This window comes from Quercus lobata, chromosome 8, assembly GCF_001633185.2.
Source record: "Quercus lobata isolate SW786 chromosome 8, ValleyOak3.0 Primary Assembly, whole genome shotgun sequence".
Classification (NCBI taxonomy): Eukaryota; Viridiplantae; Streptophyta; class Magnoliopsida; order Fagales; family Fagaceae; genus Quercus; species Quercus lobata.
This window is the reverse complement of record NC_044911.1, coordinates 4,645,919-4,790,097: the sequence shown is the minus strand read 5'-3', so window position 1 is coordinate 4,790,097 and position 144,179 is coordinate 4,645,919. Positions and strand designations below refer to the sequence as shown.

The 144,179-nt window shown below is 34.3% G+C and overlaps 9 protein-coding genes and 1 pseudogene across 11 annotated transcripts in view; 4 read left to right on the top strand and 6 right to left on the bottom strand.

Annotated features, from left to right (window-relative positions):
* Positions 1-467, bottom strand: part of LOC115958012 (zinc transporter 11) — a 2,493-nt gene extending 2,026 nt beyond the window's left edge. The window contains exon 1 of the mRNA XM_031076374.1: positions 1-467. This exon is cut by the window's left edge and continues 88 nt beyond it. Coding sequence (XP_030932234.1) covers positions 1-366 — 366 coding nt within the window. The 5' untranslated portion in view covers positions 367-467.
* Positions 468-45,400: 44,933 nt separating this feature from the next.
* On the bottom strand, positions 45,401-52,436 carry LOC115957415 (mitochondrial import inner membrane translocase subunit TIM50). Its single transcript, XM_031075650.1, has 10 exons — positions 52,033-52,436; positions 50,964-51,052; positions 50,661-50,697; positions 49,433-49,494; positions 49,216-49,329; positions 48,803-48,907; positions 48,588-48,686; positions 46,869-47,028; positions 46,635-46,737; positions 45,401-46,496 (listed from the first exon to the last, which is right to left on the bottom strand). Exons 1-10 carry the CDS (start codon positions 52,343-52,345, stop codon positions 46,451-46,453), a joined length of 1,128 nt encoding a protein of 375 aa, XP_030931510.1. The 5' UTR covers positions 52,346-52,436; the 3' UTR covers positions 45,401-46,450.
* A 302-nt stretch (positions 52,437-52,738) lies between these two features.
* On the top strand, positions 52,739-54,684 carry LOC115957636. The gene is made up of 2 exons (XM_031075929.1): positions 52,739-52,838; positions 54,106-54,684. The coding sequence occupies exons 1-2, from the start codon at positions 52,811-52,813 to the stop codon at positions 54,450-54,452; spliced, it is 375 nt and encodes a 124-aa protein (XP_030931789.1). The 5' UTR covers positions 52,739-52,810; the 3' UTR covers positions 54,453-54,684.
* A 26,097-nt stretch (positions 54,685-80,781) lies between these two features.
* LOC115957297 (cilia- and flagella-associated protein 251) lies at positions 80,782-81,798 on the top strand. Its single transcript, XM_031075513.1, has one exon. The coding sequence runs from the start codon at positions 80,931-80,933 to the stop codon at positions 81,648-81,650; it is 720 nt and encodes a 239-aa protein (XP_030931373.1). The 5' UTR covers positions 80,782-80,930; the 3' UTR covers positions 81,651-81,798.
* A 10,063-nt stretch (positions 81,799-91,861) lies between these two features.
* On the bottom strand, positions 91,862-93,129 carry LOC115958554 (WW domain-binding protein 11-like). The gene is made up of 2 exons (XM_031076979.1): positions 93,033-93,129; positions 91,862-92,508 (listed from the first exon to the last, which is right to left on the bottom strand). The coding sequence occupies exons 1-2, from the start codon at positions 93,055-93,057 to the stop codon at positions 92,030-92,032; spliced, it is 504 nt and encodes a 167-aa protein (XP_030932839.1). The 5' UTR covers positions 93,058-93,129; the 3' UTR covers positions 91,862-92,029.
* Positions 93,130-99,360: 6,231 nt separating this feature from the next.
* Positions 99,361-101,329, bottom strand: LOC115958557 (non-functional pseudokinase ZED1-like). Its single transcript, XM_031076983.1, has 2 exons — positions 100,031-101,329; positions 99,361-99,828 (listed from the first exon to the last, which is right to left on the bottom strand). The coding sequence occupies exons 1-2, from the start codon at positions 101,179-101,181 to the stop codon at positions 99,738-99,740; spliced, it is 1,242 nt and encodes a 413-aa protein (XP_030932843.1). The 5' UTR covers positions 101,182-101,329; the 3' UTR covers positions 99,361-99,737.
* Positions 101,330-108,043: 6,714 nt separating this feature from the next.
* On the bottom strand, positions 108,044-112,734 carry LOC115958558 (meiotic recombination protein SPO11-1). Of its 2 annotated transcripts, XM_031076984.1 has the most exons (15): positions 112,657-112,734; positions 112,441-112,540; positions 111,604-111,677; positions 111,399-111,500; positions 110,887-110,960; positions 110,635-110,651; positions 109,933-110,002; positions 109,825-109,861; positions 109,575-109,622; positions 109,427-109,485; positions 109,332-109,363; positions 109,106-109,211; positions 108,799-108,919; positions 108,653-108,716; positions 108,044-108,563 (listed from the first exon to the last, which is right to left on the bottom strand). In XM_031076984.1, exons 1-15 carry the CDS (start codon positions 112,709-112,711, stop codon positions 108,437-108,439), a joined length of 1,086 nt encoding a protein of 361 aa, XP_030932844.1. In that variant the 5' UTR covers positions 112,712-112,734; the 3' UTR covers positions 108,044-108,436. The 2 variants fall into 2 exon arrangements, with proteins under 2 accessions (XP_030932844.1, XP_030932845.1); XM_031076985.1 differs by lacking the exons at positions 112,441-112,540; positions 112,657-112,734 and adding an exon at positions 111,808-111,827.
* LOC115958556 (non-functional pseudokinase ZED1-like) lies at positions 111,906-141,067 on the bottom strand. 2 transcript variants are annotated; one of them, XM_031076982.1, is made up of 4 exons: positions 139,661-141,067; positions 139,155-139,341; positions 134,143-134,150; positions 111,906-111,968 (listed from the first exon to the last, which is right to left on the bottom strand). In XM_031076982.1, the coding sequence occupies exons 1-2, from the start codon at positions 140,845-140,847 to the stop codon at positions 139,185-139,187; spliced, it is 1,344 nt and encodes a 447-aa protein (XP_030932842.1). In that variant the 5' UTR covers positions 140,848-141,067; the 3' UTR covers positions 111,906-111,968; positions 134,143-134,150; positions 139,155-139,184. The 2 variants fall into 2 exon arrangements, with proteins under 2 accessions (XP_030932842.1, XP_030932841.1); XM_031076981.1 differs by lacking the exons at positions 111,906-111,968; positions 134,143-134,150 and having other exon boundaries at positions 138,142-139,341.
* On the top strand, positions 133,492-134,511 carry LOC115956160 (annotated as a pseudogene).
* LOC115956158 (disease resistance protein RGA2-like) lies at positions 137,522-138,949 on the top strand. Its single transcript, XM_031074617.1, has one exon. The coding sequence runs from the start codon at positions 137,522-137,524 to the stop codon at positions 138,947-138,949; it is 1,428 nt and encodes a 475-aa protein (XP_030930477.1).
* Positions 141,068-144,179: the final 3,112 nt, after the last annotated feature.

Below are 144,179 nucleotides of genomic sequence, written 5' to 3'. Positions count from 1 at the left end.
ACAAGCCAACATGAATGCAAAAGGGTACGTTTTGGTAGTCAAGTCCTCGAAAGTTTCATTTGCATCACTCAAAAAGTGCATCATAGCCGTACCCAAAAACACACCCCCAGCAAACTGTGTCCCCAGAACCAAGAACCCCTCGTTCCATTTAAAGAAGTAAGGTGAAACACCCCCAACAAAAGTGGCCACAAATATGATAATCAAGCACCATATTTTCACCAGTACCAATGGCCTTGCCCGAAGGTCAACACTGCCATTTTCACTGCTATCATCGTCGCCGTCATCGTGGCCACTGTGAGCCGAGGCAGAGAGGATGAGGAAGAGGAATAGGAAAAAGAAGCAGAAGATGGAGAGGGAACGAGACATTGTTTTGTATTGTACGTGGCCGTGTTGCAAATTTGCAAACAATGAGATATATAGTGAGAATTTTTGGAGTTTTGGGTTTGTGGATTGGGTTTTGTGAGTTTGTGATTATCAAGAGGTCAAAGGAGGGACCAAGGTCTAGTTGGCATTGAGTTGTTTGAGTCATTGTATGTTTGTAGTACACAGAAGAGTGAAAGAGCATGTACTGCAAAGAAGACGAAATAGGAAACAGACTACAATGTATTTTGTACTACATAGAATAGGAGAGAATATTTAGTTTTGAGGTGGATGGTACTTGATGTCGTAAGTTGTAACAGCTGTGTTTCGTGGTAGTTTGGCGAACTCAAACCCACACGCTTTGGCGGCAGGTGGTCTTACACGTCGTGATTAGGTGTCATCCCAAGTATAGAGTAATACTAAATATATGAACCTTTTTATAAGAAATTTTACAAATTACTGGTGGTAAGTGGTTATTGATAAATAAAAAAGTGATGTTAATGGTTGATCTAAATGAAAATTAATAAAAAGCTGGTCACATCAATAACTAGTAAAAATGTTGTAAAATAGTTTGTGACTGTAATATTACTCATAAGTATATAACATGAGTTTGAATTTAGTAAAGATGAGGTGTAAAACCCATATTTTACACTATCCAATAAGAAATTGCTACATTAGTATTTTACTTAAAATTCAATATATTTTACCACACCTAAAAACATCTTAATAAATTCCCAAATTGGTTGGATTTATATATGAGTATTAGAATTGATTGGGTGTAGTTGTGTTTATTCTTAAATATATATGTGATAAGATGATATGACATGTTGGGATTGGAGGGGTAAAACATAGGTTTTACACCACATCTTTACAAAATTTTATCTCATATAACGACTAGCTTCATCACACGCACGAAATGCGTGCAACGAGACTTTTTATTTTTTGGGTATACACATTTTACTCACGACAGTTTTATTTTATTTTTTATTTTAAAAAGAAGTTGTATTAGTACTTTTTTTTTTTTTTAAAGAAGAGTTGTATTAATAGTTGACTACTAATGTGAAAGAAAAATGTGGAGGTGGGAAAACAGTGCGTTTGTGTTAGTACTTGACAACTAACATGAGAGGAAAATGTGGAAGTAACGAGTCTTATCCTCTTTTAGTCATTATCTTGTATGTGTAATAAACTTGTATGAGTCTTCTAATATATAAAAAGACCATAAATAAACTTATTGTATAAGACAATTTTGAAATAATGAGAAAGTCAAAATATTTTTTATTTATCTCTATATATTAAAAGGATTCAAAAAGTTAGTTATGGTTTCAAAAAATGTCAAAAATGCCTCTAATCTAATTAGATAATCCTTATTCTTAAAAAATAAAAACAAGGTTAAAATTGTAATTCAACAAAATTCAAAAACAAAAAAACTAGTGTAAGGACTCGATTTGTTATGACCACAAAATGATATTGGGTTCGCACGTAAAAAAACCCAAACAATATAATTTGTAGAGCGTGGGTGTTCAAGAACTAGATTAACCTCTCTAGAAGTAAAAAGATTTAACCTCACGTTTATAGATGGATTAGAGCTGATACAACAATCAGTTTTTCTTTGAAATAGGTGCAGTTCTTTTGTTTTTCAAGTTTTCTTCCTAAGTCTTCTCTTTGTTTTTCTCTATGTTCCGATCCTCCTTTCTGCATGCCCTCCTTTCATGTTATATACCGCCCTCTTTATTTCATCTTCACCACACACGTGTAGGTTGGGTTCAGGGGATCTCTTTCTGTCCCATCTAACATCTTCTGGAACTTCTTTTTAGTAGCTGTAAGGCTGCTTCATCACTGTTCAGGCATCACTTTTACATTAATGCGGTCAGAGAGTTGGTTGAGAGGCAATTAATGCGGAGGCAGCTGTTACCGTAGATATTTGTTTGCCTTCTCTCTCTCCCACCTTTAGCCCCTTATCCCACCTTGAGTGGTGACGTAGCTCCGAAATATGTTTGTAACCAGATGGCGTCCTGATCGTCCTCGGACTCGTATTGCCGAGAAGGGTTTTGTCCTCGGACAAATACTGAGCTCCCCTTTCATGATATTCCCTCTTCCCTTCGTTTGGTTACCCCTTCAATCTGATATAAGCCTCCTCGGGTAGGTTTGCCTCCTCGGATGGGCCACAGGCCCAATTAACTTTGACTTCAATAACTTTAGTGACTGACTGGCCCCCACAACTAGCATAGAAATTTTTTTCCTAAAAATTAGCACACTCTTTATTTTAATATATTTCACCCACGCTTAATACTTTTTTTTTCCTAAAAATTAGCATACTTTTTTTTTTCCCTAAAAATTAGCATACACTAAACTCAGCTTTACTCCATATCAAATCCTAATTTTTAGTTTCTTAAAAATTTCTTCTACAATAGATAAATTCAAATTGAAAAATTACATTAAACTCAAAATAAATAAATAAAGCCTCATCGCACGCACGAAGTGCATGTGATGAGGCTAGTTTATTTTATGTCAATATTTTTCTTTCACTTTTATGTGTTTATTTTTGGGAAGGGGCTACCTAGTCTTATTCATTTGGTCATGTTGGTCTTATTAATCTAAGGTTACTGTGTATAATAAAAAATTATACTAAGAAAGTCTTCAATGAAAATTTCTTAAATATTTTATGAACAAAATTTCATAAGGATTTGTGAACTGACTAATAGTAAAAAAAAAAAAAATAATAAAATAAATAAATAAAATAAATAAATACATGCTTGATGTTGTAGTGTCATGACCTACAATTATTCCAAAAATGTTTATAAAAGAGACGGTATAACATCAAAGCCTTGAGGCCTTTGTTGTATCTTAATTTCTCTTTCATCAGCATCATCATTAAGCCCTAATTATCTGCCACCCAAAACGTTTAACATCATCTACTTTAACCATAATTATAACAGAGCACCATCTAACCTTAACTTGATCTCATCATGAACATCTTGGTTATTGCTACTTATAAGATATCAAAGACACATTCTTGACATTCTTAGTCACCTAAAGATAAGGACGTAGAAAAGAATCTGAAAGCTCACTTGTCTAAATGGTAGAGCTAATTAAGACCTCCAAAATTTTAATTATGGATAGATTAATTTTAGGCTAAAAAGTAAAAACAATTAAAGTGGAATATACGTATTAGCTAATTAATTGGCCAAAGCATTCAACAATTGCATGAATGTAAAAGGTGGTAGGGAAAAGAACATCAAACCCAAGATAACATGCGATGTGTTATCAAAGAGGAAAGTTGAAGAACTCAGCGTAAAAACCTCTCAACAGCCCTCCAATCTGAAATGATCCTCTAGTAAATAAGTTGGAGTGCAAGGTTAATCAAAAAGACCCTTCAAACCCAATCTATCCAGGTACTTGAGGCTTTCAAGCTCCAGCTACCAATGGATTTCTCTAAATCTTGTCTTCACTAGCTTTCTGGATCCTGTAATACCGTTCGATTACATTGCCTACTGGCTTAATTTGGCTAAGCTCCAATGCTTCCCAAAGGGTCCAAAACACTCTCAACACTCAAATTGTGTGTGTGTTGTGTTTGGGTAAAATCTCCTCTTAAGTTATGACAATAGAAGAGGGGAGACTATGAGGATTTCTCTCTTGAGGATATGTAGCACTCTCTAAAAGGTGGGAGTTATGAAAACTTCAATCTCTAGGGTTTCTATCTAAAATTCTTCTTACAAATTTATGGGTAATGAGGTTATATATTGTGTGGGTGAAGGAGAGGAAATATCACATTAAAAATCTAGCTGTTTAGAGTGCTTGACGACTCATTGGCAAGTGGCCTACTCGTGAGATAGTCGCTAGAGGCACTGTCTTGAGCAAATCTTCACCCTCTTGAGAATAAAGCCATTACAATAAACCCCACAAAATACAAGAAAATAAAATCATGGAATTTACAACAAATTTGTCATGGATTATTGCCAACATAAATTTTATGGAAAACATAACTTAACAATCTCCACATTTGGATATTCTGGGACAAAGCACCTTATAATAGACTCTAAACTTAAACATGAGCTTGGGAAAAATTAGCAAAACTTACTCACACTTGAATCTAAAACATGTGACAAACTTGGAACAAGCTACTTGTTGCCTGAAACACTTGCACAAGAGATGTTAGACTAAGGGTGTCCACGGGTTAGTCCGGGTCGGATTTGTGCCCAACCTGGAACCGACCCGATTCCATCGAGTGGCAGATCGGCGGACCTGCCACCGATTGTTGGACGGATTTTCCCAGGTCGAGTTGTTTCGCTTAAAATCGAGAGAATAATGGTAAATGATCAACCACCACTGGATTTGGATGGAGATCACGAGATCACCACTGGATCTGGAAGGAGAACTCGAGATCTCCACCCGATTTGGGTGGAAATCGTGAGATCTACACCGGATTTGGGCGGAGATCTTGAGATCCCCATCGGATCTAGGTGAAGAACTTGAGATCTCCACCGGATCTAGGTATAGAAAGGGAGATCTCGACTAAAACTGGGCTGATTTGAGAGAGAAAAGGAGGAAAATCAAACAAATCTACCTATTCTTCGGTCGGGTCAACTCCGGCGGGTTGAGAGAAGTGAAATCGAAACTCAAACCGACAAGGGTTGGGTTTCGTTGGACAAAACCATCATCGACCGTGGTGGTGCTCAGGTTGGTCAGCTTTCGATTTTGGTGGCAGCGGGTCGAGTGGTTCTGGTAGGTCGAGCGGGTCCTGGACACCCCTATGTTAGACCATCAAGCTTAAAGCAAGTAGGAAGAAAAACTAAAAATCTAAAAAGTAAAAAGTAATCAAGTAAATATGATACGTACTATATGAGGAACATGATATATACATTTTTTTTTTTTTTTTTTGTCTAGTCAGGGTGGTCTTGTCACTTGTGACCACCCTAAGTTACACATGGAGCCGCCCCTACTCTCTACTAGGCTAGTCTTTTCTTTCTTTCCTTCACATGCTACCATTTTCTCTCTTTCTCTCGCCCCTGGCTCTTCTAAAGCAAATCTAAGCAAACTCCTCTCTCTCTCTCTCTCTCTCTCTCAAAACAGATCTGATCAAAACCTCCCCTAAAACATTAATCTAGCGAACAAGATCTAAAACTTTCGGCTTCTAGCGAACAAGATGACCCTCTTCATGATGAAAGATTCTAAGCTTCCTGCAAGTTTTCAACGAATATTTTCAAACAAAAAGCCTAGGTCTGATCAGAATACCCATGCACGATTTATCAAACCAGGTGATTTGACCATGAATCAAGTGGTTCCTTATAAAAATTAAAATTCCAATTTTCGTGTTAAAAAAAAAATTTTGGTGACTGGTTCTTGGTTAAACCAGGTTTGATTGTCCAGTTTGTTTCAATTTTAAAAACCTTGATAAATACGACAAATATAAGCTGAACTAAGATTTGTTATTGGATCCAAAAAAGTTTCAAAACATGACAGAAATTCTTTAGTACTAGTTATAGGCCCGTGTGTTGCACGGTTTTATGAAAAAACTTATAAAATAAATGTATAAATAATTATATATTTTAATAGATTCAATAAAGATAAAAGAAAAAATTATCAAGTGTAAATAATTATCTCACTAAAATAAGGGTTTCTTCCTAAAGCTAAATTAAATTGATAATTCCAAATTGTTAAATTGATAATTATTTTAAAAAAATGTACTAAAAATTGATAAATCTAAAATTAATATAATCTTGATAATAATATAAATTAAAATTAAATTTGATAATTCAAGAATACATGTGTAGAACATCTTGATAATTTGATGTAACATAAAAATCAAATAAGAAAATTGTTAAAATTAATCTATTAAATCTAACCATATTTAATCATTAATTCTAAGACCCTAACCCTAAGCAAATAAATTAGATCAAAGCTAAGAAAATTAGTTTAAACAAAAGGCAACCAATACACAAAACCTAATCAATTTAATAAAAACAAAATACAAAAACAAAGAAGGAGCCTTTAGAAACTTGACAATGTTTTTGAATGTTTTGAATTCATTAATTAAAATCACATGAAGACAAAAAACCAATAATAACACTAAAGGAAATAAACAAAATGAAAATAGTAATAATAAAAGAAGAAAGAATGCATACCTACATTGTCATGAGATTTAGGCATTCACATATTGAAATAAGCTTTACTTCAAAAAGGATATATAGGGTTATATATATTGGTAGAGTTCCATTTGAAATATAATTCATTTAAACCATATTGAAATTAAAGATATCTAATCATTGTGTTTGTTTTTATCCCATAAAAATTGGAATTAAAAAAAAGGTCATGAATAGAATGGGAAAAAAAAAAAGTTGATTCAACATAACATAACATATAAAAAATTAAAAATTATAAAAAAAAAAAGAAAAAAAAAAAAAGAAAAAAAGAGAAGGAGAAAGTGATTGATAGCTATAAGGAATTTATATATATTTAAATGCCATCAACGTAGAGATTATCAAATTAATGGAGATACATACTTTTTTTGGGATAGATAGAGATTATCAAATTATTGGAGATATATACTGTTCCTTGGGATAGATTATGTTAATCACCTCTTGAAGAATTTGGATTGTGCTTATCCCTTAATAATCAAATTTTGTAGCTTTATATTGTGATAAAATAATATTAATTTAATAATATTAAAATTTGGAAAATTTAAATGATAAATATTATCTAAATTAAATTTTTGTATGTTAAATATTATCTCCTAATTTAAGAAATATATCCTAACAAATAAAAAATAATGTTAATTAGATGATAAATATTTCTAAATTAAATTTTTGTATGTTAAATATTATCTCCTAATTTAAGAAATATATCCTAAAAAATAAAAAATAATGTTAATCTAAGAATAAATTAGAGTCCTGGTAGTATATTATTCTTTTTTAGTCCTTTAAAATTTTAAAAATTTAATTCTTTTTTAGTTAAAGACCCATGCGTTGCACGGTTTTATCATAAACTTATAGAATATACATTTTATTTGATAAACAATAATCTCTCAAATAATTATTATAATAAAAAAAGGAAAAAAAAATTGGTATAATAATTATCAAATATAAAATGATAACACCTAATAAAATTATTATTTTGTAACCTACCAATTGTGCTCTATTGAGAATTTTTTATATTTGGGAGATTGTTGAATACTTCTTTGTACACTATATCCTTGTTCTTGTTTGTCATTGTTCTTTATTATAAAATTTTATGATTGATAAAAAATCATGTCAAACCATATTTAATGATTGATAAAAAAATAAAAATAAAAACTAAATGGATAGATTGACTTCTTTTATAGATCAAAGCGTACAACTCTAATAGTTAGCCAAAGCTATTTCAATCAGGAAAAAAAAAAATCAAATTGTTATGAACAATTTATAATCAAATTTATATCAAAACATGCTTAATTGTAAGCTAAAAAGAATATTTTTCTCCAAATCAAAATTGAGAGGATGAAAGAAACATATCACCATTAGAACCCATGTCATAAAACAAAAAATAATTTAAAAAATATGCCGAAGCATATTTAATGATTAATTCTCAAACCATAATCATATAAATTGTATAAATTATAGGCAAATTAGGTTAAACAAAAAACAAAAAAAATACACAAAACCTATTCAATTTAATGAAAAAAAATTAGAGCAAACAAATACATACCTAAAAGGTTGTAGGTAAAAGAAGAGAAGTTTAAAGAAAAAGAACCGTATAGTACACATTCATTATAAATTATTTAGTATATATACACTCCACATTGAAGAAATTGATATGAATAAAAAGTCTAATGTTAGTCTAATTTGTGGGAGTGTAAAGCTGAAGTCTAAATCTTAAAAAAAGTGGCAAGAGGAAATTCAAAGAATTTAGTGTTTTATTTAAATACTAAGAGTAGTTGCTGTTTTTTTTATTTATTTATTTTTTTTACATGTACTACCTTGCTGATTTTTTAAAGTGTACAAGGTTGCTTATTTTATTTTATTTTATTTTTTTATTTACGTGTAATAATATTGTAAGGATGCGATTTGAAACGAACCGTAACAGTGCTGGGTTCGCACGTAAAAAGGCCCAAACAATATGATTTGTAGAGCGTGGGTGTAAAGAACTAGGTTAACTTTTGTATCATAAAAAGGTTCACTCTCACGTATATTCAAAGTCTCCAGTTGGCACAACGATCGTTTTTCTTTGGTAATCGATGCAGTTCTCTTTTCTCTCTATTCCCTCTTGTTCTTTGTCTCTGTTTTTCTTTTTCTTTCTTTTTTGTTCCGATCCCCCCTGGTGCGTGTTCTTTTTTCAGTTTATATACCACCCTTTGCCTTCCATCCTCACCGCACACGTGTAGGTTCGGTTCGGAGGATTTCTTTCTGTCCCATCCAGCACCTCCTGGAACTTCCTACGGGCAGCTGTAAGGCTGCCTCTTTACTGTTCAGGTATCACCTCCACAATAATGCGGCCAGAGAGTTGGTTGAGAAGTCATTAATGCGGAGGTAGCTGTGGTTACAGATATTTTGTTTATCTTTTCCCTTTTACCCTTGGTTTGTGATCCTATTTGTGTTGGTGACATGATTCTGAGGCCCGGCCGCCACAAGACCGCGCCCTTTTCGTCCTCGGACGCACAGTGCCAAGGAGAATGGCGTCCTCGGACAAATACAGCACGTCACCCTCGTGATATTGATTACCACCCCCTTCAGTAATTACCTTATGATTGGACTTGGCCTCCTCGGATGGATATGCATCCTTGGATGGGCCACAGGCCCAACAATCCTGACCTTAATGGGCCTATTGATCGAATTGCCCCCCACAAATATAATTTAAATTAAAAAATAAGGATAAGTTGAAGATTTTGGATTGTAATCAAATTGATATTATTTATCAACTTATAAATTATAATAAGAAAATAATTAGATGAAGAATTTGGATTGTAATCAAATTATCAACTTAGAAATTATAGGAGAAGAAAATAAGAACAAAAAAAGATATGTCTATTTTTTTAAAAAAAAAATCTAACAAAATTTCTGCAATTTGATGGAGAGTGAGAGAATTTTCAATTGTGTGGAAATTAGATTTCTAATCATTTTAGAAATTATAAGAGAAGTAGAATTAACATAAGATGTATGTTTATCCAAAATCTTCATCTAATACTTTATTTTTACGTGTACTATGTTTTTTTTTTTTTTGTTACACATGATAATATAATTTAAATAAAAAAAAAAGGATTAGATGAAGAGTCTATTGATTTTAGATTTTATTGATAATATTTTAGATAAACACAACTGCTATAATTGTAAATCAAATACTACTTTCTTTCATTACTTGATTTGTCATATTTATCCAAAAAATATGTATATATCTATTCTTAAAATCTAAAAATTTATTAAAATTTCTGTAATTTGGTGAAACCACTTGGCGCAACCACGGCGTCTGTAAGGGGGGGATGTTAAAGTCAGTCATGATACTCAAACAGAGCACACAGTGAAAATAGAAGAAGAAGACTCAAACGGCTAGTTAATGACTAGTTTCACATTAGAAACGATGTCGTTTAACTTGGCCTATTTTATGTTTAATGAAACGGGTTGTTTTGGGATGTTGTATTTGATTTAAGTCTTCCCGTGCTCTGTTTCTTCATCAAGTTACAGAGTTAGCTTCAGTGCTTAGTTAAGCTCCAACCGTCCAGCTCTGATACCATGAAAGATTTTGGAGCTTATCAGAGTGTATAACAATGGCGGACAAGTAAGAACAAACAAATGAGAGAAAGAGAGAGAAAAAGAGATAGAAGTTTCTGGAGAGAATTGAAATGAAATGTATTATCACAACATAATCAATACAACCATCAAGATTGTTTATATAGTATAATTACATCAAGGTTATTCCAGAGACTAATCTAACTGAATATAACAAGCTCCACATTATGCACTGTAAATCAAGGGATGACAGCTGGAAGGCGGTTATGATAGCTGGAAGGTCAGAGCTGGACGGTTGGAGCTTGACTAAGCACTGAAGCTAACTTTGTAACTTGATGAAGAAACAGAGCACGGGAAGACTTAAATCAAATACAACATCCCAAAACGACCCGTTTCATTAAACATAAAATAAGCCAAGTTAAACGACATCGTTTCTAATGTGAAGCTAGTCATTAACTAGCCGTTTGAGTCTTCTTCTTCTATTTTCACTGTGTGCTCTGTTTGAGTATCATGACTGACTTTAACATCCCCCCTCAAAACCATGGGGTCAATAGACACCATGATTTTGGAGCGAAGAAAACCAAACCGAGAAGTGGATAAGCTCTTTGTAAAGACATCAGCAAGCTGATCACCGGTGGCAATGTACTTGATTTGGAGATCTCTACGCAAGACCTTTTCTTGAACAAAATGATAGTCAACCTCTATATGTTTGGTACGGGCATGAAATACAGGATTAGATGCAATGGCTAAGGCTGAAACATTGTCACACCAAAGCTTGGGAGGAACAGGAAGATAGATACCAAGATCCTTCAAAACTTGGAGAAGCCAATAGAGTTCAGCAGCAGTGGTTGCTAAAGCTCTATATTCTGACTCAGTAGAGGAACGAGAGATAGTATCTTGTTTCTTTGCACTCCAAGTGATTGGATTATATCCAAGATATACAATATAACCAGTAATGGAATGTCTGTCAAAAGGATCTCTTGCCCAGTCTGAATCAGAGAAAGCAGATAAGGAGAAGGGGCCAGGTTGAAGTAAAAGTCCATAATTCAAAGTACCATTAACATATCTGAGAATTCTCTTGGCAGCAATTAAGTGAGCATTAGTAGGATGAGACATAAATTGGCAAACCTACTGGACTCCAAAGCTAAGATCAGGTCTAGTAAAGGTCAAATAGTGGAGAGACCCAACTAAACTCCTAAATTCATGGTATCAGAGCCAAGATCTATGGCTTCTACAAATCCAACTAACACAGCACAATCTGTGCACACAACACCAACTCCAGTTCATACTACCTCCATTCCTTCCACTTCTACAACTGTAATCTCAACTCCATCACCATTGCTGTTGCTATCTAGCATGTCAAACCTAATGTCAATCAAGCTTGACTACACCAATTATATCCCGTGGAAGCATCAATTAATCACTATACTAGAGGCATATTCCTTAATTGAACATATTGATGGTACTGCTTCAAAACCATCACCTTTTGTTCTTGATGCTGCAGGAAATGCAACATCAGTTGCTAATTTTGAGTTTCAAGCATGGAAAATCAGGGATAAGGCACTCCTTTCCTTGATCAATTCAACTCTTACTCCACAGGTCTTTTCACTTGTTGTTGGTGTCACTAGCTCAAGGGAAGTATGGAATACTTTGGAGCAGAGATTCACTTCCAGTTCAAGAGCTAATATCTTGAACCTTAAGCTTGAACTTCAAGGGATTAAGAAAGGAAATGAATCTGTGAATTCATTTTTGCAAAAGATCAAAGTTGCTCGTGACAAACTTCTTGCTGTAGGAGTGCCAGTTGACAATGAAGAATTGATATGCATTGTGCTCAAAGGACTTCCTAGAGAATTTGCACATTTCTGTTCTGTATTTCGGACTAGGAGTGATCCAATCACTTATGAGCAACTTGCAATTATGTTGCAAAGTGAGGAACAAGCTATGACTGATCACTTGGATTCAGTCTCTAGCTCTCTTGCTATGTTTGCCTCTCATGGTAAACCAGGTGGTAATTCATCACATTAGAATCATGGTTTAGGAAGGGGGAGAGGAAGAAACAATAATTCTAGAGGAAGAGGTGGAGGCAGATTCAGTCATGGTGGAAATCAACAGTTTTCACCTAACAATGTCTCTCAAAGCTCTCATAATTTCTCTCAGAGCTCTCACAATTTCTCTCCTCAGGATTTTCATTCCCAGAATTTTCCCCCTCATAATACCTCACAAGGTTTCAAGCATGAACGGCCATCTTGTCAAATTTGTGGCAAGTCTGGTCATCAAGCATTAGATTGCTACCACAGGATGAACTTTGCTTACCAAGGCAAGCATCCTCCCACAAAACTTGCTGCTATGGCTAGTGCATCCAATGCTGCCATCACTAACAACCAAGATCCATGGCTGGCTGACTCAGGCACCTCAGATCATCTCATAGCAAACCTAAACAATCTTTCTATTCAATCTCAGTACAAGGGACCTGAGCAAGTTACTGTTGGAAATGGTCAATCCTTGCCTATCAACCACATAGGTAATACTACCTTACATACCAAATATCACAATTTTGTTCTTAAAAATGTACTTCATGTACCAAGAATTGCCATGAATTTACTTTCAGTTCACAAATTCTGCCAACATAATAACTGTTCTTGTTACTTTGATGCCAATATCATCAAAATCCAGGATATTCCTACAGGGAAACTCCTTTACAAGGGCTTGAGTGAGAATGGTGTTTATCCAATCTACTCCAAGAATTTCATCAAGCCATCATCTCACTTCAAATCTGTTTCTTCTTCATGTCAGAATCATCCTTCTACTGCTCCTAACCTTCCTTTAGTTCATTCAAGCTTTCATGTAAATAAGCCAAATAAATGGTTGTTGTGGCACCATAGGTTAGGACATCCAAGTGATAAAGTACTGAATATTGCTTTATCTTCCATTGATAATGTCTGTATCTCAAGTACTAATAAGACTTTTTCTCATTGTAAGCACTGTTTGAGTGGTAAAATGCATCAATTTTCTTTCCCTATTTCAGATTTTCATGCTTCTAAACCTCTTGAATTAGTGCATTCTGATGTTTGGGGTCCAGCCCCTATCAAATCTTCTAATGACTTTCAATATTATGTTCTTTTTGTTGATGCCTATTCCAAATTTACCTGGCTCTATCTTCTTAAACACAAATCAGATGTTCTTGAAGTCTTTAAGTTCTTTGAAGCATTTGTAGAAAATCAGCTTGATTCTAAGATCAAAACCTTGAGATCAGATAATGGTGGGGAATATACCTCAAATGCATTTAAGCATTTCTGTGCCTCTCATGGTATTACTCATCAATTTTCTTGTCCCCATACTCCACAACAAAATGGAGTTGCTAAGAGAAAGCATAGACACATAGTGGAGTGTGCTCTTACTTTACTTTCTCATTCTCAGTTGTCTCCAACTTTTTGGTCCTATGCTGTTTCCATAGCTGTTCACCTTATCAACAGACTTCCCACTCCAACTCTTAACAATTCTACTCCTTGGGAAGTCTTGTTCAAGTCTAAACCTGATCTTACACATCTTAGAACTTTTGGTTGCATCTGTTTTCCCTTGTTAAAATCTTATAATGCTCACAAACTCTTACCACATACTTCCCCTTGCCTTTTTCTTGGTTATCCTGCTCATTCAAAAGGCTATATCTGTCAAGACCTTGTCACTTCCCAGGTCTATATCTCAAGACATGTTCATTTTAATGAAAATGAGTTTATTTCTTCTCTTCCTTTATCCACTGGTTCATCACATGATTCTGGTATAAATTCCACATCAACACCCTTTCCTATACCCTTTATACCTACACGGTCATCCACTCCTATCTCCTATGACACACACCTTACCCAACACCCTCTTCCACCCTCTTTACCTTCTGCTACATCACCATCTGCATAGCCTACTGATACACCTACATTCACACAGCCTTATACACATGCCTCTTCATCTCCCATATTGTCACCTCACCCTACCTCTACTACCTCTAATTCCTCCTCACCTTTCACTATATCACCACACATTAGCCCTACTACTGTTTCCACTGTACCTACTCAGGTTCCTATTGCTGTTAATACTCATCCCATGATCACAAGATCAAAGGATGGCATTTTCAAGCCAAAGGCCCTTGCTGTCATGCCTGATTCAGTGCAATGTGCTTCATCCAAGAAGGTTAAATCTCCTCCCAAGCAAGATTACACCCTCACTGAACCTCCCTCATACAGAATAGCAGCTCAGCATCCACAATGGTGTTCTGCTATGGCTACTGAGTTTGATGCCCTTCAAAGGCAGGGCACTTGGGTTCTGGTTCCACCTTATCCTTCTCAAAATGTGGTAGGGTGTAAGTGGGTGTTCAAACTTAAAAGAAATAGTGATGGTTCCATTAACAGGTATAAAGCTAGACTTGTTGCCAAGGGGTTTCATCAGCAGTTTGGAGTTGACTTTGAGGAAACTTTCAGTCCTGTTATCAAGCCTCCCACTGTGAGGATTATTCTATCTCTTGCTGTCCAATTCAATTGGCCACTGAGACAACTTGATGTGTGCGATGCACGGCTTAATAAAAAATATTTTGATAATATAATTAAATTTAATAACAAATAAAATGAAAAAAAGAATTAATTTAAAATTTAAGATTAAAAAATAAATTGTACTTGTACACTTAAAAGAAATTTAATTTTTATTTATTATTTTGATATTTAAATAATTTGTTTTAGTGTTGATTTCATTCAAATGGTTATAAGTTATATCAACCCTAAACTAGCATATGTATCCATATGTAACATTCTAAATTAATAATAAATAAAAATATAATACTCTAACTTAATGTAACATTCTAACGTACTAATAAATAAATATAACACCCTAACTTAAAGTAATGCTTGTAATTGTATTGTGTTTTAGCCTTTAAGAACACATATATTATTTTTTTTAATCATAAAAAATAATGAATTCAATAATTGAAACGGTTGAAAACAAAATTAAGCCAAAACCTCAATTTATTAATGAGAAAATATCCAAAATTTTGAGCTTAAAAAAAGAAAAGAAAAGGGAGTTAAGTATAGATGGATTCTCTCGTATCCAATTTCATGTTTGACAACAAATTTTGCTTTTAATTAAAGAATATAGATTACATGGAACAAATACCAAACAAAAGCTATAACAAATTAAATCCATTATAAAATATGGATGTCAACAACAAATAATCATGTAATAAGAAATTAAAAAAAATACAAATATATTGCTTGCTATATTGACTTCTAAAAAAAACACTAAAAACTGTGATCAAATATAGAATTTCAGCCTATCTATAAAACTTGTTCATAAAAATCATATTATCTATAATAAAAAGGCAACAAATACACAAAATCTATTCAATTTGATGAAAGAAAAAAAAAAAAAAAAATTACCTGCGAGGTTGTAGATAGGGCAGAGAGGAGAACCATAGCACTTTTCTATTATGAAAGCTGCAACATCAAAAATAAGTACTCATGAAAAGCATTACTGCACCAACATTGTTAGATGTAACACTATTTACATGTGGCCAGGCCAAAAAAAAAAAAAAGAAAAGAAAAGTAAAGTAAAGAGACAAACACGACTAAGCAAAATAATACCTGTATTGTATTTTAGAGTGAGATAAGATTTAATTTTAATTTTTTTTTTGATAAGGAGGTAACTTCTTAATCTGATAGAGTTTGAATTTAGATGATTTATACTTAAACTAAATCTCCTTCGATCATTTTTTATTGGATAAATATGGATAGAATTTCATATTAGTATAAAGAAACAAAGTACTAATAAGGATAGACGTTTTTTTATTTTTTTATTTTTAATGAATTAAAGTACAAAACTACAAATGAATGGTGATTTAAATAAAATTGATAAACATTCAATGATTGATTAAGATTTTGTGTACATCCTAAAAATTGATTAAGTATTAGAGTTTAAGTTGATAATAATAACTAAACTTCTATTTTATCAAAAATATTGAAATATTTAAAATCTAATCAAAATTCTTCAATTTTTTTAACGTGTTGTAAGAATTTATGAAAGTGTGAAGCTGATTTTTTTTTTTTTTTTTAAAAATAGAAATTATAGGAGAAGAAGATAAGAACAAAAAATTTATATCTATTTTTTTAAAAAAATCTTTAAAAAAAAAATTCCTGCAATTTAAGAAGATAAGAACAATATATATATATATATATATATATCTATAAAAATTTATGAAAGTGTGAAGCTTAAGAATAATTTTTTTTTTCTTTAATGGATGAGAAGAAGTTAAGTTGATATTAAATTATTGAGTTTTTGTGTCTATCAAACTTTATCTAAAGAAGTGATTTCAAATTAAAAAATTTATCAACTTAGAAATTATAGGAGAAAAAGATAAGAACATAAAAAAAATTATATTTATTTTTCAAAAATCTATTAAAATTTCTGCAATTTGGTGAGTAGGAAAAAAAAAATGCAAATATGTTCTTTTTTTCTTTTACGTTTTTTTTTCTCTCTTTTTTATTTAAATTCTATCCTTAGGTAATTCTATTCTATTGATTTTAGGCTTTGTTGATAACATTTTAGATAACCATAACTGTTATAGTTGTAAATGAAATACTACTTTCTTTCATTACTTGATTTGTTATATTTATCCAAAAAATATATATATATATATCTATTCTTAAAATCTAAAAATTTATTAAAATTTCCACAATTTGGTAAAGCCACATGGCGCATTATGTAAAATATTTTTAAAAAAGCATAGAATTTAAGCAATAATTGAACTACATTAATAGAAAAATGTAAAAAGTAAAAAGTAAAAAGAAGATAGCTATTCTCATTGAAGAAGCCAAATCCTTCATTTAGTAGTTCTTCACTTAATTAATTTTGGTTTTTTATGTATTGATTTTAGCATTCTTAAATAGTAGAGTGGAGTAGGTTTAGTAGAGTTTTAGTTCAACTCAATTTCTCTTGGATTCAAACTTAATTGGTAGAGCTATTTTCTTTTTACGTGTATTATTATATGTTTTTTTTATTGGCTGTTTTCTTTTTAAGTGTAGCCATATCGATTTTTTTTTTAATCATAAAAACGTGCTCTATGTTGCTGTTTTTTTTTTTTTTTTTTTTAATTAAGATTTGTTTTTCAAATTTTTTTTTATGATAAGATTTTTTTTTTTCAACTCAAACGTATGCTATGTTGCAAGTTTTTTTTAAGTAAATTTTTATTTTTATTTTTATAAAGGATTAGATAAAGAATTTAGATTGAAATCAAATAAAGATAAAATTTTGATTGTAATTAAATTATGATTTTTATCAACTTAGATTTTACCTTTTTTTTAATTAAGAATTTTTTTATAAAGGATTAGATGAAGAATTTGGATTGTAATCAAATTAAGATAGAATTTGGATTGTAATCAAATTATGATAGAATTTGGATTGTAATCAAATTATGATTTTTATCAACTTAGAAATTATAGGAGAAGTTAAAATCATATAAATGTGTACTATGTTGTTGGTTTTTGTTTTTATAAAAAATAAGGTTCTTTTTACGTGTAGTATTATTATTATATGGTTTTTTTTTTTTTTGCTATTTTCTTTTTAAGTGTAGTTATATCTGTTTTTTTTTTTTTTTTAATATCATAGAAACATGTACTATGTTGTTGGTTTTTATTTTTTTTTAATTTTTAATTAAGATTATTTTTTCAACTTTAACATGTACTATGTACGTATTTTGTTTTTTTGTTACACGTGATAATATAATTTAAATTAAAAAAAGAAAAGGGATTAGATGAAGAGTCTATTGATTTTAGACTTTGTTGATAACATTTTAGATAAACACAACTGCTATAGTTGTAAATCAAATATTACTTTATTTCGTTACTTGATTTGTCATATTTATCCAAAAAATATGTATATATTTATTTGTGGGGTCCAATAATTTGTGGCCCTGGCCCATTTTTACACTGGGGCCCAAGGCCCGAGCCGAGGAAGGTTATAACCGAGGATAGGTAATAAAAGTCCAAATAGTCTTAAGACACAGCCGATGATGATTCTATCCTCGGCATATCCTCGGTATCACTGGAAGGAAGGGCAAAAAGGGTATAGAAACAGTTTGGGAAAAAATCTAAAATATCTAGGTCAATAGAGAAAGGACGCTGGATAGTATAACAACCAAGGACAAAGGGAAAGCTGCCCTTACTGCCATTCAATACTCTGCACCTGACAGAGTCATACTCTTCAGCTTTTACAACCACCCCCAACCACTCTGGGTATGGGTTGATGGGACAAGTATCAGTCCTGGAAAATCGAACCCACACGTGGACGTTAGATAAGGGATACAGGCTAGTATAAAAGGAAAAGTAAGCAATCCAGAGGAGGAGGCTGGGAAAAATGGCCAAAAACCAAAGCCTTCCAGCCCGTCTCCAGGAGAAAGACTTCTAGATCGAACATGATTTAATTATGTATGAACACCACGAAAAAACCACCGTCTGGTGACCAAGGCCTAGCCTTTCAAACCCACGCTCTATAAATGATATTGTTTGGGTATTTTTACGTACGAACCCAACATTATTATGGGTCGTCACAAATTGCGTCCTTACACTATTCTTAAAATCTAAAAATTTATTAAAATTTCTGCAATTTGGTGAAGCCACTTGGCGCAACCACAACATCTAAGCCCAACTTTTATTATATATAATATGATATGAGATATATATATATATATATATATATAATATGATATGATATGATATGGCCAACACTGTCTTTCTTACTTTTAATTACATAAATGAATAATAACAATAGATTTTAGACAAACCAATCGCATGACTATCTAAAAAAGTTAAACCATAGAAATTTCAATCCACACTTAATTTTTGTTAACAAATTGAGTTCAACTTATTTTCCTAATAAACATATTTCTTAACAAAAACATGTACTTAAAGGACAGACATGCCTTTTAAACATATGATAACAATTAATATTTTTTATGCTTGTTACATGTGTGTGTGGTGTAAAATGCACCATCACCTTAAAATTTTTGTCTAGTTGCATTGAACACTGCTTATACTAAAATTTTAGTAAAAATTTGGTACAAATTATATGGCTTTGAAAAGAAGTTTAAAATTGAGAAAAAGAAAAATCTACTGAATTATGGTTAGTTGACAACTTGACATTCCCCCACCTGTCCTATTTTGGTGTATAGTACAGTTCAAAATCAAATTTATGGGGCAACCTATCTATGTTTTCTTTTAGAATAAAAATTTTGATGTAAATAATTACTAATTTGCATCTTCAACAAAAACCATGAAATTTAGCACTCTCTTATTAAGGGTTAGTTATTGGCAAAGTTGACATTCGTTTTCAATTGCGTTGTTGTGAGTTTATAGTGATTGGGAAGTCATCTATCATGCTACCTTTTTAAGTGAGTATGGATATTTCAATGCAAGAAGAATTAACATCGATCAATGAAGAAGAAGACGAACAAAATGGAAACACTTTGCAAATATTGAACAATAAATCTTTCAAAGAAAAAATTTGGCAAACTCCTCTTTGATAAAATTCACCAATACCTTTAAACTTTTGTCTAGTTGCACTGTTAAAAAATATCAAATATAATATTATTTTTGTTACTTTTGTTTGTGTAATTGGAAAATAATTATTGTTTTTTAAGACAACAAACTAATGTTTAAACATGAATATTTTCATAAATGAAGATCAACTTATGTTAGGGTGAATTTAAAATTTTACAGTTACTCATAAGTGTAGAATTATCAATTCACCTATGTATTTGTTAATCTTTATTGACCTTAAGGCATATTTTTTCAAACATAAACATGTGCTCAACCATAAACATGTCTCTTAAATTTATATAAAAATTAAAAAATTTTATGTTCATTCTATTTATGTAATTTTTTTGGTCTTATAACACATGCAAAAATATGTAAATCCAATATTTAGAAGACATTCAATAAAAAACAAATAAATTACATAAAATATGGCACTATTACATTTGTGTGCACATGCTTGTGTTGTGTATGTATGTAAAAATTTAAGCTGGAACCCACTCGATATAGTTTGATGCTTAAGAAGATAAATTTAAATAAGGTCATTTTTATATTTAAATTCAACTATGTTTCAAACTTTTTAAATTTAAAATCCATTATTCTTTCTTTTTTAGATGCAAAATATTTTTTTAAAAAAGATTTTGTATTTATGTTGAATTGAAATCTCTTTGTCAATTATTAATATGACTAATCGTCTAATCCTTGATTTCATCAATTTTAATTTTTTTAAAAGTTCTTCAAGTATTGTCGATAAAATTTTATAAGAATATAGCCTTTTCATATAATGAAGAATTATTATTATGTAATGAAGGTTATGTAAAATTTTTATTAAATTTTCTATATTGCAAGTAACAAATTTACTAAAAGATTCTATTTCAGATTCAATTAATTTTTCTATTCTTCTCTCTGTCTAAAATAGTTTTAATACATATATTGATAATTTCTAGCACACACAATCTAAATATAAAGAGAATAAGCTAAATTACATATAAAGGATCAAATATCATGGTTAAGGTATGAAATGAAATGGAATAAAAATAAATGAAAATGTATTACTTGTTTTTTCAAAATGATTTTTAGTTTATCTTGGTAAGATTTGTTGAGTTGGCGGCTTTTACGTTGGTCAATACTCAACAGTGACGGTGCCATGCAAGGAGTTTTACTCCTTTGCTGGTTGTCGTGAAATACATGGAATTGTAAACTAGTTAAACTGAATAATACTTATGAATATTATTTATTTGAATAAAAATTACACAACACTATTTAGACTGAGGTGTGGTACTCACTTTTTTTAAGGAGATTCAAGTTCTTGATTAGCTAATTTTTGTAACCGATGTAAACTTTTTCTGGCTTGTCTCCCCCAGGATACAATAGCCTAACAAATGTTGTATAGCTAAAACAACTTTTGTACAAAGTGTTCAAGCCCAAAACTCTACCAGAAAGAACATCTTTCTTTGCCAAGAATCCCTCTATTTTTTAGTGTGTAGAATGCTTGTAATTGCTGTATTTTTTGCTGTTGTAATGCTGTAACTTTTATTAGGTCTGAGTGAGTCTATTTATATACTCAATGGGCCTCACGAAATTAATTACCCAAATTAATCTGATTAATTAGATTCATAATTTTGATGTAGTGGGTGTTGTAAGATTAATTGTTAGACGTAATGCTGATGGGTTGGAGTTACACAATTAAATGGATTAGATAAGGAGTTTATGAAAAAAATAAATAGACATAACAACTAGTCCATTAAGTGGGAGAATGGCTCTTCATTTTCTATAATAAAAAGGTCATTTACTTATTAATGAATGTGCTATTTATTCTTATTCTAAATGTATCTTGCCCAATATCTGCTCTTGTACATATTAGTCCATTAATCACCACACTTAAAAACAATTAAAGAGTCTCTCTCATTTTCAATATAGGATTAAACATTTCACTAACTCCTTATCTTTCATATTAACTCCCATATTATTTTATTTATGTTATCATATTTATTCATTTTAATTAAATAATATTAAAATGCTACAACACTAGCCAACCCTTGCTAATATATATATTGTACTACTGCACATCCTTAGTGTGATAGTCACTTCACTAAGTGCTTGTAAGGTGTGGGGAGCAAGGGCCATAGTTCAAGTCTCGAGGAGGGAGCTTTACACATATATATACTTAGATTATATTAGGGTAGAATTTTTATCTTGCATCCAAATCTCTCTCTCTCTCTCTCTCTATATATATATATATATATATTAAAGTTGTTTTTTTTTTTTTTTTTGGTGAGTGAGAGCTAATGGTGTATTTGGGGTTTAGATCTTGCAAGAGTGCCCTATGTGCTACTATTGCAATCTATTTATTTTATAGTGAAGCTTTCTCGATCACCGTTGTGTCTATTTTCCTTCTCTCTTCTTTAATTGTGCGTAAATAAATTATTTTCACAACAAATAATGCATGGAGGAAGAAAAATGAAATCTAATTTATCTTTGGTGTGTGTGGTGATATGGGAGATTTTGTGGCCTTTTGTAGGATAAGGTAGAGCTCACAGCCCAACTATGCTTGCTACTTCTTTTTGTTTTGTACATGATTATAGAATTCTATTTGTGATGGAAACTCTTTTGTCTTTATTTATATCACAATTCTATCTTTCATTTTTTTTTTTTTTTGACAAACGGAGGTGTTCAAATCTCTTCAAATATCTTATTATTCACTCGAGTATATGTAGTATCCCCGTCCTACATGCACCAAGTCATTTTGTTTTGTACATGATTATAAAATTCTATTTGTGATGTAAACTATTTTGTCTTTATTTATGTCACAATTCTCTCTTTCAATTTTTATTTTTATTTTTTACAAACTACAGTGTTCAGGCCTTTTCAAATATCTAATTATTCATTCGGGTGTATACAGTCCTCCTATTCCACATGCATTAGATTATTACAGGGAAAAATCCCATTAGAGTAGCTTTAAGATGCTGACAAGAGGTTTCGAATCCAGAATTTTATGAACATCATGAAATTTTAGGAACCACTAAGCCAACTCCTTGAGGTTCTCTTTCACTTTTTAAGTATTTAATTTTTAGTTTTCAACTATTGTGATTATGCCTATGTTTTTTACTCCTGATCAGTTTTCACTTTCAATCGTAGCCCATAGGTACGTATATCGGTTTATGTTTTAGTTTTACAGTTCCAGGTTTTTTTTGGCTTTCAGCCTTTAAGGCTTTAAGCTTTTTCTTTGGCTGTGTTTGATGTTTTTGTCATGTAGTGTGAATGTTCAACCTGCTTCTTTTGAGAATTTTATTGTTCTATATTCGTTTATTGCTTTAGTTGATTTGATCTCATAATTATTTATTTATATATATATATATATATAGATTTGATCTCATAATTATTTATTTATATATATATATATATATATAATTTTTATATTTTCTAAAAAGAATCAAAATTTGGAACATCCAAAATTTGATTTCCCATTATTCATATATTTTTTTAATCTTTAATTCACATATGATGATGAACTGATCGTCAGTTTATTATAATCGTTCAGATGGAAGCCGTCCCTCACCAAATCAATCTTCTGCAATCCGTGGACGAAAGAAAGGAAGCAGTTCACCGGCGTTGTGCCTGCAAAAAGGTCTCCGATGCCAAAGTCAGAAAGATTGACAAAGGAGAGCAGTGAGAATAGTGTGTTAGAGTATTTTCTTACCCCACCCCTTTTGGGGTTCAGTCTTTATATATGTGTGCTTGCAGGTGATTTCTTCTAGCCGTTGGTGGAGTCTTGATGGAGGCTTTAATCTTGTCTGGTAATGCCCTTGCTGGGTGTTAATGATGAGCTGCCATTCCCAACGGTCTGAAGGTTGATTAATGTCTTGTAACGGTTCCGCGAAGAGTGGGAACGAGTGTTCAGGTCTTTGAGCGACGACCTTTTCCCTTTGGACGATTTTAGTAAGATCGTCCCTATCCTGCATTGTATGGACGATTACCATTTTGGTCGGGCATATCAGCTGCCCCCCTATTCCATGGTCGTCCATTTCTTGGACGATTATAGGAATATGAAAAGATTGTTATTATCATTATTTCTTATTTATTTATTTATTTATTTTTTCAGTTATGGCGCTTGGAGTTCTGCTCCGCATTGATTGCGTAGTGGCGGCTGTGGCTCCTCTCAGTGCCACGTGTTTGATTTCTATTGGTGGGAGTGCCTCGTTTCCGGTGAGTGCCTTTTCAGTTTTCCTGCACTTTCCAAGGCAGAGTCCTTTGATTTTTTGGGCTTTTCCTTTTTCCATTTCCCCATTCTCTGTGCGGTTGATCTCTCCTACGCGTATTTTGCTCCTCACCTCCTCAGTTTTCTCCCTAACTTCTAGGTACGCCCACCCCCTTTTACGCTTTTCTTTCCTTTCTGATTTTTCCTTGCATTTGTGTCACTTAAGTTCCTTTTCCTCTCTGTACTATCCTTTCTTCCTACTGAGTGGTGGTGTTATTTTTTTTTTCTTTAATGGTGGATAATTTTGAAGTTAGGCGTAACTTCCCCTCCATGGCTTTTCTCCTTGCCCGCTTAGGTTCCTTGGTAGAGCTTTCCGGTGACCCATTGGGTGCGCCTTCGCTTGCCGGTTCGTACCCACTAGTTGAGGAATTTGTTAGTAGGGGTACCGGGTTAGGTTCGGCGTTGGGTGCTTTATACCCTCTTTTGCTAGAGTCTCAAGCTTGGTTCCGCTCTATTAGAGGGCTCCTAAGAGAGGAAAATATGGGTTTAGAAGGAGGGTTAGGTGATTTAGAGAGGGGTTCGACCTCTAACGTAGTTGAGGAGGAGGCCGGGGTCGATGTAACGACTACCGCGCTTTCCCGTGCTCCCTCGTCCTCCCATTCTCCTGTTCCAGCGACGGTCCGTCAATTTCATTGCCTCAAGGAAAATTGTTCCTTGAAAGTTGAGGTTTTTAGTAAATTTAAGGACAGATTCCAGTTCCCGGAGGGAACCAGGGCTCGTCTTCCCAGGAAGGGCGAAAAGGCTTGCTCCTTTGCCCACGGAGAAGTTTGCTTCTACGAGGCTGCTTTTTCGTGTGGCCTTCGATTTCCCGTCCATCCGTTCATAATGGAGCTTCTCTACCATTTTAACCTTGCACCGGGGCAACTTATGCCTAACTCCTGGAGAATAGTGATCAGTTGTATGGTGATCTGGATGATCATTGCTGATGGGGATATGATCTCAGTTAATGAGTTCGTCCATCTGTACCGTCTGAAAGAGTCCAGAGAATTTGGGTACTATGAGTTTGTACCCTGGAATAGGAAGGCTCGTCTGGTGGCTGACCTTCCGTCGTCCTTTCGCTACTGGAAATCAAGATACTTCTTTGTATCTGGGGATGGTTGGGAAACGTTGCCTGATGATTTGTAGGGGAACGTACCTAGGTTGCTGCGACGATGGGAGACCCCTTTGATTGGTGCGTTTACCCTAATATTGTTGGCCCCTTTTTTTTTTTTTAATGATGTCGTCCTTTGCAGTGAAAAATCGTCCAGAACTTGAGGCTAAATTTGTAGAGCGAGTTCAGGCTGCGATCAAGTACGCAAGGACGATTGAAGATTTTGGTGAGCTGATCAATCCACGTACCCTAGCTCGTCACTGTCTGGGACCAGAACCTTCCCTTTACGTACTCAGTACCCTCGACCGTGAAGAGAGAAAACGTAAGCTGCACCCCAAGTCATCTCTTTTCTTCGTGTTTATCTTCATTCCTTTTATTCGTCCTTACCCCCCTTTATTCGTCCTTGATCTCTTTTGTGTAGAAATGACGTCGAAGTTTAACAAAGAGATGTACAACAAAATTAAGGGCAAAAAGAATGAGCCCTTTTCTAGTATAGGCCAAAAGAGGCTGAGGATCACGGATAAAGAAAAGGAGAAAGAGAAAGAGGTGGTGGAGAGAGCGTCGTCCACTCCTACACTTGATCTGGATGAGGGTCCAGCTGCATCCCTTGGCATCTCAGTTGAGGAGGTGGCTCGTCCTTCAAAGAAGCAGAAGGCGGCCAGTAAGGGGAAAGAGAAAGTGGGTGCCAGCGTTTGGTCGGACGCTGGGACGGCCATGGATCGTGCCAATGAGCTCTTTACCCCTGGTGAGATGAGGGAAGTCACGAGCATTCCTTCACACGAGATGGTGAGCCGTCACGTTCACAAGCTTGTGCAGGTGAATCATCATACATCTTGTCCCTTTCTTCGTTTTTATCTGCTTGACCATTTTTGTTGCTTTTGATTGAACTAATTTTTATTAACTTTGTACTCGTCCATAGGTGTTGAGGGAGACCATGCACATCACCACGCAGTATTTAGCGAACGAAGAGAAGGCCGTCGTGGCCAACTCGAAGGTGGAAGCTTTGGAGGCTGAGGCATCTGGTTTGAGGAAGGATTTGATCACGACCATGGATTCTCTCAACATTTCCAAGGAGCAGGTTCGCGTACTGACGGAGCAGCTGGACGTTGAGAGGCAATCTGTGAAGCAGAAAGACGAACTCCTAGCGGCGGCCGCTCAGAAGATGAAGGTTGCAGTGGCCAAGGCCGTCACTGCTTTCTAGACCACGGAAGAATATAACACCATTCTTTTCCAGTGGTACTTCAAAGGGTTTGAGCTGCTGCGAAGGTATTTGATCAAGCATGGTCCTGGCGTGAACCTTGACGACTTAGACTTTGAGGCCGTCGATAAGGAGATTGAAGAGGACGAAGCAGCTCAAGTAGTGGCGTCTACCGGTGTTGAACCATCTCAGGCCACTCAGGACGATGATATTGCCCCTCCAGCTTAATTCTGTCTTAAGGAAATTTTTTTTTATTTATTTTTATTTTTTTTTATGCACTAAGTTAAAAACAGTTGTTGTTTGGATGCCCCTCCTGTTTTTGGGGCCCCCCATTTTTGCCTTCAGAACAATTTAACTCTATGTTTGATTTTATAAATGTCTGTGTTTGTTTTTGCTCTTCATGATTGCATGAGTTGTGTGAGGATTTTTGTACCTTCCTGGGGGTTCTAGAAAGGTTTCCCCATTTACTGACTTTTTGGTTGTCCTGTATGGACGAGGTTACGTTGATCATCTTGAGGAGTTTGATCCTCTTGCTTTTCTGTATAGACGAAATCATTTTGTGTGATCAGTTTGGGCGATGCATATGGACATCAAGGAATTTTAGCTTTTGAGACGACGTGCATCCCCTTAAGGAATTTTTGTCGTCGTTAAGCTTTCTAGAGATGATGTAATTCTGTTTAAAGAATTTTGTCGTCATTACGCTTTTTAGGGACGATGTACATCCATTAAGGAATTTTATCGTCACTAAGCTTTTTTAGGGACGATGTACATCCATTTAAGGAATTTTATCGTCACTAAGCTTTTTTAGGGACGATGTACATCCATTTAAGGAATTTTATCGTCATTAAGCTTTTAAGGGACGATGTACATCCATTTAAGAGATTTTATCGTCGCTAAACTTTTTTTAGGGACGATGTACATCCATTTAAGGAATTTTATCGTCACTAAGCTTTTTTAGGGACGATGTACATCCATTTAAGGAATTTTATCGTCATTAAGCTTTTTAGGGACGATGTACATCCATTTAAGGAATTTTATCGTCACTAAGCTTTTTTTAGGGACGATGTACATCCATTTAAGGAATTTTATCGTCATTAAGCTTTTTTTTTTTTTTAGGGACGATCGTTTGTGCTTTTCTTTGAAAACTGTGGCGCATGATTTGCTCAATAACACTTAAGGGATGCTGGATAATACTTATAATTCGAATAATTGCTTACATAAGATAGAAGTATCAAATTGGTTTTACAATGAAGTTTATGGTTAATTTTGTAATACCTCTTTAGATGTTTGACGTTCCACAGACGAGGTAGTCTTTTTCCTTCCGAGTCCTCCAGGTGGTAACTGCCCTGACGCGAATAATGGACGACTCTGTAGGGTCCTTCCCAGGACGGTCTCAATTTGCCATGTGCTGGATCCTTTGTTGCAGGGGTGACTTTTCTAAGGACGAGGTCACCAATGTTGAATCTTCTCAGCTTCACTCTTTGATTATAGTATTCTGCTATCTTCTGTTGGTACTTTGCCATTCTTTCAGCTGCCTGATCTCTAATCTCGTCCAGACTGTCTAAGTTTTCCTTCAATTGGTTCTCATTGGTTTGCTCGTCAAAAAATTCCCTCCTTAAGCTTGTGAGACCAACTTCGACTGGTATAACTGCTTTTGTACCATATGTCAGACTGAACGGTGTTTCTCCAGTTGGTGTCCGCGCTGTTGTCCTATATGCCCACAAGACGCCTGGCAATTCTTCAGGCCACATTCCTTTTGCCCCCACCAACCGGGACTTGATGATCTTGAGCAGGGTCCGGTTGGTTACTTCCGTCTGTCCGTTGGCCTGGGGATGACCTGGTGATGAGTACTTATTTTTGATGCCCAAGCTCGAGCAAAATGACCTGAAGCTTTGGCTGTCAAACTGACGACCATTGTCTGATATGATCGTCCTTGGTATCCCGAACCTGCAAACAATATTTTTCCAAACAAAATTTTGTACCTTTGCTTCAGTGATTGTTGCTAGAGCTTCTGCCTCCACCCATTTTGTGAAGTAGTCGATGGCGACGAGCAAGAACTTCACCTGTCTCTTTCCCTGAGGTAAGGGACCCATGATGTCGATCCCCCACTGTGCGAATGGCCAGGGAGATGATATTGTGGTCATCTTCTCCCCGGGGATTCTTTGAACATTCCCATATCTTTGGCAACTGTCACACGTCCTCAAGAAATCAGCTGCGTCTCATTGCATTGTTGGCCAAAAGTAGCCAGCTCTCATGATCTTTCTGACGAGGGACTTTGCCCCCGTGTGATCTCCGCAGATTCCCCCATGTACTTCTTTAAGGATGTACCTGGCTTCTTCCTTTTCAACACATCTCAAATACGGTTGGGAGTAGCCTCTTTTGTAGAGTTCGTCATTAAGTATCGTGAATCTGGCTGCTTATCTCCTTACCTTTTTAGCTTCCTCTGGATCATTCGGTAGTCGTCCTTCTTGAAGGAATGTGACTATCGGGCTCGTCCATCCATGGTCTGTGTGGACGGAGGAAATTTGGAGTTCCAGTATGCTAGGATGGTTTTGTTCTTCCGTCCTCCAATCGAACCTCTTACTTCCATTGTCCGTTGAGGCATTTCGGGCCACCTCATCAGCTTCTGCGTTCTGATCCCTGGGGATCTGGACGAACTCTACGTAATTAAAGGAGCTGATCAATTGGTTCGTCAGCTTGAGGTATTTCTGCATCCTAGCCTCCTTTGCTTCCTACTCCCCTCTTACTTGTCCAATGACGAGTTGGGAATCGCTTTTGAGTACAACATTCTCAGCTCCTAGTGCCCGGGCTACTCTCAATCCCGCCAATAAGGCCTCATATTCTGCTTCATTATTGGTTACAGGGAATTTAAGTTGGACTCCATACTTGATGACATTCTTTTCGGGGGAAGTGAGGACGATGCCAGCTCCGCCTCCTCGTTGAGTGGACGATCCGTCAGTATTAACCGTCCAGATGTTCTCTACGTTTTCAGGGATGGTGAATTCTGCTATAAAATCGGCCAGTGCTTGTGCTTTTATCGCCATCCTTGGACGATACTTTATGTCGAACTGGCTGAGCTCGATTGCCCACTGCACCATTTTTTCTGCCGCTTCGGGCTTGTTCATTGCTTTTTTTATAGGCTAATCCGTCATCACGATGATGGGATTGGCTTGAAAATATGGACAAAGTTTTCTCGAAGCCATAATCAGGGCGAAGGTGATCTTCTCTATACGTGGGTACCGCGCCTCGGCACCCTGGAAGGCCTGGCTAACGTAATACACAGGAAGTTGCAAACCACCATCTTCTTTAATCAATGCCGTGCTGACAGCCGTGATCGAGACGACTAAGTACAGGAATAGATCTTCACCTTCTTTGGACGGGCTTAAGAGGGGCGGGTTGCTGAAATAACGTTTCAGCTCTTGGAATGCCGTTTCACATTCCTCCGTCCATGAAAACGCCTTCTTCAGAGTCTTGAAGAATGGAAGGCATTTGTCCGTCGCCTTCAAGACGAACCTGTTGAGGGCCGCAATTCTCCCTGTGAGGGACTGCACTTCTTTGACCGTCCTGGGTGAAGACATTTCCAGGATGGCCCTGACTTTTTCGGGGTTTGCTTCAATCCCTCTCTACGATACTACAAACCCGAGAAACTTTCCCGAGGAAACTCTAAAGGCACATTTGGACGGATTTAGCTTCATGCTGTACCGTCTGAGAGTATCGAACGTCTCTCTGAGGTCGTCCAGATGGTTTTCTTCTTCCTTGCTCTTGACGAGCATATCGTCAACATAAACCTCCACATTTCTCCCAATTTGCGTCTCGAACATCTGGTTCACCAATCTTTGATAGGTGGCCCCTACGTTTTTGAGCTCAAAAGGCATGACCTAATAGCAGTAAAGTCCCTAGCTGGTGATAAAAGAGGTCTTCTCTTGGTCTTCTTCAGCCATTTGTATCTGGTTATATCCTGAAAATGCGTCCATAAATGTGAGAAGTTTGTGCCCTGCTGTGGAGTACTAGCTGGTCGATTCTGGGCAGTGGGAAGCTATCTTTTGGGCAGGCTTGGTTCAGGTCTGTGAAGTCGACACACATTCTCCACTTCCCATTTGCTTTTTTCACCATGACTACGTTGGCCAACCACTCTGGGTAGTGGACTTCTCGGATAAATTTTGCTGTAAGCAACTTATTTACCTCGTCCATCACTGCCTTATTTCGCTAGGGAGCAAAGACTCTCCTTTTCTGCTAGATAGGTTTCTTCCCTGGATCACATTCAGGTGATGCTGGATGAGGCTTGCTGGGATCCCTGGCATATCCTCGTGGCTCCAGGAGAATATATCGAGGTTGCTCTTCAGAAAGCTGACGATTTCGCCTTTCGTCTTTTGACTCATGCTCGTCCCTATTTGGGTCGTCTTTGGAGGATTCCCTTCAACCAGATCTACCGTTTCAAGTTTCTCCATAATCTCTGGTGTCTTCTTCTCAATTGTCCACGTATGGTTTTCTTTTGAGGCCAGGACGGCATGGTAGCATTCTCTTGTCAGTACTTGATCTCCCTTAATCTCCCCGATACCATGTTCTGTTGGAAACTTCACCTTTAAGCAGTAGGTGGAGATAGCAGCCTTCCAGCGATTAAGCATTGGTCTCCCAATGATCACATTGTAGGACGAGGGTGAGTCTACTATCAGGAAATTGTGCTGGTTGGTTACCTGAAGGGGGTATGACCCGGCCGTTACTGTTAACGTCACGATTCCTCTGGGGTATACTTTGTCTCTGCTGAAACTGACGAGGGGAGACTCAAAAGGACGGAGCCTTTTTGGGTCCAGCTTTAGTTGTTGGAAAGCAGGAAGATAGATTATGTCTGCTGAACTTCCGCTGTCGACCAGGACTCTTCGCGTGTTGAACCCCTCGATCATGATCATAATGACGAGTGGGTCATCATGGGGCTGCTTCACACTTCTGGCATCTTCCTCAGAGAAATGCAAGTCCTCACTGGTGCGTCTTTGCTTTGATGGTGGTATGCTGTGGATGCTGTTTACCTGTCTTTGGTATGATTTCCTGAGAGACTTAAATGATCCTCCGGTGGTTGGTCCCCCGGCGATGGTCTTTATTTCCCCTAGTGCGCTTTGTGGACGAGGTTAGGGGCGATCTTCGTCTCTTCGTGCATTAACTGGCTGGCTTTTCTGTCCGTACCTGCCGAAATCCCCCCTTTTTACATACTGTTGGAACTTCCCATTACGGATGAGCTCCTCAATCTGTTCTTTTAGGTCCCTACAGTCCTCCGTGTAATGCCCATGATCTTTATGGAAACGGCAGTATTTCCTCTTGTCGCGCAATCCAGGCGCTGAATGGAGTGGTTTTGGCCATTTTAGGGATGGTTCGTCCCTTATTTCTGTTAGGATTTGGTCTACTGGCATCACCAGCGGGGTGAACTTTGATGGACGAGGATTTTTGTCCTCTCTCCTTCGATTTCCATCGTCATTCCGTCTGTCAGCCCGATCCCGTTTCAACCCTCTTCGATCGTCCTCCTTTTCTTTCTTCTTTTCCCTACCCTTATCTGCTCCGTCAATAGCTGCCAGGGCTTCTTCCGCGTTCATGTACTTCTGAGCCTTCAACAGTGCCTCGGCCATCGTCTTAGGGGGGTTCTTTGCCAAGGATGCCACAAAATCCCTGGACTTCAATCCTGCTTTGAAGGTCGTGAGATGTACCTTGTTATCTGTCTCGTCTATTTCCAGCATTCCTCGGGTGAAGCGTGTCACGTAAGACCTCAGTGGTTCCTTCTCTCCTTGTCTGATGGTAAGCAGGTGGTCGGCAGTTCTCTTTGGTTGCTGTCCTCCTACGAAATGACGGACAAAGGAACTGCTCAACTGCTCGAAATTGTCAATGGACGATGTTGGCAACTTGTTGAACCATTCCCTGGCTGCTCTTTTGAGGGTTGTAGGGAATGAGCGACACAAGATCTCGACAGGCGGCTGTTGGAGGCCTAGGGTCGTCCAGAAGGTATTCAGGTGATCCAAGGGGTCTTTCAGCTCGTCGAAAGGTTCCAGCTGGGGTAGACGAAACTTAGAGGGTACAGGGCACTCCTGGACGGCTATGGTAGGGCGAATCCGTCTTCTGGACGATTCTCTCCAAGCTTTGGTCCGTCTTTCCTTTTATGGCGTTTCTTAGTTCCTCCATCTCTTTCCTCATCTCTCTCAAAAGGTTCGAGCTTGCTTCCTCCGGAGTGCTGGTTCGCCATCTGTTGCTGTCTTCGTCATCTCCCCTATCTGCACGATTGCTTTCCTGCAGCAATCGTTGCTTCATCTTTTGGTTCTGTCTTGTGAGTTCTTCCACGGTTGCTGACAGCGACTGGATTTGTAGGGCCAGCGCAGCAGGATCTGGATTTGTACTGGATTCCATTTGGACTGGGGACAGATCAAGTGTTGAATCGTCGTCCCCACAGACGACGCCAAACTGATGATGAACTGATCGTCAGTTTATTATGATCGTCCAGATGGAAGCCGTCCCTCACCAAATCAATTTTCTGCAATCCGTGGACGAAAGAAAGGAAGCAGTTCGCCGGCGTTGTGCCTGCAAAAAGGTCTCCGATGCCAAAGTCAGAAAGATTGACAAAGGAGAGCAGTGAGAATAGTGTGTTAGAGTATTTTCTTACCTCGCCCCTTTTGGGGTTCAGTCTTTATATATGTGTGCTTGCAGGTGATTTCTTCTAGCCGTTGGTGGAGTCTTGATGGAGGCTTTAATCTTGTCTGGTAACGCCCTTGCTGGGTGTTAATGATGAGCTGCCATTCCCAACGGTTTGAAGGTTGATTAATGTCTTGTAACGGTTCCGCGAAGAGTGGGAACGAGTGTTCAGGTCTTTGAGCGACGACCTTTTCCCTTTAGACGATTTTAGTAAGATCGTCCCTATCCTGCATTGTATGGACAATTACCATTTTGGTCGGGCGTATCAACATATATATATATATATATATATATAACAGTATTTTTTTTTTTTTTGAGAAAAAGGTAAGCGAAATTTTATTAAAGAAACAAACTTCAAAAAAACAACCAGAAAACTCAAGAACAATCAGACTGAAAGACAACAGCCACCTCCTCAGGTAGAGCTTCTACTCAAACCTCCGTATCTGCAAATAAAACTGTTTTTTTAACTAAACTATGAGCTAAGCTATTCCCTTCCCGCCTAACATGCTGAAACCTACAACCTCTCAACATCTGACCCAATGTGAGTTCTTACTTGTTCAATTGGTAAAATTTTTTGTCATTATATAAGAGATTAGGGGCCAAAATGGCCCATTAGCATTAATTTTTGAAATATTTAGCAACAGAGCACTGTTTCGGAAATAATTAGGGAAATACCACTTTTTCCGAAAACGCCGCTATAGGGCCCGAAAACGTCACTATAGGGATTAAAAAACGCCACTATAGGGCCCCTTGAACCTGTTATGGGGACTTATAAAAAAATTTTGCAGGAAAACGCCGCTATAGGGCTCAAAAACGTCACTATAGGGTTTAAAAACGCCACTATAGGGCCCCTTGAACCTGTTATGGGACTTATAAAAAATTTTTGCAGGAAAACGCCGCTATAGGGCCCGAAAAAGTGGTATATTCCTAATTATTTCCGAAACAGTGCTCTGTTGCTAAATATTTCAAAAATTAATGCTAATGGGCCATTTTGGCCAGAGATTAGGAGTTCCATTAATGAACATCTCTCGGATATTTGTTAATAAATTATATTAAAAAAATTTTAATACAAATTTTATGAAAAATATAAAAAACTCTATAATTTTTTTTTTCTTTTTATAAAAAATTTTTTAAAATATTTTCCAAACCAGTAACTTAGAGCATCATGGTTAACTTTTTCCTTGTATTAAAGGTATTAAAAAAGCAGCATTAATGGAGAGTGAACGGCACGCTCTTCCACTCGTTTCTAGTTCACGGCTGACAGCTAAAGATCCAATTTAGTGCCCCAATTACAATTTAATGTCTCAATCTCAACGTCATCACGTGTCTGCTACGCTACATAATTATTAATTTCGTTGTACCCACCTGGGAGTTGGAACAAATTCATTTAAAAAAATTGTTCATTACATACAATACAACAAAGCTAAAGTTTTTGAGTTGAATCAAATATTTAGAGTTTAATTTTTGACTACAATAAAAAATGATTGGTATCTTAATTTAATGATAAAAAATTATCATTAAAAGCGATTGTTATAGGTTGAAATTCTCTCAAAATAATAATAATAATAATAATAATAATAATAATAATAATAATAATAATAATAATAACCTCATATCTTTTTTTTTGAGAGAATTTTAACTTTAAAAAAAATTCAATCCAAAATGTTAGCAAGGTATAATTAACCCTTCTTTTTATTAAATTTTTTTGCACACTGTAACTGTAAACTGTAAAGTATTACTTTGTGTGAAGTATTACTATATTTTTTTTTGTGAAAGATTCCAATTAGTTTTGTAATGATTCACAATTAACAATATAGTTTTGGCATTCATAAGGTTTGGCAATTAGATTTTGTGCTCCAATTACAATTAGACTAAAGACAAAGCTAGTCAATGTCCCAACGTCATGACTTGTCTGCAACACTACATAATTATTAATGAGTTAATTTCATTCCAAATTCTTTTGAACATGACAATTTTTTTTAAATAATAATAATAGATTTCAAACAACGAACTAATTGCTTGATTATTAAACAACAAACCAATCACTCAGACTATTTTACAAATGAAATTCAACTTACATTCCAATGAATTTAAAAGTTTCTATTCAATTTATTGACTTTTTAAGTAAAAAAAAAAAGTTTGTCAAAAAGTTAAACCGCAGAAGTATCAATTCACACTTAATTTTTGTTAATAAATTGACTTCGACTTATTTTCCCAATAAAACATATTTCTTAACATAAACATGTACTTAAGAACAAACATGCATCTTAATCAGATGATAAAAATTAATATTTTTTATGCTCACTGAACACTCCTTAAACTAAAACTTTATAATATATTTGTTATAAATTATATGGCTTTACGAAGAAGTTCCAAAATTGAGAAAAGCAAAATTTAACGAATTATGGTTAGTTGACTTTCCCGGTCCTATTTTTGTGCACAGTTGGGTTTGATATCAAATATATGAGGCAATTTATCTGCGTTTTCTTTTAGAGTAAAAAATTTAGTGTACAAAAATGCTAATTTGTATTTTCATAAAAAGAAACATGGAAATTAAGCAATCTCTTATAAAGGGTAGTTATAAGCCACGTTAATGTGTGCTACTACCTGCATCGTTGAGAATTTACACTTATCAGGTATGTTAAGTAGACATTAATCTTCAGTAAAAATAGATAGTGATATCCCTTAAACTATTTACTGCATAGGTGGATTTCGTATATAACCCTCACAGCCTTGAAAGATGGATTAAAATTTAAGCAACAAAGAATTTTTTTTTTAACTCTGCTTTGATAAATTCACCAACGCCTTCAAACTTTTGTCTAGTTGCACTATTAAAAAATATCAAATGTAATATTATTTTTGTTTGTGTAATATGAAAATAATTATAGTTTTTTTAGACAACAAACTAATATTTAAACATGAATATTTTCATAAATGAAATTTTAATTATGTTCTGAGGAATTTAAATTTTGCAATTACATCACACTATAAAGTGTATAAGTATCAATTCACTTAAGTATTTGTTAATCTTTATTGAACTTAAAGCATTTTTTTTTTCTTTTCAAACATAAACATGTACTCAACCATAAACATGTCTATTAAAACTACCCAAAAATTAATAATTTTTTTTAAAATTATTTTCATTCTATTTATGTAAATTTTTTGGCCGTATTATGCATGTAAAAATATGTGAGTCCAATCTTTAGAAGACATTTGATAAAAATAAATAAATTACATAAAATTATGGCACTATTACATGTGTGTGCACACGAGTATGTAGTGTATGTATGTAAAAATTTAAGCTTGGACCAACTCAACACAGTTGAGGCTTAAGAAGATAAATTTAATTATGGTAATTTTTATATTAAATTCAACTTTGTATGAAAATTTTAAAATTTAAAATCCATTATTTTTTCCTTTTTGAGATGCAAAATCATTAATTAAGTTTTTGTATTTATATTTTATTGAAATCTCCTTGTCAATTGATAATATGACTAATCCATGATTTTATTAATTTTAATTTTGAAGAACTTCTTTTTGTATAAACAACTGTAACAAGTATTGTCAGTAAACTTTTATATGAATAGTTTTTTCATATAATGAAGAATTATTATGTAATGAAGGTTGTTATATAAATTTTTTGTTAAATTTTCTATATTTGAAGTAACAAATTTATCAAAAGATCATATTTGAGATTCAATTAATTTGTCTCTTTTTCTTTCTCTTTTTTTATTTTTACTTTTATTTTTAAAGGATTTTATTACTTCCCCATATTTTTTATTAGTTGTATTTAGAAAATTTAATATATTAAGAGAACAACATTTAATACATTATCTTTTAAATAAAAGTATAGTTTTCTAAATTATTTTCTTTAATTTAAACTTTTAATGTGGGTTCTAGTTAACTTAACTGGTAAAGTCTTCAATAATTGAATAAGAGATTTGAGGTTCAATTTTCACCTACACTAAAAACCAATTGTTGTTTTGGTTTGATAATAAAGAGCTATCATTAGAAGTAGACACTATATATTGAAATTCGCTTTTTTTTTCTTTTTAAAAAAAAAATTCTCAACCAAAAAATTGCAATAATTTTTAAATAAAAATTTAGAAGAGCTATTAATACTGTGGCCATTAGATCTTCCAAAAAGGACCAAATTTTGTGACATCCAAAAAAGTAAATAAAGATTCACAAAAAAAATATGAATAATGGGAATTTTATATTACATATAAAAGCATTAATAGTGGGTTTTGACAAACTCAAGTGGTAGAATTTCTAGTTTTAGCATGATAATAACAATATAATAATTATCATAAAGTGGACATTATAAATTGAAATTCTATTATACGATCCCTTAATAGATTCTCTTGACCCAATTTATATAAAAAAATATAATAAAAATTCTTTTTTTCCTTTTTCTTACTGTAAACTTTTCCCTTCTATTAAAGGTGTTAAAAAAAAAAAAAAAAGCAGCATTAATGGAGTTTGCATGGCAAGCTCTTGTGATTTCAGATATTTGCATTGTCGTTGAATGATCAGCTAAAAGTCAGTCAATATCCGTGACTATTCCTACTCTAAGGCTGACACCGAAAGATGCAATTAATTAGTTCTCCAATTACAATTAGGAGACCAAAGACAAAGCTAGTCAATGTCCCAACGTCATGATATGTCTGCAACGTTACATAATTATTAACGAGTTACTTTCATTCCAAATTCTTTAAAAAATTGGAACAAATTCATTAAAAAATTGTTGATGCGGATCACGTTTTCTGAAAATTAGACTCAGAAAACAAAATAAAAGCTTCGTATGTTGGCAAAGTTTAACTTTTAAAATCATCTCAGCACCAAAAAAAAAAAAAAAATTCAAATCATAATTAACACTAGCTTTGGCACTAAAGTTTTTTTTTTGTTTTTGTTTTTGTTTTTGGGTTTTGAAAATTCAACTATTCACATTAAACTTGTCAGGATTGATGTGTTTTTGTGTTAAAATCTCTTTTCTTTATCTTTGTGTGTGTGTACATCTTAAAAAAAAAAAAAAGAAAAAAAGAAAAGAAAAGAAACCTTATCAGGATTGTAGGATGAGTACATAATGAAGCCACACCCACATCCAATAACTTCGCCGCTAACTTCTGTTAGGTCGAGAGAGACTTGTAGGGTAAGTGTGTAGCATCCCAAGTCATCTGTGATAGTGACGATTAGTCTAACATCACAAGTGGAGAAAGGGTGGCTCAACCAGAATGGAAGAGAACCCAAACCAATAAGGCAGCTTAGCCATAGTCCATATTGGGTATTGCCACCCTTGTTTACCTTCTTCTTGATCCTCTCACAGCTTTCTTATTCCCCATGATTTAGTAAACCAAAAAAGTAGCAGAAATTCTGAAGTTAAACCATCCTATTACATCGAACTTAGCTCGAAGCCAGCTAGTACAAAGCTTAATGGATCATATCGGAAGGAGCATTTTGCCATTATTGTAATAGTCGGTAGTATAAATAATGAAAGCGGATGAACCAATTTATTTAGTGTGTGTAAATAACAATCTATCCTAATATCCTATTTTAGTCATTATTATGCAGCCCCTTTTCCACAAAAAAATTGAGGTCATGTTGGTCTTATTAATTTAAGATTAGTATGTATAATAAAAAATTATACTTACAAAGTCAATGTGAATTCCTTAAATATTTTATGAACAACATTTTGTGAGGATTTGTGAATTGTAACAAGATATCCTCAAAATCAAGATATCCTCAAAATCGAGTTCCACTTAAATTTTCAAAAAAGATTAAGCGGCAAAATATGCATAGAATTCGACATTGTTAATGTTGAGTTCTACATGTAACTCGATTTTGTTAAAACCGAGTTTAAAAAATATGGACATTTTGTTAAATAATTTCTGTGGGGTCCGGTTAATCAATAAATTATTAAAATCGTGTTAACTGGGCCTGTGGCCCATTCGAGGAAGTAAAACTGTCCGAAGAGGCCCATATCAGGTTATAAGGGTAACCAAATGAAAATGAGAGTAGATATCACGTGAAGTGAGTTCAGTATTCGTCCGAGGACAAAATCCTTCTCGGCAGTATGAGTCTGAGGACAACCTGAACACTACATTGTTGCAAACACACCTTAGAGCTACATTACCACTGAAGGTGGAACATGGGACCAAGGGTAAGAAAGAAAAGGTAAACAAATATCTTTAATAACAGTTACCTCCGCATTAATTGCCTCTCAACCAACTCTCTAGCCACATTAATGTGGAGGTGATACCTAAATAGTAATGAGGCAGCCTTACAGTTGCTGGTTGGAGGTTCTAGGAGGTGTTGGATAGGACAGGAAGGGATCCCCCGAACCCAACCTACACGTGTGTGGTGAAGATGACACCAAGAGGGCAGTATATAACATGGGAGAATGCATTGAGAAAAGGGATCAGAACTTCTAAACAAAGAGTACTTATAAGAAAACCTTATGAAATAAAAAACTGAACTTGTTTCAAGGAGAAATTGATCGTTATATTAGTGCTAATCCATCTATAAACATGAAGTTTAATCGTTTTTCTTTCGGAGTTAACCTAATTCTTTGACATCCACGCTTTACAAATTTATTATTTAGGCCTTTGACGTTCGAATCCAATACGAATTTGGGATCGATACAAATTGAGTCCTTACAATATATATATATATATATATATATCAACTGAGGCCTAATTTTGCGTGATGCACGCATTGGTGTATTAGAACCAAAAGGTTGTTCTTGATTGAATTATAATTTTAAAATGGCGGGAGGCTCTCTAATTTAAGATATGTAAAGAAAAAATGTATAAGTTTCGCATGATTAGATCATGCAAAACTCTTTTTCTTCTTATTAGAGATATTATGAGAATGAACCTACTATTAAAATCTAATGAGGTCAAATCAAATTAAAGAAAAAAGAAAAGGAAAAGTAATAAAGTTAAGTTAAAGTAAAAAAAGGGAAATTCTAGTATGATATAAGGTCATTCTTTGTTCGAAAATACACAATATATTTGATACAATATATATATATATATTTCAACTGAGGTCTAATTTTACACCATGTGTCCTAATCAATATTTTAACTTTTTGTGCCAAGTTAATTACTTATTGAAAAAAAATGAAGAGTCCAATATTAAATGAATTATATATTAAAAAAACCAATCATACACCTAATCTAATCATTTTATTGTATAAATACCTATGATCTAAACCACCTTAAGGTTGATCTTTGGATAATATGTGGCATTTCATTGACCATGTAGTTTGTTAGAATCGGCATGTGGGTAATTGATAAATTTCGTTTTAGTATTAAAAAAATGATAAATATTTTTTATTGACCAAATTATAAGTATATACAAGTTAATTATGATTAAAAAACCTCCTTGAAACTGTATGATTGATATATATATATATATATATATATATTTTTTTTTTTTTAAATGTTGCTAAACATGACATGAAATTATCATGGTTTAAGTTAAAAAAAAAAATACAAATTAAAAATATTAAAATACAATAGCTAACCATATGATCTACAAATCTTTCTTTTGTTGTTGTAAAGAATCTACAAATCTTATTGTATGTAGAATTGTATCCGCACTCAGTTTTACCCTTGCTTAGAATATAAAGATTTGTAGATAGAGTTCAAATCCTGATATTTTTTTGATGACCAATCGAATTAACTAGAACCCATAACATACATGCGCGCACACACACTCACACTCACACTCACTCTCTCTCCCTCTCTCTTTTATATATATATATATATATATATATAGACCCATTAATTTTTCAAATTTTAAGACATTCAAAAATTGAAAGAGAATTACTCCCTCCATCCCACTTTATTTGTCCTTTATTTCATTTTGGGATGTCCCAAAATATTGTTCTGTTTCTAAAAATAAAAGGTATTTTTGACTTCCTTAAAAAGTTTGACTTCTCAAACAGGACAAACAAAGTGAAACGAAGAGAGTATAAAAATAGGACTAATTAATGGAACAGTAAATATTTACTAACAACTAAAAAGAGCATTAATGGAAAGTGAACGGCACGCTCTTGAACCGTGTGAATTGTGATTTCAGCTATTTGCATTCTCGTGGAATAGGCAGGTCAGTCAAGAGTGTGGAAATCTAACATCCGTGACTGATTCCTAGTTCGAGGCTCACAGCTAAAGATGTAATTAGTGTTCCAATTAGACCAAGACAATGCTAGTCAATTTCCCAAAGCCATGACACGTCTGCAATGCTACGTAATTTTAATGGCTTAATTAATTTCATTGCACCCACTTATTAGGAGTTGGAATAAATTCGGTTTTTATTAAGAGTTACACTTCACACCCACATGAATTACAAATTTTTTTTTTTTTTTTGATGGGGAGTTTTAATTCTTCAATAAAAGTTAACCCCAAATCATTAAAAAATTGTTCATATGGATCTTGTTTTCTGAAAATTAGACTCAGAAAACAAAATAAAATCCCCATATGTTAAAGTATTACTTTTCAAATCATAACTAGACGAATCCAATCCAATCCATGTGTTGGCAAAGTATAATGAACCTTTTTTAAACATATATTGTTTTAATGCTATTGTTTTGGCTTTGGAAATTCAACTATTCACACACAACTTGTCAGAATAGTAGGAATACGACATATTGAACCCTCCCAATTTGATGGAAAATTCACCAAACCAAGTGCAAAGAAAGCAACATAAGTGCAAAGAATTCCAATAAGAAATCCACATCTGGGCTGGGTCCAGAGAGACTTGTAGTGTAACATCCCAAGTCGTCTGGGACAGTGACGATTAGCCTAACAGGCTAACACGCGGAGAAAGAGTGGCTTAACAAAGAAAAAAAAAAGAATCTAAACCAAAAAGGCAGCATAGAGTAAGCAAGAAGATATCTTATATGTATCATTCTTCTCATATTAGAAATGATACCTCGAGTTGTGAATACATACAGCAGGCCTCTCTCAACAGGTGGGACCCAACTATTGTGAGCACCTTGCATGTATCCAAAAACATGTGATAATCATTCCTATATTTTGTCTTTATTATTATTATTATTATTTTTTGGTAAAATATATGGTGTGTCTCACATCAATATGAAGTCCACCGTGCAATAATACATTAGGCGATTAGTGGGGTTGAGGTCCTTGAGGACCCATTTCGGAATCAAAAAAAGAAACTTTAAATCATGACCCACAAAATTTTTCGTGTACTTGAAGGTGGGAAAGGGTTCCCCCACCCAAGGGTTCTTTTGCTTTTGTGGAGCTCATCATTCATACGACCTATAAAGTTGGTGCTCATTATGATCAACTCTTGGCTCCAGTACAGTAACTAAATACTTATATTAAACCAATGTATAGTTGGTACTCATCATTCATGACCTATAGAATTGGTGCCAATTATGATAATCTCTTGGTTCCAGTCACAGAAGTAGTATAAATAACAAATGGTTAAAATTCATCAAACAATGTTGATTTCTGTAAAAATTTGGTGCAGAGTATTCCTGTTGCTGGCAAGCATCACAAATAGAAAGTGGCTTTTCCAAGCAACTAAATTACAACCTCTTCTTCTGCAGGATAAACTTATGAACAAGTATGACTTCAATTGCTGTAAGCTAAAATTCTGTTTTCCCACAAGGAATAGGAATATAGATGCAAAAAAAATGTGAGTCAACTACCTTGAAACAAAATTACATACTCTCTCGTCAGAATTTATATGATGCAGTTCAAAATCATTGGCTGAAATGGCTTTTGTTTGCAAGAAAATTTTCATGTTACCTTTTACATCAGTACTTTTCTTTTTACCTCAAATTGTAATCCAGTCCTACAATTCCCTTCTCTTTTTTTTACATTATCCAGGCCTCAACTTCTCCAGAAATGTCTGTGCTGTTTTTGATCTTGCATTTGCCTGCTTGACCAGTAACACGTCGTTTGCATCCTCAGTGGAAATCAGAAAACTTTTAACCTGCTGATCATGCTAAAAAATCCTACCTCCCCCACCCCCCAAAAAGGGTAACCTTTTACTTCTGATAGTCTTTAGAACTTGTAAATCACCTGCATTTGCAATACTTTCAAGTCTAGTATTGAAAGATTATCACAATGGAATTTAAAGTGATAATTGATGATCTATTGACATCTGAGGACGTCCCTAGTGACACATTTGCGAGAGGTTGATAGTTCAAGCCACCCACCTATATGTTAGCAAGAAATGATATCTGGAAATTAATCTGATGTACTGATTACCTTGTGCACTTGAAGAAAGGGAGAAAAGGTTGGGGCGTTAAGGCAATTTAAATTGCAAGACTAAACTACTCACCTCTCCTGATGTTCAACTCTGCCATCTACATGACCTCAATAGGCAACTCCCAGAGGTTCATGACCATTTCATTCTGTCCTTTAACACTACTATTCCGCAATTTAATAGCTCACCAAGAATAACCATGTTAATCATGTTGAAACCAGGCATAGAAGTACAGAGAGATATACAAAAGTAATGTTCCAATAAATGACATGGTTAACCAAAATCCAAAATGACGGATATTTGATTATATGGCAATCCAATGTGGGTCATGATTGTTATTATGACATTGCGAAAGCGTTATGAAAACCCATATTGTAACGAACTCTGTCAAACTATGAAGGCATTTCTCTTGTCTCTCTCATAAACAAGAGTTGAGGCACTTCAATCATTACCAGGTGGCAAAGTGCTTGAATTGACCAAAGGTTCCGAATTTCTCGACAGTTTAAACTTAGACAACTCATTGTTATTGGCGAGATTAGATCACAACCTCCAACACTGATCTCAACTCATATGTCTCTTCTCCTTTGTGTTTTCCCTGTTGGTCTTGTGTCAAACTTACCTAACATTCTCATTGGGATTTTCTCCCTACCCATACCCTCCATATCCACCACATCTCCAAACTCAAAGAGGAAATGCTTTTCCCCACTATGTGATGCCTCATGCCTCTATCCCACTCCTTTAATTCACTTCTTCATATTATACAGTACATGGTTGCATTTGACAAGTATTAATAATGGTACAAAACTTGATGTCTTGAAAATTTTATTAAAACCTTTTTTTTTTCTTCAAGCTCCCTCATCAATCGTCATAGTTCTTTGTAATAAATTTATGAGCAATGTCTATTTCGGACGCTCACCACTTTTGCATAGAAGTCACAATTTCTATGTTGAAAATCGTAAGTTCAAGTTATGTTCTTTGTTCAAAACACAATGTGTAGTGTATGTGTAAGTGAGTGTGTGCAATAGACATTTCTTATATATAAACATTATTATAAATAGTATTAGAAGTAACGATTGATTATGACAAAAATAGGACTGAAAATTACTGTACAAATACAGACATAATATAAATCAAAGATTTGGCATTGGATCCAGTATAGATGAAAAAAATGACAAATAAATATTAGGCCAAATTTTTCTTTTTTACTTTTTATTACCAAAAGGTAAATAATAATAAATTTTAAACAACAAACCAATTGCTTGAATGTTTTAACAAATGAAATTCAACTATCATTCCAATGAATTTAGAAACTTTTTCTTGAAAAATCAAACTATAGGAGTATCAATTCACACTTATTATTTATTAACAAATGAAGTTCAACTGTTTCTCAAAAAAAAAAAAAAAAAAAACTGAAGTTCAACATAGTTCCTGTTAAAATACATAAACATGTACTTAATAACAAACAGGTATCCTAAACATATGATAACAATCAATATTTTTTTATGCTCATACATATGTCTGTACTAGTTCACAAAAAGGTTTGAAACCATATATATTGGGCAATCTATTTGCATATCCGGTTAGAGTACAAAATTGATGTACATAAATACTAATTTTTTGCCTTTTCAACAAAGACTATGGCAACTCAATAAAAACCATGGCAGTTTATAAATCTCGTACAAGGGGCTGCTGTCAGGTGAGCACATGCACTTAACACGGATCGATGGGATTTATCCTCCATAATTTCTCTCACAATGGGCGATCGTCATCAGTTCCCTCTCAACATTAAAATTTTAAAATGCACTAAAGGATTAGGGGACAATGTTTAAGAAATAAGAGCTTCTTGTTGCTCACTGATAAAATAAATTCAGTCAGACCATTTTGGATCTACGGTTTAATAGCTAAGTCCGAAAGATTTTTATTATTGTGAAATGCTATTACATCATCGACTATTGCTATGATACTACACCAATTTTCAGTGCCCCTTGGAGAATCATATTCGTTGTGATACAATTTTATATTGGTACTATTCACAAGAAATTTGGAACACGTTTTTTGGAAAATTAGACTCAAAAAGCAAAACAAAAACCTCATATTGTTGGCAAATTATAACTTTTTCAAATCAAATTAGACGACTCGAATTCAATCCTTATGTTAGCAAAGTAAAAATAACCCTTTTAAAAAAATATTTCGCACATGTAAAAGATTTCGACTAGTTTGTAAAGATTCATAACCGACCCTATAGTTTTGGGACTATTTTGTTGTTAATAATGTTATTGTTTTGGCTTCGGAAATTCAAATATTCACATGCAGCATGTCAGGCTCGTAGAAAACTACTAGGAATTTGTTGGAAAATTCATCAAACCAAGCCCCATACATTTTTTTGATAGGTACAAAGTATTCCAATATGGAACCCACATCCAATAACTTTGCCCCAAAGCTGGGTTTCCTTGGTCCAAAGAGACATGTAGTGTAACATCTCAAGTCGTCTCGGACAGTAACTATTAGCCTTTAACATGTGGAGAAAGAGTGGCATAACCAGAAAGAAAGAGAATCTAAACCAACCAGACAGCATGGAGTGAGTGAGAAGATATTTTATTACTCCGGCATATGCATCCTCCCTCTCATATTGTGTAGATGGTATCTCCTATTACCGATAAATGCAACAAGCCTCTCCCAACATGAAGTCCGCCATGCATATGATAATTAGTGGGATTGAAGACCCAATAGGGCATCAAAAAAGAGTTTCAATCATGACCTACAAAGTTAGAGCTCATTATTCATATGACCTATAAAGTTGGTGCTCATTATGATCATATCTTGGCTCCAATCCAGTAAATAATTACATTAAATCAATATATAGTTGGCACTCATCTTTCATATGACCTATAGAAGTGGTGCTCACCATGATCATCCCTTGGTTCCAGTCAAACAAAAATAATATGCATACCAAATAGGTAAAATTCATCAAACAATGTTGATTTCTGTAAAAAATGTTCGGGGTATTCTTGTTGCTGGCAGGCATCGTAAATAGAAACCACGTTTTTCAAGCAACTAAATTACAACCCTCTTCTTCTGCAGGTTAACCTTATGAACAAGTAGAAACTTCAATTGCTGTAAGCCAAAATTCTGTTTCCCCACAAGGAACAGAAATATAGATGCAAAAAATGTGAGGTCAACTACGGTGAAACAAAAATACGTAGTCTCTAGTCAGAATTTATATGATGCAGTTCAAAATCATTGGCTGAAATGGCTTTGGTTTGCAAGAAAATTTGCTTGATACCTTCAATAACAGTGCCTTATACTTTTCTTCTTACCCCAAACAGGAATCCAGTCCTACAGTTTCTCCTTCACCTGTTTTTACATTATCCTGGCCTCAACGTTTCCAGAAACGACCCTGCTGTTTCTGTTCTTGCATTCGCCTGCATGACCATTAACATATCATTTGCATCATAAGTGAATATCAGATAACTTTTATTATCAGATCAAGCTAAAAAATTCTCTCTGTGAACACCCCCTCCCCCCAAAAAAAAGAAAATGAAAAAAGGATGACTTTTCACCTCTGATAGTCTTTAGAACGCCTAATGAATTCTGATGGGATTTCACACCCTTGATAAGATGCCAGTACTTGTCTGATATCAGATGGACTGGTACGGGCAACAACTGCACACAAACCAACCAGGTGGTGATGCATTTTCACAAGGTCAGTGGTTTATTCAACAAACATGATAATGAAAATCACTATAAGAGTGTCTCATTATATATTATAATTACAGAAATTGAAGAATGCTTACATTCAAGAAATGGTATAAAGTCCAAAAGAGCTGTATCATCTGCATCATTCTTCTTCCATGGCTTAATAGGAACACAGTTCTCATGTTGAAGGCAACCTTCCAGTGCATGGCCACTCAAATACAGAATCTTCGCAGGATTTCTGTTAAGTTTTGAAAGATCCTACCAAGAGCAATTACATCTTATCATCTGCATTTCTCTATCTAGTCTAGCATCAGAATGAATATTGATTCACTGCTTAATGTGATTCTCTATAAGTATAATATACACAATGGATTAGTTATTAATTAATTCCATATGAATGTTATATTCGATTTTTGCAATCATTTTGCTTTAAAAAAAAAAACTAAAAAACTAAGGTTGCATTTGTGATAAGTTTATATTGGGCTGTTTCTTTTACTACGTAGCTTATTTTTGCTACTATTCATGAGTCTCCTTACATTTTTGGGTATTATTCATGGGTCCCACTGTACTATTTCAACTAACTTTTAGTTTTATCTACAGTACTTTTCTGTAAAAAGTTTTCAGTTTCAACTAAATAAGTTGTTCCCAAACAGACCCTAAGTTAAAACTTAACCCTAGTTCATCTTCTTTCACAGATGAAATCTTGACCTCCAACCTATATACAGCTATCACTCAAAAAATCATCACAAGTCTAAGCTTCAAAAGGTCTGCACATGTATATAACCGTCTTACCAAGGCCAACTACAAGCAGCTGGCATAAATCTACCCCTGCAGCTGTAAGGACCCATATAACCAAAAGCATTTACTAGGACTTGTAAATCACCTGTGTTTGCAACTATACTTTTATGTCTAGTATTGATAGATTATGACAAATTGAATTTGAATTGATAATTATTGATCTATTGACATCTGAGGACCTCCCTAGTAACACAATATGAGAATTTGAGAGTTCAAGCCACCGAACTATATGTTAAATCCTAATGTAATAATTACCTTGTGCACTTGAAAGAGGGAGAGAAGGTTGAAGGGTGAAGGCAATTGAAGTTACAAGACCAAACCTACTCACCTCTCCTAATATTCAACTCTGCCATCCACATGGCAGCAATAGGCAACTCTAGAAATACAGAGAGAGATCCAAATTTAATGTTCAAAGAAATGAAGTGGTCACATGGTTAAGCAAGATGATTGAGATAAATCAAGGGGAGAAATTTGATTACATGGCAATCCAATTTGGCTCATAATTAAGTTATTAAGGTTGCAGCCAATTGAAATGGCAGAGGCCCAGGTTATATCATATGCATGACAAAAACCAGGCCCAGCACCAGGCATTATCAAGTCAAACTTTCAACGCCAGAAACTGTATTGATGACAATATACAACTAACAAGCTATGAATTACTCATTTTTCATCAGTTACAATTTGTTTAAGTGATATATAATATCTCATGGCTAACCATGATTACATGTTGAGAGGAAGTTTTCACTTCCAATGAAACAAATAAAAAGGAAAAAAGAGCCAATAGGCTTGTAGCTCAATTGGCACCTACCCACAAACCCAGTTTGTGTGTCACAGGTTCGACCCAACTCCCTCCTCTCACAACACACCCCCCCCCCCCCCCCCCAAAAAAAAAAAAAAAAAAAAAAAGGAAAAAGAAAAAAACTTAGTATAAAAATAAGAGGAAATAGGAAAAAAGCTGAAAATTCCAAACAAATAATTTCAAATAAGAGGAAATAGGCAAAAAGCTGAAAATGCCATACTCTGTAATGCTTCCCATTCTGGTACTTAGTAGCAGCCTTAGATAGCCTATATCGTATGCAATGCTTGGGATCCAGCCTTTCAACAACAGGGTCTACAAACTGCACATACCCATAGAAAGCAGGATAAATAATTATATTTTGAGAAGAAATAATGGTAATGATTAATAACAGGAGCAGTGTAATGACCAACAATAGGGAATGAATAATCAGATTACCATACTCTGCTCATCAGAATACACAACAATTTCATAGAACTGAGCCAGATGTTCCAAGAAAGCATCAACTCCGGGTCTTTTGAAAGTTTGCCAGCCTTTCTCTCGCTTTACATACCACAAAGATAAAATTCTTATAAGCATTAAGCAACTTAACAAACAAATCTTTTATACATAATTGAGTATGAGAAGGATTTTAAGAGCTGAGGCACTTATATAATACAAAGAGATATGGCTAAAATGGAAAAAAAAAAAAAAAAAAAAACTCATGAATCATGACATTGCATTCAGAGTAAACTAAAACTATCAAAGAATTTTAAGATAGTGCCAACCCATCTTAATGGTTTCTTGAAGAGCTTCCATTTTTTTTAAGAAAAAATTTAAAAAATAAAAAATAAAAAGGTTACTGGCCTCACCGTCCAATCATAATGAATTAGGGTCTCTTGTAGATCTAGAACAAGAGTAAAAACATGTTGCTCTGCGGGATGCAAATCAGGAAGAAGCTTTTCTGCATACGGTTCCGAAAAACCCTGTAAAGGAGTAAGAAGAATTTGTGGTTAATAATAAGGGAAACAAAAAGAATGAGAATAAGATGTGCAAGACCAAAGTCACATATGAAAACCAGGCACAAACCTGAACTTGCTCTTCAACTAGCCTCCTCAGGTCCAGGTAAAGTTCAGTTGCTTTAGCAGGCACTGAGATGTTAGAGATAAAAGGAATCAATCAGAGACAAACCTAAGCTATAATCAGACAGATTCAGCATTCAAAATCAATCAATATAGTCTTCATTCATGTCCTGCAGTCTCAAAACCAACTAGTGAAAAGTGTCAACTTAACTCTATCGAGTTTCACAATGTAGGAATAGGCATACAGCATGTGATATTTACTTCAATTCGTTCCATATGGATTCTTAACTTGGTATTAAAGTAGACAAAGAAGAAGCTAATTAGGCCCCTAATTATCATTGATATAATGCATCTAGCTCATAGGATTTTCCTCTCTCTCTCTCTCTCCCCTTTTTTTTGGGGTGGGAGCTATACTCACAACGAAATGGTGCCTACAACATGCTGAATATACTCTTCTGTAACATCATTGTTGTCAACATGACGTTTACTGATTTTCTCATAGCTTTAAAACAAAAACAAAAAAATATGAAATAAGTTTCCAATCCCACAAAAATGTTAAATATCCACACAAAAATCTTGCCTTTTCACAGAAAATAGACTCCTCTAATGTGAGAAAGAACTGTAACCAATTCACCTGACAAAATTTCAACAGGCTGACATTTGCTATGGATACAATGGTAGCAAAGCATACCCAGACAACCAGCTAAGCTACTACATGCAAATGTAGTATATCTCGCAACATAGCAAATGACAAAAACCTACAAGAAAACTAGCATTCCTGCTGTTGCTGCTTCTGCCACTGCTAAGAAAAGTTGACTATTGACAGTGGAGATCATCTACACAGAATCTTTATACCTTGTTGTTCTAAATATATCTTAAGCTTATAAATGTATAAGTGCATCTATCCTAAAACAATACCATTAAATTTTAAATAATAATATAAAATGATTAAATATAATCTATTAAGAGAGAATCAAAGAGCACTAAATTGAATTATTCCATCAAAATCAAAATGAGAGAGAGAGAGAGAGAGAGAGAGAGAGAGAGAGAGAGGGAACAAATAAATCAAGCAACACATTCCTGGCAGCATGATCTGAAAACTAACTCATCCAGTGACAGACAACATAACAGAAAAGAACATAAACCTCAGCTAGAGGAGTACATAAACATAACACAAGGAGAAGAAGTAATAATCTGAAAGTGACACAAACTGAAAAGTAGTTCAGGGACCCTACCTGTCATTGCAGCAGAGTACAGCAAATTTTGAAATTTCTGCACAATAAAAAGATGATGACAAAATTTCACTCTCTGATATCTCACGTAAAATTGTAAACACTAGAACCCAACAACCTCATAAGCACAGGCATCCAAACGAACACACCCACAGGCAAATGGTGAAGCTAGCCAATTTTTTTTTTTTTTTTTTTTTTTTTTATAGGTAAAATATTCTAATAATATATATATATATATATATTTTTTTATAGGTAAATGGTGAAGCTACCCAATTTCAAGGGACAAAGCACTCATGAGATACTTACTTCAACAGTAGGCGCATCCTCTGCGACGGACAAATTTGCTGATGCCCGTAATGCCTTTGTCTTCTCATCTATTTCATCCGTAGTGTATGCTGCGTAATAAACCCAACAATCTCACACTTCTCATTATCTCGTTCATCAACAAATGAATGGACCCCACTACATATTTAGCATTTACCGGCTCTTTTTTATAAGTAATAATCGCTTTAAAAAAAAAAAAAAAAAAAAAAAAAAAAAAAAAAACAACCTACTTCATTTACAATGGACACAATGAAATCTAAAGAATCACAACAACAAAAAGAAAATTGTGCAAAAAGGCTACATCTGCGAATTCCACAACTAAGGTACTATTAGTGGACCCCCATGTGCAAGACCAATCAAACAAAGAACTAGTAAACATCTCTAATAACTGGGACTATGTACTTTCCGCATCCTTGAAGCATTTCCTAGCTCTTTAACCCAAAACCAAAGCAAAAATCTTTACTTCCAAAAGCAACAAAAACAAACAAACAACCCTTTTGGGATCCAAATGACACCCCCATTATCTAATCATCATTTCATGCTCTTTTTCATTCAAAACCCAAATCACTTCTCACTAAAAAAAAAAAAAAAAAAGCCACTACATTATTAGCATTCCCTAACTCCCCCAAACCAAAACCATAACCAAAATCTTTATTTCTAAAATTAACAAAATCACAAACCAAACAACCATTTTGGGACTAAAACAACTCCTCCATTCTTTAATTAATCATTTTTCATCTTAAGCATTTCTCTAAATCAGAATAAAATAAAAGAAAAAAGAAAACCCAGAGCCAAGGCAAAGCAAAAACCTTTACTTCCCAAAAAAAAAAGAAGCCCAACCAAACAATCCTTTTGGGCATCAAAACCACACCCCCATTATCCAATAACCATTTTTCTCAATTCTTTTCATCCAACACTACAAACAACACCTTAGCACTAAATCTAATTTACAACTTAATTAAACCATTTTCTAACAATAGTAACAAACAAAAACGTAAACTTAGAAGACACTAAAACGACACCGTATAATCCAAAAAAAAAAAAAACGAACCGTAGGAGGCGTAGCCGGCGGTGGCGGTGCCGCCGGTGAGAGCTCCGATGAGACCGTACTTGAGAAACCTCCAACCTTTACTGTTGCTCGAAGACTCTACAGGAGCTTGATCAGCAACAACACCAGCACCCGCACCTTCACCACCATTCCCAGCACTAGAAGAAGCCGTAGAAGTAGCAGCGGCAACGGAAGCAGAAGAAGGCGCCAACGGCTCTTTGGGAGCCCCCGAAACGACGTCGGAGCTGAGAAAGCGAATGTACCGTTTCGACAACGAGGAGGCCAGGCGGGATCTGAGAATCAATGCCGACGACATTGGTTGAAATTTCCTAGGGTTTCGAATTTGGGGGATTTCGAGGGTTCAGCTAGGGTTTTTGGCTCAGAGAGAGAGAATGGGGGGTGTTTGGGAATTTGGGGGTTTTGGAGGGTTTTGAGGAGGTGTGTTTGGAAGTCGGTTTTAGATTGTTCTAGTCGAGAGTAGAATTTTCGAATTTAGAATTTCACTGTTTGTTTTTGTTTGGTTCTGGTCTTTTCCTGTTTCCGCCGACTTCAATTATTTGCTGCTGGGTTTACGGACGGTTATATGTACCTCTATATAGAATATTCGATTTCTTAACCCCCAAACTAGGTTTTTTTCTTTTCTTTTTTTAATTGAATTCCATATTTGTAGGACTATAAATAAAAGGGTGTATTCTATTTTAGGTGCTTAATTCTCAGGATCTCACTAATCTCTCAAATCACTCTTGACACAAACAACCTTGTGTCAAGAGTGATAAACAATATGGAACTTCTACATTACATGGACACAGGTATAACTTTCGAATCTTTTTTTTTTTTTTTTAAATTCTTTTTGCTTTTCAATGATGCCCTTTAATTCTTGATTCTATTTGATTTTTAGAATTGAATCTGGGTTAGAGTTAAATGCATGATTTGTTTGCAATTGTTTTACATGCATTTCTGTAGTTTTTCACTGATAAAAAGGCAAATATTTTGGGACCATATATAGGAACTAGGCTTGTTGAAAGAGTTTAGAGCTTGGACAAACTTCAAGGCGGTCCAAGGAATTCATCAAGAAGGGGCCAATATAAAGTTTTTTTTTTTTTTTTTTTTTTTTAATGGAGGGCCTATATAAAGTCGGTTCTAATTTCAAAATTTTTTTTTTTTTCCTTCAACATGAATTTTAACTTTTAGATTTGAGAATGGAAAAGAACATGAACCAAATTTCAAAAATCAAAAGCTACATTTTAGCCCAACACTTTAACATCTCCACTGCAACTATATGAAAGAAATAACTCTAATTTTGAATTTTACAAATTAGAATTCTAAATTGATCAAAAACTATTCAGAATTTATTATTATGCACTTTACTGAGAATTTTCTTATCAATCGTTCCACAAACAAAGCTACCATAACTTGCATTTAATAATTGAAAAGACATGAGGCATATCATTTCGCAATCAAAATCTATCAACAATGCCTAAATAATAAATCCACCTATGGTTTTCTAGTAGTGTACTCTAGTTCTTTCTCCCACAATTATCACTTCTTTATTTATCTAAATTTCCTCACTAGAAATCATCATAACTTTTTGATTGGCGCATCTTAAAGAACCATCCATTCTAGGCTTCAATTTTTCCTCTATCACATCACTTAAATAGCTTGCTCATACCAGCACCTGTATTTTATAATACCTTCAAAATCCATAATGTGAAGCCTCTCGAAGCAACTATATTTGAAAACCATCTCAATAGCTAAAATATCCTAGCATTTTGTTAGCCTCAATATGTGGTTGTGATTTCAAAGATCAAAAGCGACTAGCAACTACTGCAATTAATATGACAATGGCTTGAACTTGCCTCCACGGTAAAGATACCTCTTGCAAGTTGCAACAAAGATATTTTTTTCAAGGCCTTCACATAATTGATGCATCTATTGTAGTTTGTAGACCATGTTCTTGATTAGCCACCTATAAATATTCATGCTAGCAGTAGGTTTCTCTAGCTTGTTATGAACACTTTCCTCTTAAAAGCTCCTTGAGTTATTTTGATTAATTTTTAATCTCTTTTTTGACATTAGGGATGACTTCTTTGAAATGGTTTATAAGCTATGCATTTACACAAGTATTGGGGCTTGTGGACAATGGTAGCATGCAGTGCAACCACATATCAGCAAGCTCAGATGAAGGGCAGACTCAATCAAAAGACTCGAAGGAAGAAGGGATTGCCCAGATTATAGTTAGCAAGGAAGACTCTGCAAATGGGTTTGAAATGCCTCTTCATTACCCAAGGTACACAAAGGAAGATTATGAAAAGATGGAGAACTGGAAGTTGGACATGGTTCTCAAAGAATATGGACTTACTGTTAAGGGTGCTCTTGATGCAAAGAGGTCATTTGCCATTGGAACATTTGTCTGGCCAAATTAGCTTTAGTTATCTATCTTTCATTAATGATATTAGAATTCAATATGCTACGACTAAAAGATGACAGTGATTGTTATCTGTTCTACAATTAGGCTTCATATGTTATAAATTTATTTTTTGAGGGATTTTGTAGCATAGTCTGTAGGTGGTTAACTCTGGAATTTGTTGTACTTCGGCTCTTTAAGTATGTATTCTAAGCTGGGATCAGAATTCAGAAGTTACCTTATACGTATAATTGGCGTGCAATTTTGATGCTAAACGACCATTCAATGCTTTGGATATTACAGTAGTAGTTAGAAATATTAAAATCAGATTTCATATTGTAACTTTTTTGTCAAATTTTTTTTAGAAGAATTTTGTCAATCTAGATGTATCATTTTTATTTTTTATTTATGTATTAGACTAAGTGAACAGTGGGCTATATATATATATATAAAATTTGAAATTGATTTTGATGATTCTTTAAACCTGATTTATGCTAAAACCAAACGTCTAAGTTTTCTTAAGCAAGAAGTTAGATATAAGAAGATTGCTAAACAACTTTCCAATAAATTATTACAATCCAAAATTGATAATTTTCATAAGGTATTGATTAATGATGTTTGTTCTTATATTCCCAACACTTTTTGGCATAGGAAAAAGCATATTATTAATTTATCTTATGTTAAAGATTTTAATGAAAAGAACATTCCTACTAAGCTCGTCCCATTCAAATGAATACTAAAACTGTTGAATTTTGTAAAAAGGAAATTCATGATTTGCTTGCTAAAAAACTAATTAGGAATAGCAAATTCCCTTGGTCTTATTTTGCCTTCTATGTTCAAAAAAATGTTGGAATTGAAAGAGGGGCTCCTTGTCTAGTTATCAATTACAAACCTTTGAACAAAGTTTCAGAATGGATTAGGTATCCTATCCCCAATAAGAATGACCTTGTACATAGGTTAAGTGATGCTGTCATATTCTCTAAATTCGATATGAAATCTGGGTTTTGGCAAGTCCAAATATGTGAAACTGATATGTACAAAACTGCTTTCACCACTCCCTTTGGACATTATGAGTAGAATGTTATGCCTTTTGGCCTTAAGAATGCCCCTAGTGAATTCTAGAACATTATGAATGATATCTCCTTCAGTCATTTCACCATTGTTTACATTGATGATGTCCTTGTCTATTCCAAATCCATTAATGAACATTGGAAACATTTATATACATTTCTTGATATCATCAAACATAATGGTCTTGTTGTGTCTACAAAGAAAATCAAACTATTTCAAACAAAGGTTCGTTTCCTTGGCTATAACATTTCTAAAGGACAAATTTGTCCCATTGACAGAGCCATTTAGTTTGCTGATAAATTTCCTAATGTCATTATTAATAAAACGCAATTACAAAGATTCCTTGGGTCTTTGAACTACATTGTTGAGTTTTATAAGGACTTGAGGAAATAATATAAACCTCTCTTTGATTGATTAAAGAATAATCCTCCTCCCTTGTTTGATACTCATACTTCTCTTGTTAAACAAATTAAATCTCATGTTAAAACTTTGCCTTGTCTTGGTATCCCTATTGTTAATGCTTTCAAAATTGTTGAAACTAATGCCTCTTACATTGGTCATGGAGGTATTTTGAAACAACTTATTTCACCAGACTCAACCGAACAAATTGTTCGTTTCCATTTAAGAGTTTGGAATATTGCACAAATAAATTATAGTACTATAAAAAAGAAATTTTATCTATAGTGCTATGCATCTCCAAATTTCAAAGTGATTTGCTAAATTGAAAGTTTTTGTTACACATTGATTGCAAAAGTGCTAAATATGTTATAGAAAAAAAATGTTGAAAATATTGCTTCAAAACATATTTTTGCTCGATGGCAAGCTATTTTAAGTTTTTTTATTTATTTATTTATTTTTATTTTGATATTGAATATATTAAAGATTTTTAAAATGCTATACCTAAATTTCTTACCCATGAATTCCTCCAGTGCCACAATGGCAAGTAGAAGGTCCAAAGACAAACATCCTAGTACAAATACTACTAAATAACTTGTTAAACAAGAACCTACTTCCCCTATTAAAGGTCCAATTCCTTCAGTGCCACAATGGCAAGTAGAAGGTCCAAAGCCACTTTCTCCAAAAACTCCAATGCTTCTCAATATATTAAAAAACAATACTTCCAAAACCTGTTTTCCATAGAACCCAACAGAGCCATGATCAAAGACCCTCTTAAATTTGCTACAGATTATTTTTCCCTGTACTTCCACTAGATACTTGAACAAAATGGTAAAAATTTAAATTGTTACTCAGCTATCATGTTTCATGAAAAATCGGTCTTTATCAAATCCATACCTGATAAGATTGATAAATCAAAAATTATTTACCATAGTGTTTTCATCCTCAATGTTGTTACTTAAGAAAAATGGAGACTCCGCCCTGCTTCTACAAAACCTTTACTTGGTTCAACTATTTCATATTCATACCATGATTATATTCCTGCATGGTTCAAGTTCATGCTACACCAAGATGCTACTATGACCCACTCTTAGTTTGTTAAGTTTGATAAAGATTTCAATTCTCAGCTTCCTTTGTGGTTCATCCTTTGGTGGACACAATTTGGCCCTATTACTGATATTTTTCTAGGACCTCTGACTGGCTCCTTCAAGTATTTTACTTTAAATATCTTAATCTATTGTGCACTTCTGCCCCCCTTATGGTATCACTTGGATTTGTCAAAATTCACATCTAATAAAAAGATATTGAGTAATGTTATACCTTAAGGCTAAAACCAATTTTGTAGCTAAACTTTATCATATATATATTTTTTATATATACATATATTTGTTTTGGTAATAATGGCATCATTTATTAAGAACTAATTATTTGGTAATCCATATAATGCAGCAAAAATTTAATTTTTTTGCTCTTTTTTATTTTATTCTAAATAGGAATTATTTAATAATTATAGTAGTTATTAAAAGACATTTGCTATGGTTGTGTAAATAATAAATATATGACATCTATATTCTAACATTAAGCATCCCTCCCTCTTGTGCAAAAATATTTTCATTTTTGTTGGACTTTTTACAGCAGTTTTCAAAAGGGCTCTATTCAAAAAAGGTTGTCATTTGATTTCTGAAGAGCTGCATCTATTCACAAAACTAAGTACCAATCTAGTAGCAACATTTGTTTCATGAGAAACTTATGAAGGCATGTTTAACTATTTGCAAAGAATACAAGAAGTTGAAATGGAATAAATATTCTTATTCATTTGTTTAATGCTCTGCTAGGAGAAGATGATAGAATGACATCATATTTTAATCAATTTCTTTAAAATACCATTTTAATTAATTTTTTTTCCTAAATTAAAATCTTCATAAATATTGAAAATTGATAACATCTTACTGTATATATAAACAGAATAGTATAAAAATAACCTTGGATACTTATATACAAAACTAAAGTGTATTAAAGAAATATTCCATTCTTTTTATTAAAAAAATGAAAATGTCATCTAGCATATATTTTCACATCCTTGTTCATGAGAGAGAGTTGTTTTGCTTGGATTAAGGAATAGTGATTATGAGTTTATGACCATTTTGGTAAGAAATAATTATTCTCCATTTTAGACTCCTTTTGTTTTTGTTTTTGTTTTTGTTTTTTGTTTTTTGTTTTTTGTTTTTTTTTTTTTGTTGTAAAATCTTTCAAATGTAAAATGCTTTTAGTAACATTTTACATTTGAAAACATTTTTAGTAAAAGACTTTCAAGTGTTTGGTGTGACAAATAATTTTTCAAGCACAACCACCAAAATTGGTGTTTACAGTTTCCTAACCACCAGACTAGAAGCCTAGTCTGTAGGATTGCTGGCTTAGGCATTAGATGGGGGCTGGGGGTAAAGCTACCATGCGTTTTTGTAAAATGTAAATATTTTACCAAATTTTATAGTGAAACAAACATAGTAAAATACGTAAAATGTCAATGAAACAAACAGAGTGTTAAAGAATAAATATTCACCTATTCTCGAGAAATAAATATTCCTTTTAATAAAACAAAAATTTTAACAATCAAATGGTAATTAGTAATGAATTGTTATTAAATTACAATGTCTATTACAGTATATCAAACCTATCCTTAATGATAAACATTAACACAATAAAGTCAAAGTTGCACCATAAGATGAATAAGAGATTTTTTTTAGGGAATAATGCCTGTTATAAAGAAAGGAAAAACCCATATGATCAATGACCCATACCACAATGGAAAAGAAGTTAACCCACAATGCTTTTCTTAGAAACAAGCCTTAAAGGCCTACTCGAGGGCATTGTTAGTTATCTTTGAGCCACATGGCCAAACTAATGTCTTTAAAAGTTTTTATTTTTTCGTTAATTTGTTAGATTTTATGATCCAAAAATTTAATAAAAATATAATCGCAAGAATAAAATAATTAAAAGTGTTGGATTTTGCAAATGAAAACATAATATAAGTATAAACATACCATGTTAATTATGTATAAACATATGCATATATATATATATATATATCATTCTTTTTTTATTAATATATATATATATATACTTTTTTTTTTCTAATATGTACAATTAATGATGTAGTAGTTGGAAACAAATAGATACACATAGTTTAGGTTTATTAAAATATAATTATTGAATTGCTCAAAAAAATTTTATTTATTGAATTCATAAGCCTTAAACTAAAAATAAATATAATTATTATTATACTATCTACTAAAACAAACATTTTATTTTTGACAGATAGAAACCGTAAAATTAAAGATAATTTAATTATTATTTATAATATGAAATTAAATTTCATTAATGATTATTTGGATATAAATATTAAAAATATTGAAAATACCTGTTTATAATTACAAAATTTAAAATCATATTGTATTTATATAAATAGTTGAGTTGTGAACATTAATATGTTTAAGAATGATAAAAATATGCTATGGACATCTAGTAAAAAATACTTATCTTTTTTTAATTTATAGGATGGTCATGAGAAAATGTGTGATTAGTAAATTTGATGTCAATTTCAAGCAAGAATGTCAATTGCCTTAGTGAGGTTAGCATTCTAAGGAAATTAGTCTAAGATAACTAACATGATTGACTTGAGAGGCTAAGGGAATCATGAAAACCACAAGAAAATTATTGAATATATATTTAAAAAAAATTTAAACAAATATTTATGCAAATTATGCAAAAATTAAGATTTACTTAATTAAAGAAAAAAAAAACTAAAGAAACTTAATTATATTTTTCACAAAAATAGTGGATAATAAACTTAAAAAAAAAAGCGTTTTCAATGACTATATGTGTGGGGCCCAGCAATTCGTGGACCAGGCCCATTTGCCCTTAGAGAGTCCGATGGCCCAATCCGAGGAGAACTGTGGCCCAAGCTCCATGACGCCGAGCACGGACCAATTTTTGGGAGGCAGCCGAGGACAGTCTAGTCCTCGGCAGGCCCATAATCCGCCCAGAATAAAGGGATAAATTCGTAAGGAAATCCAAAATACCTTGGGGCGATTACCCTAAATACCCTTCTGGATAAGGCCCAATGCCTGACAGAACCGTACTCTACAGCTTTATCAAGTCATCCCCAACAATTCCGGGATTAGACTGATGGGACCAATGTCAGTATTTGTAAAGACTGACCCTACACGTGGACGAAGGACATCGAACGCACACTAGTATAAAAGGAGAAGTAAGTGAATCTAGCGGGGGGGGGGAAAAAAGGAGACTTCATGAAGAAGATCGCCGGAACGATCCATGCACAGAACAGAGAAAGTCCTCCGTTGGACAGCCGGAAAGGACCACAAGGGTCCTCGGATCAAGTCCGAGGAGCCCATTCTCAGAAGTGGCAGCATGGCGGGGCTTTAAACGTTTAGGCCCAGTCCATTTTCCACAGGGATCTTTCTGAAATCCAGACCGGACCGTCCCCCCGTGACCAAGCCCAAGCTTTTCAAGCCCACTCTCTACAAATCGTATTGTGAGGGATCTCTCCCGCGTGAACCCAAAAATGTCACTGGGCCGCGCAGGAATCGTGTCCTTACAATTGGCGCCGTCTGTGGGAAGCATGCGCGCTTGGCGCAGGTGGCGGTGGAGTCAACTCTCTACTAAGCAAAAATTCACGGAGCTTCCTCCGTCTCCTTTGACGTGCAGCTGTTGTTCCGACATAAACTTCTGCTAGGGGCTACTCCTTGCAGCGCCCATGGCGTAGGCAGCCCTAGGGGCTCTTGGCCTCAAGCCGGCTCTCCCCGCCCTGATCTAGGGGCTTACATCCGAAAAACAAACAAATACCAAAAATAAATCTCGTAAGTTTTGGACAGAACCAAGGTCTTGCATGGTCCTCGGACTCAAACCTATGGGGAAACCAAGTACAAGAGATGAAAACCAAAAGTTTTGGACAGAACCAAGGCCTTGCATGGTCCACGGACTCAAGCCTGTGGGGAAACCAAACACAAAAAAATAAATCTCGTAAGTTTTGGACAGAACCAAGGTCTTGCATGGTCCTCGGACTCAAACCTATGGGGAAACCAAGTACAGGAGATGGAAATCAAAAGTTTTGGACAGAACCAAGGCCTTGCATGGTCCACGGACTCAAGCCTGTGGGGAAACCAAACACAAAAAAATAAATCTCGTAAGTTTTGGACAGAACCAAGGTCTTGCATGGTCCTCGGACTCAAACCTATGGGGAAACCAAGTACAAGAGATGAAAACCAAAAGTTTTGGACAGAACCAAGGCCTTGCATGGTCCACGGACTCAAGCCTATGGGGAAACCAAACACAAAAAAAAATAAATCTCGTAAGTTTTGGACAGAACCAAGGTCTTGCATGGTCCTCGGACTCAAACCTATGGGGAAACCAAGTACAAGAGATGAAAACCAAAAGTTTTGGACAGAACCAAGGCCTTGCATGGTCCACGGACTCAAGCCTATGGGGAAACCAAACACAAAAAAAATAAATCTCGTAGTTTTGGACAGAACCAAGGTCTTGCATGGTCCTCGGACTCAAACCTATGGGGAAACCAAGTACAAGAGATGAAAATCAAAAGTTTTGGACAGAACCAAGGCCTTGCATGGTCCACGGACTCAAGCCTGTGGGGAAACCAAACACACAAAAATAAATCTCGTAAGTTTTGGACAGAACCAAGGTCTTGCATGGTCCTCGGACTCAAACCTATGGGGAAACCAAGTACAAGAGATGAAAATCAAAAGTTTTGGACAGAACCAAGGCCTTGCATGGTCCACGGACTCAAGCCTGTGGGGAAACCAAACACAAAAAATAAATCTCGTAAGTTTTGGACAGAACCAAGGTCTTGCATGGTCCTCGGACTCAAACCTATGGGGAAACCAAGTACAAGAGATGAAAACCAAAAGTTTTGGACAGAACCAAGGCCTTGCATGGTCCACGGACTCAAGCCTGTGGGGAAACCAAACACAAAAAAATAAATCTCGTAAGTTTTGGACAGAACCAAGGTCTTGCATGGTCCTCGGACTCAAACCTATGGGGAAACCAAGTACAAGAGATGAAAACCAAAAGTTTTGGACAGAACCAAGGCCTTGCATGGTCCACGGACTCAAGCCTGTGGGGAAACCAGACACAAAAAAGTAAATCTCGTAAGCTTTGGACAGAACCAAGGTCTTGCATGGTTCTCGGACTCAAACCTATGGGGAAACCGAGTATAAGAGATGAAAATCAAAAGCTTTGGACAGAACCAAGGTCTTGCATGGTCCACGGACTCAAGCCTGTGGGGAAACCAAGCACAAAAAAAACAAATCTCACAAGCTTTGGACAGAACCAAGGTCTTGCATGGTCCTCGGACTCAAACCTATGGGGAAACCAAGTATAAGAGATGAAAATCAAAAGTTTTGGACAGAACCAAGGTCTTGCACGGTCCACGGACTCAAACCTATGGGGAAACCAAGTACAAGAGATAAACATCACAAGTTTTGGACGGAACCAAGGTCTTGTATGGTCCTCGGACTCAAACCTATGGGAAAACCAACTATTCGTAAGGAAAAACTACATTACGTAGAATTTGGATTCATCTGAGGAAAGCTCTCCACTCGCCATTGGGTCAGTTCCCAAACTGCGGGGATTCGCAAGTCTGCTCTTAGATCTGCAGCACCAAGGGAATCGATGCGACGTAGGGCAATACGTCACCTGAGAAACAATTTGAGTTCTTTACCCTCCGTCAACTCTTCGGACGGTACTCTCATACTTATCACAGAATATTCAATTGTTATTTTTGCTAGTTTCCTGAGTTAAACTTGCTATGAGTTATCGCCGTAATGTTTGGTAGTGTTGGTACATTAGAATTGATTGGATTATGTTTCAAAACTTCCTGCTCTAAGTATCATTGAAGAAACAGACACAGGGAGCACACCCTTCCACAAAATAATGTTGCAAAAAGAGTAGTATTCAAAATAAGTAGGCAAAATTTCCTTTCTTATTAGAATAAAGAAACAGTACAGCATACAACAAAAAGCTGAAATCAACTTGTGATAAAACTTGCTACATGATAGAAAGGAAGGTTACAAGGAAGCAAGAGAAGGCCGAGGAGGTAGCACAGACGAGACGTGGGCTACTGCTTCGAGGCCTTGTCCCTTCCCCCATGCTTTCGCATGCCCATAGCTCCGGCAGCAAAGGAGCCCAACTTGAGCCTCACGCCGCAGTGGGGAGGACGCAGGTAGCACAGAGGAGAGGTTGGCTGCTGCCTCAAAACCTCGTTTCATCCTCAACGCTTTCACGTGCCCGAAACTCAGGCAGCAAAAGAACCTGACCTCAGGCTAACACCATCTACAAAGAAGATGCAGGGAGCCGAAAGTTGGGAAGCCCCCGCAGAAATTTGCCGGCTGCAAGGTAGACAGTGCTGATGGTGGAAATTCCTTCTTCGGACATACCAAAAATCTGGCATGACCAGAACCTGCTTCGGATTTTGACTAAAAGCGTGGGAAACACCCTCTCCCCTCTGTCATAAGGAAATATTTCTTTGAATCTATGCCTTCGTTGCCCGTATATCACTCTTCTGAGCTTGAGGAGAACGTGGCGCCTTTGCGGCGGAGAGAGTTTTTCTTCCCCGACCCTCGTCTCAAACATGACTTGCTGCGGGAGGAAGCTGAAGGAGGAGACTAAGGAGCTGGTGCCTAGGCAAAGAAACTTGCTCTCTTATTTATTTGAGGAGATAGGGTGGTGGCATTTAATTAGCGCAGCTTCCCAAGGAACGCTACAGACAAAACGTCTCCAGCTCGACTTCCAACAAACCTCTGCAACGACAAAACTAAAGGAGCCTCGTGGAGGTGCACCTCGAACATCGGGACACCCAAAAGTACCGCGTGGCCAAAGACTGGAAATATCTCCTGATCTGTGGGCCTAGTAAATTCGCGGCCCATGCCCTTGCTACATGATAGCCCATGGACTACGGCCCACGCCGGGTAGTAACTAATGCCGAGGACAACCTCCTGCCCGGCCACGTACGGGATACCTAAGGAGAGGGAATAAAACAGAACCAAGGCCTTGCATGGTCCTCGGACTCAAGCCTATGGGGAAACCAGGTATAAAAACTATTATTATTACAAGTTTTGGACTGAACCAAGGCCTTGCATGGTCCTCGGACTCAAGCCTATGGGAAAACCAAATATAAAAACTATTATTATTACAAGGTTTGGACTGAACCAAGGCCTTGCATGGTCCTCGGACTCAAGCCTATGGGAAAACCAAATATAAAAACTAGTATTATTACGAGTTTTGGACTGAACCAAGGCCTTGCATGGTCCTCGGACTCAAGCCTATGGGAAAACCAAATATAAAAACTATTATTATTACGAGTTTTGGACTGAACCAAGGCCTTGCATGGTCCTCGGACTCAAGCCTATGGGGAAACCAAGTATAAAAACTATTATTATTACGAGTTTTGGATAGAGTTAAGGCCTTGTCTGGTCCTCGGACCCAAGCCTATGGGGAAACCAAGTATAAAAACTATTATTATTACGAGTTTTGGATAGAGTTAAGGCCTTGTCTGGTCCTCGGACCCAAGCACGGCATCAAACCTCCAGTTCTCTCCTCGGCCAGCATGGGTAATTATTACTTTTCACTGGTCGGCCTTATTGGGCCAAACACTTATATTAGAGTTATGGCAACATCTTTTTATTATCAAGTATTTTGGTCTTAGTTGTCATCGGTTTAGATACTTTCTCATTGAGCCGAGCAGCATTTACCAATATACAAAAACATAAACAGAATATGCAAAATGAAATAATAAACACTTTTATTAATATAAGAGATTATTACAATGTACGAAAAAGGGCTCAAACAAGCCTATACAAAAGGAGAACTGCTGAAGCAACGATAACACTCGCAGTACAGAGAAGTAAACAGTCAGGCTTCTTCTAAAACTCATCTTCAAGGTCTCTTCAGTCTCTGCCTCAACATTGCTCATATCATGACAAGAACCTTCTTCGGAAAAGGATGAAGAACAAGGAAGAAGAATTGAAGGAGAAGGAAGAAGAATTGAAGGAGAAGGAAATAGTAAGGAAGAAATCAATGAAGAAGATGGAGGAGATGAAGGAGGAAGATGGAGGACATGAGTAAAGAAGGAGGAGAAGAAGAGAGAAGGGATGAAAAGAAAGAAAAGGAGCAAAAGAGGGAAAAGGGAAGGCACCAAGACGGAACTGGTGCTGGGAAGACTATAAGAGGAAAGCGGAGGAGGGCACCAAGGAGCAAAAGAGGGAGAAGCAGAAGCACTTAGCCCCTGCCTCAGCCCTGACTCCTAACACGTTGGTGCCATATTAGGTATGCTCATGAGGAGCCGGGTGGTGCTGGTCTTGGTTGTTCTCGACTCAGTCACGCCGAGAGTTCGACACGACGAGTCCCTGCTTCGGATTTTGGCTGAAAGAGAGGCGAGACAGATCTTAAGTCTGCGCCACCCTTGTCCTGATCGAGCCATTTCAAGTTTTATCAGAATATGGTGTCTAGAGGAGGGGCATGATTTCTTCATCATTTGTTGCGATCTCAGAAGAATAGAAGGGAGTTAGTACGAAAGTGATGGCCTCCTACTTGCCTTCTTATAGGAAGAGCAGAACGGATGGCATTAAATGCATTCAACCTTCCCAAAGAATCTGAAGAAAAAAGAGGCGTCCATTCCACTTCTCCACCTTATCAAATGAGCCGTCGGATATAAATGAGCCTCGTTAAGGGGAATTCATTAAGGGCGCGTCTGGGACATCCAAGCGGCAGGAGCAGATTCCGAGCGGATTAAAAGGAATCCCTCAAAAACCGCCTAACTTCCTGGGAAACCGCTCACATAAATGCGGGATCAAGCTAAATGGGCCATATTAAGGGCCCGGGTTTGCCAAAACCCTCCTTTCCAATCCGGAATTCGGATAGAAGGATTTTGAGGGGCTATTGTGGGGCCCAGCAATTCGTGGACCAGGCCCATTTGCCCTTAGAGAGTCCGAGGGCCCAATCCGAGGAGAACTGTGGCCCAAGCTCCATGACGCCGAGCACGGACCAATTTTTGGGAGGCAGCCGAGGACAGTCTAGTCCTCGGCAGGCCCATAATCCGCCCAGAATAAAGGGATAAATTCGTAAGGAAATCCAAAATACCTTGGGGCGATTACCCTAAATACCCTTCTGGATAAGGCCCAATGCCTGACAGAACCGTACTCTACAGCTTTATCAAGTCATCCCCAACAATTCCGGGATTAGACTGATGGGACCAATGTCAGTATTTGTAAAGACTGACCCTACACGTGGACGAAGGACATCGAACGCACACTAGTATAAAAGGAGAAGTAAGTGAATCTAGCGGGGGGGAAAAAAGGAGACTTCATGAAGAAGATCGCCGGAACGATCCATGCACAGAACAGAGAAAGTCCTCCGTTGGACAGCCGGAAAGGACCACAAGGGTCCTCGGATCAAGTCCGAGGAGCCCATTCTCAGAAGTGGCAGCATGGCGGGGCTTTAAACGTTTAGGCCCAGTCCATTTTCCACAGGGATCTTTCTGAAATCCAGACCGGACCATCCCCCCGTGACCAAGCCCAAGCTTTTCAAGCCCACTCTCTACAAATCGTATTGTGAGGGATCTCTCCCGCGTGAACCCAAAAATGTCACTGGGCCGCGCAGGAATCGTGTCCTTACAATATGCATTTACATTTACCAAAGCAAGAATAAAGGTTTATAAAAAATGTATAAATTTTAATTTATTTTGTTGAGTTGTTAAAGTTAGTGATATTTTGGTAGTTTAATGAGATTATATAAATAGGTTATAGTAGTGGTTTAGAATTGAAAAATTAAATATTTTTTGATAAAAAAATATTGAAATTAATATCCCGTTAAATGCAAACATTTTTAAATAACATTTGATACTCTAATTGATTTATTTTATTTTATTTTATTTTTATGTGTGTTAGAGATGTATTTACTTATGACTCAAAGGGGCATATAAATTGTAGTTAAGTTTTGATAATGGTATGATAAATATAATTATACTTGAAATATTTTTTTTTTTTTTTGTGTATTGATAGCCTATGGTGAAATTTTTATTTATTGTCTATACTTTTATAAAATATAACATACTTAAAAGCTAGTGAAAGAACTACATGGCCCAATTAATACCTTTACAAGTTCTTTTTTTTATATATATATAACTTTTTTGTATCTATGATTAGAAAATTCAGCCAAAATGTAAAGTGGAGTAATATAAGACTTTGAAACTAAAAATATAATATAAGTATAAACATATATTAATAGAAGTATAAACATATATGTTTATGTATAGACATTAGTTACGGACATATAGAGACCCAATATGTAGGATTATTAAAATGTGTTTGTAAAATTCATGAACATAAACTAAAAGGAATAATATGAATGTTTATACTATCTTATGATTTTTTTTTTCTAATAAATCACAATTCTAAAATTATAGATGATTTTTCATTTGAAATCAATATAATTTTAAATAATTTGAATATTAGTTCAAAAAGAAAATTAATTTTGATTAACGAAAAAAAATTTGGATATTAATAATAACAATAATTCAAAATACATATTCACTCACAGAGATTAAAATTATATCGAAACTATATAATCAATATCTTTGTTTATAAACCCTTGCCTTCTATTAAGTTGTGCAAAACGTAATCCATCTAATCAAGTTAAATGTTTTTGTTTTAGGCACCTACAAGGCTACAACATCATTGTGATAAGGTTTGGGCGGCCAAAGGAGGCATAAAGACTAAATGAAAAAATGATTAACATGTCATAATTTTTTTTTTCAAAGACATTTTTAACTTATGGTATCTTATTAACTGTTCCTGATGATTATTCTTTATTATCAAACCAAAACCTTTATTAGTTTTTTTGGTGTAAGTGGGAATTGAAACTCAGATATATCCACTTAACATGTCATAATTAATTGCATGTATAGCTATTCATAATATCTGAGTTTGCTGAACACTTATCGGCCACCACTCAACCTCATATGAACTATATAAGTTCCTTTATATTTGCTTTTTCATGGCGAAAGGCAAAAAATAAATAGAATATTCCATCTTCTTTTTAAAAAAAAATTGGATGGAGAAAAATCAAACCTTGACACCTTGGATGGAGAAAAATTCTATCTATCTTTTTTTTTTTTTTTTTCAATGATGCCCTTTAATTCTTGTTTCTATTTGATTTTTAGGATTGAATCTGGGTTAGAGCTAAAAGCATGATCTGTTTGCAATTGTTTTACTTGAATTTCTGTAGTTTTGCACTGATAGAAAAAGCAAATATTTTGGGACCCTAGGAACTTGGGCTCGATAAAAGAGTTTAGAACTTGGACTAACTTCAAGGCGGTTCAAAGAATTCATTAAGAAGGGCCTACGTAAATTTTTTTTTTTTTTTTGATGGAGTGCCTACTTAAAGTTAATCTGGCAATTGTTTGTTTTCTATTAGTTTAGAGATATAACAAGCCCAAATCCTAACCCAGCATGTTAGGTCCCATAGTTTTGCATTAGTTGTTTTTTTTTTTTTTTTTTTTTTTTTTTTTTTTTTTTTTTTTTGCTGAATGCATTAGTTGTCTTTTGGGCCAGTTTTGAGTGAGTTCTTTTTGTTTTCTTAATCGGTTCTAATTTCAAATTTTGTTCTATCTCAATTCTCAACCAAATTTCAAAAATCAAAAGCTATATTTTGAATTTTACAAATTAGATTTCTAAATTGATAAAAAACTCTTTTCATGCAATTTATTGTGTTTTAATGCACTTTACTGAGAATTTTCTTAATCCATCGTTCCACAAGAAAGCTACTATTACTTGCATTTAAAAACCAATCGTTCCACAAACAAAGCTACTATTACTTGCATTTATTAATTGAAAAGACATGAGGCATATCATTTGGCAATCAAAATCTATCAACAATGTTATCTCCAAAAAAAAATCTATCAACAATGCCTAAATAAGCAATCCACTCATGGTTTTCTAGTAGTCTACTATAGTTCTTTCTCCCACAATTATCATTGCTTTATTTATCTAAATTTCCTCATAAGAAATCGTAACTTTTTGATTAGCACATCTTAAAGAACCATCTATTCTAAACTTCAATTTTTTCTCTATCACATCACTTAAATAGCATGCTCATACCAGCACCTGTATTTTATAATACCTTCAAAATCCATAATGTGAAGCCTCTCGAAGCAAATATATTTGAAAACCATCTCAATAGCTAAAATATCCTAGTGTTTTGTTAGCCTCAATATGTGGTTGTGATTTCAAAGATCAAAAGCGACTAGCAACTACTGCAATTAATATGACAATGGCTTTAGCTTGCCTCCATGGTAAGGATATATCTTGCAAGTTACAACAAAGATATTTTTTTCAAGGCCTTCACATAATTGATGCATCTATTGTAGTTTCTAGACTCCTATATGTATTCATGCTAGCAGTAGGTTTCTCTAGCTTGTTATGAACTCTTTCCTCTTAAAAGCTCTTTGAGTTATTTTGATTCATTTTTAATCTCTTTTTTGACATTAGGGATGACTTCTTTGAAATGGTTTATAAACTATGCATTTACACAAGTATTGGGCTAGGGGCGGAGCTAGGATTTTTTGTTTGGGGAGGCCAAATTTTGTTACTAATATATTAGTCTCGAGTCAAAATAAACCATCACACTCAGGCATAAACGCGCATACACAAATATAAACATTAATATTTTGATACTAGAGTAGGTCATAATTTATAAATATATTGTATATAAAATTAATAACTTTCACATTTGTATATTCGCAAGATAATTTTTTAGGAGAATTTATCATGTTTTAAACTCCAATACTATACAAAAGCTGTCATTAAACATGTACAAAAAAACGAATTAGAGAAAACAAAAACTACCTTGTCTCTATAACTACTAGATCAATTGAAAAATTCTATTGATTTTTAAGAGCATCATTGGACTAACTCAAACATTTGGGGGGGGGGGAACTTCTATTTTTGTAGCTAAACATTTAAAATTTTTAAGACTTATACATAATATAAAATAATTTTAAAAAATTTTGGGGGCTTGTGGACAATGGTAGCATGCAGTGCAACCACATATCAGCAAGCTCAGATGAAGGGCAGACTCAATCAAAAGACTCGAAGGAAGAAGGATTTGCCCAGATTATAGTTAGCAAGGAAGACTCTGCAAATGGGTTTGAAATGCCTCTTCATTACCCAAGGTACACAAAGGAAGATTATGAAAAGATGGAGGACTGGAAGTTGGACATGGTTCTGAAAGAATATGTACTTACTGTTAAGGGTGCACTTGATGAAAAAAAGATCATTTATCATTGGAACATTTATCTGGCCAAATTAGCTTTAGTTATCTATCTTTCAATAATGATATTAGAATTTAGTATGCTATGACTAAAAGAAACTAGTGATTGTCATTTGTTCTATACAATTAGGCTGTATGTGTTATAAATTTATTTTTAGAGGGATTTTGTAGCAGAGTTTGTAATTGGTTAACGCTGGAACTTGTTGTACTTCGACTCTTAAAGTTCTTAAAGTTAATTAAGTATGCAATCTTAGTTGTGATTAGAATTCAGAAGTATACGTATAATTGGTGTGCTATTTTGATGCTAGATGACCATTCAAAGCTTTGGATATTGCAGCAATTAGAAATATTAAAATCAGATTTCATATTGCAATGTTTTGTCAATCTAGATGTAAAAATATATATATATATATATATATATGTATATTTGTTTTTTTTTTTTTTGAGAAACAAACACACACACACAAGGGAGAGGGAAACAGAATCTAACACAAAAGCACACCACAACTCCACTCAAAAGCCATTGGAGTAAGTGGGCTTGTATGACAAAGCTTTCTATATAATTTTGTTTTGGTAATTATGGCATCATTTATAAAGAACTAATTATTCAGTAATTCATACAATACAAGCAAATTGCAAGTTTAACATAATGATAATATGATTTTTTTTTCTCTTTTTATTTATTTATTCTAAATATGAATTGTGTGATAATTATAGTAGTTATTAAGAGACATTTATTATAATTGTGTATATACATGACATATATATTCTAACGTTAAGCATCCCTCTTGTGAAAAAATATATTTTTATTTGTTGGACTTTTTATAGCAGTTTTCAATATGGCTCTACTCAAAAAGGTTGTCATTATTCTTTTTTTTTTTTTTTTTTTTTTGAGAGAGTTTCAACCTATGGCGCTCTTTATCATCAGACCAAGACACCAATTAGTTTTTGGTGTAGGCAGGAATTGAACCCCAGATCTCTTATACAACCATCAGAGATTTTACTAGTTGAGCTAACTGGAACCCACGGTTGTCATTATTCTTGAATGGCTGCATCTATTCACAAGATTAATTAAGTACCAATCTAGTAGCAGCAATTTTTTTTTTTTTTTTCATGAGAGATATAATTAAAATTTTTTTTTTCAAAAATTAAAATCTTCATAAATGTTAAAAATTTATAACATCTTACAGTACATATAAACTGAAAATATGCTATATACAACCTAGCAAGTATTTAAAACCTTAAATACCAAATTTTACGGCTATGTTGGTTTTAACACTAAACTAAACAATAGTTAAAGTGTAAGTGATTTAGCAAATTTCCAAACACACAAACTACACTACACAAGCATGGCAATATAGTAAGCTAAAGGAAATAGGGAAAAAGACAAGCAAACCACACATAACACCACAAGTGTTATGGAAGAGGAAAACCCGAGCCTCGGGCGTAAAAACCTCTCTCCCTTGACCAACCGTCAGAAATCTCCATTAGGCAAGATAGTTGCAGTACATAAGGTCACAATGAACCATCTCCAAACCCAAGCTCCTACATGTGCTTGAGCCCTCCAAGCTCTAGCTGGCAACCGACTTCACCAAGCCCTTTCTCTTCCTAGCTTACCGAAGACCCTCCATTAAAGCTCCAATGGAATCACCACTAATGAAAATTGGATTTAGGTTGTGGCTTCTCACTCTTCCTTAGCTATTCATTCGCTCACAAGTATGTGTTTGTTGATGAGGAATGTGTTTACAAAATCTCTATCAATGGAATTTAAGAGATGGAAAAGGGAGATGAACACTTGGTTTTTCTCTAAGGAAAAAGCTCTCTCTTTTCATACAAAGGAATAGCTTCACTCTCTTGGCACCCTTTGGGTTTCTAGGGTTTGGTCAATACTTATCTAAAACCCCTTGCCATGTTTCATAGCTCTGTGTGTGTGTGTGTGTGTGTGTGTGTTGGCAATTGGCAGTGGCAGGTGCAATTGTAGAGTACATAGATCTTGCAACTCACGACCTGTTTGCCCTTTAAGGTTGCAAGATGGTTGCGAGGTGCACAATTGCACTATCAGACAAACTCTTGCCACGTAGACTTCACGGGTAGCTAAGGTCGCCTCCAAGCTGCGAGATCTCTAGTTGATGTAGCTTTCAGTCTTCAAGGAGAGGCTCAGGCACAATACTCCAACTTACATGAAAACCCAGAAAATAATATGTCACCAATAAAATGCATTACAATGAAACTTTTCAGTAAATAAAGCCAACATAAAACATGACTTCTCATAAATAAAGTGGTATAAAAACATGTAACTTTAGATACTTACAAAACTAAAGTGTATAAAAAGAAATATTCCATTCGTTTTATAAAAAAAAAAATGTCATCTAGCATATCTTTTCACATCTGAGAGAGAGAGAGAGAGAGAGAGAGAGAGAGAGAGAGAGAGAGAGAGAGAGAGAGAGAGATGTTTTGCTTGGATTAAGGAATAAATATTACGAGTTTGTGACCATTTTGGTAAGAAATAATTATTTTTTATTTTATATTCTATTTCATGGCTGTAAAGTATTTTCAAATGTAAAATGTTTCTAGTAGTATCATTTTACATTTGAAAACATTTTTAGTAAAAAAATTCAAATATTTTGCGTGATAAATAAATTTTCAAGCACAAACCACCAAAATTGGTATTTTATAATTTCTAGCCACCAGACTAGTGGCTTGGTCCACAAGACTGGTGGCCTAGTGATTAGATGGAGGGGAAGGGGAGAGGGAGCCACTTTGTGTTTTTGTAAAGAGTAAATTTTTTCCAAATTTTTGTTTGTAAAACATTTTACCGTTAATGAAAAATATTTTCAAATTTGACTAAATTTTACAATGAAACAACACAATAAAATACATAAAATGTCAATGAAACAAACAAAGCATTAAAGAATAGCTATTCTTGATAAATAACTATTCCTTTTAATAAAAACACAACTTTTAACAATTCAATGATAATTACTCATGAATAGTTATTACATTATAACGTATATTTAAGTGAATCACCTTTAGTGATGTGCAATACAACAATAAAGTCAAATTCGTATCGTAAGAAAAATAAGGGCTTTCTTTAGGGCAAAATGTCTATTATAAAAAGGAAAGACCCATGTGAACAATGACCAAAATGGAAAAATAGTTAACCTGCAACACTTTTCTTAGAATCAAGCCTTACAGTGGCCTCCTTGAAGGTTGTTGCAGGCTATCTATGATCATATAAAATATAATATAATTACAAGCTAATGTAACGAGCCGCATGGCCCAACCAATGCCTTTCCAGGTTTTTAATTTTCGTTAACTTGTTAGTTTCTATGATTAGAAAATATAATAATTAGTGTTTTGGTCGATGATAAAGAGTAATTATTAGAAATTAATGTTATAAGTCGTTAAAACTTTCTAAAAAAGATTAAATAAAAATATAAAGGGAAGAATGAAATAATTAAAATTGAATGCTGCAAGTGAAAACATAATATAAATATAAGTGTAAACATATCATGTTATTTATGCGTAAACATATGTATTGTTTTAATATGTAAATAATGTAGTAGTTGCAAACAAATAGATACAAATAGTGTACGTTTATTGAAATATATTTATTGAACTACTCTAGAATATATATATGCCTAAACTAAAATTAAATCTAATTATTATTATACTATCTATTAAAACAAATATTTTATTTCTGATAAATAGAAACTATAAAATTGAAGATAATTTAATGATTATTTCTAATATGAAATTAAATTTCATTAACAATTTCATGGATATTAATATAAGAAATATTGAAAATAGATATTCACACATTACAAAATTTTAAATCATATCTATATAAATAGTTGAGTTGTGCACATTAATATATTTAAAAATTAATAAAAATATACTATAGACATCCAATCAAAAACACTTACCTTTTTTATTTATAAAATGGTTTGAGAAAATGAGTGTCAAGTCTCCTCCACCTCTTGAATTTGACGGTATAGTTTCAAGCAAACAATTAACGCATTGTCCTAGACTTATGAAGAGCGTCTAATGAAGCAGAAGTGAACAACTAAGTTAAGAGGCTAGAGGACACATGAAAACAAAAAGAAAATTGTTGAATATATATCTAAAAGTGTATTATTTATAAACAGATAGTTATGCAAATTATGCATAAATTAAGATTTAATTTTTATATTTGTTAACATATATTACTAAAAAACTAATAATACTATATAAATAAAAAATGAAAGTTAATTTTATTTTTCTCAAAAATAGTAGATAATTACTATATGCATCTACAATTACCAAAGCCGGAATAAAGTTTTTTTTTTTTTTTTAAATGTATAAATTTTAATTTATATATTTTGTTGAGTTGTTAAAGTCGTTGATATTTTGGTAATTCAATGAGATCATATTAATGGGTGGTGGTAATGGTTTAGAAATGAAAAAAAAAAAAAAAATTCTCTATAAAAAAATATTGAACTTAGATATCTTGTTAAATGCACACATACTTTACATTTGATACTCTAATTGAATTTTTATGTGTGCTCACTTGTATTTACTTATGACTCATAGGGGCATATAAATTGTAATTCACTTTTGATAATGGTATGATAATTATAATTATACTTGAAATAATTTTTATTTATGTATGGATAGCCTTGGGTGAAATTTTTATTTATTGTCTATAATTTTATAAAATATAGCATACTTAGAAGCTAGTGAAGAATAATATAAGTCTCTGCAACTAAAAGTATAATATAAGCATAAACATATTATGTTAATAAAAAAGAAGTATGAACATATATGTTCGTTAGAATAAACATTAGTCACAAACATATAGAGACTACGGGTAGGATTATTAAAATGTATTGGTCAAATTCATGAACATAAACTAAAAAGGAATATTATTAATTTTTATACTATCTTATGATTTTTTTTTTTTTTTCTGAATAGATCACAACTCTAAAATTATAGATGACTTTTCATTTGAAATCAATAAAGTTATAAATAATTTGAATATTAGTTTAAAAATAAAATTTAGTTTCATTAACGAATAAACAATTGGATATTAATAATGACAATACTTCAAAATACATATTCATTGACAAAGATTAAAATTATAGGAATATATATAATCAATGTCTTTGTTTATAAACCCTTGCCTTTTATTAAGTTGTGCAAAACGTATTTCATTTGATCAAGTTAAATGTTTTTGTTTTAGGCATGTACAACACTGTTGTGATAAGGTTTGGGAGGCCAAAGGAGGCATATAGACTAAATGAAAAAAAAAAAAAATATATATATATATATATATATATGTGAGGGGTAAAAGACTAACAGGCCTATTTCAATATCTATACTAGGCCAGGGGCCCAGTCCATGGAAAAACCTCTCCTCGGCCAAAGGAAAATCCTCCTCGGATGGATATAGCCGAGGGTAAAAGAGGTAACAGATCACCGGTAGCGAGACTCCAGATCGTTCCATAGGGCAAGGAAAGCACTAAAGTAGAGAAAGATAACAGAGAGAACGGAAGCGTCTAAGGGAGGCTGCCTTTATTGCATTCAATGCCCTGTGCCTGACACAGCCATACTTCTCTGTCCTTACAACCACTCCCAACAACTGGAGGTAGGGGCTGATGGGACAAGTACCTACCCTAGATACCCCAGTCAGAAGGAGGAAAACGACTATAAAAAGGGGAGTAAAGAGAAACAGAAGGGGGGGGGGGGGAGACCCCCAACACAAGAGAGGCACCAGAAAAAGCTCCTCTGACCTTGCCGAGGACCAAATTTTCTCTGTTAAAATCGGCCCATGAGGAATACCTTGATGGTCGCCATTCCACACCTAAGCCCAGCTCTTTGGCCCACTCTCTACAAATTTATTGTATTGGGCTCACTGGTCTAAGGTTCCATGCATCTTGGACTTGACTTGAGAAAACGTGCCCCTACAATTGACGCCGTCTGTGGGAAGAGCTTGAGCGTTAGCAAGTGCAACGACCAATCACGGCGGGGTCAAGCTCCTGCCACCAGGAGTCCATCAGAAAGACCGTTATGGCAGTGGTACAAGCTACATGAAAGCCTCCCCCTTATCTCCCAAAACACATCGTTGTCATCGTCACTCAGCCTTCACTTAGGCCCATACTTTGAAGCGTTGATTACGCGGGAAGGGTTGTTAAGTGAAACGCGGTCCTAGGGGCTTCTGACATCAAACATTTGCTCTAGGCACCTGACAAGGGGCTAACTCTCGCGGGCCTAGTAGTCTAGTCTGTTGAATCCCTTACGTAGAGAGAAGTTGAAAGCAAAGCCTAAGTGCTAGACAGACCCAAGGCCTTGCATGGTCCTCGGACTCAAGCCTATAGGGAAACTAGACACTCTGAAAGCAAAGCTAGAGGCTAGACAGAACCAAGGCCTTGCATGGTCTTCGGACTCAAGCCTGTGGGGAAACTAGACACTCTGAAAGTAAAGCCTAAGTGCTAGACAGAACTAAGACCTTGTATGGTCCTCGGACTCAAGCCTATGGGGAAACTAGACACTCTGAAAACAAAGCCTAAGTGCTTGACAAAACTAAGACCTTGCATGATCCTCGGACCATATACAACAAGTTAAAGTTACGAATATCATCGGAAACTAGGGAAAGGACCCTAATGCCCGGCGACCCCTTCAGACAGTTTATTTCAGATTACACATCCCTAGGCGGTTACTCTGTTCGCAATACGGAACGTGTGGCTGTTATCTCGGTTAGTCCTATATGGTTAACTTATTTAAAATCAGCATTATTGTGCTTGTCGATTTTGATAAATAACTCTACCATTGAAGTCATCGGTTCTAAATACGATTCAAGAGAAAAAACACCAGTACATCCATTCACACGATAATTATTGCAAAAGAGAAAGGATACGTAAAATGCGATAAGATCATCTTTTATTAGATAAAGAGATGGTACAATATACATAAAGGAGCTTAGACAACCCTGAAATCAGAAGCTAATTGAAAATAAAAAAATTTATAACATAAAAAATACACGGGGACGATAGACCCTTCAATTCTGCTTTAACAGCGACTAGGCAAGTCTGGGTGGTACCAGTGATGGAAGAGAAGAAGAAGCGGAGGCATCCGGGTGGCGCCAGTGATGGAAGAAAGAAAGAAGCGGGGATGCTAAATCCCCGTACTAGCTCTGATAACAGTCGAGCAAGTATCATATTAGCAACAATCGAGCGAGAGCGGATGGTACCGGCGATGGGAAATCTCAGTGCTGTCGCATCAAAAATCTGATGCGACATTCACCTGCTTCGGATTTTGGCTGAAGGAAAAAGAGGCTCCTTTCTTGCCCTGTCTAGGAGAAGGAGGGCCTTGAGCCTTTGTCTCCCTTGTCCTAACCGGGCCATTCTGAATCTCGGAGATACCCAAGGCTTCTGAAGAGGGATTTGTTCCTTCATCCTCATCCTAACCATGATCATTTCACTCCCAAGATCTCAATTACTCTCATAGTAGGGACTTTGGGAACGTTTGAGGAGTTAGAAATCTGAAAACTCAAGGCTCTGCAAATAAAGATGGACTGTCTCCCACTGCGCGTCTTATATAAGGGACAAATCTGGAGGCAATCAATTCGCTCCGAAACCCCAGGAAGGAATTACAAACGAGATTAATCTCGCTCGAATTCCAAAGTAGTCTTCAGTCGTTGAATTTATGTTACCTCATGAAAGAGCCCTAATTAAAGCGCGCCTCGTGTATCGAAACGATAGGAATGTGGCTGGGATAGATTAAAAGAATATTTGATAGCCAGGAACGCGCCTCAAGCAAATGAAGAGACTCTGGCATTAATGGAAGGCAAGACTTGGGAAACCGCGACAGAGACCCGATGTCATCAAAACCCTCCTGTCTGTCCAAGGAGTCGAACAGCAGGATTTTGAGGGGCTATTGTGGGGGGTAAAAGACTAATAGGCCTATTTCAATATCTATACTGGGCCAGGGGCCCAGTCCATGAAAAAACCCCTCCTCGGCCATAGGAAAATCCTCCTCGGATGGATATAGCCGAGGGTAAAAGAGGTAACAGACCACTGGTAGCGAGACTCCAGATCGTTCCATAGGGCAGGGAAAGCACTAAAGTAGAGAAAGATAACAGAGAGAACGGAAGCGTCTAAGGGAGGCTGCCTTTATTGCATTCAATGCCCTGTGCCTGACATAGCCATACTTCTCTGTCCTTACAACAACTCCCAACAACTAAAGGTAGGGGCTGATGGGACAAGTACCTACCTTAAAGACCCCAGTCAAGAGGAGGAAAATGACTATAAAAAGAGGAGTAAAGAGAAACAGAAAGGGGGGAGACCCCCAACACACGAGAGGCACCAGAAAAAGCTCCTCGGACCTTGCCAAGGACCAAATTTTCTCTGTCGGCCCATGAGAAATACCTTGATGGTCGTCATTCACATACCTAAGCCCAACTCTTTGGCCCACTCTCTACAAATTCATTGTATTGGACTCATTGGTCTAAGGTTCCATGCATCTTGGACCTGGCCTGAGAAAACGTGCCCCTACAATATATATTAACATATTTTTTTTTAGAGATAGTTTTAACCTTTAACATCCGTTTTTAATAATTGTTTTTATTATTAGATCAAGACACCAATTGATTTTTTGGTATAAGCAGGAATTGAACCCTGAACCACTTAACATAACATAATTAATTGCAAGTAACCATTCATAATTTCTGAGTTTTTTGATGCATAATCACTTAACACTTACCAGCCACCACTCAACCTCATCTACGTACGTTCTTTTATATTTGCTTTTTCATGGTGAAAGGCGAAAAAGAAATAGAATATTCTATCTTTTTTCAAAAAAAAAAAAAATTGGATGGAGTAAAATCAAACCTTTTTAAAGGTTTGTTGTTAGGCATAGAACAAACATACTTTCAGGTTGTGCCCACCAAAACGAAAGGGGATTTGATAATTGATAGTTTCACGGACACCAGAAAGTAAAGAAAAATGATGATAGTGAAGAGAATCCAAATCACAAGAAAAGATAACTTCTTCAGCTTGTCATTTTAAATATTTTATCAGTTAACAGTCTTATCATAAAAATGTGACTAATATTCGAGATTCATAGATAAGAGTAACTCCAAATTTATTCACCTTTTTTTTTTTTTTTGGTTCATTTCGTTAAGTATTTTCTAAAGTTGGTTTTGCTTCCTTGAGAAGAAAAAGAAATTGGGTGCCATTAATTGCTTCTCTCATGATTCATGCAATACTCTCATTTACCCCCCAAAAGGAATTAAAGAAAATAAATTCATGCGCTCAAGTAGTTTTTGACTACTTTTAACACATGCTTGGTATTACTCTAAGAAATGTAATGCACCAAGTGATGGGGGGAGTGTGTAGGAAATAGGATCCATTGGGAACTTGTAAATGTTTTATAACATTTTGTTTTATCCAAGGATGCTCAATTATTCAAATGGTAAAAAATCTTGAAAAAAAAATGTTTTTGGGGATAAAAATGTTTAGGTATCAAATGGTATATGATTGAACACAAAGCTCATAGAGAGCCCATAAGCATGCAACAAGGAAGGCATGCCATCTGAACATGACTATAGGGTGCATATGATTGTAGTTATAAGATGGTAATTACAATTATGGATAAGTTACCATTAGTTGAAATTTTTTGTTTTTTTTTCTAAGCTTCCATAATGACAAAATAAACAAAAGGATAACTAACATGCTTGAAGCTCAAGCCTAGTACACAAAATCAAGACCAACCAGAATTCTATAGTGTCACTTGATTAATTTCCAACCACCGCCCCCACAAAGCACAAGTTTTAGTGTTTCAGCCAAAGTGAGAGTGCTCTATGGACCATGCATGAGCATGACTGATACATAAAATTTGACCCTTTGCGCTCACAGTCACTCTCAATTTATATATGGGTCTATTTTGGGGTGAACATGGTAACACATTCAACTTAAAGGGTTGGTATTGAGGCTTTTAGACCATATGTGATTTATAAGGTCCTAATTAAGGTCTTTTAGCTAATATTTTGTACTTTCAAAAAAAATTTCTCTCTATAATTATACACGGTTTGAGACAGAGAATATAAAAATTAAGTACTCTCAGAACCCTTAATACAAATTTTTATTTTATGTTACCGATAAATAAAACATTACCTACCCCATATGGTATATATACGTGGATACATCAAATACTACTCAAACCCTCTCTCTCATATTAATGGCTCTCGGTCCAACCTCGAAGAAAAAGTCACATTCATGGTCCCAAACCCGAACGTACAAGAAAATGCCACCTCTCAGTTATCTCTATAGAAAGCTACAAGCATATAAAGAATACTATTACCTAATAAGAGACAGCTAGAAAGTTGAAAATAGTTAAGTAAATAGGAATAGCCCTCCATTTGTCAACCTTGAGAATTGACACAACTTACACCAAGGGTATTTTGGGTAAGCCCACTATACCATGTAAATCATTAAGATTTAAGTAATTTAAGTCCTATATATATGACAAATACTGAAAACACAAACTCCTATATATATGAGAAATACTGAAACCACAACAGAGCCTAAAACTCTTTCAAGTATCAACTCCCTTGAAAGTTTATTTAAACTCCTTTTCAATCTCACATCTTCCTCTTCCTAAGAGCTACTATTTCGGCCAGAGTAGACAGAAAAAAAATGGATCAAACTGAGTACCACAAGCTACAAACCTTGACAAAGTTGATGAACTTTGTGTTTTTAAAAAGGGTCACTCAACTACTACTCTCACTTTCTGTGTTTTCTTTCTTGTTTACTCATTCCTCCTTGCTTTCTTGCTTCCAGTCTTTTAACTTCTACTTCTCTGCATTTCCTTCCCAATTATTTAGCCACACAATAGACAAAAACTGCATATTCCTCCTTTGCAATGGACTCCTAGTTTTCCTTGCAAAATACTCTGGCCTAATAAGATCCGTGTCTGGGGCTTATCATAATGAGGAATCTTTCATAAGTAGTGAAGATGGTTTGCAAAAGGAGGCTGTGACAGAAAGCAAAGCCTCTGCAGAAAATGTTGCAATGGAACAAGGAAGAGAAATTGACCATTTGATCAGAGAAGTACAAGAAGAAACTGGAAAGCCAGCTGGGGATGAAGAAGGAGAAGCGGGAGGAGGAGAAGAAAGCAGGTCTTCTTTTTCAAAAGAAGAAGAAGAAGATGAAGAAGAAGAAACTGGTTCATTTGTCTTAGAAGAGAAAAAGGAACAAAATGAATCTGTGAGTGAATTTTTAATTGAAGAAGAAGAAGAAGAAGAAGGAAATGGGACGTTGAGCACAGAAGAATTAAACAAGAAGTTTGATGATTTCATTAGAAGGATGAAGGAAGAAATAAGGATTGAAGCTCAACAACAACTGGTCATGGTTTAGTAGTCCCTTTGAATTATCTTTTATTTCACAAAATTATGATACCACTTATCATCATGCTAGTGAATTATAACTTTCCAATGTTTGTTCACCATTATGCTACCTCTATATATGTAAATATAATCGAGGAAAACTATTTTCTTCCTTGTTACTTTTCTTTCTATTGTTTAGTCTTTTTTGTTTTCGTGGTTATAAACTTGTACTATATACTATATGTGCTCTTTGAACATTATTGGAATTGGAGTAATATTGTATACGTATAGACTATAGGCAAAAGAAGGTTGTGATATGTGCTCTTTGAACATTTAGTCTGCAGTCATATCACAACCTTCTTTTGCCTATAGTCTATACACGTACATATTACTCCAATTACAATTTATCAATTTAATCATTTGAAAAAGAAAAAAATGTGTATCCCTAACCTTACTCTTTTGCTTTATTAGCTAAGTTATTATATTTCTTACATATAAAGCAATCTCATCCTCCACAACAATTCTCTGGTAATGGGGAGCAAAATTAGATGTGTCCATGTCGGCCTAAGTGCATTGCACATGTAATTATGTTATGATGTGATGCCTAAATCTCAAAATAAAGCATGATAAAAGTTACATAGTGATGGAGAAAAAGAATACACGTGATGATTCTAACCAATTTGTTAAAAATTCATAGTTAACCACTGCAATTTGTCCTCTAATAAACATGCCATTCATTACCGAATCTATGGTCAATCTTTCATATGATATATAGCAAAAGGTCCAAAAGCACACTAGATAAATTTGGTTTCAAGTTGCAATAAGCAATGCACATTATGCACTATGTCAATAATGGCCTAGAAAGCCGTACAATAAATTTATCAATAATTGAAGTGGGACACAGTCCGTTTGGTGATTTCCATCCATTTCTCCAGCCGCACTCAGTTTACTAATATATATATCAAAGAAGCGGAAAGATATGTTCAAATATTAAATCTAGAGACATACCATTTTTCACCCAATTTAAAAACAAATAAAATAATAATTATTGACCTTTTTTGTTGTTGTTGTTGTAATTGGTACATAAAAAAATGGATGTCAATAATGGGTCTGTATTATTAAAGTGATGTTTCCTCAATTATAGTTTACCACCTTAACAAAATGTGAAAATTATTGTAAAAAAATTGTGTATTCATATACTTCATTAAGAATCGAATTGAAAGGTGATATCCATCTCAAAGAATTACAAACAACATTCAGATTGGAGAGAGAATTAGGTGATATGTGGCTAAAATGTCTCAATAATTTGGCAGATTTTTTGAAAATCTAAAATCTGTCATGGTAATCGAGATAGATCACCGTTTGATTCATGACCAGATTGGCACAAGTTAACCAATCGGAAACTACTTATTGATCTTCTTCTTCTTTTTTTTTTTTTTGAGAATCTGATCTATATTGCTGATAAGAAAGATCAAGACATAGGATGAGTTTGACATCAACTTTTAGCTTTTAACTTTTATAGTTTTTTAAAATGACAAAATTCACCAACAAAATTGGTTGTAGCCTTAAGCTACAACCTTACTTAATATCTTTTTATTAGAAGTGAATTTTGATAAATCCATTATTGGAATATATTTTTTTTTTATATCTTTCATGCTTGCAAAATTTCTAGAAAATTAAAGATCAATAACTATATTATTAATAAATTATTTAAATTGCAAGTTTTTATAGTTTAAAATTATACATAAAATATAAGCTTATAGATCATATAATAAATAATATCTGATTAGCACAAAATTTGACATGTGTATTAAGAGCGTAAAGAACATGCAATTTAATGATTAGATTTTCAAAATATGTAGTAATTTTTATTTTATTGAGTAAGGTTATAGTTTTAGACTACAATTAGTTTTGTAACTAAATTTTGTTATTTTTAAAACCTCACTTTTTACAAAATATAAGCATATTTCAACACACTTTTAACAAAAAGCTAGATAAACTGTTTTCAAATAGAAAGTATGGTAGATGTCCATATATATATATATATATATATTTTTTTTTTTTTGGCTCTTATTGTATGAAGAGTCTTTACTTTGATGGATTTGAAAGGAGTGGGTGGGCTATGCCTCCTATAATAATGGTTTAAGAAATAATATAACGTTATGTCATGTTAGGCAAAGAGGCCCCATATGAAAATGACCTTCAATATGCGTCCAATAACTTATGTATCACAGATTACCAAAAACAAAAACAAAATCACAGATTACCGACTTCTAAGCTTAAATATCTAACTTGGGCTTTTGTCTTGCATTAATGCATGAGTGCTATAAGCCTGTAAGCTCCAATACTTGAAATTTAAGCTTTTGTAATTGTCCGTGACTTAAAATCCTCCTCATCATTATAGAATAAAGTCAAGTTAAGTGGGTATGGATGTATGAAGTATGAACTAAGATTTTTTTTTTTTGATAAGAAGTACGAACTAAGATTAATTGTCAAGACACAACCACATGTTTATTGAGCACATTATGGTTGGTGAAACTCCCACCTTTTATCACAATGTGGTTGAGTTCCATTTAATTACATTTGTGTTAAGTTTAAGAATAATGGTATTGCGTATCAAGCATATAACTATCCTCTCACATAAGAATGGATCTCACAAGCATAGAATCCACTTCTATGTAAGAGGGTGGTTACCTATATTCATTATACCATATACCATTTAGGTGAAATTTTTCGTTCTTATTAGATTTAAGTTTATGCAAAATACTTATTTTTTAAATTAAATGTACAGTAGATTTCCTCAAAAAAAAAAAAAAAAGAAGAGAGAGAAAAAGATGTGCAATAGATTTTATGCATTTTATATGGAATAAAACCCTTTCTTAATCAAATAATTAGTCTCTAAAAAAATCAAACAATTAGTCTTTTTTTCCTTTTTTTTAAAGGATAAGTGAGTGACTCAAAATGAAAGAGCCCCATTAATGGAAAAAACCAAATACCATTTTTTTTAATTAAATGTAATCCATGGCTATGCCGTTACACCTATCAAAATCAAAACAATAAACACATATTAGGTGAATTATGAATGGCAATATCAAAAAAAAAAAAAAAAAAGTAATAAAATTATGAATATCAATCATTTGCAGATATTCCTATGTAAATTTACTTTACTTACCCATTTGATATCCACAGGCCACAACTTGGGTGAAATACAAATCTTCTACGACATTTTTGTGTTTCATTTTATTTTTTTCAATTTTTAATTTTACGTGTTATATAAGAAAATTAAAAAGAATATATGGTAAGTTATAATTAACAGAGCATAAAATAATATACACAAGAAGTGATACTTAGATTTAGACTCACGCTCTATTTGTTTCGCTGGAAAACCTTCTGTAAAGATAGTTTTCCACATTTTCCAGTGTTTGGTAGCACAAAAAAAACGTGGTCAATGAAAAACTATCTTTAATCAACGGAAAACTCTAATAAAAATAAGGCTTATTTTCTATAAGCTGTTTTCCAATTTTTTTTTTTTTGGAAAACAATCTTTCTCTCATGCGTTGCATCTCCTATAAATATTATCCTCGTCTATAGCCGTGGGAAACATAATTTTTTGGCGCCTTCTCTCTCTCATGGTAAGTTTTCTCACCTTTTCTCTCTTCCCTTTGCTTTTTCTCTCCTCACACCCTCACCGTCACTAACTCTGGTCTCTCCTCTTCCCATAGATCTCTCTCTTTAACTGTCTCTCTTCTCTCTTTTCTCCATGTTTCTCTTCCCTTCTGTAACACAATTCTCTAATTAGATTTTTCTTTACTTCACTGATCAATCAATAGCTCCAACTTGCAAAGGAGAACAAATTTGCAGCGGTAATTATTTCATTCCTCTCTACCAAAATCTCAATTTTTTGCTTTGAATTTCAAGCTCGATTTTCTTTTTTCTTTAAGAAATTTTCGGTTTGATGGATTCCAGGCAAAAGTTACTTCTTTTTCATACATAAAGTGCAAAAAAAATAAATAAATAAATAAATAATAATAGAAGAAGAAGAAAGAATGAAAGAAGTAAAAGATGAAAATTTTAAACATAGTAACTATATTGCTCTAAATTGCTTTTACATGGGACAATCTTTACCGTGGACTAATAATATTGTTATATAATGAATGATAATTGTTTAGGAGAATTGCATTTGTTGGCAAATACATTTTTTGTTAGTAGATACTATGTAGTGATGATATATTATGCAGTACATTATGTAAATACATAATTTAGAATAATATTGAAGACTTGTAGTTGACCATAGTAGACAAATAGTTGATATGTGTGTGTGTGTATGTGTGTACGTACGTTACTGTCTATATATATGAGCAAGATGAGTGGTAAAGATCATGAAAATTTGACAACTAATTAATTTTGATTGTATCTATTGTCAAAATTTTAGATTAATTAGTATGAAACCCAAATTCATTATTGGTTTTTTATTTATAATGATTACATTAGTTAGTTTACATAATATACATGTTTTAAATTATACAAGAAATATTTAAAAAAAATTGCATACCAAACACCAAAAAATATTCTCAAGCGCATTTTCAAGGTCGTTACCAAACACTGAAAAATAAGATAGTTTTCTAGAAAATACTCTTTGAAAAATGAACCATTTTCCAGAAAACGTTAATGCTGAAACAAATAGAGCGTCACTTGATAAGACTTTCCACGTGCTCTATTTTATGGAAGCCAAACACCCCCTTTCATATATCCCAATATTGACAATATACAAATCCTTTGATCCACATATTGTGGGGAACACAAATGAAGCTTCAGATGTGACATGATAGTTTCAATATTCCCAGTTCCCACACATATTCATGAACAAGATCTGCTTCCCTAAAAAAAGTAACGAAACTCAGCTATAAAAATACCCAGTAAAATCATTTGTCAATCGAACAAGCCGACATTTTGTCTTTTCATGGCCTGAAAGTGAAAACTCTGTCTGCCCCATTTCTTGATTAAGACTTAAGAGGATTTTTTTTTTTTTGCTGAATGACTTAAGAGGATTACTAATTACCAATTCCATGTGTCAAATACGCAGCTCCATATAATTTCAATCTAGATTTGTTGCATAATGCCACAATTATTCAAGATTCACGTACAGTTCCAGCATTGTCAATGCAAATAGGTCTCAAACTATAATCAATAATTCATGTCACTGTTCATGCAGTGATAATGCAATCAAGTCTTAGTCTAAAATCTAAATCATAGCAGAACAATATAAGTTAAAAAAAAAAAAAAAACGTGAAAATAATATTATTGATGTGTACAATGAGAAAAAGATAAAATAGGCATTTGTCTAAGCCGAAACAAATGCCTCTTTTCCTTTGGTGAGACTTGTAATTGTTTAAACAAACATAAATACAAGAATCGCAAATACAATGAGAAGAAATTTGCCTAAAATAAACTACCACCCCTGCTTGAATAGCATCAATGAACCAACATACCTAGAAAGACATTGCAATTCAAAAATTAAAAGAGAGAACCATCACAGTCATCACTACGTAGTTTCTTAAGAAAAAGATTTGGGAACCGTCATGGTTTAATGCGTGAGACATTGAGAAACTAATTAATGTATCATAAATCATTAAAAAAAATAGTAATTCAAATATTATTTATTATATATTAATGAAATGGCATTGATCTATCACATTTTTTTTCATGTTAATTTGTATAGTCTTTATTAATAAAATTGATAATAATTTTAGCATTTATCTAGATATTTTATTTTTCACTACTTAGACATGAAAGTTGGCATTTACTAGCATTGGTTAGTGGAGATGGCTGAGGAATCGACGAATCCTTCTACAATTGTGGTTAGAAACTTAGGAGCTTTCATTTTCACATCTCACCGCCCATAATCATATATGTATAGATTTACATCAGAAAACAGCTTCCATCCAAATGGGTCCTCTTCTTCAGAGTGAAGTCGGTCTCATTTTAAATGAAGCATGGTTGATTTCTCACCCTCCGTTGGCTTAGGCTTAGCACATCAATGAATAGGGTCGGTGAGATCTAATAGGACCCCTCTAAGCTTAGTGGGACTAATGGAGGAGAGAGACGTAACATAATTGGAATGACTAACTCTCTAGATGCCTCGAATTGGAAGCAAATACTCAAGTCTTATATGTATCTTCATTATTGTACTGGACAGTTTAACAATCATTCAAAGAAAACAAATATTCACCACGAAGAAGAAGAATGAGCCCTTGTTTTCATGAGGATGAGGGTACCATGCATATATGATAACAATCATTCGAAGAAAACAAATCCACGACAAAGAAGAAGCATGAGCCATTGTTTTAGTGATGATACCATATAATATCTATGATATCAATCATTCAAAGAAAACAAATCCACGACCAAGAAGAAGAACGAGCCACTGTTTTCACGAGGGTTCCATATATGATATTAGATTGATGTTAGAGATACTGTAAATATTACTAGCTTATAACCGTAAGCATATACATGAGATTCATTTACAAATGAACATAATTAAAATTTGGGAAATGTTATCAAATGCCTTAAGGACAAGAAATTATTAGGTCCATTAGGAGGACAGCTGACAGCTGACATGGTCCTCCCTGACCTCTTAATCAATAAAATGTTGTTATTTATATAAATGTAACTTCATCTAATAATTTTTATTTTTTATTCCTTGTCCTGATTAGCTAATTAGGAAGCTCACACATACATTTACATAGATAACATCATCTCATTGGTTAGGGAGGACCACGTCAGCAGTCCTCCCGATGTAAATAATAATTTCTCCCTAAGGACATTGGTTTAGGAATTATTTTTAGAAATATTTTATGGGAAAATGAGAAAGCAATTAATTTTATTGACAGTTTTTTATGTTTTTCAAAAAAGTAATGTCAAAATTTTCTTAATGTGGTTTATTAACAATTAATCTAAGGGCATTTGTTAACATGACCCTTAAAATTTTACCAAGTTTATATATAATTTAAATATAATGTTTGTATATTTGAAAATATAAAATATCAAATTCTAAAATGAAAAAAAAAATCATTTAAATTATTATCCATGAAATTCTCAATTTTCTTCTTACAAAAATCTTAATTTTAGTTTGTTCAACCACTATTTACACAATAATAATAATAATAATAATAATAATAATAATAATAATAATAATAATAATAGAAAACCTCTATTTGTCAAACCAAACCTTTTTTTAATTTTATTTTTTGTCTCTTCGACTTTTGCACTAATAAATCACTTGGCACAAAAATTATATGAGATATGTCATGCAAAATTAGATTACAATTGAAATCCAATTTGAAATCTAATTGAATTTTCTCTCAACTTTGTATGATTACACAAAAACTATAAATTGATGTGTCACAAATTAGGTAGCATTATCATTTTTCAAGATATCAATAGGAGACTGATTGTGTGCTTAAATTTGTGCTTTGGTGACCTATGAATGAGCACAACACTGAAAATAAAATTGGTGGAATGAAACTAACCATTTGGTATAGGAAAAAACTCGTTGCACACATACACCATGCCCAAAACAACTGAAAATGTGATTTTTAAGTTTGAAATCATGACTTAAAGTCACATTTTTAGTTATTTTGAGCAATGTGTGTAATAAACACTACCCTTTGCTGTTTATTACACACATACTAGCACAAATCTTTGATTTCGGTATAAAACCTCGCGTGTGTAAGTTGTTGGTGCAAGTGTGCGCAATAGGTAGAATTCCCTTCTCTAGAATCAATTATGATATGGGACCCAGAAGTTATAATGCACATATGCATGAGGGTGATATTGATTTTAATATATGCTCTTTTTCACTTAAAATTAAAGACTCTAAGAAGGTCCTAAAATCTTAAATTAATTCAACCACCAAAATGTGGTAAACCTAAAGGCCTTGAACTTAACCTTTTATCTTAAAAATCCCAAATCCAACAGTACCATTTTTGAGAAAAATACAGACACAGAGTGAGATTATTTTTTTCCAGAGAGAGAGAGTTTTTAATTTGAATGACCATTGTTATGTCACAAAAATGATGGTAGGAACTATGATGATCACACTCAAACAGAGTATTCCATCAACTGGTTGCCTTATACCTCTTTTTTTTTTTTTTTAATAAATATTTAATTTTATTTTATTTGGAACGAAAGCATAACCTCTTACATTGAAAGCCAAAAAAACTTCTTTGTCACAAGGAGCTGAGTAGTATTATGACTGAACCCAAAAGAAAATCTCTATAGAAGGAAAGAAAAAAAAAAGAATCTTTGTCACATGCAGCAGTTTTTGGAAGTTTAGGTAAATGTGATGATATAAAATACAAAATATGATCAACCATTTTCAAACCAGAGCTTCCAGTACCCTCCTACAAAGGGATTTGTCTAAATGTGCGGTCACTTTCATATGATTAAATTTATAACCAGGATATGGTAGCAACCGCTTATTCAATTCCATCCTTCACAACTACACCACAAATGTGAAGGTATGACTGGTCAGTTCTTTAATGTCTGTACAAGTCTTAGTATATTCTTGAAAGCTTTGATTTGCCTTCTCAAACCTGAACCACTAGTAAGAACCGAATACTGCATCATTACGTACGTAGTTGGAATTGGTATAGAGAGAGCAGTGGGCAACATCAATTGAATTCAATGATGTGCTTGAATCATTAAAATGTGACATCAAAGTTCATCTCAAATTGCAGTATTTTTATGTACATTTCTAGTAAGTTGAAGAAGAGATGGTCCAGAGAAGACTACTCCAAGTCTCCAACTATACCTTAAGGAGAGAAATAGAAGCAGTGGACATACTCAAAAAAAATATAGATCAATGAAAGATGTAAATAAGAAATGAACCATAAAAATAAATAAATAAATAAAATTTAAAAAAAGAAAAAAAGAAAAAAAAAAAGAATGGAACAGGGAACTAGCACTTTTAAGACATTCTTCCAATTTATGCGTTTGAAGTGTGAAAAGTAGGAACTGAAGCCATAGTGATTTATGGTTTATAGCCACATAAATCGGGGTCATTGTCTCATTGATACCTTTAAAAGTTCCTAATATTTGCTGCTTTTGTTTTTCCCAGGTAAGAAAAAGTTGCCACAATGCAACCTTGGACAAGTCCTTCCTACAATACCTTCTAAATTATCTTCAAATTCTTGGAAAATCAGGCACTAATCTTTCGTTTTAGATACAGGATTGAGTGTGCAAACTCTGCAAATACATTGGATGTAAAACAAATCCTGTGTACTAATGTGCCACATACAAAAAAAAAAGGGGGGGGGGGGGGGGGGATATGTGACACATCTATATTGTGTCCAATGCGAAGAAGCACTACAAGCAAAACTAAATTCTGCACTGGATGTGCCACATATAAAGATATGGACATGTGACACATCTGGTGTCCATTATTCAAGCCAAATCTTGATCACTGGACATTATATGAGCTACATATACAGAGATGGATATATGGTCCATCTATCTTGCATCTATTATGCAATGGCATTGGATACAAGCCAAATCTTAGGCACTGAACGCAGATCTGCCACATATAAAGAAATGGACACATGACACATCTATATCGCGTCCAGTGTGTAAAGGCATTGGATATAAGCCAAATAATCTATTCAAATTATTATACTAAAATGCACGTAACAGTGATTACTCAAGCACACTGCTGATTATTGTAAACTTTTTAAAGTGTTAAATGTGTTGTCTCCTTTAACACCTACTGCTCCAACACAATTTGCTATTACCAGCCTATGTAAATGGCTGTCCAATGATTTTGCATTTTCTAATATCTTCAACTGTCCAAAATCGACTATAGTAGCTATTTACCTAACAAAAGATGTGAAAAATTAAGAAATAGAAATACATTATTCTTATCTCAAAAAAAAAGAAATACATTATTCTGCTATACTTGTTCTATTCCAAGAGCCGCTGAAACGAGATTACATTAAGAATGAAGACGGACTAAAAATTCACTACTTCAATTTTAAGTCAAATTAGGCAACAAAAAAAAACAAAAAGCAATTGTATCTTTGTATTGTATTCCTAATTCCTGTATTACAATGCATGTCATTGAACCTTCATAAATTCAAACTTACGGCCCTGACGTTAAAAAAAATCAAAGACAATAAAGAACAAACATAGAGATTCAATTCAAAGTATCATTTTGTATTTGAACTCTCATTAACCTAGAATCCTGTATCAAAAATTCTTTCAAGTTGAATAAAGATTTCTCCAACCAACTACGTGACGATTCATAAAACCATCACGCAGTGATTTGGAGAAATTTTCCTTCAAATCGGTTTGCAAGTAAACTTTTTGTGCAATGAAATTCATACATGATGTACATATACCGTATAGTCCAGTAACTCACATCATCCTACAAGATTCATAATTACCACCATTTCTGGGCATTGGTTGGGGGGCCATTGGCCGTAGTAGCGGTGGCCCTGGTGGATACATAGGTGGTGGAAACAAAGGCGGTGGCCCTGGTGGCCGAAACATAGGTGGAGGCCCTGGTGGATACATAGGTGGTGGTAATGGCGGAATGTGGCGGCAGCTGTCATACCATGGGTAATCAAGGCCTCCAAATGGTGGGTATTCATACCCTCCTGATACTGGATAATGGTATGACACCCCATAGGGAGCAGGAGCATATGGAGATGGAACATATCCATTTTCACCATAATAATAGTAACCTCTTTCCCTAACCTCACCATCAAACCGAATCCATTTGACCTCTGCATGTCTCCCATACCTTTCTAGCACCCTCAATAGTGTATTCGGATTTACTCTCCCAGTAACTTTCACTGTCCCTTCCTCAGCATCTATAGAAATATTATACACTCCTAGCAATAGAAAAGGTTTAAAAGAAAAGTGTTATAGGAATGTGCAACTTGTCCTGCAATAACAAACCAACCTATGGTTTATTTCTAATGAAAAAGAAAATAAGAAACATTGAAATATGAGTGAAGAATTTGTTTTGAAAATTAATACAAACTTGGTAATTTAATCTAAAGTAGCCATATTATCGTCACGAGTTTTATAATTCAACTGACACTTCCTTTTCATATTAAAAAAAAAAAAAAAAAAACTGAAACTTCCTATTATTTTTAAATTTTAACAAAAAAGCTCAGGAATCAAATTCCCCTTTTTCTGACTATGGAATTATAAAAAGATGGCCACGCATCATCCCATTAATATCAATGAGTGTTGTTATTATTGTCATTATAAGTTCATACACAATTTTCTTGTAGTTTTCTATTTTATTTATTTACTAAAAAACACTCTATGAAATTAAACAAGATGAGTATCAAAAATAAATTATCAAATAAAGATGCAACAAATTCGTCAAAAAAAAAAAAAAACATACCACCGACATTCTGCAAGACTTCCATCACTTTTCTCTTGCAAGTCTCACACTGTGAATTCACTTTCAGAACACAAGTCTACAAAGACAACAATCCAAGAAAATTAAACAAAAAGACAAAAACCAAAAATAAAGATTATTAATTATTAAAATAAAACAACAATTAGACGAGAAAAAGGTTTGTGTCTCTAATATCTAACCACTTCTGCGGAGGAGTATTCCATTGTAACCAACTTTGTTGGAGTTTTTTCAACTTTTTTCCAATGGGTTTTTCTGGAATGAAGGAGAACGAGAGTGATTTTTTAGCTATGACTAAGCTTCAAAAATTGTGTGCCTTGACCTTACAAAAAAGGGTTACTATGAAAATATATTCCTTAAATATACAATACCATATTGAGTTGTCATGCGTTGAGATTGTCCTAAAATCTCTCCCTCCATAAATTAGAAGTTATGATTATATTCATCTTTCTATAAATTCACCTAAGCAGAATCTTTAAAATCCCATAACGAGCTCGAGATCTTATATAAGGTAAGGATAATGGAGAATTTGAATGGAGGCATTTCCATCCAACCAAAAGAATATTATTTTCTTTTTTTTATTCCCCAAAATTATTAATTACCGTTTAATATCTATTTGCCAAATCAGTTGACTATTTTTTTTTTTTTTTCCATAGAGATAATTATAATATGCTATTAATACCGCAACTCGAACATTTTTCCTCATAAACTCCCAAACACTTTTTTTTTTTTTTTGAGAATGAACACCGAAGCACTTAGTATATAGGGAGATGCCAATTTAACTACAAGACCATCGATTGCCTATGATACTTAGACCATTACTCCAAAATGGTTGGAAATTGGCAAAGATTGGGTCCAATTCTCGTGTATTGGACCAAATAATGACATGTGACAAGTTCAATGCACAAGAGGATTGGATCCAAGTCATGTATGTGAAAAAATTTGCACTCTCTAAATAGGTCCGTGCAATAAACCTTCTACCTTTCCCAACCCAAACCAACCCAACTCAATCTGTGTAGGTCTATTAAGTGAGACGGGTCGGGTTGGGTGGGTTTGACAAATAATTTAGTGGGTTGAGTTGAATAACCCGCCACAACACCACCTGCCCACCTATATATATAAAACTTTGTTATACACATCCACTTCATTTCTCTCATCTCTATCTCTTTCTTTTTATTTTTTCATTTCCACATTTATCTTACCTAATAAACTCTAGCAGCTCTCTCTAAGATTTTGTTATTATTCTTGTAAGGACACAATTCTCTGGCGGCCCAATAAGGATGTTTGGCTCGCGCATGAAAGATCCCTCACAATATGATTTGTAGAGAGTGGGCTTGAAAAGCTAGCCGCTGGTCACGGGGCGATGTCCGATCCTGGTTTTAGAGGAATTCAGGTAGAAAAATGGAGTTGGGCTTGAACATTTAAGCCCTAAGACGTCGCACCCTATGGGATGGGACTCCTCGGAGTTGATCCGAGGACCATTGAGGCCTTACCCCGGTTATCCAACGACGGACTTTCTTCAGTGAAGTCCGGTGTTGTTGAGATGTTCTCCCCCATGTCATCTTCCTTTTTCGGAGGTGGGATGGGATCCTCTTTAGATTTACTTACTTTCTTCTTTTATACTCGTCTGTGTTAATTGTCCTTCGTCCACGTGTAGGGTCAATCTTTACAAGACTGATATTTGTCCCATCAGTCTAATCCCAGAATTGTTGGGTATGGTTGATAAGGCTACAGAGTACGGCTCTGTCATGTGCTGGGTCTTATCTAGAAGGGTAGTAAGGATAACTTCCCCAAGATATTTTGGATCTCCTTACAAATTCGTCCCTATACCAGTTTTACCCCTTTATTCCGGTGGGATTCAGGATCTACCGAGGACTGAATTGTCCTCGGCTGCCTCCCAAAAATTGTTTTGTGCTCTGCATTGTAGAGCTCGAGCCACAGTTCTCCTCGGCTCGGGCCTTTGGACTCTCTAAGGGCAAATGGGCCTGGTCCATGAATTATTGGGCCCCACAATTCTTAATCTATGTACATGTCCAATTTAAGATTCTTAGATGTTTTTATTTTTAGTGTGATAAAATTTCAATCATTTCTATAAAAATAATGTAGTATTTGTGATAATTTAATAAAATTTGAAAAAATTTCATTCCTTTTTTTATTTGAGGGGGGAAACTATTATTCAATTTAATTGAAATAATTTCATTTAGATAATTGTATTTGTCCACTCGCCTAATTTGCTCAATCTAACAAGTTAAAATTGTTAAAGATGTTCAACCGATCCGTCGTATTTATAGATTGGTGTCAGCAGTGGATTGCAATTTTTCCAACCTTCCATTAGGGGGTTATAAAAATATTTCCCTCCACCCACTCAATTTAACTTGTTCACACCCCTCTCACCCAAAACAACCCCAACCCCATCATAGGTGTTTTTTTTTCATTTTTTTTTCTAACTACATTTTATATTTTTTATATATATCTTTATTGTGTGTCATGCCTCATCCTATGTCATCAATGTTTTTAAAAATTCAAAAACTATAAAAAAGAAATAAAGAAAAAAAATTAAGAAGCAAATGCTTTAATCGAATAGAAAAAATATGTAAAAAGTGCAAAGACCACATATAGTTTAGGTAATAATTTATTATTTTTCATAAAAATGAGTGTTTTGTAATAAAATTTGTTAATAATATAGCATTAATAATTTGATATTGGTTTCAAGCTAATCTCGAGGGTTTTAGATGCATAAATAGTTACTATATCTATATGGTTGTAAATTGTTATAATTTAATCATTTTTTGAGGTTAACAAAAGCAGTCATAAGTTATAATTAATATTTATCAAATTACTTAAAACCATTACATGAGAATTATAGTGGAATTTCTACTAGAGACGATGCACACTAAAGACGATGCCGAAGGACGAAGATTGAAGAATCCATTTGACACAATAACAGAAGGACTTGGAAAATATAGGTTAGCATAGAATTTCGTGATGGCAAAACTTGATGGGACTTTCAGAGGCACAGATTTGAAAGGTGTTGAAATGTCTTGGTTAGAGCATGCCTTTGTTTTTTTAAAGTGATATTTTTTCTGATAGGATGAGAATGAAACCAATGGGAAAAAGATTCTGCCAATTCTACCAGTTTGTTGTTTTGTTGATTCTACTACGGATTTTTTCCCTTTTTGGTCCACCATTAATATTTGTCAGATGATGAAACATAAAAAATAAAAATCCATTCTTTTCACCCATTTTCCTTTGCTGGAACACAAATACTTTCTGTGTTTCAATGCTACGCTTCTTGAACTTTTATCAGGTTTCTTTTGAAGAATGATGGGCTCTTTCTTGGAAGTTCATTGGCCATGAATTGTGTCAGAGCTGTCAGACGTTTTATGACACAATCCATAGGCCCAGGTCACACTATTGTGAGTTGTGACTATTATTTGTGATGGTGGGATGAGTCATTTGAGTAAGTTTTATGGTGCTTAATATCTGTCTCAGCATGGATTGACACCCAAGGCTACTAGATTAGAGCCTCTTGGACATCAGATGAGTTAGTGTGATCCAGAGCTTTGACTTAGATGTTTATTGTTACTTCCATCCAAAGTTTGAGCAGGCCTTTGCGACTATATCTCTCCAAGAAAATTCTTTATTTAATTCTAATTCATATTGGTGTTTATCCATCTGAATTCTTGTAGTTAAAAAGACACTGGAGCAGCAACACTAGAGCAGGATAAGACACATCTATGTTAGGATATTGTCAATTTTCTGTTTCATTCTATTCGGGACATCAATATGTATTTTCTTTAAGAGGTGTACAATATATATTTCATTCAGAGCTGTGTACGAGGATGATTGAAATCATTTTTTCAAGAGAAGTTGAATGAATTAATGCCAATGTACCAGTTATTATTGTCTATGGTAATGTCATGAGGAAATAAGTTTGCTAGACAAATTTGGGTGGTTAGTTCATTTTACTGTGAATAAGACTCTTAGAGCATCAATGTAGAAGAATATTAACAATGAACACGACTTATCTTCCTTGGCTGTGCCTTCAAATCTTTAATCTCTTGCCTTCAAATCTCTAATCTCTTCCTTTTAATCTCTTAAATTTTGAGTCATTGTGAACTAGGAAGACTTGAAATCAACCTGTTGGCATGCCTGAAACATTTGGATATGCGATAATCTGAATATGTTTATTAATAACTGGTCCCACTCTCCTATTATTCATCAAATGCAAATCATCTTTAATGGACAAGACAAAGGACACAATGCTTTTGCATGGATAAATGAACATACCAACCAAAATTTCCGTTGTTGTTAAGCAACAGGCGAAAGCAAGTTGAATTTTTCAACATTGAGAATATTGTTATAACCACACACATAATAATTCAAAAATAAAACTCGTTATTGTGGCTCTTAATGTCCACCCTTGATTCTCCATCATCCAGTGGCCTGGTGTCCACAACAACTAAACTCTTTTTGTGTGTGTGTGTTCATGAAATTGTTTGTGACCATCCTCTGTGATAGTGGGATGAGATATCTGTGTATGTATTGCAATGCCAAATATCTGTCTCAGCTAGCATAGATTGATACCCAAGGTTGGATTAGAGTTTTTGGGCATCAAATGAGTTAGTGTGATCTAGAGTCTTGACTTGGCTGTTTCTCTCCACTTCTATCCAATGTTCAAGCAGCCCTATGCAGCTATATTTCTCCAGCAAAGTTCCCTTAGAAGGTGCCTTCTAAATTTAAGAGGATAGCAATGAACAAGAGCAGAAGCACTAGAGAAGGACTAAGCACATCTCTGTCTGTTAGGACATTTTGGTTTCATATTTTTCGGGACAACAATATTTATCTCATTCAAAGGGAAGGTGTTGACTACAATTATTTTAGTTAGACGATCAATTTTAATAAGTTGTTTAATGAATTTTTGACCCAAATTCACATGAATGATTAAAATTTAAGACTATTTTGTAAAGAGAACAAGGCTTGCCAAACTAAATTGAAAACTCAACTTCAGTATAAACACATTTTACATTGAAATTATGTTTTTGGAAATTTTGATTTCATAGAAAAATTTGAATTTTCAATGCTTAAATAAGAGGCTATTCTAGTTGGAAAGGTACTTTGATGAACCAAATTAGAAATAATCAACCATGGAACAAGTCTCTCAAATTAAATTGAATCTTTGGTAACATCTATCATTGTTAGCGTTTTCTCTATATCTTCCTCAGTAAATGTCAAGGCAAGGAACAATACAACTTGATTTGGACTTGGCAATGGTGTTTTAGTTGAGATCCTAATGTGGATTAGTATGATTGACTGAGGAGGGTGGTAGTGTTTGAATGCTTTGATGAGTTTGGTTTCAAAAGCTGCATAAAGTTGTGGTCATTTTGGGTTGTGAATTTCAGTATGTGGATCAAATTTTTTACTCTGCTACCATATTTGATGCAGTACAAGATTTGTAAACTTGTCTAGGGATTTATAAAGAAAGACCATAACAAGCCTAGGGCTTAACCACTTAAGGCTGCTTGAAATCACCACCAAGTTAGAGAAAAATTTCAATTCAATATTATCTACTATCAAATTCACCATGCCAAAATGATTTGCCTTTTATTTTTTTGGAGCCTTTTGAAGTAGGACCTCCAAAGCAAGAATCAAGAAGGAAAGAAACAAAACAGTCAATTACACATAATTCAGAAATAAAATCAGAGTTCAAACCAAATCAAATTCAAATCAAATAAAACCTATTATCAATCCTCCATCATCAAGGGGCCTAGTGTTTGCACCAACAACACTTGCTTTTTTGACAAACTGTATTGGTGCTATTGTGACTATCCTTTGTGATGGTGGGACAAGGCATCTGGATATGTTTTACAATGCCAAATATCTGTCTTAGCATAGATTGATACCTAAGGCAATTGGATTAGAGTTTTTGCACATCAAATGAGTTAGTGTGGGTGTGTGACCTAGAGTTTTGTCTTTGATGTTTCTCTCCACTACGGTACTAAGTTCAAACAGCCCTATGCAACTATATTTCTCCAGCAGAGTTCCATCAGAAGGTGCCTTTTGAATTTAAGAGGATAACAATGAATTGGAGCAGTAAGAGTAGAGAAGGATTAAGCACATCTCTGTTAGGATAATGACATTTTCATTTCATACTTTTTAGGACAACAATATTTATCTCATTCAAAGGGAAGGTGTTAACTGCAATTATACCAATTAGAAGATCAATTGTGGAGCAATAAGTTATTTAACGAATTTTCGACCCAAATTCACATGAATGATTAAAATTTAAGACTATTTTGCAAAACGAAAAAGGTTTGCCAAACTAAAATGAGAAATCACATATATTCTGGAAAAAGAAAATTTACAAACCAACTAAACAATACAAATGTCCTTTTTCCCTAAACAAACCACCATACATAGTCATTTATTAAGACCATGAATTACTTAGTTTGCGTTCCTTTTATTCAAACAAAAGAACAATTATCAAACTCCTTTGCCAATAACAACCTATCCTCCAGTTCTTATAGCATTAATACATACCTTAAGGGTTTGCCATAATGATAACTTCCCAATCACAGGTTAAAACTGCCATACAAGCTCTGTCATCATTCAGTTGCATCACAATTAAACTTCAAGAGGCCTTTCAGAGGCTTCGTTCACTGCTTGGATTTCATCACTGGAAGCATTCCTTTAAAATGATGCAGAAGCATGCTCTTCAAAACTCTCAAGAAGCTTTAAATTCTGCAAATTTCCCCCAAGCTCTTCACCCATTTTTGTGAACCTGTGTGATTGTGAAATACCATTAAGCTGATCTCATAGAGAATTCTCCTTCATTATTTAAGATGCATACCAGTTTATTAGGCCTGCTTCTTAGTAGCAATGGGGATTTAATAATGTCATTAAATGGCTCTCCATCAAATTAGCTTTTTTAAACATATGATTGGATGAAATCAAGTGAGTAAATAATTAGTGATGGAACGAACCTTTCAATCCGCCTGAGTTGTTTGGTGACATCAACCATAGCTGGCCTTCTTTGTGGATCTTCCTCTGTACATGTCAAGGCAAGGTCCACCACAGCTTGTAATTGATGCTCTAAACTAGCACCTCCTTCCCCATCTTCAGCCAAGATTGCAGGATCCACAATCTCGTTTATGCAACTACCCTGAGCACGATTATGTATGTATGCTACTAAGCTAGAATCTTCATCAATTGTCAATCGGGTTATATTATAAGAATCCTCTCCAGTTAAAAGTTCTAGAAGAAGCTGACCGAAGCAATATACATCAAATTTCTCTGTTACTTTTCTTGATGCTTTAAACTCAGGGGCGCAGAACCTTAAAATAAAAGGAGCGTCCACGTCAGCTTCACCTTCGGGAATTGATACAGAAAAATAAAAGCTAGACAATTTGGGAACATCATGTTCATCTAATAAGATACTGCGCATGGAGATAGCCATGTGGATGACAGGTCTTGGGAAGGCAGTATGGAGATAAGAAAGAGCATGAGCAATCTGCCTTGCAATCTTTAACCTTCTCTCCCACACCATCGGCTGAGGTAGGCGGGAGACATAAATTCGATCTGCAATGACACCATTGGCGGCAAATTCAAACACAAAAATGGGAGATGGAGTGTGGAGACAACAGCCTATGGGCTTTAATACATTGCTGTGACCACTCATTTTTGCAGAAATCACTAAATCATTGATGGCTACATCGGCATAATCAAAACGCTTAATGAGAAAAATTCGTCCTTCAAGAGAACCCGTGTACCAATAAGTTCCCAGATGTTGAGCAGTATAATTGTTGGTTGCTTGGCGGAGTTGTTGAGGGGAGAAGGTACGGATGGGAATAGGCTTGGCATTGTGAACGAACGAACCCTTAATGAAAACAATTCGTCCTTCAAGAGAAACCTTGTACCGAATAGAGAACCCCGTTACCAGCTGTTCAGAAGAAAAGTTGTTGGTTGCTTGGCGGAGCTGTTGAGGGGAGAAGGTACGGATGGGAATAGGCTTGGCATTGCAAGAGGCAATTAGCTTCTCAAGTAACTTGCTTCCATTCTCATAAAACGCTCTCTCTGTTTCCTCTCTTCTTTTAATAAAGAAATGATGAAATGGCATTAACCAACTCCAGCGCATAATAGCTTGAATGTGGAACGTCCTTCCTTTGTGCTCTAAATCTAATACTACTACTCTGCTAGCGAGGGATGGAGGCTCAACTGAATGACAATGAGGGCATTTTTATGGTAAATTTTCATTTCAGGAGGGAAGTTTCATCGAAAGTAAAGTAAAAGCAAAGTGGAGCTTCCCTCCTCACAATCCAAAACGTGTGTTGACTTTGGAGGGCCCCACCGGTTTCTATAATATTTGCTTTTATTTATTTATTTTATGGTCCTCTATTTTGGTCATGTTTTTAATTTGGTCCTCAATCTTTTATAACTTCATTTTCGTTCTAATATTTTTAAACTTACTGATATTTTGATCCCAACATCATCTCACTTACAAAAAAAAAAAAAAAAAAAAAAAAAAAAAAAAAAAAAGAAAAAAAAAGAGGTAATTTCAAACCAGTAGTGCATTCCATTTATTACTTACGCATTTTCTGTAAATAAGTCCATTTACTACTAAGACATTCTTTGTAAATGAGATGATAATTGGGATCAAAAGGACAAAAAGTTTAAAAAATATAGAGATCAAAATAAAGTTATAAAAACTTAAAGACCAAATTATAAATAAGACCAAAATATAGAAAGCAAAAAGTATTGTCGTCAAACTTTTGGTTTTTTGTTCTTTTTCCTCAACATTTTTTGAAAATAATCCATCTTTTAGCTTTTTGTAACAAATTTAACATAAAAATTACCAAATACCATATCTTTTGATAAACACTAAAAAAAAAAAAAAAAGGTGCTATGTCCATAACACACTCTAAATATAATGGATTTATGCCAAAAAAAAAAAGAAAAAGAAAAAAAAGAAAAGAAAAAGGAAAACATATACATGTGAAGCACAAAATTTATGTGGATTGACCTTAGATCTACCTTCACAAGTGGTGTCGAGGAAAAAATTTAACTAAAAAATTAGATCCACGATTTGATTTTTCTAAGTGTCATGAGGGTTGTCATTCTAATTTTTTGTCTCTCTATGTCATTTTTTTGTTGCATTAGCACTAGTTTCTTTCTTTTCTGTTAAAGTAATTTTTAGTGTCTTCAAATATTCTTTCATTAAGTCATCTTTTTCAAAGTAATTTTTAGTGTCTTCAAATTTTCTACACAAACTTTTGGTTTTTTTTTTTTTTTTTGCCTCAACATTTTTTGAAAATAATCCATCTTTTAGCTTTTTGTAACAAATTTAACATAAAAATTACCAAATACCATATCTTTTGATAAACACTATAAATAAAATAAAAAGGTGATATGTCCCTAACACACTCTAAATATAATGGATTTATGCAAAAAAAAAAAAAAAAAAGGAAAACAAATACATGTGAAGCACAAAATTTATGTGGATTGACCTTAGAACTATGTTCACAAGTGGGGTCGAGGAAAAAGTTTAAATAAAAAATCAGAATGACAATAATTTAAAATTTTTATATTTGTCTGCCCTATAGTTAATAAAATACAATACGTGTTTAATACAGTAGGTATACGAATAGGTGCAATTCTGCATCTTTTAAAAAGTACGTGTCAAAAGCTCGGCATAAAAATACAGAAACGGAAAAAGAACAGTATCTATATAGTACGAGTATATTACATTCATCTTTGAGAAATTAGTAACAAAAATACAGATATATTTACCATATGTCCATATACTTTTTTTGAAAGAAATACAAATAATCTTTGTGTTATGAAATTTTAACTCAAGTCAAGTTTGATTTAAGTTTTAAAACTTCCTAAAAAATTTTAAGAGTGATATTAAGTGTATTACAATTTTTACTATATAGAGTTCTACACACTAATGTGTCATCAAAAGTAAGGAAAATGCTAAAATACTACAAGTTTTACTACAAAGAGTAGTGTGACGGGTACTACTAGTTTTTCTACATTAAGCTTATTAACTAAAGTGTCACTAGTAACAAAGAGACAACTCTACAATCATTTATGAGGTGATTAAAACTCACCAATCACATCTATTGCCGCACTAGTTTTTAAGTATTATATAGTAAAATTTGTAGTACTTTTAACATGTTTCTACTTTAAAAAAATCTCACAAACTGATGTGACAATGAAGGTAGTTGTGCACCAAACAACTTTTCAAATTATACTTGCGAATTTGGAAATATATATATTTCCTGCAACCTGATACCGAGGAGTTTGACAGAATTGTTTTGAGTGCTTGTGAAATTTAAAAAGTTACTTGAATGGGCAGTGTATTCAATGCCCAGTTGAAAACCATGATTAGACAAATTTAATTATTTACTCGACCTACGGCCTGATTAATTTAATCATGGGATCAACTTGCATCAATTTGCAACACCTGCATTGAGTAAATTGCTAAAACTTGCAAGCCCACCTTTCAATGAGTAAAAGCATGACTGTTGTAATGCTGTTCTGTTTCATCTACGAGTTCCCTGCTTGTCTTTGCATTTTGTTCTTTATGGTCATATAGCATCTTTGTAAAGAATGATCTCGCTCCATTCATTTGGCTGTCTTCTAATATTATTTAAATTGATTCATCAGGTCCTTGTAACCGGTTCTTTACATCTTATGGGCGACATGTTGAAATTCGTAAAGAAGTGAGGTGCAGGGCCTCTTGAAGTCCCATATATATATATATATATATATATATATTAGGACAAAATGGCTTTATGTCCTTTTCACCCAAATTATATAGCCTTATGCCCTCCTTCCCAAACTAATTAGGGAAATGCCCTTTTTTTGTAACTCGATTTTCTCAAAATCGAGTTTAAAAAAAAAAAAAAAAAATTCTGGAGCCCTATAGTGACGTTTTTAAGGACCTATAATGACGTTTTAAGGACTTATAGTGACGTTTTGTAACTCGATCTCCATGAAATTGAGTTATAGGCAATTCTGTAACTCGATTTCATGAAGCTCAAGTTACAAAACGTTACTATAGGTCCTTAAAAACGTCACTATAGGGCTTAACTAGATTTTGAGAAAATCGAGTTTCAAAAGAAGGGCATTTCCCTAATTAGTCTGGAAATGGGGCATAAGGCTATATAATTTGGGTGAAAAGGGTATAAGGCAATTTTGTCCTATTGGTTGTACTCCAAAGGACAAAAAAAAAAAAAAAAAAAAGAGTGGAAGAGTTGAGTCATCTTAACTTTCTAGTGAGTTCTCTATGATATTATCATTGATGTGTTATTGGTCAAGGCTGCTTGCTATATTGTTAAAACTGCTAATTATTAATGTCGGTGTTCTTTGGGCATGAGAGATAAGCCCTATGTCTTGGGCTAAAGTCCTATAATGTCTCAATTTTATGGTGACTATATTTTTCTGTTTCCAATGGAAACTTCTGTATATTTTTTTAAAGAATAAAGTAGAGTTAACCTATTAGGCCGTGTTATTGAAAGTAACTCCAGAAAATTTTTAATTGATAAATTACAAAGATATTTGGTGCATCTTGAACCCACAATTTCACTTGTTTACGGCACAAATTGGCTTGACTATAATAATTGATGCCTAACCACAATTCTAGTGAAAATTTGCATTCCAGCCCAAAAGAGAGGCTAAGATTTGACTGTAACCCAAGCTATTGGTACACCAATCAGAACTCAAATTCGACAATAAGCTACAAATACTTAGATTCTGTTTAAAGAAATTTATTCAAGATTTGATTGGTGTTGGGTTGTTCTATCCAAACTGATGGTGAGTCTTACTTAGAATCTAAATTTAAATGAACATATTTTTTTGCGTAGTAACTCTATATGAACCTAATTAATAGAGTACTCTATATATATTAGAGTGATACTCGGGCCTGAAAATCAGGAAAAAATTGCAAGCCCAAGCAAAACACACAGGTGGCCTAAAAATTCCTCGGCCTTAGTTCTATCATGTATGTTATGATCATTATATTCAAATTCCTCATGTGTATGATCACCTTCAGTAAAAACCACAACAGACAATTGGCATGACGAAAGGAATAGTGCAATAGAAAACTGGCATATAAATAATAGTAGAAAAGATGATAGAAAACTAAAAACAACCTAAAGACCTATAGCTATAACATATAAAGACAATAAGAAAGACTTTGAAAAAGATGACTTAAAAAAAAGAAGATTTGAAGACACTAAAAATTACTTTGATAGAAAAGAAAGAAACTAGTGCTATAGAAATAATGCAACAAAAAAATGACATAGAAAGACAAAAGAGTAGAATGACAACCCTCATGACACTTAGAAAAACCAACTCGTGGATCTAATTTTTTAGTTAAACTTTTTCCTTGACACCACCTGTGAACGTAGATCCAAGGTCAATCCACATAAATTTTGTGCTTCATATGTATATGTTTTCCATTTTTTTTTTTTTAATTTTGCATAAATCCATTATATTTAGAGTGTGTTAGGGACGTATCACCTTTTATTTTATTTTATTTATAATGTTTATCAAAAGATATGGTATTTGGTAATTTTTATGTTAAATTTGTTACAAAAAGCTAAAAGATGGATTATTTTCAAAAAATGTTGAGGCAAAAAAAAAAAAAAAAACCAAAAGTTTGTCGACAATACTTTTTTCTTTCTATATTTTGGTCATATTTATAATTTGGTCTTTAAGTTTTTATAACTTTATTTTGATCTCTATATTTTTAAACTTGTTGTCCTTTTGGTCCCAGTTATCATCTCATTTACAAAGAATGTCTAAGTAGTAAATGGACTTATTTACAAAAAATGCCTAAGTAATAAATGGAATGCACTACTAGTTTGAAATAACTTTTTTTTTTTTTTGTAAGTGAGATGATGTCAGGATCAAAATATCAGTAAGTTTAAAAATATAAGAAAAAAAATGAAGTTATAAAAAATTGAGGACCAAATTAAAAACATGACCAAAATAAAGGACCATAAAATAAATAAATAAAAGCAAATACTATAGAAATCGTTGGGGCCCTCCAAAGTCAACACACGGTATGGATTGGCTTTGAAAGGCTAATGTAAGGGTAATTATTAGGTACTCTCAGAGTATTATAAATGCATACTCCCTCCTCTTACATAACTGTGGATCTCACTAATTAAATTTATGATGGGACCCATAATTCATGTGAGAAGGGGGAGTATGCATAGAACTCGACATTAGCTCCCACCTGTAACTCAATTTTGTTAAAATGAGTTTCAAAACAGGGACATTTTGCTACATAGTATATAAATTAGAGACAAATGCCCATTTTCCCGAAATAATTTTGACCTAATTTTTCTATTAACTGTCCATAACCATATTTAAATTTTGAAACTAAAACTGGTTGTTGTTTGAAAGCCCGCTGGGAACTAGATATGTTTATGAGCACCTATGCCTAACAATAATTGTGTTGACCTGTTTGTACCCTATTACGTACACTTCTAGTCTTATTCTCTTAAAGTAAAGAGGGATTTTTTCATTTTCTTAACGTAATGTTTGGTTAGGCTCAAGCTAATTGGATCCCAGTTGAGAAAACTGAAGAATGCACTAAGGCAATTTTACATAGTGCTTGTAGTGGATTTAGTTTACGAAAAAAACCTTCTTCTTTTTTTTTATTTTTTTATTTTTTTATTTTATTTAGCAAATGAGCCAAGCTCAAATCAAGGTTAGAATCAACTACTAAACAACCAAAATTCAAACACAACAATGTTCTTGTGAATAAGCTCATAAGCATAGACTTTTATATCAAGCCAAAATAATCTTCTTTACTTTCTTTTCCCCCCAAAATTATTATTATTTACCGTTTTATTGTATCATTCCTTGCCTCTATTAGCCAAATCAGCTGTGATGCTAGCTGTGATACGTGGACCATTAATCCCAAATGGGTGGAGACTTATCTAGTCATGATGTGGTTGTGTGATTCTTGTCTTTAATCTACCGACTTGTTAGGTTTCATATAACATTCGTCCTTGATGGCGAATTGTAGTATACTGTGATTTATCCAAAATAATAATAATAATAATAATAATTGTATAATGTCAAATTTTGTAAATGGTCTTTGATTTTCTGCTTTTCGCTGTGTTTCTAAAACATTCAAGAAGACATTTGGGCCTAATTGAAATAAGCTTGAATTTCCCAGGACAAAAAGTCCATATCCAGGCTAAGAATGCTTGTGAGAGCTGTGGATTGTAAGAAACACAGCAGGCCTTCCTAAAGCCCAGTCGCCCAGAAATTCAAGAATTTGGTCCTTCTAATGAAAAAAAAGGGTCTTCGATCACCCTTTCACCCACAGAAAGTGATCACTGTGGCATTTTTATTTTATTTTATTAAAATAAAATATTGAAATCCAATATTTTTGACATGGCCAAGTAACATGTAAATAGGATCCATATGAAAACCAATAATTTTTTTCACAAAAAGGATAAAAAAAAAAATCCATTGTTTTTTCTTTTTATCCATTCCTTATTCCATTTTTTGATTGGATGAACCAGTTGGTTTAAACCAAAGATCGATCATGTTATTTTACTGATTTAAATTAGCAAACTATCAAGAGCCTTATAACTCAAACTAATTAGCACCTCATGATGTTTCAACCAAGACGACCAACATTTAAATCCTCCACCCCCAATTCTTGAATTATTTAAAAAAAAAAAAAAAAATCAGGCAGCCCACTAGCATCAACTTTTGAAGGTTTTCGATGCTTTACTCAAATATTGATTTCTGTTTGCCACATCCAAACCCTTTCCAAAATCCTTTATTTTTCTCCTTTGAAGGTTGTAAGCAATTTACTTGACCGTTTTTAGATGATGCTCCAAAACTATGAATGGGATCTCTCATTCACATTCTTTTACCCATCAAGAACGTTTTATAAAACTCTTGGACTCTTAAATTTGGAGCATCTTATTTTCAATTCATATGGTTCAACAAGCAATTGATAGTTCATGATCAAGAGTGTAGTACTATTTTTAGCATTGATTCTTATATATCGTATTAACAAATGGAAGATGGTTGCGTGAAAAAATCTCTATTTGATAAGACTTCTTCCTATACCTAAGAATTTCTTTGGACCCAAAAATGATACATTGTAAGACTCTTTTGCCTCTTCCAATATCAATAGGCTGTGTTTCACTCTTGTATCTTCCAAAAGGAAAAAAAGATCTCTAAGAGCCGTTTCTTGGATCCAAAAGAGAGTTCTTGGGCTCTATTTGACTAGACTTCTTCCTATACCTATAAAACATTGTTTAAAGATTATGTTTTAACTTTTAAATCTTGCAGATATCATATAAATGTTCTCCCAGATGTTAGCAGGTACACTGAAAATTTCAGACGAGTTAAATGTGCACTCCACCTCGAATCTTAGATGTTATGTACTCTTTTGACAAAAAGGATAGTGAATGCACAGACAATGCTTCAATCTCAAATTTCACCCCTCTTTGCAGCATCAACTCTAGTTCCAACCTTTCATGATGAAGTAAAACTTCAGAATCTGTGTAGTCCAGGCAAACAAGGATAACAGAAAAATGACAGGTTATTTTACAGAATTTTACCTCCATCTTGGGACTTCTCTTTGCAGGTAGCATCTATTTAGCATAGTTTCAGCTTTCTTCTTGTCTGGCAGGAATATCAGGAACATTAGCAGAAGACTACGTACATAAGAAAGCCTATCTGAAACACTACAAGTACCATCTATCACCTTCTGCTGTCAGAGGAAGGAAACATTGCTGTGGAAGACAGTATTTCTCAGAATCTGAAGGAAAAACTCCAAGCCAGCATACCTCTGGGCAACGCAGTTGCTTTGCATCATAGGCCATTTGCTGACAAAATAGAAGTGTAAAAAAAAAAAACCTTGTCAACTTTTCAAAAAAATTGGAAATTTACATTGTTCTTAGAGTTTCATATACACAGTCCTAGACTCCTAGTTGCCAGTATATATGTTGTTTAGCTTGCTCAAGTGGATGATAAATAAACAACAATATCATTAACAATTTAATAAACCTAACCATTGAACCAAACCGATATGTGGTCAGAATGTCGAAGCCATATGGATCACAATCAACCAAACAATAGGTAGGTAGACACAACTTTTCAATGAGCAGCCGCAAAAACCTATTGGTACAAATGCATATATTCACAGAAAGCCCAAATAGATACATGAAAACAAAATGATAAGTGACATATATGGCAATATGGTGAGAAACATTGTAAACTGAAAGTGAAAGTTTTCACCTTCTGGTGGGGATATCTGGATAGCCTCTTCCCTGTGAAAAAAAATGGTCAAAAAGGATTTTGAGGTGAGCCTAATGACCTAAGGAAGAGCTTACAGTGATGACAATGCAATGGTTTGCATTGCAGAACCGGTCATTAGCTAATCGCTCAAATACTGCATATCATTAATAATTTAGTCAAAAGGAAGAATGTTAGAACTTAGAAGTTGTGCTTCCTATAAGTATTACCAGTATAATTGCTTACCTGATTCCTTCTCCACAACTAGAATGTAGTCAGCAACACTAACAATGTCTACATGCAAGAATTAGGAATATTTCAATTATCTACTCTCTGTATTCCAGACAATACATGACACCAAGTGAGGAATACCATAAAAAATCCTTGCAACTAATGCATAGGAAAAAAATAGATAAATCTTATTGCCAATGCCTGCGTCAATTATAAACATAGATTGTTCTAAATTGTCCTGCATATTATCTTAGTAATTGGATACCTTTGACTTCTTCAACTTGAACAGGGATGGGGTGGGCCTGCAATAGAACCGGTTCAGACATATATAAATTGGAGACAATTAAATAACCATACCAGTTCCTGTTCTTACTGTGTTAGGACGATTTATGCAATCAAACTTCCTTCCACCTTCTAAGAATCTTATCCAGCCCATCACCAACCTGTAGAATATTGGGATCAACAAACTTTAACAGCTAAGCACATTGGCTAAGGATGCTAAAGAAAAATCAACACAGCATATTATGGGTCAAAGGGTCAGCTATGTAGTTGAGAAAACTCAAAAATGAAAAAACAGTGTGTGAAGAACTATTTAAGTGGTAAAGCACTATCGCTCATCCAGAACCCCCCCCCCCCCTCTCTAAAGGACTATTTAATCCCCTTCACAAAAGAGGGTTTTTTTTTAAAAAAATTATTATTATTTTTACTTGAAGAAATGTCTGCCTTGTTGGAGTCCAATGGAAAGTACATAAACTGAGGGTAGATCTGAAAATCTTATGATCACTGGAAATAATTAGTTCAGCATATAGAAATTATTAGCTATGCCTAATGAATGCCATATATCCAAAAATTTATAAACTACTCATGTTGATAATCATTCAGTTAAACGTATATTACATTTCAGTGGCTATAAAAATCCTATGACATGGAAAGATATGATATATTCACCCAGTAACACATATCTGCTATTGGCAAACAACGCTTTGAGTACGATCTTAGAAAGAGAATTCAGACAGAAAAAAATAATGATTGTCTACTTATCTTAAAAGGTCTGAGTGTGATCCCAAGTACCTACCCATTGCCCACAGAAACCTGCCAAAAGAGACAAGATATAAATGTCTTAATAAGTGTAAGTTCTTTGTAATTGACAACAAAGTGACACAGGTTTTACAAAAATTTGAGGCTAGTGCAGCCATGCACTTGGAAATTTCTTAAGCCTTCCCCTGGTTTGTTCAGTTTAAACCACAAAGGCTTGATACACTCCAGCAGAACCAAAAACGAATTAGCAATATTCAGGTGAAAAGGAAAGCATAAGGAAAACACCTACCACATTTAGATTGTGGCGACTGCATTGCATAAGGATGCAAATGTCATTGATTGCCCGGTCTACAACTGACTGTTCTGGATTGCAGAATAAGCGGAAGATATTTAAGAAAGCAATGTCATTCAAGCAGACGAGGACTGAAATCTATGGAAGAAAATTTAATACTATCTAACTTTAAGTTGAGATTTCTCCGAAATATCTAAGTGCTGACTTATGCCCTTTAAAATAACTGACAATGTTGACAAATGGAGACCTGAGCACAATCAAAGATATCAAATTATCTCTCATAAAGTTCTCCCCAGGATGAAGCTTGTGACTTTCTTTAACATAAAGTGATTGCACAAAGTATAATTTTGTTTTTGATAAGTGATTGCACAAAGTATAAATTAAGGGCAGATACTCAAATTTGTTCCACTGAACATGCATTTTTCAGATTCCTATCACAGTAACAGGGAAACTTTAATATAAAAAGAAATATCATTTGAAATTGGGACCGAAGCTTAATTCATATTTACCTGAAAATACAGATGGATGAATGTAATATATATCTCTCTTGGACCCATGCCGGTTTTCTTGCAGAAGTTGCTGAACAATCAATAGCACTCTTAGCAAGACATCTGAAATAGAATTCAATAACTCATCAATAGTTGGATAGTATTCCATACAATTGAGGACTCATTGTAAGGTTCTCATAAGTGATTAAGGTCAAAACCCACTCACCGAGCCTATGCACATGGTTTTCCCTTTGAAGTGTGAGAATTTCCTTCCCATTTGGCAAAACAGAGCTGCAACAGCTGCATAAAGCAATAAAAATTAAACCTTAGTTCCATAAATTTGGGATCAGCAAAGTTGCATACAACAATAGTAACATTTTCAACTAAATCCCAATCATGCTTGATGAATTTAATGACAAACGCTAGTCACCTCATGCTAGTAACATTTTCAACTACATCCCATTTTTATTCAAAGATCTGGCTTGCATCCAATGTGCTGGATGCACCGCATACGAGAGAAGAACGCATGGCATGTCTATCTCATGTTCGCAAGCCAAATCTTGTGAAGCATGCGACATATAAAAAGATGGACATGTGGCGTGTTCATTAAATTTTAATAATCACTATTTTGCTATAGAGCAATAACCAAATTCTCATCTAAACCTACAATTCCTTCACGCATTTTTCATTTCAACCATAAATAAAGCCTAATTCCGTTAAATAAACTAATGAACAATTTTTTTTTTTAAAGCAAAAAATATTTTAAAATTAAAGGTCTTTAGCGAATCAATTACGCGCTGAAAATTAATGAAGCTTTTAGAAATTCTACAAAACAGTGGTGTTTGATTTTCGAATCAATTTTCGAAAACCTAAATACGATCGTCAATGTTATTGAAACAAATGGAAAAAAAAAAATCAAATTACTAATTAATAATAATTATTACTATTTTGCTACGAGTAATAACCAAACCTACATGGCTACATTTTCTTCGCACATGTTTCCGTTAAAAAAAAATTAAGGAACAAGAATTTTTGAAAGAATTTGAAAGAGAAGAAACCGAACCAGTTTGCTTGAGGATTCGTGCAGTGAACTCTGAACCGATCGATGAGAACGATCGGTGACCGTCCGATGCTCAGATCTTGTACTATAGCTCGAGTGAACTCTGAAAATCCAAAGAAACCATAAATTATAAGAATTTGAATTGTTGATGAGAGTGTGATTGAAGAATGTGAATGTATTTCAATGCGTTTTTTTGAATTTGAAATTTAATTTTCTGACCTCTGATTTTTCGTAACAAAGCGCAGCGCTGTGAGCTCCCACGGTTTCCCTCCATTTTTTTTCTTTCTGTGACTGTGTGTACGATTTTTTCGAATGTTAGATTTTCATTTTCTGGATATTTATAGGTAGGTTCCAACCCGGAATCATGCTGTAAAAATTTCAGGTCGACCCGGTTTAAAGCTTGTTACTTATTTTGTTATTATTATCCTAAGTCCAAAAACTTTTTTTTAATAAAAACATGAAAGTAATTTTGTTTTAATCATGAATAATTATGAAAAATAATATCACTAACATTAGTCGTTTATTATTGAATTACGATACAACTTAATTGTATATCTTACTCTATAAAGTATATATATGAAAAGGTATTTCATCATTTTCTTTCTTTTATAATTTTTTTTTTTGAGGATTCAATTGAATAAAAGTAAAATTAAAGAACTGAAATGAATTTTAATCAAACTTAATAATTAAACTACATCGTTTTGGGATTATAGCAACAACTTTTTAAAAAGATTGTGGATGAAAGTACCACATTAGTAACATTTATAAATGATGAAATTAACAAAATTAAAAGTTTAGGAAAAAAAAAAATACTCCAAATTTAGAGAGTGCAATTTGATGTTTTGAACTTTAACGAATGCTAGTAAACCTTGGTATGGTCACTAGTATTAACTAATAAGAAGTAGAGTTTGAGACATTTTAAGTGTAAATTGAATTAAGGGTGCGTTTGAATCGACTTCAAACGAATTTCGGAAATCAATTTCCGGAAAATTCTGCGTTTGGCTGTCACGGAAAACATTATTTTCCGGAAATTGATTTCCTGTTGACTGAAATTTTCAGCCTTGACCACGGAAATGAATATCTGCCTTCATTTTCACTTCAAAGCATTTCCGGAAAAAGAGAGAGAGAGAGAGAGAGCGCGCGCGCGCGAGAGAGGAGAAGAACATTCCAGTCAGTCCGATGATCGCCGGCGGACTCCGAGCTCCAGGCGGCGCCGATCTCGCGAGCTCCAGTCCGACGCCGCGAAGATCGCGATCTCACCTTCGCGAGATCGCGCCATCGCGAGATCGCGCAGTTGATCGCGATCTCGCCTTCGACCAAGATCACGATCGACGGCGCGATCTCGCGAAGCGTCAATCGCGATCTCACGCCATCGCGAGATCGCGATCTCGCGACGCGTCGATCGCAATCTTGCCCGCGCCGTTGATCGCGATCAACGGCGCGATCTCGCGAAGCGTCGATCGCGAGATCGCGCCGTCGCCGTTGATCGCGAGATCGCGCCGGCGAGATCGCGATCGTTGATGATTTTTTCTGGATTTGTGTTTTCCTTCTTCTTTTCCAAACACTAGAAAATATTTTCCGGAAATTTTTTTGAAATGCAACCAAACACATGGAAACATTTTCCTTTTCCGAAAATTAGCATTTCCGGAAAATATGTATTTTCCGGAAAACGTTTTACAGCAACCAAACACAGCCTAAGTAAACAAACAACGACCTAAAGAACCAAAATAGCTAAGCACCTTGTGACTATGTAACACTACTCACATAATATTTCCAATGGAGATGTCAATATTGGTTCAATTGCACCATCAATTATGGCTTTGAGAGTCTAGCATTTTTCAAGGCATCAAAGACAAACCTCCTTGTGGTGCATTTTTGAGTCAGGAAATTCACATTGGAGTAAATTCAGTCCAAAAACTAGTGTATAAACTATAGACTACACAAAATAAAGAAAACATTAAAAGAAAAAAATGATCACCAAATAATTTTTCAACATTTTAAAAATCAGCATTAATGGCGGAATGTGGCGGCAGCTGTCATACCATGGGTAATCAAGGCCTCCATATGGTATTGGTGGGTATTCATACCCTGCTGATACTGGATAATGGTATGACACCCCATATGGAGCAGGAGCATATGGAGATGGAACATATCCATTTTCACCATAATAATAGTAACCTCTTTCCCTAACCTCACCATCAAACCGAATCCATTTGACCTCTGCATGTCTCCTATACCTTTCTAGCACCCTCAATAGTGTATTCGGATTTACTCTCCCAGTAACTTTCACTGTCCCTTCCTCAGCATCTATAGAAATATTATACACTCCTAACAATAGAAAAGGTTTAAAAGAAAAGTGTTTAGGAATTGCAACTTGTCCTGCAATAACAAACCAACCTATGGTTTATTTCTAATGAAAAAAAAAAAAAAAAAAATGAAATATGAGTGAAGAATTTATTCTGAAAATTAATACAAACTTGGTAATTTAAACTAAAGTAGCCATATTATCATAATAAGTTTTATAATTTAACTGACACTTCTTTTTCGTATTAAAAAAAAAAAAAACTGAAACTTCCTATTATTTTTAAATTTTAACAAAAAAGTTCAGGGATCAAATTCCCCTTTTTCTGACTATGGAATTATAAAAAAATGGCCACCCATCATCTCATTAATATCAATGAGTGTTGTTATTATTGTCATTATAAGTTCATACACAATTTTCTTGTAGTTCTATATTTTATTAATTTACTAAAAAACACCCTATGATATTAAACAAGATGAGTATCAAAAATATATTATCAATTAAAGATGCAACAAATTCGTCGAAAAAAAAAAACATACCACCGACATTCTGCAAGACTTCCATCACTTTTCTCTTCCAAGTCTCATACTGTGAATTCACTTTCAGAACACAAGTCTACAAAGACAACAATCCAAGAAAATTAAACAAAAAGACAAAAACCAAAAATAAAGATTATTAATTATTAAAATAAAACAACAATTAGACGAGAAAAAGGTTTTTGTTTCTAATATCTAACCACTTCTGCGGAGGAGTATTCCATTGTAACCAACTTTGTTGGAGTTTTTTCAACTTTTTTCCAATGGGTTTTTCTGGAATGAAGGAGAACGAGAGTGATTTTTAGCTATTACTAAGCTTCAAAAATTGTGTGCCTTGTCCTTAAAAAAAAGGGTTACTCTGAAAATATATTCCTTAAATATACAATACCATATTGAGTTGTCATGCGTTGAGATTGTCCTAAAATCTCTCCCTCCATAAATTAAAAGTTATGATTATATTCATCTTTCTATAAATTCACCTAAGCAGAATCTTTAAAATCCCATAACGAGCTCGAGATCTTATATAAGGTAAGGATCATGGAGAATTTGAATTGAGGCATTTCCATCCAACCAAAAGAATCTTCTTTTCTTTCTTTTTCCCAAAATTATTAATTACCGTTTAATATCTATTTGCCAAATCAGTTGTGACTTCTTTTTTTTTTTTTTTTTCATAGAGATAATTATAATGTGCTACTAACACCGCAACTTAAACCTTTTTCCTTCTAAACTCCCAACCACTTAGTACATGGGGAGATGCCAATTTAGCTACAAGGCCATTGATTGGCTATGATACTTGGACCATTAATCCAAAATGGTTGGAAATTGGCAAAGATTGGGTCCAATTCTCATGTATTGGACCAAATAATGACATGTGACGAGTCCAATGCACAAGAATATTGGATCCAAACCATGTATATGAAAAAATTTGCACTCTCTAAGTAGGTCCATGCAATAAACCTTCTAACTTGCCCAACTTGAACCAACCCAACTCAATCCATGTAGGTCTATTAAGTGAGACAGGTCGGGTTGGGTGGGTTTGACAAATAATTTAGCGGGTCAGGTTGAATAACCCGCCACAACCCCACCCGCCCACCTATACATATTTAAAACTTTGTTATGTTGCAAAATTCTACCTCACATACACATCCACTTCACTTCACTCATCTCTATCTCTTTCATTTTATTTTTTCATTTCCACGTTTATCATCCCTAATAAACTCTAGCGACTCTCTCTAAGATTTTGTTATTATTCTTAATCTATCTACATGTCCACTTTAAGATTCTCAGATGTTTTTATTTTTAGTGTCATAAAATTTCAATCATTTTTATAAAAATAATGTAGTATTTGTGTTATTTTAATAAAATTTGAAAAATTTTCATTCCTTTTTTTATTTGAGGGGGAAGCTATTATTCAATTTAATTGAAATAATTTCATTTAGATAATTGTATTTGTCAACCTGCCTAATTTGCTCAACCTGTCAAGTTAAAACTGTTAAAGATGTTCAACCGATCTGTCGTATTTATAAATTGGTGTCGGCAGCGGATTGCAATTTTTCCAACCTTCCATTAGGGGGTTATAAAAATATTGCCCTTCACCCACTCAATTTAACCTGTGCACACCCCTCTCACCCAAAACAACCCCACCCCCCATCATAGGTGTTTTTTTCATTTTTTTTTAACTACATTTTATATTTTTTATATATATCTTTATTGTGTGTCATGCCTCATCCTATGTTATCAATGTTTTTAAAAGTTCAAAAACTATTAAAAAGAAATAAAGAAAAAAAAAATTAAGAAGCAAATGCTTTAATCGAACAGAAAAAATATTTAAAAAGTATTGTTATCTATAAAAAGTGCAAAGACCACATCTAGTTTAGGTAATAATTTATTATTTTTCATAAAAATGAGTGTTTTGTAATAATTTTTTTTAATAATATAGCATTAATAATTTGATATTGGTTTCAAGCTAATCTCGAGGGTTTTAGATGCATAAATAGTTACTATATCTATATGGTTGTAAATTGTTATAATTTAATCATTTTTTGAGATTAACAAAAGCAGTCATAAGTTATAATTAATATTTATCAAATTACTTAAAACCATTACATGAGAATTATAGTGGAATTTCTACTAGAGACGATGCACACTAGAGACGATGCTGAAGGACGAAGATTGAAGAATCCATTTGACACAATAACAGAAGGACTTGGAAAATATAGGTTAGCACAGAATTTCATGATGGCAAAACTTGAGGGGACTTTCAGAGGCACAGATTTGAAAGGTGTTGAAATGTCTTGGTTGGAGCATGCCTTTGTTTTTTTAAAGTGATATATTTTTCTGATGGGATGAGAATGAAACCAATGGGAAAAAGATTCTGCCAATTCTACCAGTTTGTTGTTTTGTTGATTCTACAGCGGATTTTTTCCCTTTTTGGTCCACCATTAATATTTGTCAGATGATGAAAAATAAAAAATAAAAATCCATTCTTTCACCCATTTTCCTTTGCTAGAACAAAAATACTTTCTGTGTGTTTCAATGCCATGCTTCTTGAAATTTTATCAGGTTCTTTTGAAGAATGATGGGCTCTTTCTTGGAAGTTCATTGGCCATGAATTGTGTCAGAGCCGTCAGACGTTTGATGACACAATCCATAGGCCCAGATCACACTATTGTGAGCTGTGACTATTATTTGTGATGGTGGGATGAGTCATTTGAGTAAGTTTTACAGTGCTTAATATCTATCTCAGCATGGATTGACACCCAAGGCTACTGGATTAGAGCCTCTTGGACATCAGATGAGTTAGTGTGATCCAAAGTTTTGACTTAGATGTTTATTGTTACTTCCATCCAAAGTTTGAGCAAGCCCATGCAACTGTATCTCTCCAGAAAAATTATGTATTTAATTCTAATTCATATTGGTGTTTATCCATCTGAATTCTTGTAGTTAAAAAGACATCGGAGCAGCAACACTAGAGCAGGATAAGACGCATCTATGTTAGGATATTGTCAATTTTCTGTTTCATTCTATTCGGGACATTAATATGTATTTTCTTTAAGAGGTGTACAATATATATTTCATTCAGAGCTGTATACGAGGATGATTGAAATCATTTTTTCAAGAGAAGTTGAATGAATTAATGCCAATGTACCAGTTATTATTGCCTATGGTAATGTCATGAGGAAATAAGTTTGCCAGACAAATTTGAGTGGTTAGTTCATTTTACTGTGAATAAGACTCTTAGAGCATCATTGTAGAAGGATATTAACAATGAATACTACTTATCTTCCTTGGATTTGCCTTCTAATCTCTAATCTCTTCCCTTTAATCTCTTAAATTTTGAGTCATTGTGAACTAGGAAGACTTGAAATCAACCTGTTGGCATGCTTGAAACATTTGGATATGCGATAATGTGAATATGTTTATTATTAACTGGTCCCACTCTCCTATTATTCATCAAATGCAAATCATCTTTAATGGACAAGACAAAGGACACAATGCTTTTGCATGGCTAAATGAACATACCAACCAAAATTTCCGTTGTTATTAACCAACAGGCGAAAGCAAGTTGAATTTTTCAACATTGAGAATATTGTTATAACCACACACATATAATAATTCAAAAATAAAACTCATTATTGTGGCTCTTAATGTCCACCCTTGATTCTCCATCATCCAGTAGCCTAGTGTCCACAACAACTAAACTCTTTGTGTGTGTGTGTGTGTGTGTGTTCGTGAAATTGTTTGTGACTGTCCTCTGTGATAGTGGGATGAGACATCTGTGTATGTATTGCAATGCCAAATATCTGTCTCAGCTAGCGTAGATTGATACCCAAGGTTGGATTAGAGTTTTTGGGCATCAAATGAGTCAGTGTGATCTAGAGTCTTGACTTGGCTGTTTCTCTCCACTTCTATCCAATGTTCAAGCAGCCCTATGCAGCTATATTTCTCCAGCAAAGTTCCCTTAGAAGGTGCCTTCTAAATTTAAGAGGATAGCAATGAACAAGCGCAGAAACACTAGAGAAGGACTAAGCACATCTCTGTTTTGTTAGGATAATGACATTTTGGTTTCATATTTTTCTAAACAACAATATTTATCTTATTCAAAGGGAAGGTGTTGACTACAACTATTTTAGTTAGATGATCAATTGTAATAAGTTATTTAATGAATTTTTTACCCAAATTCACATGAATGATTAAAATTTAAGACTATTTTGTAAAGAGAACAAGGCTTGCCAAACTAAATTGAAAACTCAACTTCAATATAAACACATTTTACATTGAAATTATGTTTTTGGAAACTTTGATTTCATAGTAAAATTTGAATTTTCAATGCTTAAATAAGAGGCTATTCTAGTTGGAAAGGTACTTTGATGAACCAAATTAGAAATAATCAACCATGGAACAAGTCTCTCAATCTGCCCCAAATCTTTGGTAACATCTATCATTGTTAGCGTTTTCTCTATATCTTCCTCAGTACATGTCAAGGCAAGGAACAATACAACTTGATTTGGACTTGGCAATGGTGTTTTAGTTGAGATCCTAATGGGGATTAGTATGATTGATTGAGGAGGGTGGTAGTGTTTGAATGCTTCGATGAGTTTGGTTTCAAAAGCTGCATAAAGTTGTGGTCATTTTGGGTTGTGAATTTCAGTACATGGATCAAATTGTTTGCTCTGCTACCATATTTGACGCAGTACAAGATTTGTAAACTTGTCTAGGGATTTATAAAGAAAGACCATAACAAACCTAGGGCTTCACCACTTAAGGCTGCTTGAAATCACCACCAAGTTAGAGAAAAATTTCAATTCAATATTATCTATTATCAAATTCACCATACCACAATATTTTGCCTTTTTTTTTTGAAGCCTTTTGAAGTAGGACCTCCAAAGCTAGAATCAAGAAGGAAAGAAACAAAACAGTCAATTACATATAATTCAGAAATAAAATAAGAATTCAAACCAAATCAAATTCAAATCAAATAAAACCTATTATCAATCCTCCATCATCAAGGGGCCTAGTGTTTGCACCAACAACACTTGCTTTTTTAGCAAACTGTATTGGTCCTATTGTAACTATCCTTTGTGATTGTGGGATAAGGTGTCTGGATGTGTTTTACAATGCCAAATATTCGTCTTAGCATAGATTGATACCCAAGGCAATTGGATTAGAGTTTTTGCACATCAAATGAGTTAGTGTGAGTGCGTGACCTAGAGTTTTTTCTTTGATGTATCTCTCCACTACTGTACAAAGTTCAAGCAGCCCTATGCAACTATATTTCTACAGCACAGTTCCATCAGAAGGTGACTTTTGAATTTAAGAGGATAACAATGAACTAGAGCAGTAAAAGTAGAGAAAAATTAAGCACATCTTTGTTAGGATAATGACATTTTTGTTTCATACTTTTTAGGACAACAATATTTATCTCATTCAAAGGGAAGGTGTTAACTGCAATTATACCAATTAGAAGATCAATTGTGGAGCAATAAGTTATTTAACGAATTTTCGACCCAAATTCACATGAATGATTAAAATTTAAGACTATTTTGCAAAAAGAAAAAGGTTTGCCAAACTAAATTGAGAAATCATATATATTCTGGAAAAAGAAAATTTACAAACCAACTAAACAATACACAAGTCTTTTTTTCCCTCAACAAACCACTATACAGATCATAGGAATGATTATGAGAAGGATCCTGTGGGATGCAGTTTGAATTTAAGCTGGCCCAAATCATAAACTCAATTTGTTGATAAAATTCTTTTACATTTCATCATTCAAGCCCTCTCAGCTCACTAGTGAATGCATTACATTTCCTGCTTTTGATTTGTACCGAAACAAATGGAACTTCAATCTCTTAATGGATGACTTTTACATTAAGATTGATTATATATATTGGCAGGGAAGTAAAAAGATTACAATTCTAGAAGGCAAATGAACAGCTTGCCTAGGGTACACTCAAATAGCATTCTTATATATCTAAAGGGAGTTCTTAGTCATTTTTTTGGGAATAGAGGTGGGTTAGAGAATCGAAAGTGGGCTATGAAATTTATGGATCTTAATGCCAGGATTGAGAACTTCTTATTGGTTGTTCTAAGAGTAACAGTAAGTTTATGAATATTGTAAATTTATCAAAAGAAAATGTTAAGACCGTAACTTTTGCCACAACTTACACGTATGATAAGTTTTGAGTGATGGAATAAAAGTAGTGAGTCTACAACTCCACCACTCACAGCTTGGCACGTTAGTAAGTTGTGGCAAAAATTATAGTCTTAGCATTACTCTTTATCACACTTGTTGAATGTACGAAAAGGTCTAGCAGCTAATTTGGTTTTATTGGTTAAAAGGTTAGAAGAGAGATAGATCAATGTTACAAACTAAATTATTAAAAAAAAAAAAAAAAAAAAAAAAAAAAAAAATGTTATGAACTCATGCACAGACTTGGGCATGGAGTCGTGTATTTTGGTTCTTTAAGAATAGTACTTGGCCATTCTCATTACCTGCAAGCAGTAAGCACTAAATTAAGTTGCTTCCTGCATGGGATTCATGCGTGTAAATATTTGTATCTAAATCACGTATTCATATGCATCAAGAACCCTGAGACTTGGAAGCACAAAACCACAGATTGCATCTTGGAAACACCTACTTTTCCTATAAAACTAGCTGTAAACCTGCGCGATGCGCGGGAAATTTTGACGTTGTTTTTATTTATTTATTATTTATTGATAAGTGAAAGAAGAAATAAGTACATAGAACTTATAATTATTAGTCTAAAACTCAAAATTATATATTTATTTTTCTAATGGGGTATAATTGATGAGTAATGCTACAGCCATAAACTATTTTACAACATTTTTACAAAATATTGATGTAGTCAATCTCTTATTGGTTTTCATCTAGGCCCATCATTAATATCACTTTTTCATTTACCAATAATCACTCACCACATTAGTAATTTGTAAATTTTTTTTTATAAAATAGTTTGTATCTCTAGCATTATTCATAACTGATATAATGTAATATATATTTTGTAAGCTAAGAGATTAATAATTAATTGTTAACCTACATAATAAACAGTTTGCTTTTATAAACTCCATTTATAAATAGTTTACTTTTATAAAATGTAAACTTATTCAAGACAAAACTATTTATAAATGTCCATTTTTTTAACCTAAATTGTTCTAGGAAAGAGAAATGACACCATGGTCAAAGCAACATTTAGATGTGTACATTTGAACATGATTTAGTTTGCAATTTATCATACAGTCTATACTTTTGTAAAAAAAGTTATGTAAATTATCTAAATATCTAGATCATATGCATATGCTCATATGCTAAATCTGGTTTGACACCAACGTTTGTTTTTGTGATACCATGGAATAATGAAGAATCGCTTCATTATGCTGAGGTATTGATTGGAATATGTACATGTGCAATACGGAAATGGCAACTCTTAGTGGGCTAATTTTCCCGAAAAATTTGTAACTATATGCCAAATTCCCATCTCATGGAGAAGTCAGAGGGGAAAAAAAATGAAACACTTAAGAGCAAAAAAATTTATACATTTTACTCATTGCTTATTGAAATTTAGTTACATGGACATTGATTGACTTTAAGAAAATCATGGTTCTTCCAAAGCAACTTTACTACTCTTGTTCTCTGAAGAATCATTTAGTAGCTTTGGAATCGCCTACCTCTTCAGGGTATTCGGCTTTCACCCAAAGCACAACATTTAAACCTATGATCATAGAAAAAGAACCTAGTAACTTAGCAAGTTGAAGACAAACACTTCTTTTATTACATAAAGGGAAAATGGTTACATTGATTGTGAATAGAGAGTTGGACATTGTTGAGAAGAGGGGACCTCTTTGTGATGCACCAAGCCTAAACAAAAAAGTTAACTACAGATCCAATTCAACATCTATATGAAAAATTTTAAGTAATCAAAATGTGTACATTACAAAGAGTCATCGGAAAACATCCAAGTAAGAAGTATGGCCATGAAAAACTTATTCCTTACTTCACATCAAAATTCCTACAAAAAAAATAAATAAAATAAACACCAAAAGAGTTATATGCACATACCATTTTTCTAAGTTATACCCAAGAGCAATGCAGTATTGACTGATTTGCTAACGCTAAAAAACATCCCTATTATCTTGGCAATACTTCTTGAGCTTCATATATTAACATTCCCCATTCTAATCAATTTAAAGAGTTTTTAAAACATTTAAAATGTTTATATAATTGAATATAAAGAGACACACAAAAGAAATATGCATAAACATTGACATTTTATAAAATAAATCAACATGGTCTAGTTGCTTTCCTATTTTATCTATCTATGTTATTTTTATCACATTTTTTAATATTCCAAATGAATCAGGAATTGAACCATAATATATCATGCCATGAGCCTTGTAAAACAATAATAATATATTTTTTGAAAGACCTATTACACAAAAAGCCACCTACAAACGCTTTACACTTGCATCCTCTATATTACCGCAACACTTTCCTTTGTCCAGCAGCGAGCAATTAGAGTTTTTTATAACGTTAAAATCAAACATTTAATCTTCTGCATAATGGGAGAAAATGCAATTTGTACCAAACAAACCAATGAAGATGGAGGGGAAAACAGAAAAGGCAAAACTCACCTTAAAGGGACTTTCCAACTCTGCTTGTACTTTGGTGACTTCTGCAGTGGTGGAGAGAGAATTGGAAATCTATATATAAAAAAATAAAAAACAAATGAATGGGATTTAATTCCAAAGGGGCAGGCATTGAAGGTTTTGATAAGAAGAGGAAGAGCCCAAAAAGATAGAATTAAAGGAGGGCCAAAATGATGAATGTGATTTAATGGGAAAGTAAATAAAGGGAGAATTGTTAACCATTTTTTGTTTTGATAAGGAGATGAGAAGTCTTGTGAGTGGATGGATAATATATAATACGTGGGACACTTGGACAGAATTAATAGAGAGTTGAAGTAATAAATGAGGAAGGAGAGTTTATTGGAAATATTAGAGGGAAATATTGAATAATTGAAATTGATTAAAGCAAATTTGGGGCGAAAATGGAGAAGAAAAAAGAGACAAAAGCTAAATGCAAATCACTCTAATAGAGTGCCACGTGGCAGAACCTCATTATAAGAATAATCATAAATGTAATATAGAAACAATCATAAATTTAATAATTTTTGTCGTACTAAAATGAAAAAAAAATACAATTTTTCTCAAAAATTCAAAAGGAAATTTAACGAAAATATTTATTTTTTAATAAAAGTTATTTATAACATTTTGTGAATCATTAAAAAGAAAAGAAAATTTAAAAATTATTCTTTTAGTATTAAACAAACTTTCTCAAACTTATTTTTTCTGCCTACAATCCAAAACACTGAAAAAAGTAACTAAAAAAATTAATAAAACTTAACTATGATTAATTGGACCAATTAGGGAAAAAAAATTGTTATTTATAATCTACTAAGGTTATTTTCTTTGCGGAAATTGTAATTTCATCCACCCAAAACATATTATCAAATAATCAATTATTAGCAAAATCTAAGAATTAAATTTCTATATATGCATTGTTATAAAATAATAATAATAATAATAATAATAATAATTAAAGTAAAATTGCGAAAGATAAAATTTGTCTCTCATCCAATAACTTTTGTTTAGCCAACCTTTGCTTGTCTCTAAATAAATTGCATTATAGGGTACTTTTAATACTATTAAAAGTACTTTGTCCACTACAAATGATTAAAAAATAAACAAAAATGATTAAAGTCTCATAGTTTAACATCTAAATTGAGCACTATAAAAATCATGCTATCAAATTACAGTAACTGCCAAATTAAATTATCCAAATCATGCTATGTATTAGAATAATATTATATTTTTATATTTAATCCTTTATAATGCAATAGGATAACATTTAACAATCAAAGAGAGAGAGAGAGAGAGAGAACTGAATCGCATTAACCTAAAGTAGATTAAAGAATATAAAAAATTATCAACCTAAAGCAAAGATGCAAGAAAAATAAAAAATAAAAATCCACTCAAAAATTGTGTGTGTGTGTGTGTGTGTGTGTGTGAGAGAGAGAGAGAGAGAGAGAGAGAACCTTTTTTTTTTGTAAGGGAAAACTATGCATGGAATGAATGAGAGAGTGACAAATTTATAGTAATAGAGTGTGAATAAGAAGAGACAAAAATAGAGGAAGATGAAGGGAAAGATGAAGAATGATATTAATGTAGAAAGTAGTGGAGAGATGAGAAGGTGAGAGAAGGAGAGAAGGAGAAAGGTTAGAGAAGTAGTGGGGAGATGAAAAAGTAAGGGAGGGAGAAAGGTTGGAGAAGTGTAAATATGAAGAAAAAAAATTATAAATAATTATAAGAAAATGGAAAAAAAAAAAAAAAAAAAAGATGATGACATGGACGTTGACGTGGCTCAACGTGAGAGCAGCAGCATTAAATGCTACGCTTCAGCTTTTAGTAATATATTGATGTGGTTAGCTTTTTTTTTGCATATGATCTTCCACCGCAAGGCCCAAAAGTTTTTCAACAAAATTATTAGTATATATAGATAGGCTAATTTCAGAAGTTTGGCCCAATAAAATTAAACTTGGTCCTCCCTTAACAACACCCTTGTCCCTCTTAAGCAAAAGTAAAAAAAGCCCAATCAACAAATTTTATCAACAAAAATTTGAAAATTAGCCCATTTAACACTTAAAAAATTGGAACAACCGAATCAACTCCAATAAATACGTTCAATCAAAAACTAATGAATAAGTTATACAGACGCCATAAATTAAAATAAAAAAAAAAAAAAAAAAAAAAACTAATGAATAAGAGTATATAATCAATAAACTGCAAAAGCTAAGTAGCATTTTTTTTTTTTTTTTTTTTGAGAAGAAAAAGCTAAGTAGTAAATTTAGTTTCCTCAAAAAAAAAAAAAGTTGTAGTAAAGATTTTTTACTAGCTAGGAAATGACATAATCATAAAAGAAACGATATTTATTGAAATAGAGAAATAATAGTACTATGGGCACAATTTGTTAAATAGTACATTTTTAGGAAAAATTCGGTGACTAGAATGCGTTTGAACTTATTTAGTTAGTTAGACTATTTTTGAAACTCAAGTTTAGCAAACTCGAGTTCATTTTAGGAAAAATTCGGTGACTAGAATGCGTTTGAACTTATTTAGTTAGTTAGACTATTTTTGGAACTCAAGTTTAGCAAACTTGAGTTCCAACCCAAAATCAACTTTACTACGCTCGAGGTCCAACCAATATAAGTCTGACGTGGAATTGAAAAAAAAAAAAAAAAAACCACGTGGAACTCGAGTTTATTAAACTTGAGTTCCAGCCCGTTAAAAGTTTACCTAAATGAAACTTGAGTTTAGTAAACTTGAGTTCTAATTAGGCAAATTTTTTTTAGAATGGAACCCGAGTATAGTAAATTCGAGTTCTAGGCTAGAGAACTTTTTTACTTTTTGATTTTTCACAACTCATATCTCTTTCTCTCTCTACCTCCAGTCTCTCTCACTCACACAGTACGCCATTTCTCACTCTCACTCTCACTCTCGCTCTCCTCCCTCACTCTGACTCGTCTTCCTCAATCCCTTGTCTCCCTTAGTCTCGCAGCTCTCTCAATGCCTCCTCTCTCTATCTCTTATATTTGCTCCACCACCGTGTCTTCCTTTTGCTCTTGCTCATCAGATGACAGCCTCTCCAGAAAACGTCTCTTGTAAATTCAGCAAGTTACCAACACTTTGACAAGGAAATGAACTAAACTAAGGATGCTAGGTATAACAAAAGTCGATACTTATAAACTATGCCACAAAGTTCAAAGGCACTAGAAGTAGAGATATTGGTAGATGTTCACGTGGGGTGTCCAATGCTTGTCTACAAAAAATATGAAAACATAGATACATCATAAATATGGCATCATTTAGTTCAACTACATGTTCTTTTGCACATTTTCTAACTATGGGAGCACTGAAAAAAATATAAGGAAGAGAGGGAGTGAGAATAACAAGAGTATAATACCTTTCTCTTGCATAAGGTAGCTTCAAAATAATAGGCTCAAAATATGTTAAGAGCTAAATATACCAACCAAATACTTTACCTAGGATAATTGAATGCATGTGTTGCTTACCTAGTTTCGAACGTGACTTCTTGTTGATGCACAAATCACATTCGGACATCTTTTGCGGTTATGGCCCTCTTCATGACACACTCCACATTTCAGCTTGGGTTGATTTCCCCTCCAATCCATCTCAGTCCTTGTTCTTGTTGTCATAGGTCAACCTTTGTCTCACAACATATTAGGGTCAAGGTACAACTTTGGGCCAGCAACCTCCCACCACAATGACTTATCCTTGGGCACACAAAAATCATGTGAATAAGTGGCAAGTCGTTCTTGTAAACTATAACAAGGGTCAATATACTCCATTACATTGATATATTCCCTGATACAAACTACAATTACATGTTAACAAGGGATCTTATAGATTTCCCATTTGCCACAAGTACATGTGTTATCCTGTAACCTTACTTTATGATTATGGTTTCCCCCTTTAGAGCTGTGTGGATTATAGGTTGTGCAAACTTGATATACACCATTTTGCTGGTGAAATGACCTCACATAATGTCTGAGCCCTTTTTTGTAATTTGCTTCATAGGTCTCCATGGCATAACTGCTAAACGTTTGACCATGTGCGAGATCACCCAATATTTTAGTGTGCCGATTATTGAAATAGGCAACAAGTTTGCACCAAATGTAGTCAACCAATGTAGATATTGGTAGTCCACATGCACCTTTAAGAACTCCATTGAAACACTCCAATATATTGGTAGTCATTGCCCCATAACAGCGTCCATGATCATGTGACAGTGTCCACGTCTCCAAATCCTCCTTCATTAGATATAAGTACGGCTTTTTTTTTTCTCTGTATTGGGATTCTTAATGAATTTGAGTTCAGCTTCCTTAAGGCAGTTCAATATTTTATCAAGTTTGTGAGCTTAAGTAGCATAACCTGCTTTCAAGACTAGAGACTTTAAGAATGGGTCCTTAAATTGAGTGTTGAAGTTGCTGGCCACGTGTCTAATGCAAAGTCAATGATATACCGGTACATAATCATGGGGCCACTGTGCAATGGATGATATGATAACTCAATGTCAGTCGGATATTATGCAAATGTCGAACTTGGGTACCACATCTTGTATCACGATTCGCAGGTAAGATAAAAACCATCCCCAACTAGCCCCCGTCTCATCATCCACAATCGCAAAGGCAAGCGGAAAAATCTCATTGTTTGCATCAGTTGCCATTGCAATCAATAACTTTCCTTTATATTTTCCATAAAGATGAGTTCCATTAATACTAATTACTGGCCTACAATGTGCGAATCTAGCAATGGAAAAAGTGAAAGCCCAAAACACATACTTGAATATAACAATACCTAGTGTCCCCATTGATTGACTGATAAGACACTTGTGTACTCGGATCGCTGTCCTTATATGTTAACAACAACTTCTGCAACTTTTGGTACGACTCTTCCCAATTCCCATGTATGTTTGCAATGGCCTTTTGTTTTGCATCTCATATCTTGTAGTACGATATTTCGTGCTGAAACCTTTCCTTCATCAAGTTTTGGAGATCTTTTATTTTGCAAGTATGATCTTCAAGTACATATTTATGAAGTTCTTAAGCAAGAAAATTCGAATCCATCATTCTACTATCTTTGTTCACCCCAACTGATGGACAAGTGTGAGGACCGCTGTATACTGTGGTGGCCTATTGTCCGTTAAGTTTCCGTTGCGAGAATGCTCGGACTTTCCATGCACATGACTCGTTCACGCACTTCACACATAATCTCTGCTAGTTGGACCACTCAATTATATAACTTTTGTTGTTGTCCATAGAGTACACTATTAATGCTTGCCTTACCGCCTCTTTATTAGGGAAAATCAACATTTTGCTAAAATTCATTACCCGCACCCAACTTGATGAAAATGGTATCTCAACATTTGAAGGAACCACTATATTATCCCATATGTTTGCATGAAATGACGGGCTATGAGCTTCGTAGGAAGGGACTATATCCGTAACATGTTGTACACCTATATGATCACCTATATCATCATGAAACTCCATAGCATCATCATCATGATCATCCACAACATCATTATGAACATTGTTAGCATTTTCATAGTGATCAACATACTCGTGGAAGTCATCTCTTTCAATAATCTCTTCATACTCATCTCTACCATGATAAACATCGCCTTCGTCTTCCCTCCCCCCCCCCCCCCGCCAGAGATTGAATACATTCTTGTTGATAACTAAATCCGCAAACCTCTATTGGAGTTGGTGTCTTGTGACATGGTAGTGTATAACCTCCAACTATGGTGCACAAGGTAAGAGTCGAATGACCATCCTCATGTAATGATGGTAATTCTTCCCCTCCACCACCTTCCAAAGTTGTTTGTTGCACATCTTCACTGCCAACTTCTGTACGAGGCTCCACACTTATATAAAACTCAGCAGCTTTTAACTGGGGCGTAGAGTTTATCCTGTCAAACATAATCTTAACGTGCTTATTTCCTTTTATTTCAATAGGTGTGAAGACAATGCGGTCACTGAAAACTGCATGAGGAGCATGATATATAATTTTTATGTCATGAAACCGAGAGTCCAAATCCAACTCTTTCATAATTTTCTTTTCCAACTTCTTCAAATTGATCTCCCATCGTTTTTTTAGCTGAATAATCTCTAACTTTTTACCAGACTCTTCATGCGTCACTCCATGAGTCACATCACTACAGGGCTTCCCACCATAATATAGATATAAATCAATTGAACTCATTACAAGCCTATTCAAAGTCAAATAAGTTTAATAAAAGTTATGACAAATATAACACTTTTATCCGATATGAAATATAAAATACTGTCTCAAAGGAAATATAAAGATAACATTGTATAGTCCACTAAAAAATTATAAACAATTGAAATTTTATTATTTCCAAGCAAATATAAAATATAATACTGTATGGTTAACCAACTAAAAATAACATTGTATGGTCCACCAAATATAACATTGGAGATAATATTTTTGAAATTTCCTAGCAAATTTTTATTAAAGATAGCATTGTATGATTAATCAAGCAAATATAAAACATTGTCTCCAAGTAAATATAAATATTTGAATTTTTAAATTCAAGCAATTTTTATATGGTCACTAACCTTTAAAAATTAAAACTCGTTAAACCTTACAAATAACAACACATTGCAAATAATAACAACATGTTACCCATACACATTACAAATAACAACCCATTACAAAGAAAACCCCATTACATATTGCAAAGAACAAATAACAACCAATTACAAATACAAAAAAAATAAAAATAAAAAGGGATAATTACACTTTACCCACCTGTGGTTTGCCTCTAATTCTAAGTGCCTACTCGTGGTTTCAATTTTGACACTTTGCCCACCTGTGATTCTCACCGTTACTGTGCCGTAACCCACCTCTCTACTTTCCGTTACTCTAACAAAGAAAATGTAAAAAACAAAACACGAAACGAATCAAAACACTCTCAAATCTTGAACATGAAGAACATACCCAAAAATCTGAAAATTACAGGAAGTTGAACCCATAAACAATATCCAACACTGGCCCAAACCACAACAACAAAACTCAAATCTTACATCAAAACTTAAATCCAAAAAATTAAAAAAAAAAAATCCCAGCCAAACCCATAACAAAACCCAAATCTTACAACAAAACTCAAATCCAAAAAAATCATAGCAAACCAATCACCACATCAGAAGCCACAACCACCCCCCACTGCAAATCGGTCCATATCAAAAGTGACTCCGGCCGATTCGGTTGATTCAAACCCAGATTTAAAAGCTTTCGCACCAAGATCTTCCTAGATTTGTTTCAAGTTGGCTTAAGTTCAAACCCAGATCTCGATTTTTAACCCAGATTTGGTTTGTGTATCTGATCGGAGCATCGACAAACCACCGCCGAAAACCAGATGAAAACCCAGATGAAAACCACCGCGAAAACTGAAAACCACCATCGAAAACCAGTTGAAAACCCAGCTGAAAACCACCGCCGTATATACCGTAAAAACGAACTCAGGAGATCTTGCTCGATGCCAGTCAAAGGAAAATTGTCCCACAATGATTCAGTGGTACCTAACGATTTGATGAACACCCCTGAGAGAGAGTGGGTCGGGTTGTAGAGAGAAGGGAAATCTGAGAAAGAAATTATGGGACAAGAGAAAAGAGTAAAGTATGAGGGAAAGAAAAATGACTTTGGCTTTGTCTTTGAGTCACAATGATTCAGTGGTACACACCAAATTGAAGGGAAAATGCCGCATGTTTTTTCATATCTATTCAGATTTTTCCATTGATTTTAGGCTTAGTCAACTTTAGAAAATTAATTATCAGTTCTGTTTTCATTAATTCCTTTCAAATGTAATTTACACATTCCAATTATTGTATGCCCCGCATTTCATGCAGATTTTGGATTGAACAAATGATGAAAGTTATATATATTGTTCACGTCGTGATTGGTGGGATGTATATCTTTGAAATTTGGTTTGGTACCTAACAATTCGACTGATGAGCACCAGAGAGTGGGTCGGGTTGTAGAGAGAAGGAAATCTGAAAAAGAAGTTGTGGGACAAGAGAAAAGAGTAAAGTCTGAGGGAAAGAAAAATGACTTTGGCTTTGTCTTTGAGTTTTGGGTATGTTCATGTTCAAGGTTTGAGTGAGAGTGTTTTGATCCGTTTGAGGTTTTGTTTTTTACATTTTCTGTGTTAGAGTAACAGAAAGTAGAGAGGTGGGTTACGGCACAGTAATGGTGAGAATCACAGGTGGGCAAAGTGTCAAAATTGAAACCACGGGTAGGCACTTAGAATTAGAGGCAAACCACAGGTGGGTAAAGTGTAATTATCCCAAATAAAAAATAAAACATTACAATTACAAACTACACATTACTCATAAACACAATAAAAGTGGTATGTGTATATATATCTACCAAATGAAAACTTATATTAACCAGGTCTAACCAAAAAAAAAAAATTAAAAGGTTCAAATATTTACCTACAATTGAAGAAGAAGGAAGCTTTTAATTTTGTAGAATGATAAATGAAAGTTGTTGGCTATGAAGTAAACCAGAAGGGTTTTGGGTGTGGGAGAGAGTTGGGATAGGCACTATCTGTGAGAGTTTGCATCTGTGAGAATACTGAGTGATTTGTGGGTTAAAAACAGAGATAGATGGGGTAGGTGTGAAATTAATTGGAACTTAAGTTTACTATACTTGAGTTCCATTCAAAAAATTTACCTGCTTGGAACTCGAGTTCCACACGGGTAAATTTTACGTCATGGAACTTGAATTTATCAAACTTGAGTTCCATCTGGGTAAAATTTTTTTAACGGGCTGGAACTCGAGTTTGATAAACTTGAGTTCCACATGGTCTTTTTATTATTATTATTATTATTTTTTATTCCACATTAGACTTATATTGGTCGGACCTTGGGTGTCGTAAAGTCGATTTTGGGTTAGAACTCAGGTTTGCCACATTCTAGTTCCGAAAATAGTCTAACTAATTAAATAGGTTCAAACGCAAGCTAGTCACCGTATTTTTTCCTAAAAATGTACTATTTACCAAATTTTGCCAGTAGTATGCTTTTATTGTTTTGGATAAAAGTTGGTGCCTTTTAAAGTGGAGTTGGTCTGATTCTTCGAATGATTAGTTGCTGAAAATTGAAAATTGATCAAATTAGTTGATCATGGTGTTGTGTGAATTGTAGAGCAATGTTGTGTTGTGTGCATAGCACGTGTTTTCTGTGTATGTGCCTCTTTTTATTTGTTCAATTATTTGTTTATTTGTCATTTGTCATTAACATTTGGAAAATGAGTTTTTCACACTCTTTGATTTTATACAATGAAAGGGAAATTATTCTGACATTTAGTATGAATTTTATTATTGATGATTTATGAGACTTAAATGAATGTTGAGTTCTCTTTTAATAGATAATTGTATTGTAATGTATTAAGAAATAACTATATTGTGTCATTTTATTTGTAAATAGTTTGTAAATACTAAATGGACACATATTTGGATTTTCATGATTTTTTTTGGTGTTTATACTTCGCCCCCCTCTCAGCCAAACTCGCAGCTCCGTCTCTATTCCACCAACCATGGAGCAGATTGCGAATCTTTTGGATTGCATTTCATGGAGTGGGGTTGGTTCGGGGTTAATGGATGCAGCTGCTAAAGTTGCTTTACAAGTGGGAAAACCAGTGGGTGGAGTAGAGAATTGTAAGTGGACTATGAAATTTATGGATCCTAATGCCAGGATTTAGAAATTCTTATTGGTTGTACCAAGAGTGTCACGCACTAAGAAAATTTATGAATATTGTGAATTTATGAAATGCTTTGCGATTTTGTTGAATGTGCAATAAGGTTCAGTAGGGAGTTTGGTTTTATTGTTTGACAGGAAAGAAAAGAGAGAGAACAACGTTATGAACTCTTACACTAACTTGGGCGTGGAGTCGTGTATTTGCATTCTTCAAGGATGTGACCTGGTCATCGTCATTATCTGCAAGCACTAGAGTTGAGAAGAGAGGCAAGTGCATGTTGGAAACATACTTTTCCCATTGACTGTGCATAGCCTTTTCTTATGATCTTACACCGTCCATGTAGCAGACTCTGAATCTTTTCGATTGCACTTCATGGAGTGGGTTGGTTCTGGGCTAATGGATGCTGCAACTAAAGATGCTTTACAAGCATGAAAACCAGTGGGTGGATTTAAGATTGGCAAAGAAGCTGGTGAATGGACAGCCTCAAATTTTCATCCGTATCAAGCTTCAGAAACTTACCTTACTTGCAGCTAATACTATCGTTGCTGCTATATCACCAGATTTTGATACTTCTCACTTGCATGAATTGCCTTTTAATAGTGCAGGAGGAATTTTTCTGATAGAACTGATTGTAGTTGCTCTTCCCGTTTGTATTGGTACTCTAGATGAGGTTTTGAAATTAAGATATTAGCATTCATTCAACTGGAACGGATAGGGTCAGAGCTTCATGTTCCCTTCCTTTAGTGAACTATGACTGTGGTACATTGTCCAAAGGAGAGATTGAATCTATGGACGGTTTGCAGCAGTAACTCAGAGGCTTTGGCTTATTTAGCAGAATTTAATTTATCTCCTTCTTAGTGACAACGTAGATGTGAAACTGAACTGCAAAGTATTCTTGGGGCAGTTTCTTCATAATTTTTGCAGTTGACAACCAGATTGATTGTTATTAGATTCGTTTTAAATCCATTTGATTTATGTGCAATAGATGTAATTTCGTGAAGAATGTTGCTCACTAAAAACCATTCCGAGATTTGGAAATGGATACTTTGATATATCTTTGGAGTGTGAACAAATATTTTAAATTCCTGGTTCATGATCTGTACTTCGTCACATTTCAGCTTGGAATCAGTCAACTGAATCTGGTTACAAATCAAGAAATTGTCTTTTACAGTTAATTTTATGATCCAGTAAAAATGAGTCTCACCTATTGCTTTCTTTAATTAGTGAGCAGCCAGAAATTGCCGTTGTTGATTTTCTAATTTACTTGCTGATGTGTATTCATTCCTTGTACCTTAATCTGCTTTTTACTTGGTTATGTTTTGCAGGTACTTTGGAACTATGAAATGGTTAACATTTATTTATTTTTGATATCAAACAAACCATGAACAATATGGTTATAGGATAAAATAGAATGTGGCAATTACATGTCAATTAATCAGGAATGGCCTGTGAGAAGGATGAATATTATACCCATCTCCATGAACAATACTTTGCTAATGAAAAAACTTAAATTGTTATTTTTATGCTTGTTTTTTTTCCCCTCTTAAATAAATGAAGTGATGCTTTGCATTGTCAATAATGGAATAATGCTAAATATGAATTAAGGCTCTCTAAATTAACAAATAGCTAGCGATACTAGTGCCTTGTCATATAGTAAAGAAGGTGATGCTAAGTTTGGAAATTCATGTTTAGTATAGGATGTTGTGTTTGTTGATGATTAGGATTGATTTTATTTTGTTAGCATTTCAATTTGTGGCTCTATGCAGGCTTTGGTATCTGGGAAGCTAGCTCGAGTTGGAGTTGTTACTGAGGGGAGTGCTTCTACAGTTGCTCATGTCCCTATTGATGCAAATGCCTTGTGGTGATCCCTGATAATACTACGATTGGGAATGTATATTTGGAATGTGTTTTTAATGAGCAGAGTTCGGTGACCAATGACTTTCTAATATTCCTGCAATGATCTTCAACGTTTACATTATTGACTAGTGAGGGAAAATATACACCATGGACCATTTGATAGCAGCTAGACAAACTTAGGTATTGATTCAAAGCTGTGTACAAGGATGATTGAAATCATTTTATCAAGTGAAGTTGAATGAATTAATTCTATTATAGCAATTATTATGGTCTACAGTAACGTCAAGAAGAAATACGTTTGCCTGACAAATTTGAGTAGTTAGTTAATTTTACTGTGAATAAGACTCTTAGGGCATCATTGTAGAAGGATATTAACAATGAATACTCCTCATCTTCCTTGGCTTTGCCTTCTAATCTCTAACCTTTGAGCCATTACAGACAAGAAAAAATTTTGAAAATCAACTAAGTTCTTCCTTTTAATCTCTTAACTTTTGAGCCATTGTGAACTAGGAAGACTTGAAATCAACCTGTTGGCGTGCCTAAAATATTTGGATATGCAATAATGTGAATATGTTGTTTATTATTAACTGGTCTCACTCTCCTATTATACATCAAATGCAAATCATTTTAAAGGACAACAATCACAAGACAAAGGACTCAATGCATTGCATGACTAAATGAACATACCAACCAAAATTTCCGTTGTTATTAAGCAACTAGCGAAAGCAAGTAGAATTCTTCAACATTGATAATATTATTATAACCACAAACACATAATAATTCAAAAATAAAACTCGTTATTGTGGCTCTTAATGTCCATCCTTGATCCTCCATCATCCAGAGGCCTAATGTCCACACCAACAAAACTCTTTTTGTCTGTGTGTGTGTGTGTGTGTGTTCATGCTATCGTTTGTGACTATCCTTTGTGATAGTGGGATGAGACATCTGTATATGTATTACAATGCCAAATATCTATCTCAGTTTTTAGATTGATACCCAAGGTAATTGGATTAGAGTTTTTGGGCATCAAATGAGTTAGTGTGACCTAGATTCTTGACTTGGCTATTTCTCTCCCCTTCTATCCAATGTTCGAGCAGCCCTATGCAGCTATATTTCCCCAGAAAAGTTCCCTCAAAAGGCATGCCTTCTGAATTTAAGAGGATGACAATGAACTGGAGTAGTAACACAAGAGAAGGACTAAGCACATCTCTGTTTGTAAGGATAATGACATTTTTGTTTCATACTTTTCAAGACAACAATATTTATCTCCTTCAAAGGGAAGATGTTAACTGCAATTATTTCAGTTAGACAATCAATTGTGAGGCAATAAGTTGTTTAATGAATTTTCGACCCAAATTCACATGAATGATTAAAATTTAAGACTATTTTGTAAAGAGAACAAGGATTGCCAAACTAAATTGAAAACACAACTTCAGTATAAACGCATTTTACATAGAAATTGTGTTTTTGGAAACTTGATTTCATGGTAAAATTTGAATTTTCAATGCTTAAATAAGAGGCTATTCTAGTTGCAAAGGTACTTTAATGAACCAAATGAGAAATAATCAACCGTGGAACAAGCCTCTCAATCTGCCCCAAATCTTTGGTAACATCTATCATTGTTAGCATTTTCTCTATATCTTCCTCAGTACATGTCAAGGCAAGGACCAATACAACTTGATTTGTATTTGGTGAAAGTGTTTTAGTTGAGATCCTAATGTGGATTGGTATGATTGACTGAGGAGGGTGGTAGTGTTTGAATGCTTTGATGAGGTTGGTTTCAAAAGCTGCATACAGTTGTGGTCATTTTGGGTTGTGAATTTCGGTACATGGATCAAATTTTTGCTTTGCTACCATATTTGATGCAGCACAAGGTTCGTAAACTTGTCTAGGGATTTATAAAGAGCATAACAAAACTAGGGCTTCACCACTTAAGGTTGCTTGAAATCACCACCAAGTTAGAGAAAAATTTCAATTCAATATTATCTATTATCAAATTCACCATACCACAATGGCTGTGAAGACTTTAGGGAGCTTACTGTATTCTAAAACCGAGGTGCGTGATTGGATCTCTATAAGGGATAATGAGATATGGAAACTGGAGCAAAACGAAAATGACATTTTACCGGCATTAAGATTGAGTTACAATAAATTGCCATCGTACTTAAAAGAATGTTTTGCTTATTGCTCATTGTATCCAAAGGATTTTAGATATGAAAATAGGGACTTAATTCAGGGTTGGATGGCAAATGGGCTTCTCAAAAAGTCCAACAAAAGTACTGAAGAGTTGGAAGATATTGGAGAACAATATTTAGAAGAGTTGTTATCAAGATCCTTCTTTCAGGAAGTTAGAGGTGAAGGCAATATTGTTTGGACATTTAAAATGCATGATTTGTTACATGATCTTTCGTTATATGTTGCACAAAATGATTATTGCTTAATTGAAGACACTAATAACACCAACAAGTTTGAAAAGGCTAGACACGTTTCAATTTTGGACCGTGAGTGTGGTGTTGATGCAACAATAACTTTTTTACACAAGTTGAGTAACAACATGCAAACTATTAATTTCTCATTTGATGATGGCAGCCAATTTGATTCTATTAATATTAATGAATCTTTGGTGGAAACATGCATCTCAAGGTTTAAGCACCTACGATTGCTAAATTTAAGATATTCAACGTTGGAAACGTTGTCAAGCTCAATTAGTACTTTGAAGCATTTGAGATATCTCAACTTACGTGAAAATAAGAAAATAAAGAAATTGCCTAACTCCATTTGCGATCTACAAAATTTGGAAACTTTGATATTATCTGGGTGTTATGATCTTGAAGAGTTGCCAAGGGATATAAGAAAGATGGTTAGCCTCAGATATTTAGTGATAACCACAAAACAAACGCATTTACCCGCCAACGGAATCGAGTGCATGTCTTCTCTTCGATATTTGTCCTTTGACAGCTGTTATAGACTAGAGTGTTTTAATGAAGGAATCCAACGCCTCACCGCCCTTCGCTGCTTGAGCTTCTGTGATTGTGAAAGCTTGATATCTTTGCTGCAAGGTATGAAACACCTAACCGCATTGGAATATCTGGATATTAAATATTGTGAAAAACTTAATTTAATGGAAAGGGATGACTACCCGACAAGTCTTCAAACACTCTATATTTGGGGATTGCCACAATTAGTGAGTTTGCCCCAAGGGCTTAAAGGATCTGCCGACACTCTACAATTTTTATGTATTGCTAAATGTGAGAACTTGGGGGTATTGCCAGAGTGGCTTCCCGATCTCAGTTCTCTTCGCACGCTTCAGATTGAGGATTGCCGAAAATTATCGTCTCTGCCAGAAGGGATGGATCGCCTCACTGCCCTAAGAGAACTACTTAGTTTGCATTCCTTTTATACAAACAAAAGAACAATTATCAAACTCCTTTGCCAATAACAACCTATCATCCAGTTCTTATAGCATCAATACATACCTAAAGGGTCTGCCATAATGATATCTTTCTGAAATTTCATCTCTTTAGAATGTAAATGCTCCAAAAAAATAGCCTGAACTACTACTGCTATTGGTGAAACCCACAGAATTTTCATGACCCAACAAACTTTTAATTTACCTTCCCAATGACAGGTTAAAACTGCCATAGAAGCTCTGTCATCATTCAGTTGCATCACAATTAAACTTCAAGAGGCCTTTCAGAGGCTTCGTTCACTGCTTGGATTTCATCACTAAAAGCATTCCTTTTCAATGATGCAGAAGCATGCTCTTCAACACTCTCAAGAAGCTTAAAATTCTGCAAATTTCCCCCAAGCTCTTCACCCGTTTGTGTGAACCTGTGTGATTGCGAAATACCATTAGCTGATCTCATTGAGAATTCTCCTTTATTACTTAAGATGCATACCAGTTTATTAGGCCTACTTCTTAGTAGCAATGGGGATTTAATAATGTCATTAAATGGCTCTCCATCAAATTAGCATTTTTAACTTTTCTAAATTCCATCCATGGCCATTTGTTTGAAAATCAAGTAAATTTTGTTTGTTGTCATGCCTAAAACGTTTGGATATGCTTGGAAATGCAATAATGTGAATCTGTTTATCTATAACATATGATTGGATGAAATCAAGTGAGTAAATAATTAGTGATGGAACGAACCTCTCAATCCGCCTGAGTTGTTTGGTGACATCCACCATAGTTGGCCTTCTTTGTGGATCTTCCTCTGTACATGCCAAGCCAAGGTCCACCACAGCTTGTAATTGATGCTCTAAACTAGCACCTCCTTCCCCATCTTCAGCCAAGATTGCAGGATCCACAATCTCGCTTATGCAACTACCTTGGGCACGGTTACGTATGTATGCTTCTAAAGTAGAATCTTTATCAATTGTAAATCGGGTTATATTAAGAGAATCCTCTCCAGTTAAAAGTTCTAGAAGAAACCGACCAAAATCATATACATCAGCTTTCTCAGTTACCTTGCCTGTTGCTTTAAACTCGGGGGCGCAGAAACCTAAATATCGAATGCCAACAAAACCTTCCACGTCAGCTTCACCTTCGGGAATTGATACAGAATAATAAAAGCTGGACAATTTGGGAACATCATTTTCATCTAATAAGATATTGTGCATGAAGATACCCATGTAGATGACAGGTCTTGGGAAGGCAGTATGGAGATAAGAAAGAGCATGAGCAATCTGCCTTGCAATCTTTAACCTTCTCTCCCACACCATCGACTGATGTTGTCGTTCAGTAACAGGGGAGACAAAAATTCGATCAGAAAGGAAACCATTGGCGGCAAATTCAAACACTGAAAAGGGAGATGGAGTGTGGAGACAACAGCCTATGGGCTTTAATACATTGCTGTGACCGCTCATTTGTGCAGAAATCACTAAATCATTGATGGCCCAAGCAAAAGAATGCTTAATGAGAACAATTCGTCCTTCAAGAGAACCCTTGTACCAACAAACTCCCAGATGTTGAGCAGGATAATTGTTGGTTGCTTGGCGGAGTTGTTGAGGGGAGAAGGTACGGATGGGAATAGGCTTGGCATTGTGAACAAAAGAACCCTTAATGTGAACAAAAGAACCCTTAATGAGAACAATTCGTCCTTCAAGAGAAACCTCGTACCGAATAGAGAACCCCGTTACCAGCTGTTCAGAAGAAAAGTTGTTGGTTGCTTGGCGGAGCTGTTGAGGGGAGAAGGTACGGATGGGAATAGGCTTGGCATTGCAAGAGGCAATTAGCTTCTCAAGTAACTTGCTTCCATTCTCATAAAACGCTCTCTCTGTTTCCTCTATTCTTTTAAAAAAGAAATGATGAAATGGCATGAACCAACTCCAGCGCATAATAGCTTGAATGTGGAACGTCCTTCCTTGCTCTCTTTTGTTTCTGCTCTAAATCTAATACTACTACTCTGCTACTGCTAGCGAGGGAGGCTCAGCTCAATGACAATGAGGGCATTTTTATTGTAAATTCATTTCATTTGAGGAGGGAGGTTTCATCGAAAGTAAAGTAAAAGTAAAGTGGAGCTTTCCTCCTCTTTAGCTTTTTTTCGGAATTTCAAAAAGGAAAGTAGAGGTTTTGCTTTTCACATTAGCCGATCAAGGCCCATACCGTGTGTTGACTTGGGTGGGCAACACCGCTTCACATTAGTCGTTGATTTTTTTTTTTTTTTTTTTTTTTGAGAAAGATTAGTCTGATTTTGTCATCCACATTCCACGCATCTCCCTCCTTTTTTATTATTTATTTTATATTTTATAAAGTGCAAGTGCAGCTGAATTCCTCCATTTTTTTTTATTTATTTATAAAATTTCAAACGGAAAGTGCAGCTTTTGCTTTTCGGGAAAATTATTAATCCAGAGTATCATAAATGTATATTCTCTTCTCTTATATAAATTATGAGTCCTACCATAAATTTAATTAGTAGAACTCATAGTTATATGAGAAGAGAGAGTACGCATTTATGGTACTCTGGGAGTACCCAATAATTATCTCCTTTTGGCAACTTTTATGTTTGGATTTACAATTTTAACTAAATAAATATAAACACAATTTAGTTACAAAATTAATTGTAGTCTTATACTATAATTTTACCCAATATCTTTTTATTGGATGTGAATTTTGACAAATTCACAACTGGATTACATCTTCTTCTTATATATTTTATACTTGCAAATTTTCTAGAAAATTAAAGATTAATAGTTATGTCATTAGTAAATTATTTAAATTGCAACTTTTTATAGTTTAAAATTATGCATAAAATATAAACTTATAGATCACTAGTAAATAATATTCTATTGATACAAAATTTGACATGTTTATTAAGAACGTAAAGAACATGCAATTTAATGGTTAGATTTTCAAAATTTGTAGTAATATTTATTTTATTGAGTAAGATTGTAACCTAAAGGTGTGTTTGTTTAAAGGTGAAATAGAGTGGATGGAAGACTTTAGAGAGAAAATGGGAAGAAAATTTTTTTTGGAGTGTGTTTGGTTGGGTAAGAAGGATGGAAAATAAATGGTGGGACCTATATGTTTTCTTCCTATGCCTACTAAAATGTTTTCTCTCCAAAATGGAGAGAAAACTGAGTGAAAATACATTTTTTTTATTGACAAAAATGCCCATATGCATGTGCACATGGGTTCTTCAAGTTACCTTTATTTTATTTCTTTTCTACTCCTTTGGGTAGTAACATTGCCTTGTTGCTTTTTTTTTTTTTTTTTAACTATACATGGTTTTTTTTTTTACATGAATTTTTTTTTAATAAATTTGGGTGATTGCTCTTTTTTTATGGTTATTTGTCACTTTTTTGTTTTAATTAATCATCATTCTTTAACAAGAGTATATAAGTAAATTTAGTTAAACTCATTTTTTCCATCCCTCCACTTTTCTACTCCCAATCAAACAAAATGGAGAGAAAATAAAATTTTTTCTATCCTCTCACTTTTCTATCCTCCTATCATTTTTTATCCTCCCACTTTTCCACCTCTCCATCCAAATGGACCTTAAAGCTACAACCAGTTTTGTAGCTAAATTTTGTCCAATAAATATATATTAGATATTCGATCTACTCTAAGAGCCAACATATTTATTTTCACCAAGTTTTATCTCTTTAAGAGCATCTTTAATAGGCTAGCCAAAGTCATTTTTTGGAATGCACACCAAAAAAATCGGCTCTAACAGTCTCTTTAAAATACAAACTTTTCCAAAAAAAAATTTAGAGTTGCTACATAAGCTCTCTTGAAGAAGAGAGTATTGTAGCAATTACTATAGCAACTCTAAACATTTTTCTCACTTAAAATAATTTACACTCGAATAAATCTGAATAACAAAATTTAGCACAGTAAATTAAAAATTTTAGCATTTATTTCAACCTCAACGGCTACAAAGACACCAAAACACAATCAGAACAAAATGCAAAATGCAATCGAATCACAGAACACAATGTTTCTCATAAAAATAATGAAATTAGAACAAATATTAAAAAAAAAAAAATCTAACCCATCTAGGCTACCTGAGATTGGCGAGAGGACGAGGACAAGTGGTGGAGGCGAAGCAGGCTATGGAGGACGAAGACTATTTCTCTCTCCCTTGGTGAAGCACAGTGGTGATTACCCCTCTGTGTGATGAGAAGATGAATGACATGTTTTAATGTTTTTCACATATGTTTGGCAAAATTATTTTTGTCAACTTATTTTACCATTCAGTTTCTTTTTGCTACTATTCATAGGCTCCACTGCATTTTTTGGTACTTGTAAGGACACAATTTGGAACGACTCATAATAATGTTGGATTCGCGCGTAAAAAAGCCCAAACAATATCATTTATAGAGCGTAGGTTTGAAAGGCTAGGCCTTGGTCACTAGGCGGTGGTTTTTCATGGTGTTCGTACATAATTAAATCGTGTTCACTCCAGGAGTCGTTCTCCTGGGGGCGGGCTGGGAGGCTCTGGTTTTTGGCCATTTTTCCCAGCCCCTCTTTGGCGGATTGCTTACTTTTCCTTTTATACTAGCCTATATCCCTTATCTAATGTCCACGTGTGAGTTTGATTTTTCAGGACTGATACTTGTCCCATCAGCCCATACCCAGAGTGGTTGGGGGTGGTTGTAAAAGCTGAAGAGTATGACTATGTCAGGTACAGAGTATTGAATGGCAATAAGGGCAGCTTTCCCTTTGTCCTTGGTCGTTATACTACCCAGCGTACCCTTCTCGATTGACCTAGATATTTTAGATTTTTTCCCAAACTGTTCCTATACCGTTTTTGCCCTTCCTTCCAGGGAGACCTCGAATATGCCGAGGACAGAATCATTCTCGGCTGTGTCTCAAAACTTATTTGGGCTTTTATTACCTATCCTCGGCCACAACCTTCCTCGGCCCGGGCCTTGGGCCCTAATGTAAAAATGGGCCAGGGCCACAAATTATTTGACCCCACAGTACTATTTATGTGTCTTACTGTACTATTTCAGCTAATTTTTAGTCCAAGAGAAAGAGAGAGATAACTAGAGATAGAGGTAGACGAAGAGGTAAAAAATTAAAAGCAAAAAAGAAGATAAAGAGGAGAAGTGGGGATACATGTGAGGAGGAAAATAAGAGAAAAAAATAAAAGAAAAGAAGAAATGTATGAGAGATAAGGAAAAATAACAATTGAGAAATGCTACTACAATATTTTCAAAAATCT

Excerpts from the sequence above, each read along its gene's own strand:
- LOC115958554 (XM_031076979.1), bottom strand. The coding sequence starts at position 93,057 with ATGGAAGTCTTGCAGAATGTCGGTG. Across the intron at positions 92,509-93,032 it reads AGTCTTGCAGAATGTCGGTG|GAGTGTATAATATTTCTATA; the intron begins GTATGTTTTTTT and ends TTCTATTGCTAG.
- LOC115957636 (XM_031075929.1), top strand. The coding sequence starts at position 52,811 with ATGGAACTTCTACATTACATGGACACAG. Across the intron at positions 52,839-54,105 it reads TCTACATTACATGGACACAG|GGATGACTTCTTTGAAATGG; the intron begins GTATAACTTTCG and ends TTTTGACATTAG.
- LOC115958557 (XM_031076983.1), bottom strand. The coding sequence starts at position 101,181 with ATGCGCTGGAGTTGGTTAATGCCATTTCATCATTTCTTTATTAAAAGA. Across the intron at positions 99,829-100,030 it reads CAACTCAGGCGGATTGAAAG|GTTCACAAAAATGGGTGAAG; the intron begins GTTCGTTCCATC and ends ACAATCACACAG.
- LOC115958558 (XM_031076984.1), bottom strand. The coding sequence starts at position 112,711 with ATGGAGGGAAACCGTGGGAGCTCACAGCGCTGCGCTTTGTTACGAAAA. Across the intron at positions 109,862-109,932 it reads GCATAAATCGTCCTAACACA|GCCCACCCCATCCCTGTTCA; the intron begins GTAAGAACAGGA and ends GTTCTATTGCAG. Across the intron at positions 108,717-108,798 it reads CCTTCCTCTGACAGCAGAAG|ACAAGAAGAAAGCTGAAACT; the intron begins GTGATAGATGGT and ends TATTCCTGCCAG.
- LOC115957297 (XM_031075513.1), top strand. The coding sequence starts at position 80,931 with ATGGATCAAACTGAGTACCACAAGCTACAAACCTTGACAAAGTTGATG.
- LOC115957415 (XM_031075650.1), bottom strand. The coding sequence starts at position 52,345 with ATGTCGTCGGCATTGATTCTCAGATCCCGCCTGGCCTCCTCGTTGTCG. Across the intron at positions 49,330-49,432 it reads TAGTTGAAGAGCAAGTTCAG|GGTTTTTCGGAACCGTATGC; the intron begins GTTTGTGCCTGG and ends ACTCCTTTACAG. Across the intron at positions 48,908-49,215 it reads TAATTCATTATGATTGGACG|CGAGAGAAAGGCTGGCAAAC; the intron begins GTGAGGCCAGTA and ends TGGTATGTAAAG.
- LOC115958556 (XM_031076982.1), bottom strand. The coding sequence starts at position 140,847 with ATGCGCTGGAGTTGGTTCATGCCATTTCATCATTTCTTTTTTAAAAGA. Across the intron at positions 139,342-139,660 it reads CAACTCAGGCGGATTGAGAG|GTTCACACAAACGGGTGAAG; the intron begins GTTCGTTCCATC and ends GCAATCACACAG.
- LOC115956158 (XM_031074617.1), top strand. The coding sequence starts at position 137,522 with ATGGCTGTGAAGACTTTAGGGAGCTTACTGTATTCTAAAACCGAGGTG.